Genomic DNA, 144,179 nt, shown 5'->3' on the forward strand with positions numbered 1-144,179 from the left:
TACCCCCTAGCATAGTAAACATTATCACAAGTACCCCTTGACAAATATATATTTAATCTTAGTACATGATAATTGGTACTAAACAATTTCCAAGCATTAACTATTGTTTTTCATTAGCTAAAATACTAATTTGATGTTGTTTAAATAAGATTTATCATTTTCTAAAACTCTAAATTTGTTATACTTGGTTAAGTATATAAAGCCCGAGTACCCCCTAGAACCATCAGAAGTACCCCCTGGGGTACGCGTACCACACGTTGAGAACCTAGGATCTAGACTGCTGAGTAGTGTCTAAAATGCAAATATTCGCGAATGATGCAATGTTATAAAAAACACTATATAACTGAAAATAAAAATATTAGAATATTTTCTTTGCTACTAAAGTGTAATTATCCGTATTACACAACCAATTCATTATATCATAAAAAAAAAATTTCGCTTCAGTGTCTCTATAATGCCCGCGCAAGTCTCACAGGTGCTATTGTGTTAGTGTTCATCTACATCACTGTACATGCAGACATAGAATCAGAGACTAGACTCATGGGTGAGGAGAGCCTACAGCTGAAAGGGAGCCCCAACTTCTTATCCTCCAATACAGGGAACCCATCAAGGGTGGATGTTATGACCCCCTTACAGATGGACCCTAGCCATGTGGGGGGAAACCGCAGGATTTGTAGCTATGGTCCTACCTATAACATACATGCTAAGACATACTGTATACTATAAATATGTCGAATACAATGTATGCAGAACACAGCTATATATTTTAATACAGTGCATGTAGTATGAGGTACTTAAAATGTTATGCCAATACACTGCATGAAATTTTTATGTTTCTATATACAGTATGGTGTGTTTATATTTGAATGCAAGGATAAATTATTTGCATCTCATGAATCTCCCTATATACATACACACTAGTATTTTTGTTGTACCTATTGTGTTTAGTGCAATCAAAAAATATATTACATATACACACCAATTTGACACAGACCTGGAATTTCAAGGTCAGACAGTCCATCTCCAGGACTTACAAAGATTGATATTGGGAACAGAAGAGTGCATGTTTGCAGTCATGAGACAAACAAGTTTGCAAGTGGGTGATTCCAGAAGTAAACTATGAATTGAATTAAGTATTAAATTATGAAAAACAATGTTTTTAGATGTCTAGGAAAGCTTGTTTGCTATTTGGATCTATATGCTCAGAAGATGAACAGCTGTGAGACCGTTGACATTTGAGTCAGCTCTATTATCAGACCGTGAGCTCTGCTGTGAGTGCCACAGTCTTAATCTAAAGTGAACCTCCAGACTAAAAAAAATGTACTCAGCAGCACTGAAAAGGCTTGGTGTTTACCAGCAGAACTTTTTCTTATCCAAAGTCTTATTTTTAGCTGCACAGAAGCTAAGCTCCGTCCCATCAAAGAAAACTGCCGGGGCATTTTTCTCTGATGCTGTGCAAAGCATGATGGGATTTCTAATGTTCTCGTTGCCTACCAACTGGGAGGGGTAATCAGGACACAGGACAGTTGGAACTGTGTCTCATGCTCCCAGTCACCTCCTTTCAACCAAAAAGATGGCTGCCTGTTCTTTTTAAACAGGGTGGGTAAGATATTACCATTCTATTTTTAATTAACATAACTAATGTAACTTAATGACAGTATATTTGTTGAGGCTGAAGTTCCTCTTTAAGAGACCTTAAAGGGATACTGTAGGGGGGTCGGGGGAAAATGAGCTGAACTTACCCGGGGCTTCTAAAGGTCCCCCGCAGACATCCTGTGTTGGCGCAGCCACTCACCGATGCTCTGGCCCCGCCTCCAGTTCACTTCTGGAATTTCTGACTTTGAAGTCAGAAAACCACTGCGCCTGCACGCCCGTGTCCTCGCTCCCGCTGATGTCACCAGGAGTGTACTGCGCAGACACAGACCATACTGGGCCTGCGCTGTGCGCTCTTGATGACATCAGCGGGATCGAGGACACGGCAACGCAGGCGTTTTCTGACTTTAGAGTCTGAAATTCCAGAAGTGAACCGGAGGCGGGGCCGGAGCATCGGTGAGTGGCTGCGCCAACACAGGATGTCTGCGGGGGACCATTAGAAGCCCCGGGTAAGTTCAACTCATTTTCCCCCGACCCCCCTACAGTATCCCTTTAATCATTCCCCTCCTAATAAGTGCAGCAGAAAGGGTTTTAACCACCCTGGCGTTCTGATTAAATCGCCAGGGTGGCTGCGGGAGGGTTTTTTTTTAAAAAAAAAAAAAACTATTTCATGCAGCCAACTGAAAGTTGGCTGCATGAAAGCCCACTAGAGGGCGCTCCGGAGGCGATCTTCCGATCGCCTCCGGCGCCCAGAATAAACAAGGAAGGCCGCAATGAGCGGCCTTCCTTGTTTTGCTTATATCGTCGCCATAGCGACGAGCGGAGTGACGTCATCGACGTCAGCCGACGTCCTGACGTCAGCCGCCTCCGATCCAGCCCTTAGCGCTGGCCGGAACTTTTTGTTCCGGCTGCGCAGGGCTCAGGCGGCTAGGGGGGCCCTCTTTCGCCGCTGCTCGCGGCGGCGATCAGGCAGCACACGCGGCTGGCAAAGTGCCGGCTGCGTGTGCTGCACTTTATTTGATAAAAATCGGCCCAGCAGGGCCTGAGCGGCAGCCTCCGGCGGTGATGGACGAGCTGAGCTCGTCCAGACCGCTCAGGAGGTTAAAGAGAAACTCCGATCAAAAATTGAATTTTATCCCAATCAGTAGCTGATACCCTTTTACATGAGAAATCTATTCCTTTTCACACAGACCATCAGGGGGCGCTGTATGACTGATATTGTGGTGAAACCCCTCCCACAAGAAACCCCACTCACAAGAAAAGTTCGAACTTTTTTTGGGCAGTTTCCCATCTGTGAACCTTGTTGCATTGTGGAAAATAGCTGTTACAGCTGTTTCCAACTGCCAAAAACCATGCAGCAGCTACATCACCTGCCAACACTAAAATGTTCACTGGAGTTCCTCTTTAACCTCTTGACGACCAGCTAACGCCGATTGGCGTAAACTGGTCGTCTGCGGGTTACCATGGAAACTCTTTCCATGTCAGTTCACGGAGGAGTTCACAGTTCACAGAACTCCGTCCTGCGCATTACGGAGAGAGGGAGGGAGGTAAGGAGGCAGAGGGCGGAAATGGCTGCGGAGGGGGGCTTTGAGGAGCCCCCCCGCAAAACGCAGATGGCCGGCGGCGATCAGACCCCCCCCCCCCCCCCCCGGCAGGACATCCCCCTAGTGGGGAAAAAAGGGGGGGGGGGGAAGTCTGATCGCCCTGGCATAATACTGATCTGTGCTGCAGGCTGGAGAGCCCACGCAGCACAGATCAGGCAAATCACCCCTGGTCGGCAAGTGGTTAAAAAAAACCTGAACTGAAAATTAAAAGTCAAAATAAACATACACAAGTCATACTTACCTCCTGTGTAGTCTACTCAATCTCTTTTTCCTCTCCTGCGTCCCGTTTGTCCACTGTGATCAATGGAATTCTCCAGCCTCCATTTTGAAAATGGCCATTACACCATAACAGCTTTCTGGTCAGCACACAGTTAACCATTTCAGCACACGAGGATTTTTGACCTTATGCATCAGAGCAATTTTCACCTCCCAATTATTCGCTAATAACTTTATCACTACTTATCACAATTTATTGATCTATATCTTGTTTTTTTACACCACTAATTAGGCTTTCTTTGGGTGGTACATTTTGCTAAGAATTATTTATAAATGCATTTTAACAGGATTATGAAAAAAATGGAAAACATTAATTTTTGTTTTCGGCCATTATAGCTTTAAAATAATCCACGCTACCATAATTAAAACCTATGTATTTTATTTGCCCATATGTCTCAGTTATTATACCATTAAAATTTTGTCCCTATCACAATGTATGGCACCAATATTTTATTTGGAAATAAAGGTGCATTGTTTCCGTTGTGCAGCCATCACTATTTACAAGCTTATAATTTAATTTTTTTTGTAGTATACCCCCTTCAAATACATATTTAAAAGTTCAGACCCTTAGGTAACTATTTGTATTTTTTTTTTTTTAATTGTAAATTTTTTACCATTAAAAAATTTATTTGGGTAATATTTTGGTGTGGGACATAAACAGTTAATTTTTAATGTTAAATGTGTAGATTGTAATGTAAAAAAAAAATGTAGATGTAGTTTCACTATTTGGGGACAGGGATCGGTATGTTCCCTTTCACTGATCCCAAGGCTACCGGGGGACACAGGGGCACGATCGCGCATGTAAGCAGCCACCCAGAAGTGAGCTTGCAACTGTTAGGCCCCATTCACACTAGAGCGTTTTGCCGGCGATTTTGGCAAGACGCTCAAGCGCTAGCGCTTTTTAGAGCGCTAGTGTAATACCCTATGTGCCCATTCTCATTTGGGCAATTTGCATAATCACCAGCGATTAACACAAATTTGTATTCTGCATAATTTTCAGGCAATTTCCTGTCGACTGCAAAAAAAAAAAAAACCACACCAAGTGTGAATGGCAGTTTTTTCACGTTACTCGCCAGTTCAAGCGCTAGCATTTTGCAAGTGTGAATGGGCCCTTAAAGAAACCCCAAGGCTTTTTCAGTGCTGCCAAGTAGATTTTTAGTCTGGAGGTTCACTTCAACTCAGCCACTCAATTCATCCACCCCTCTACTTGCACTTCAGCTGCTGCACCTTTTTGACAATCTCGGCTGCCAATTGACCAAATGATTCACAAAAAAAAAAAATAAAAGACTGCAAAAGATTTTTTTTTATAACACCCTCACAGTAGTTATACCAAGCATACAGAAAATTCACTGACATTTCAATATGTAATATGGCCCTTTAATTATCCACATGTCTGTACTCTATGCGTCAGTCCCTGCACTAGCGCTGACTGACTTCTGTAACTGTAATCCCATCATAGGGGAACCCTTAGCAAGCTGTAAATGACAACTGGTATAGTCTTTACTTGGCCCCAACTGCCATAACCAGATAGAAACTCATGCTGTAACTGGCTGTTCTTCCAGCCCCGCACTGCCTGCATGCCAGGCAAACAGGGAGGCAGCGTGGACACCGCTTCGCACTGAGCAATCACGCTGGAGCCGCTCTCCCCATCCTTCCAATCACTGCTGCTCTTGCCTGCTTGCAATGAGTAGAAGCGCAGAGCAGCGTGATGATTCATATGAATCAAAGCGCAGAGCAGCGAGATGATACATATGAATCAAAGCGCAGAGCAGCTTTGAGGAGAGAGGCGAGATATGATTAACCACTTGCCGACCGCACACTCATACTGTGCGGCGGCAAAGTGGTAGCTGAAGGACCGAGCTGCATCGCCAGGTGCCTCCCTAATTAATCAGGAAAGGCCGCTTGCACAAGCGTCCCATTTCCTGTTAGATCACGGAGCGGGTCTCCATGAATAGCCTGCAAGCCGCTGATTGCAGCTCGCAGACTAAATGTAAACATAGGAGACATTTGTCTCCTTTGTTTACATTGTACATAAGGCAGATCGGCGATCCCCGGCCAAGGATCGCCGCCATGTGACGGGGACAGCCCGTCACTGGCTGCACAGAACGGATAGTGTCCTGTGCAGCCCGGATCACCAGGGGGGATAATTTTGCTGCGGAGGGGGCTTTGAGGTGTCACCCCGCAACATGTCAGCCAGGAGAAGCGATCAGGACCCCCCTGCACATCATCCCCATGGGGGGGGGGGAAGGGGAGCGATCTGATCGCTCTGCGTGCCAGCTGATCTGTGCTGGGGGCTGCAGAGCCCACCCAGCACAGATCACAAAATATAGTGCTGGTCCTTAAGGGGGGGGGGGGTTAAAGGCTGGTTCATCAAGTGGTTAATATGAATCATCTCACCGCTCTCAAAGCTGCTCTGCGCTTGTACTCATTGCAATCATCGCTTTAGCAGGTGAATTCCTGTATAACTCATCGCTTTAGCAGGTGAATTCCTGTATAACTCAAAGGATATAAGATGTGAAGGTTAGAGAAATGGGGGAAGGAGACATCACCTTTCCTGATGCCCACTGCTCCTAGTTTCTTTCTAGCCCACCTATTATACCTAGAAGCCCCCAGAACCCTCTTCCTAGTTGGTGGAGTTGGTCTTCACTGTGCAGGCACTGGCTGGGGTGTGTCTCCCACAGTGCATGCCTGTGGCTGGGAGCGTTCTGCACATGAAGTCATCACATGCATAGCACAGTAAAACCTGACTCCAGCAAAGAGGGTCCAAGGGGCTTTTAGGTATGATAGGTGGGCTAGAGCACAGTTCCAACCCTGTCCTTAAGGCCCACCAACAGTATGTTTTGCAGAAAACTACAAACATTCACAGGTGAGATAATTAATCAGCTCTGCTTAGACACTTCACTGGATTTATACAAAACATGTACTATTGGTGTGCCTTGAGAACAGGGTTGGAAAACACTGCCAGAAAGAGGGGGGGGAAGGGAAGCATCAAGACATGTGATAGTATATGCCTGCTCCAGTTTCTCCACATCTGGTATAATTTAAAGTGGTATTGTCACCATAAAAAAGACAAATTTCAACAGCAACTGGTCTGAGTGTATTAAGTGATAAAGATAATCCTGCATTCAAAACTTTCTGCTGTTATGGTTTGGAGTTATATACTTTAGGAGCACTGGCCCTAGTACCAAAAAGTTGAATTCTGGGAGTTTTTTTTATCTATGATATATTCCTCTCCCATTTCCCTACCTTGCTACTTATCAGAAACACCCTCTGATAACTTGTGTTTACAAGCAAGGCTGAGATGACTCAGTGATTGGATGTGTAAGTATTTAAAAAAATAGTGGTTAGTATACAACTCAGTGGGAGTGTCTGAAGACTGGGAGGGCAGCTAATGAATACACATTGAGCAAGAGAAGGGAGGGGAACAATAGTCAGGGAGTATATGATGTCAGCATTAGCTTGGCAAGATGGCCACTGCCTAGAATAGGATTTTCTGCTTTTCCTTTGTAAAATTCACAACAATCATGTGGATAACACAATACATTTGTTAAATAGTAGTATTGATTTACTTGTGTTTTTTTATTTCTAGGTTAGCATGGGTGTTGCTTGTTCAAGACAAAAGTGTGGGGAAATAGGAGAAAGTCTGTTACTAGAAACAGTATTCTGGTGATGGACAAGGCTAAAGGCATACTTATGCCATTAACCTACTTAGCAGTAACCAGGAGTCAGGCTTGAGATGGAAGTCCACAGCTCAGAGTGGTAAATGGGCTAGATCCATGGGAAGCGATTAATGTGCAGAGCTTCCATATATCTAGTGGTAGGATTTCTAGGGTCTGAAAGCATATAAAAATTGCACCACTTCCAGAAAGTAAATCTGGAAATCATACCACCAGGGAGTATCAGGATGGAACAAGTCCTGATGTATTTATGCCAATATAATTTTTTTAGAACCAATTTCTAGTTGAATGCTGATTAGAACCCATTTCTATATATGAAACTACAGAAATATGTTTACAAAAGTTTCTGATCTAAGTGTTCTATTTCAATGGGGGGGGGGGGGGGGGTGACTGTTACAAAGCTATATTGTGACTAACTGGTCTTACCCATAAATCTGGCTCTGGGAGAATTCGCTTTGAGTTAAGATCCCTAAAATAAGTTAATGTATATTGGACAATAAGACAAGCTGCTGATCACACAGGCTCCAAGGATCAGGTGAGTGATGCCTGCAGCAGCTGCCAATTACAGGGGAGCAGAGTACAGAATGACACCAGGCACACTGAATGGGATAGCTGCTGATCACTGGTCAGGTGAGAGATACCCACTGCTAATTACACAGGGGGAGTGGATGACACCGGGGACTATACAGGGAGGCCATACATGCTGCCAACCCACTGCAATGTTTAACAGGCAATTGCAAGTCTGAGACTCCCTGTATTTGGACTATAAGACAAGGAATTTTTCTCCCTACTTTTGGGGAGAAAAAAAAAATGTCTAGTCCAAAAATATGGAGTTATTGTATATGAGATACAGTACTTACAAGCTTATCCTATGGAAGTCATGTCCAACACCGCTGTCTACCTCAAAACTCAACACTTCAGACTAGTACTGTACTAGTATATCCACTTTAAGCCCCTGGACAAGCTGTGCTTTCTGAATAAAGCTTACAGACAGCAACTTAATCCAGTCTGTCAGCACCTGACCTGCATGCTTGTTCAGGGGCTGTGGCTAAATGCATTAGAGACACAGGATCAGCAGGAGAGTTAGGCAACTGGCATTTTAAAGAGGAAACCTCCATATCCTCAGATTAGGTTCCCTTTTAATATGTATAGACAAGTAAACCCAAAATGTTCCACCCTGTTGTGGGATCTTTATCAGGGGGTGAATAAAGTGCTGTCCCAAAAAAAAAAAAAGTTGAGTGGATAAGGCGCTTTTTCAGTATTTAACACACTATACAAAATTGTAATATCAGAACAGTTGTGTCACCATTATAAAATCTAAATGTTTATGCTAGTATATTTTAGACAAGGTAATACAACTCCCGATTGAGAGGAGAAAGAAAAAAGTGTTCTCCCCAGAGCCTTTCAACTGGGTGGAAAACCCACCTGACTGTCCCCCTGCCATCATTTGTCCTGGTCTGCGAAATAATCTCTTCCTCTATTGCATTACAGCAAGCAGCGGCTGTGTCAGTGCAGCCTGCTGTCATTCAGGGACGCCATCTCCGCCCTCCTCCCCCAGCTCCTGTCTAGTGTGGAGGGGTGGGAAAGCTTGGTAACTTTTACAAGCCGCAGGGTAATTGAAGATCGGAGAGGATGCACTGCTCTGATCACAGGCATGCGTCTCCCCATCAAGTATGTGTGAAGCTCAAGATGTTGCAGCCTGCACAGGAGCTGATGTGTCTTTCCTTCTGCCATCAAGTGCCTGTAAAACAATTACTGGCCCTGCTGCCTGGCCAATGTGCATCTGAATGTAATGTCCCTGTAGATGGGTGGAGATGACAGTCTGCTGTCTCCTGCAGTGCTGCACAAGTGTAAAAAGCACTGATCAAACCATTGCTTAACCCCCTTGCTGTTCTGATTCTTTCCAGATTTTAGGGTCTAAAAAGGTGCAATTTCTCCACTCTTTCAGACCCTAAAACCTGAAAAAAAATTCTGGCAGGGAGGTCTGCAGCAGAATTAAAAAAAAAAATTCACCTTCCTGGGCTCCAGTTTTCACTTTGTCCACTGGATGGTGCCAATATACATATAAATGAACTTCTCTATATTTCTCTAATAGAGAAGTTAGTGTTAAATATTAGCCCTCCGATGATGTCACACCACCCCTCTGATTGCTTGCTGGGTCCCTGGAAGAAATAGCGGGGACATGGGGATCCTGGTAGTCAGGGAAAGACCCCCACACTGCCAGGGAGAGAGGATGGAGTCCTGCTACACAGCACGATCGTGCGCAGGACTCTACAAGGTACAGTGCTGCACTCCCTACCCCGACCTCTGGATCACAGCTAGCAGCTTTTTTCTACCCCAAGCTCAGGTCGGGAAAACCTCCCAGGAGGTTAATGTGCTGGGTGGGGAAGGCGGCTCACAATGGCAGCTGCTAATGGAGAAAGGAGAGAAAGTCTGCCTTTGCCTGGAAAGGTCTCAGATGCAATTCTGTTGGAGGGGTAATCCAGTGCTGCTGGTAGATAGAGGTTGGGGAGGTCTTCAAATCCTCCAGCAGTACCCTGACTGAGCATGCCCCTTCCTAACCAGTGTTAACCCCTTTTTCTCCCACCCAGTAGCACCCGGCATGACCGTGATCTTCCCCCACCTGGCCTTTTCATTTCACCGGCTGGGAAAAAAAAAAATTCTGGGAGAACACTAATACAAGTACTTATCTTGGAAGTACAAATTGCTCAATGTCCCCCCCTTTGCTGACCAGCTAGACTGGAAGAGCTCTCCTACTTTGTCTTGGCTGTAATCAAATGACCACCATGTTAATCAAATCCACTATAACCCATGTTAGTTGGGTCACAGTACCAACAGCTGGTTGTGCTTTAGAAGAGCTGAACAGAACTGCAATTACAGCAAGTCATGCTTATCCAAAGTGGAGTTTAGTAAACCAGGAAAATGACAATCCAAAAAAAAAAAGTCCAATATGTCAACTACAGTTTCAAGCTCCATGTATTACATCTGAAAATAAGTCGCAAGTAAAAGCTTTTTAGTTACCCTTTATTTTGTGTTTTACAAAAAGTTGCTTTGAACAAAAAAAACTGGAAAAGATACACTTATATACAAAAGTCCCTTTGAGGTATGTTATGCAGTGCTCTCCACTACTGTGGTGGTCTCAATGGCTGCTGGTTTGTCTTCCTGTGAATAGAAAGGACAGGTTACTAAAGGATCAGTGAAGATGATGACATTATGTGCTATCTGTACAAACTCACCTCCATCTTCTCCACTTCTTCATTTTTGGGTGCTACTGAATCCCCAGATCCATTCTCTGAAGCCTCATGCCCAGATCCATTTTCAGAAACCCTATGCTCTGATCCATTCTCTACCAGCTCAGACTTAGATTTTTTGGCTTCCTTCACTGGGCTCTCTTCTTCGGGTTTCCTCTGAAATGTTAGACATACCAAAATGAGAAGCCACATAGACCTTACTAACCATACAAGGTTCTTCATGTCAGATGACTTAAATGGGCAGCATTCGTTAGAGATTACTCAGCCTTGTAATGCTAGCAAGTTACTGCATTTGTCAAATTAGCATGTTTTATTGCATGCTCTTCACTGTATGGTGGCACTTTGTTATGCAAGTGGATATAACTGAATGTGCAGCCATCAGCCCCAAGTTAGTGAGAAAGCATTGAGATAGATGAGGTAAATAGAGGTAAAGTGCCTATTTTAGTTAATGCTTCAATTCTAAAAACCACAAACCAAAAGAGGTGGTGTGTCATTTCCATACGAACATCTCTAAGAGCCAGAACAAACAAAGAGTGGCCGTGAAATAGTAAATACTGTATATTTAAAAACACTTCACCTGAAACTGCTGTGAATGCTCAGTTATTAAAATCTACCCAGGTTCTGGCCATGTAGTGTCAAACTTAGAGTGGTATGAAACCCTGCATTTGCTATAAAAGTCTGAGTTATCCGGGCTATATAAAGAAAACAAACTACTTACCAGGGACTTCCTCCAGCCCCAAGCTCCCAGGACCTCCCTTGTCGCACCTCTGCATGCAGCAATGGCGATGACGTCAGAGCGACCTCCAAGTCGCGCTGTATGATTGGCAATCACCGCCACATGGGCCGGAGCGGACTGCGCAGGCACAGAACTACTGTGCCTGCGCAGTCTGCTCCGGCTCGTGGCGGTGATTGACAGCGCCACTTGTGCAGGCGCAGTACAGGGCGACTTAGAGGTCGCTCTGACATAATCGCCATTGCTGCATGCAGAGGTGCGGCAAGGGAGGTCCTGGGAGCTTGGGGCTGGAGGAAGTCCCTGGTAAGTAGTTTTCTTTATATAGCCCGGATAACTCCTTTAAAGCAAAAAGAGTGGGAAGCCTCAGGGTCCCAATGAGGCTTCCCCCTCCCTGTAGCTTCAGGGAATCCAGCGCTGGCTCCAAGACCTCCCAACAAGCACAGATTTACTTTACACCAATGCCAGAGTTGAGGAAGGGATTACATGATCTTGTTTTCTCAGCTACTACTGTAAACATTGCTAGCAGAAAGTTTACAGGATAAGACCTCACTGTATACATTGTACTACTATTTAAAGAGAATCTATTAAAAAAAATATATGCCCCTGGGGTACTGACCTTGGGAGGGGACTAGTGCTAGCTACAGGATTTAAAAAAAACCTGCTGTGCTGCCACCCTGGCGCAATCAACGCCAGGGTGGTTAAGGGCCTGTCCACAACTGCGCTGCAAGTATCTACAATGCATACTGATCTGCAAGGACATCAGAAAGTGCATAGAAAACACTGATTCATGTTCAACTCAGGAAAGGGCATTTTGTAAAATTAAAGTCAATAGGATGCAGCATACTGTATTTTTCCTACCACAAGGCACCAAACTCCTCCCAGGTATTGGAGGAAATTCATAGACTGCTTCCAATGACTGGCAGCACTGTACACTCCAACAGTATGGAGCTGCCCATCTTGCTTAGCGGTAATGGAGTTGTGCTCAAGCTGCAAATTCACAGCTCAGAGGTGGTAACAGCGCTAGATCCATGGGAGGTGTGTAATGTGCAGGGTTGCCAGAGATCTATCTAGTCAAGTGTTATGATTTTTAGGGTCTAAAAGCATGTGAAAAAAAAAATTGCACTAAATCATACTCTAAAAATCAGGAATCATCATACTGCCAGGGAGGTTAAGGAGCACTCAAGCGCCCAAAGCCTTCCATGGTGCCACAGCAGTATTTAACCTATCAAATACTAACGGCGGTCACAGCACTGGCAGGGCTGGTTTAAGCAACAATGGGGCACCAGGGCAAAATAAACCTGCCCCCCAACACCCCGGAACAAAAATTGGCATTAAGGGACCTTTTTTGCAGCTGGTATAGTCAGGGTGTGAAGCCCCAATAGGTCAGAGCTCCACATTCTGGCTATCCCAGCCTGCATGGGGACAAGGGGTTAAAAAGTTTCAGTAGGGGACCCCACTTTATTGTAATTCCCACACTAAAAAAAAAAAAAAAAAAAAAAAGGAAAATAGGAAAAATGCCAGGGATCTTCATACAGCTATATTGCGGCCGTATAGTGATCCCTGGCCAAAGTGCTGCGGCTGCATATGGACCCCCTGGAAACCCCGTCAGGAAATTTATTGTGCTCTTTTGAGGCATGTAAAATTATACTACTGTTAGGTTTGCTACTAAAAGTGACATTTACAGGTATATTTTCCTTCGAAACTTTAAAGTCAATTTTCTCAAAAACTAAGGTCTTTTTGAAAAAAAAAATTGTTAAATCTTCTTCCCAATGATCTTAACATCCTGCAAATTTGGGGTTTCTAGCGTTAAGGTGGATTTGTTATTAACCATTAAAGTCGGCAGGTTTTTAAATGTGTATTTCTTCCTTTGAAACTGTAAAAATCGATTCTCAAAAACTATAAGGTAGATTTGAAAAAAATAATTCTCCTCTTGTAGCCACTGGGGGCCCCTACAAGCTCTGGGACCCTGGGGCAGTTGCCCCCTTTGCCTCTATGGTAGCGCCGGCCCTGAGCACTGGAACAAGGGACTGAGGAATGAAGGCGCTACAGGATCCAGAGCCTTCCCTCTCCAAAGGAAAGTATCTTTCATGCTTAAAGTGGATCTGAGATAAAAATCTATGACAAGTAACTTGTCTAAAATTTATCTAATAGTTTACACAGCAAATCTAGCTGCAAACAGCTTCAATAGTTTCAGGTTTATTCCTGTGATATGATGACAGCCGCCATGTTTTGTTTGTTACATTACACAGGCAAGCTGCATCTCCAGCCCTCAGCTCACTCCTCCTCTGAAATCTGGCTAGTAACCTCCTCCCCAGACTAAGATCCCATAAGCCCTTGCTACATGGGACTGAGTGCCAAGGCTCTAAAAAAGATGTGGGCGAGGCTTGTTTAGTTCATAGGGAATGAGTATTAACAAAAATTGGCTTGAGGAATGCCCTATAAACTATAAGGAACACAATTATGCAATGAGTAAAACTCAGGTCCACTTTAAGGCTTTCTTCAAAACTGGAACCTCACCTGTTGCATTTGTCACAGATGAAGAACCCGCCCCATGCCATCAGGTACATTGCATTTTAAATCCAGCAAACATGAATGCTATGTTTGCATGTACCCTCTCACATGCATGTTGCGTGGTAGATTTCAATACCAACTGTCCTAAAAAAATGCATGTTTTGAACCAGGCCTTCCGTTAATGGATCATTAATATTTTAATAGCAACAGCCTCTAGACAGTCTTGCAAAGCTGATGGTTGCCACATCTGGGTGCAATGTAGTTTAGTGAGAAATTCATAATCCATGCCAATATACCTTTTTCCTCACAAGATGAGAGATGTCAGACACGCAGTTTGTTGCTACTGGCACAGGAGTCTCCCCACTCTTCTCTGCTGGAGCCACCTAACAAAAACAACAACCAAATATATAATCCATTCCAAAGCACCACATTACAAAACAGGCAGCAGCTACTACTTACAGCTGAAGAAGAGCTTCCATTCTCTTGGGAGAAACCCGATGTCGATGTTCCTCCAATCTACAAGAGTAAAGTCATTTTAACTTTAGCAAACTAAAGAGATTACAGGTCTACCATCCTAATTGCTTGTATATCAGAGCCAGCATGCCAGCTGCATGGCCAGGCGATTGAGCAGTTGATGTACAAAGTTAAGGGTAAAATTTTAACTAGGCATAGGGTCCATTCTAAAGCCATGTCACCAAGTGTGGCAGTAAGACTGCCGATTACATTTTAGCACTGACTCCTGATTTAGTATTGTAGCCAATTGTCACTGAACAGGTAGTACAGTTTAACTTACATGCAGGCTACACTTAGATTCTGATTGTAAAGATCTGAGGCTGGAAAAATGCAAGTGTGCTTTATGGCTTTTAGTACAGGTAACCGTTAAATATCCAATTCCTTCAAGCCCCCACAAAAGTTCCATAGGCAGCCATAGTCAGGCATAATTACTAACCAGAGCCTCTTTAAGTGCTTTCTCTGTTGCCTCTGCAGTCTTCTGTGCCTCCTTAGAGTCCTCAATTTTCTCCTTTATATCTGGAAGCAGCCCCTTCAGTTCATCCATCTCCTTCTGCAACTCTTCAGTGGATTCACCTGAGGCTTTTTCCACTTTTTCTGTGAGCACAGCTTTTAAAAATGCAAACATGCATATTACACACAATTTAAAGACTTAGTTATGTCTAAACTACAATTGTTATATTGGGAATGATCCTTGGTATGTGACAAATGTTGGTATGAATTTGGCTACAAAAAAAAAAAAAAAAAAAAAAAACCCACATGAGCAGGGAAGTAGTATTCTGACAATTAGGGCCAGGGTGAATAGTTATGGATGACTTGCTATATTAAGTGTCTGCACCTATTCTATAATTGTGTAGTGTGGCCACTGTAAAGCCCAATCTGCACAATAAGATTGAATCAAATCCTGATCAGACATGTCAGATTTGATATAATTTGATTTGCCATTGCAAAACAATGGCAAATCGAATCCTGAGCTGACATGTCGGATTGTAAATAGGATTCTTTGTGATATTTGATCACGATTCTATTGTGTAGATGGGGCTTTAAGCTAAAAAGCCATTTTTATTTTGGCTTCAGATTCTTTTATCCCTATAAGGCATGTATGCCCCAGCTTAAACGTCCCTATTGTGCTGCATGACGAGAGGTCTTTACCCCTCAGATCCCCCCTATGCTGCCCGGGGAGCACTTCCGTGTGAGGCAGAGCTGAAGCCCTGCCTCAAGCAGGTCTGTCAGCGGCAGGTCTCTGCCTCTCCCCCGCCCCTCAGTCTTCCTTCACTGAGAGGTGGAGATCTGCCACTGACAGATGTGTGAGGCAGGGCTGCGGCTCATAGCTCTGCCTCTCACGGAAGCGCACAGGGGCAGCAAAATCCATGACCAAGAAAGTTGTGGATTTTGCAGGGGGGGGGGGATTTGGGGTAAAGACAGCCCGTTATGCAGCGCAATGAGTTTAGCTGGGGCATACATGCCTCAGGGATACAAGCTAAAAAGCCATTTATTTTGGCTTCAGATTCTCTTTAAGCCTTCCCTGTATCTGTACTGCATTTAAGGTTTTAAAACAGCTGCAGTTACCCGCATTACACAGACACATTGCTTGCTCTACCTTGCGATTGAACATGGTCCTCAAGGGGAATTAGAGAAAGTGACCAAGAATTGATAATCCTAATCAGTAGCTGATACACCTTTTACATGAGAAAAATATCCCTTTTCACAAACTGATCAGGGGGCTCTGTATGGCTGATATTGTGGTGAAACCCCTCCCACAGGAAACAAAGGACCATGGCCCTGGTCGTTTCCTATGATTCTGAACCTCATTGCATTGTAGCCGTTTACAGCCGTTTCCAACTGCCATAAAAGCAAGCAGCATCTCCTTCCACTGACACCTGCCAGCAGTGAAAGTGCTGCCATGTGATAAATCAGAATGTAAATCAGGTAGAGGAAAGATTGTACAATGGGCAAACACTGACTAAATCATTTATACATAATTGTGAAAAGGAAGTCATTTTCACTGGAGTTACTCTTTAACCTGCTGAGCGGTCTGGACGAGCTCAGCTTGTCCAGTACCGCCGGAGCCTGCCGCTCAGGCCCTGCTGGGCCGATTTGGCTCAAATAAAAAGCACACGCAGCCGGCACTTTGCCAGCCGCGTGTACTACCTGATCGCCGCTGCAGCGCGGCGATCCGCTGCATGCAGCGGCGAAAGAGGGTCCCCCCAGCCGCCTGAGCCCAGCCGGAACAAAAAGTTCCGTCGAGCGCTAAGGGCTGGATCGGAGGCGGCTGATGTCACTCTGCTCGTCGCCATGGCGATGAGGTAAGCGAAACACGGAAGGCCACTCATTGCGGCCTTCCGTGTTACTTCTGGCCGCTGGAGGCGATCAGAAGAATGCATCCGGAGCGCCCTCTAGTGGGCTTTCATGCAGCCAACTTTCAGTTGACTGCATGAAAGTTTTTATTAAAAAAAAAAAACCTCCCACAGCCTCCCTGGCGATCTTAATAGAATGCCAGGGAGGTTAACTGCTCAAACCACCTTTCCAGTCAGGTGGAACTGAGCAGCTGCTACTATTCTTGATTCAGGGAATACAGGGTGCCAATTGCAGGCTTCCAGAGATTATGGTCTAACCTGCCAGGCTTGCCCAGTAGACAGCAATTCTGCTTATTACAAGTATCTCCTGCATTATGTTAACTGAGAAACCTTTGAACAAACTTTAGATAAGCTCTCATAATACAAGTGGAATTATACCATCTTTTGGCCCATATAGTAGAGATTTAAGATTTTACAAGTCACTATGTCTATGGCCACTCTTTAGAAGTTAGGCTGTTGATAGCCCAGCCAATACAGAAAGCTGCCAAATACTGGAGCACAAAGCTGAACATACCAGGCTGGCTAGCAGAGGATTGGAGCAGCCCAGGGAGACAACACTAGCCTGAAGCCCCAGGTAAGAATAAAGGCATTCGTTTCAAGAACAAAGATCTTCAGAAGCAGCTTTCTGCACACAGCTTCAGTTAACTCTCAGAAGCCATTACGGAGCACATTTGCAACAACTGTGGTCAATTCAGTACTTTGAGCTGGGTCTCCCATGGTCCAGCTTCTGGCTCACAGCCATGCCCCTTAGCACAACTGCAAGTTAAACATTTTAAGTGATAGTACATTATGCTTCTGTGTGGTCATTTGCTGCATGTCCTCTCCAGTGCATAGCTAGCCCTCCATGGAGGACAGCTGCAGCACCAATCAATCCTGTGGCCAGTAGTGTTCTGCACATAATGCTCCCAGTGATTATGGAGGGGCTAGTCATGCCCTGAGGAAGAGTGGACCTGCAGCAAGGGACCACACAGACTTCTAGGGGCTGGAAAAAGCCCCAAGTAAATGGGTTACTGTCACTTCAAACATCCTTTAACCTCTGCGACCGCCTTATACCACACGGTGGCTGCAGAGTGGCTTCCTTGTTCTATCACACCAAATGAGTCATCTCATGAGGCAAGATTTGCAGGGAATGAGCACTTGCTCTAGTGTGTTCCCTGCAGTACAGTGGCACAGAGATCTGCTTGCCAGCCCACGATCAAAGCTGGCAGGGGTTTGCATAAAACAAAATGCAAAATGTGTACAGCGCAGTACAAATTTCTGCCTTGCCACTGCTGTCCCTCAGAGGGGCTTACAATATCTAACCCCCATCACAGGCATATGCCTGTGTATGTATTGTGCAGTGTATGTTAGTCTAGGGCTAATAGTAAATATAAATCTAAAGATCGCAGCAACCAGACCAAAAAACTGGTCACTTGGGTGTTTAAACCTCTGGTCTTCAAATTAAAGCATGGGATTCTGGTTGCACACCCTGTGAATGTCAGGACTCTTACAAGCTGGGGTTGGAATGGTGGGTCAGTTATCCTACCTGCACATTAGTTTTAAGAGTTGTAGTTATAGAATTTACCCAGTCTCTTCTCTATGACGTCAGTGGACTGTGTGAAGTGGGATATGGCACTGTCATGCTTGCTGCTGTATTGGTAGGCCAGGGCCAGCTGGTAGTGTGTCTCTGCAAGAAGTCTGTCATGCTCCTCTAGGTGTTCCTTCTGGATGGTTAAGCAGGCAAGGAAGTCTTCTACTGCTTGACTGTAGTTCTCTATTTTTGGGCATAAGAAATGTTTATTGTCATAGAAATGGCACAAACTTGAATTGTGTAGAGACGACAATTCAACTCTTACCTGACTCCACACTGACTTCTCCCAGTTTAAGGTGAGCTTGAGCAGCTTTTAGTTGCGACTCCTTGTTCTTTTGTCTACAAAATTAGACATACTAAGAGTTCAAAAATGTCCCAGCTTCCCTGTTTTAGTTCCCCACATAGCAAATTTAAAAAAAAAGTTAAAAAAAAAAAAAAAAGCAGCTTGACCATTAAAAAGGCAAAAGGCAGTTCACACTTTTAGAGCTTGATCTTTCCACTGTTTTGAAAAGCTCTTGGACATGGAAATCCTGTGGGCAATTTTACACAAGTCACTATAAAATGTACTCCAAAAACTCACTAGCTTCTTTTGGTGTGATAGAGCCCTTACACTGAATCAGTTGCTGCTGGACATAATTGATGTGCAGTCCAGATGAAACATCCATGTTTCCCTATGGGTTAGTTCACACCTACACATTAGCCACTTTATGCCTACAGTGCTACCCCCACCCCCAAAGACCAGGCTCTTTTTGCAGCACTGGGCTGTGCAGGCTTTTCAGCCTTCTACACAGCCCAGCAAAGGAGCCCAGCGATTGGACTCACTTTTTGTCCCTAAGGGGACATGCTGCCAGAGGGGTCCGATTGCTGCAACAGTTTTTCTTTAGCCTCTATGAGGACCTCCCTCCATCTTCCCTCCGTGCACTGAAATTAGAACAGGACGGCGATCCGTCCTGTTCCACCTAATAGGCATCAGCCTATGAGAGGATGGCGATCCCCGGCCAGAGTTATGCACGCGGCCGTTTCCTGTGAAGCTGCAGCCCTAAGACTTGACACCAATTGGAGTTAGGTGGTCCTGGGGCTGCTGCTGTGTTAAGGCCCATTGGCGTGAGGCAGTCTTTAAAGGGAACCTGAACTGAGTAAAATTTAATACACATATGATGTAGCTGCAAATGATTACATACTTACCTTATCAGTTACTCTCCGCTCACCATTTTCTTCACAGTGATCCCTTCCAGCTCTGACAATATTTTGTCAGAACTGAAATATATCAGTTGCTGTCAGTTACAACTGAATGTGCAAGGTAATGTCCATGTTTCCCCTATGGCTCAAGTGGGTGATACAGTTTAACAGTGTGCTGACCAGGAAGCTGTTATGGGGTAATGGCCATTTTCAAAATGGATGGAGAATTCCATTGATCAGTGGACAAACAGGACGCAAGAGAGGAGAAAGATTGAGGAGTAGACTACATGGGAGGCAAGTATGACCTGTGTATGGTTATTTTGACTTTTAATTTTCAGTTCAGGATCTCGTTGAGGGGAACCTGTACTGAGTAAAATTTAAACACATGAGCCAACTTAAAAGGAAGATTACATAGTTATCTTGCCATTAGTTCCTCTCAGAAGCTCTCCATTTTCTTCTGACAATGATCCCTTCCAGTTCTAACAACTTTTTGTCAGAACTGAAATATATCAGTTGCTGTCAGTTACAGCGGAGAGGAGAACTGATGTTTCCCTATGGCTCAAGTGGGCGAGGTTACAGTTTAACTGTGCTGACCAGGAAGCGGTTATGGTGTAATGGCCATTTTGAAATGGACGGAGAATTCTCGATCAGTGGCCAAACAGGACGCAGGAGAGGAGAAAGATTGAGTAGACTACGCAGGAGCCAAGTATGACTTGTGTATGTTTGTTTATTTTGAAGTTTAGTTTTCAGTTCAGGTTTTCTTTAAGTAGTCAAGAGATCACTGGTGAAATATGGCAGTTAAAAAGCTAACAATTTTTTGGACTAGTCCACCTTTATGGGATTCTCAGCAACTGCTATTTAGGATGGACTAGTCCAAAAATCTGTCATGTTCAGAACTGAAAATAAAGTCAAAATGACCATTCACAGGTCATACTTGCCTCCTGGGTAGTCTACTAAATCTCTCTCCTGTGTCCCATTTGTCCACTGATCAATGGATTTCTTGGTCCTCCATTTAAAAAAAGCCACAACCCCATAACAGCTTCCTGTCACACTGTTAAACTAATATCACCCACTTCAGCCATAGGGAAAAATGGGCATTACCCTGCACAGTTGTAACTGACAGCTGCTGATATAACTGACAGCAACTGATATATTTCAGTTCTGACAATATTGTCAGAACTGGAAGGGATCACTGCAAGAAGAAAATGGTGAGCCACTGAGAGGAACTGACAGTGAGGTTAGTATGTAATATTCATTTGCAGCTACGTAATGTATTTTAAGACATTTTACAAAATGGGCCACTGCAGCTTTAAAGAGAACCTGAACTGAAAATAAAGTCAAAATAACCACACACAGGTCATACTTACCTCCTATGTAGTCTACTCAATCTTTCGCCTCTCCTGCGCCCCATTTGTCCACTGATCAATGAATTTCTCAGTCCTCCATCTTAAAAATGGCCATTACCCCATAACAGCTTCCTGGTCAGCACACTGTAAAACTAACATTGCCTGCTTGAGCCATAAGGAAACATGGACATTACCTTGCACAATTGTAACTGACAAGCTGCTGATATATAACTGACAGCTACTGGAATATTTCAGTTCTGACAAAAATTGTCAGAACTAGAAAGGATCACCAAGAAGAAAATAGAGAGTTTAAGAGGGACAGCGATGTTAGTATGCAAAATTCATTTGCAGCTACATGTGTTTATTTAATATAATTTTCCTCGCTTCAGTTTCCCTTTCACTGCTTAATTGTTCTCCTGTAGTGGTCCTTCAACTGAAAACTTCTGTAGTGCACGGCTTTATGACAACTTGAGCAGCTCAAATGCATCAGTTTCTCAGCATATAGCATGAACCAGCCCTTAAAGCAGACCCAAACCAAACTCAAAATATTTAGTTGCACCACTCTGACACATACAAAGATAAACTCCTTCAAGCCTATGAGCTTTTCAGTGCATGCTCTTTTCATAACTAGGGTTATACAGGTGGCAGCCATTAGCAATTCCTCCTTTGCCGACACCACCTACTCCAGTCTGCCGGATTCTGTCCCGGCAATATGAAAGGAAGGGAGGGGTTCCTCCAATAAATGTAAATGTTATATTTATCATGCAGCTGAAAAAAGCTGCTATAGTTTAGAAAAGATTTCTGAAATCTTGTATTTTTAATTTGGGTCCACTTTAATATAAAGCTGTTAGAGCTGCAAAGATTGGTGGGTGTCAGCAGCTCACCTGCAAATCATTGAAAGCCTTAAACTTCCACCCAACAACATAGCTGGACACATTTATCCCACTCCCCATGTCACTGCTTCAAATGCCTTGCATTTCAGAGCTCTGACCACCCTCACCTGTGTTGCTGCAGCCATCCCCAGCTCAGCTGCCAAGTGACAGTTCAGAGCACTGAAATGCAAGGCATGTTAAAGCAGTGACAAGGGGAGGATCAGGAACCCCACACCAAGGCCAACATGCAACACCCAGCTTTATGGGCCATAGACAAGGCAGCATTTGTTTGAACTCCATAGTAATGATTACTATGGTGGACATCCCCTTTCAGATCAGAGTGACCCCCCCCCCCCCCCATAGTAGGCAGAAGTCCTAACTGGCTACATTACTATACACAGCTTCTTGCTGCAGCCTCTCCAGCCAGTGATGCTCATGCAGGGCAGGGGAGCACATGCAGCAGAACACCTACCAGAAGTTAGTAAAAACCATCCACATCTAGCCCAAACCAAGTCTTGAACTATACCCAAAAATAGTCCGTCTTAATTCAGGTTTTATTTAAACCAGTAACCAGACTGCTACCTTCAGCTATGAATCCAGCAGTTCCCTGAGCAGGCTTAAGGCAACAGACATGGTGTGCAAAGTGCCCAGGGCTCTTGCTAATCCCAAACCCCTCCAGGTCTTTCCCCAGTTAATGCTATGGTAGCAGTGAAGATATGTCAACCCTTCAGCATTCATACTGATATCATTTGCCAAGTTACCTTTGGAATATAACTTTTGATAGGTCCAGCATTTCCCAAGCCAGTTGTAGATTACCAACTTCTTCCTCTTCATTCTCCTAAGAATCACATTAAGGCAATGTCAGAAATTGCATTCATGTTTCTCAAAATGTTACACATTTCCAAGAGTGCAGGAATCATGGCTCAACATGAACCTGGGATTTAAAAAATGTATACCTTGAGCTTCCCTTCAGCCTGAATGCTCCACTTCCATCCTACATTATTGGTCCAGGTAATTTTAGCCAATGAGGGCTTACTGCATGTGGTCAGTCACTCCAATGGCTACAGTGCAGAGCACTCACTGCTGTGACTGGCCAAAGTTACTGGGACCATAGACTCCAGAGGAAGTACAGTGGCAAGGGAGGGATCATGTCGAAGGGGCTGGGGAAGCCCCGGTATGTAGGAATTTTTTTTTTTATTTATATTTCATCTCAGGTACACTTTAAGCAGGTGAATTCCTGTATGCCTCATTTTAGATACAAAATGTGATAAAACCGGAAGCTAAACTTAGCCAGTCTATTAGAAGAGACAGAAATCAAGCAAATTAAATAGAAAGCAAAAGTATTCTGGTGATGGGAGTAGCCAAGTGTATACATAGGTATCAAGGAGTGATTCTTTCTACAGTGTAGACAAAGAAAAATTCAGTGAGGGGCTGCTGAATCCAGAAAATCATGACTGAAAAGGGCTTATATGTATGGTTAGAGTGCTGTAAACACTTATTTTAAAGATTCTGGTCTGGAGTTCCATTTCAATGAGGGGTAATATAGAATGAGTGGCTAAAAGTGGTTTAGAAGCTCATACAGCTGACTAGGGGAAAGCATTGAGTTAGCTCACTATACTGTAAAGGAGCAAAATGCAATACTATACATGATAGGACTACACTGCAATCTTACTAGGTAGATCATAAAGAGGTGTAATCTGGGTGTTCCATGTTGTCTGAACAAGTGCTCAGCAACTGAACTATTTAGGAGAAGCCAAGCAGCCCATAGGAGTTTGTGTTAAGGTGGCCATAGACTGGTCGATTTGCCATCAGATTGACCAGATAGAACCCTCTCTGATCGGATCTGATAGAGGGATTGTATGGCTGCCTTTACAGCAAACAGATGGTGAATTGATTCACCATCTGTGGAGCTAACTGCCCCCCCCCCCCGGCATACATACCCTGATCCGACTGGCGCGAGTCCCCGGTCTCCACTCCAGCTTCACTTTACTTCCGGCCGGAAGAAGTTTAAACAGTAGAGGGTGCTCTGTTTAAACTTCCTGTTGGGACAGGAAGTGAAGGCAGACGGAGATCAGCACGAGAAGGGACAGCGGAGACATGTGTCGGCAGAACAGGTAATGTATTGCCGCTAGCGCTGATCATTCGAATGCCGCTATCGACGCACTCCTGACCCGCTGGCGATAGAGCAAAATCTTCTGCACAGATGGATTGACGAATAGATTTTGGACGGAAGTTTGTTCTGTCAGTTTGTGCAACGGTTTCACGGTAGATTCGATCAGTGATCGAATCTGCTGCATATTGGCAGGAAAATTGTTAAGTGTATGGGTCCCTTTAGTTTGTACTGACTGCAAACGAATGCTTTCCTTATGCCTAGTACACACCATACAATTGTTAGATTTTCTGTAAAGTACTGGTAGAGACTGGTCATTATCTCTGGTACATTGTCTTGTTTATCTCCTGCTGAGTAGAACAATGCTTAATTGCTAGGCAGATAGATGGTTAGATAACTTCCAACATGTTATGCTGGACATACACAGCATACTATATAACAGATAGTGCGCCAGTATCGAGCCAACGGCTCGATGCCGGCGCGTCACCCTCGTCCACGCGGATTGATTCCTGCTCTTCCCTGCTAATCAGCCACTCGTTTCTTCCCATTGTTCTCCCCGCTGGTATTGAGTGCAGTAGCGATCTGGTGGGGTATTAGACAGGTTGAATATTATCAATCAAGCCATCAGCGGCATGGATAATATAAAACGTGCTGTGTATGCCCAGCATTACAAATTATCTGGCAGGTAAATCTAACAGAAAAATCGTACAGAAAGTTGTATGGTGTGGACTAGGCATAAGAGTTGCAAAAAGAAAAAACTTGGCATGGGTTTGATCTAGTATAGCTTGGTTCAACTGCTAGCCTGCCTTTCTAATCCCAACTCTTAAAAAATTCTGTTGTGCAATTTAGCTGCAGAACTCCAATTAGGCCATTAGCCACTGATTGAGAAATTCCTCAAAATTGAGATAACTCAAAGTTGGGAGATGTGTTTATCCTTAGCTGTCAAACTTGTGTACATTGCTTAGGGAGAAGGCTACAAGACAGACAATAGTCATGAGGCAGGAATAAGGAAAGCCAATGAACTGATCAGGCAGACTACACATCAAGGGTAGCGTGGCACCATACCTTCTCTTCAGTTCCTTCAGTCTCTTCAGCACCTTCGTTTTCCTCCCCATCTTCAGATTCAGCACCTTGCTCTGTTGGTAGAGCACAAGACCACTTAAGATCAGACAAAAGAAATTCAAACAAGTTCTTGAAAATGCTCCTGCTACAATATTAAGAGGCTGCAGAATTATAGTTGTATGGTGCCTAATCCAGAAGGACTGTAGTTCCAATTAAAAGGTTTTCTGCAATAGTGTTTAGACCCAGCATATAGGGAGCTTTTCAAGAGGTTGAAGACATATATAAGCATTCAAATGCATTAGCTAGCTTGCATGCAGTGCCAGACTAGTAGTCATGTGACAAAAGCCATTGTACCACCAACACCAGACTGAAATAAGACTGCTGACTTCAGACTCAGGTGCAGGAACACTCCAGACCATTGCTGACAGATCAGTTTAGCCATGCCTGTAACCTAGGGTCCTGTAGGCATAGTGAAACATGTTGAAGAGCCATCTCCACCTCATGACACCCAGAAAGGTCACATCCCCTCAAGTTACCTTCTTCACCCTCCATTGGCTCTGGTTCCTCCTCACCACCTTCAGCTTTATCAGCTTTGCCTTCAGTGGATGGTTCTTCTGAGGCTTTGCTCTCAGCTGGGAGTTTAGAGTCCTCAGTTTCTTCTGCAGCTTTTTCAGCTTCCTCTTGAGGCTTTGCTTCCTCTGCAGGTTTCTCTTCTGCCACAGCTTCTTTACCAGCCTCAGTATTTGGTGCCTTGGTGCTCTTCTCTTCAGTTGCAGCTTCAGTAGGTTGCTCTTCAGCTTTGGGTGCCTCTACACTCTTCTCTTCAGAGACAGTGTCTGCTTGAGGTTCCTCTTTAGCCTTTTCTTCAGTCTCAGCCTTTGGTTCTTGTGCACTTGTCTCTTCAGGTTTAGCCTTTGGTTCTTGTGCACTTGTCTCTTCAGGTTTAGCCTTTGGTTCTTGTGCACTTGTCTCTTCAGGTTTAGCCTTTGGTTCTTGTGCACTTGTCTCTTCAGGTTTAGCCTTTGGTTCTTGTGCACTTGTCTCTTCAGGTTTAGCCTTTGGTTCTTCACCCTTTTCTTCAGCATCATTGGATTTATTTTGCTCCGCTTCATCTTTAGCTTCTGCTTCATCTTTAGCTTCTGCCACCTTCTCAGAGTCAGTTTCACTGGGCTTCTCTTCACCACCCTTACTTTCAGGTGGGGCATCTTCCATATCCACATCAACATTTTCCTTGGTTCCATTTTCTTCCTTCCCCTCAGTCTTTTGCTCTTCTGCCTCACTCTTTTTTTCTTCCTTTTCAGCCATGGCATCATAGACCTGCTCTCTCAGTTGTTCCCTTTCTTTCTCTAGAATTTTGTGGAGAGAAAATCTTCTCTTTAACTGATGGGAATGCGACGAATTGTCAACAGCATTTTAAAAAGCTCAAAGCTAGACAACCATACTGCCCAAGCTCTACAGTAATGGTCTAATGCATGCAATATTCCATGCAACTATATGAGCATGCAGGCAATATACTATTATCTATGGTAGCAGCCCCTTACTGATAACTTGTCAATGCCAGCCATGTGTCTGACAGCAGTGCAAGGGGGAATTACAATATTGAATGCTAGTTTTAACCAACTTGTTTCAGAGATCATCATGTGATTTGCAGGCATGTTAGCCAGACCCTAGAGCTGCACACTGCCTAGACCACAGCTGTGCATTGCAGCAAGGCATGATGTCCAATTGGATTCATTGCCGCCAGTTTTTCCAGGAAAATATGTAGTCTTTAGAAACTAAGTTTCCAGTATTCAGAAAGGACTGTACTGACAAGTCTCACAAAACCTAGTCTGCTTTGGTTAAGATGTATGAAACTTGCTGTCAGATGCTTACCATCCAAATTTGAGGCACTGGGGATATTGGGATCTTCCTCCTTTTCAGCATCTTCCTCCTCTGGCATCCCTTCCAAGGCATTGCCCAGAACATCATTCTCCATCCTGCTCAGACAAATATTGGCATCAGATTACAGCCAGCATCTTACTAGGCACATAGACATGCCAAGAAATTCAGAGTACCACCCTTGCAAAGCTTTTTTTAAATTGTGTGCACATGCATAAAATGAAGGTTTGTTGCAGAATGGCACCATTTTGCCATCTTATTGTCACTTGCACTACATTGACAGGTTGTGAACTAGTCCATCTACTCACTGGAGATTCTCAGGGAAATACACAAACATCCTGGACAGCAGTTGCTCAGTCCAACTGTCAAAACAGTGTACAAGCAAGTAGGAGGATGGTATCTGTAGATTTTTTTCCAGGTACAGCTTATAATATATTTAAAAAGAGAATCCAAGGACATGGACCAAGCCAAAACCTGACAGATTTTTTAGTACAAGTGACAGCAACATTGGAGATAACTGTATAGTGCAATGTACTCAGGCAGACATGTCACACATGTGCATTTTAAATTTACAATTTTTCACAACAGTGGGTTTGTCATTCCATTTAGATGCAGCCAGTACTTACCGTGCCAGCTCTAGTAGAGCTATCCCATACCAAAAGAAGGCATCTGCACACTGGTCTGCAGTCTCCCCATATTTTTTCCCCCTTGAAAAAGAGGAATATCACAAAATACAGCAAATTCTGCAATACAGAGCTATAACAATTATGAGAAGTTCATTGTGTTTTAAACCTGACCTGCTCCTTTTAAGCCGCTATTTTGTATCTTACCACAGCAAGGTAATGGCCAGAGGACATGATGAATAGACTGTACAATAGTCCTTTAGTGGTGTAGGACAGCTTAGCCAGTCACCCAACATTGTATGGGCTACTTTAGTAGAAGATCACATGAGGGAATGCAAGTTACACAACAGTTCTAAAACACATGCAGCAGCTGGAACCTACATCAAATTAGGCAAGTCATGGTTGGCACCAGCATATACTGATTCATCATTAAACTGAAAATTGAAGACAACCTTTGCCAAACCAGGTTAACACCAATGCCTGCATATTATACTATCCAGCATTTCTGTACTTCATCTTTAACTACATAACCCATTGTAGTAAACCTGCCACACAGCACTAAAAGCAGCATCTTCTGCTTATTTGATGTTTGTAGTTAATGTTCTTAGGGTGTGGGTCACATTCTGTGACCCCCAAACAAACTTGATACAATGCTGACACCACCACTTCCTTAGCTCTCCCAAAGGCAATAGATACCCTTCTTCCAATAGATACCCTTCTTCCAATAATCCTGCTCAAGAGCATCTAATCACAGCTAATAATTCCAGCTATTAGCCCATTTAGAGGGTAACTAAAGATTACAGAAATGACTGACTAAACCACCACACATCTATCCACTGACAGTTCTAGCTCTACCTTTTCTAGATTCTGAAGCATCTGTGTCTTTTGTAGCACTACAAATGTTTGACAGTCAAACTAAGAACAAACCTGGATAACAGTAGCTGGTCAGAAATCAAATTAATAAGACAATGGCCCACAGAGTACCTAAACTATGGACATGCCCATTTGGAGGCTAACAGCAAGTATACCATTCTCTACTTACAAAAGGCTGCTGGCCTGCTGGAAGGCATCCACAGCACAGCGGACGTCCTTCATGACCATGTGCCTCCTACCAGCTCCCATGAGTTTCTTGGCTTCTTCATCCACATCACCACTAAAACAGAATACAAGACCTTGTAGATTTACTCCTATATAACCAAATATTTTCTCAAGCTTTTTACAAGCTGTTCTTACCATTCAGCTTGTTCTGCTGAGGTTGAGGGAGCAACAGATTCCTCTATTCTGCAAATAAAAAAAATATAAGTGTAACCACCTAGTGAGCACCAACAATATCAAAGCCCAGATCGAGATGCCACACAGTAGCTCCGTAATGTCCAAATGCTGTCTGTGAAAAGTCTCACTGCCCATTTCCACTGGGAGCTGTGGTTGTTCCCGATTCAGCCACAGCTCTCGTTTTGCTGCATACTGAATAGATGAGTAGGGCTGCTCAAATCCAAACCCGGGAGACATCCGGATATCTCCCAGTAAACCTGTGCGGGGGCAGGGTCAATCTTACCTGTCTGACGTCTTCATCCATCCCGACGCCTCCCACAAAGCACTCCACGTGATTACAAACACTTCCTCCTTCAACAAGGGAGGAAGTGTTTGTAATCACGTGACCACCGCTTGGAGCGCATTGTGGGAGGCGCTGAGGGACGGACGAAGAAGACGACAGGTAAGATTGACCCCCTGCCCCGGTTTACTGAGAGATATCAGGATAGCAACTATCTGGATGTCTCCCGTTTCAGATTTGAGCAGCCCTATAGATGAGCTATGTTTAAGATTTAGCTGCAGCATGATGCCCAGATTTGCACTGAAGTGAAATCTGGATAACAAGCCACTGAAAAGTTTGGCAGCATTTCCCCGTGCAGCTTATAAGTGGGGAACTGCTGCAAATCTGCATATAGTGGAAACATGCCTTTTCGCAATAACCCTGTTAGGCCAGTGGTCACTGCTTAACCACTATGACTGCCTATAGCTGATTGGCTGCCACAGAGTGGCTTCCCAGGACTGCCTAATGCCAATTGGTGTCAAGTCCTGGGGAGGAGATTACCGATCAGGGATGATTGTGTGATCTCTGCTAAACAGCCTGCGATCACAGCTAGCAGGCTGTCAGAATAGAAAAAGTTCTGTTTACAGCATATGCACAGCTTTGTGACAAAGCTGTCCCCTTGAGTGGCTCACAATGCGATCCCTCTCATAGGCTGATGCCTATGGAGAGGTGATCACTGATTGGATCTCAGGAAGGCATGTCATTTAAAAGACTAGGGAATTGGGGGAATCTTAGGGCCAGCATTTGTGGGTTTAAAAATGTTTCCATTGACTACATTAAAATTATGGCAATTTTAAAGCAAGCCAATGGAAGAGTATTAAAAAAAAAAAAAAAAAGGTTCACAGGACCCCAGTGCTTGAACAATTAGGTCAAGGAGGGAGCTCCTGGACCATCCAGAGGCTTTCTGCTGAGGTAGGCATCTAATTTTCCTCAGGTCCACTTTAAACCAAAATGTAGAAGTTACACATTCTAGGTCTATCACCTGAGATTTTCCCTGAAGGCCAACATTACAGATTACAGGTGCAGCAAGTTTTCTACCCCTCAAAACCGAATTTGATTTTGTTTGCTGGCTATTGCTCTACTATACGGTACTTCTCATTTAAAGGACGCCTGTAGTGAGGGAAAAACTGACTCCAATGAATGCCTATGGGAAAATCTGCATCAGAAAACTAATGTTTAGTGGAAACAGGCCCATAGGCATTCATTGGAGTCAGTTTGTCTGCATCCAATCTGCATATAGTATATGTGTTCTGATTGCAGCATGCTCCAGTTTTCTTGACATCCATGTGTCAATATTACCCATTAAGGGTACTTGGCCTCCAGGCAAACACATTGTTAAAACAATGTTGAAAACACACTACTAGGAGACCAGGGATGTTGTGGGCAAGATTACATCTTTACACAACTTTCAGTTGCTATACAAAAACCTGTTAAACCTGTCCACAAAACAGCATTGCTGCTACTTGCCATTCATTAAGTAAACCTAGAGAAAGTGAGTGAGAGGCTGCCATTTTTCCTTTTAAACAATGCATATTGCATGCCTTTCCTGCTGATCTTCCCTTTATTTTTAGCCATAGACTCTTAACAAGCATGCAGATCAGATGAACTGACAGAAATCTGAATATTAGCTGCAGGCTTGCTTCAGGTGTGTAATTCAGAAACTATTGCAGCCAAAGATCAGCAGGATAGCCAGGCAACTGGTATTGCTTACAATGAAGTCTGGAAGACTTGATTTGAGCTGCCTTTAAACCTCCAAATCAGACTGCCACCATCCAACACTAACCTGTAAGATCACTAGGGGGAATACCCACTAGTATAGGAAATCAGTACAAGTTAAAGAACAGAAATAAGGCTGTTGAGAGAAACACAGGTACTGTAGGGTAGAGTGGTAACCACTAAGCCTTTTTATATTATAGCAGGTAGTGTCACTGCCAGTAGCTTTACTAGTAATTACAGTACAAATATATATTGCTTAGTGACTTTAGAAAATTAATTGTTAGCCAATAAAGACTCTCTACAAGAACTTTACATAGACAAGCTTGAAAAAAAAAATTGCCCTAGGTAAAAAAGACAAAAGCTGAACTTTATCATCAAGGCTTATTATTTAATGATAAAAAAAAATAACCCAACTACACTAGTTAGTACAAACCAGTGTCACAAATACACAGTCTCAGCATATTGCAAAGCCCTGTGACCACAGGGCAGGATAGTGTATTGGCATGAATGTGATCAGAGGACAAAGGAAGCTTGAATGGAAAGGCCATCCTTTCATCTAAACAAGTATGGCTACCTTTAGGAAAGTAGAACCAGCAGCCACGAAAAAAAAAAATACATCATGAGACAGATATTGAAGTTAATCTCCAGACAAAAAAAAAAAAAAAAAAAATCAGATTTATGCTTTTTTTCTACATCATGCTTAACTTGCTCAAGACTAGTCAGCCTAATAATGCAAGTTAAGAAGTGGATTTGATCAATTTGTACAATTTTAGAAGCAGACATGACTTGTGGTAATTAGATTGTAAACTCCTCTAAGGGGCAGTCAAGTGGTAAAACTATATAATCTGTAAAGCACTGCAGAAGTTGTATATAGAACACGAAATGATAAATGTATGCAGTAAGAAGTGTTGCATAAAATCTCAGCACTGTGTGTCAGACACGGGACAGTATAGATGCACTATTAGGCATATTCAGTATTGTAGACAATATAAGGATGGCGAAGCACATCAGGTGCCAGCTGAATAAATTGAGAAACGAGGTGGGTGACAGGGGGATTACAAATCACCAGCACCTCCAATGCTGAGGTGATTTCGCGCCAAACCCTTCACTGTCAGCCTTCCACACAAAGCGCCACATGCCGCCATCTCAGCAGCCAATCACAAGCGCAGCTACCGGCGGCCCTGTACGCACCAGCCAATCACAGCCGTCCATTGTCCAGCCTGTTACCAGGAGAACCCGGAGCCCCCTTCCCCCATGGCGGCTGCAGGAAGCCGCCAGTGAAGCGACCAGCAGCCCGACGCTAACACCCCGGGGTGTGAGGAAATGCTCGTCTCCCCGCAGCTCTATGAGCCCTGCATACAACCCTACAGCTTGCCCGCGGCTTACTTCTCGGCTTCCATAGAGACTGTCGGGGTTTCTTCGGCCATGCTGAGCTTTTCTCTGACAACAACCAGCACACGAAATGAAGAGAAGGAAGATGGCAGCTCGTATCCCCCGCGCCGGGAGCCACACTTATACCCGACTTCCCCTGGCCACACCCCTCTGCTTCCGCTCACCCCCTGACCCCCACTCTCTCCCTGTTTCCCGCGCTCTCTGCTCTATTGTCTATGGGTCACGTGGTGGCCTCTGAGCACGTGACAGAAGAGAAATGGGTAGGGACGTGGAAGTGATGTAGGATAGTGTGAATTAAAGGGAACTTGAAGTGGAAGGTATGTGAAGGCTTGCATATTTATATGAAGGCTTCCATATTTATTTACGTGCAATCAATCCTAGTTGCCTGTCACTCCTGCTGATCTCTCTGCCCTTTGTAGTGTCTGAATCACACCTGAAACAAGGTGTATTGCTACACACACCAGGTGTGTTTGTATGCAGAAAAACACCTGCAGCTTTTCACAGCAGCTAATGTAATTGATAGAGAGGGCTCTATTCATAAAACCTTCCCGCAAGTTTTCCGCTCAAAACAGCGGATTTTCCCGTCCATTTAGCAAAGTGGGCATTCAAAAAAGCTGTTCCCGCATGAAAATCTACAATCCCCCAGCAGAGCGAGAAATTTCCGCCTTCTCCAGGGTTTTTCTAGATTTATCTAGAAAAAAGTAACAAAATGGCCATTCATAAAGATTAGAGGAAGCGGTATGTGGACGGGAAATACCGCTTCCTCTGATTTTGCGGATTACATACAAGTGAATGGGACAGCCCTCCCAGAGAGAGCAGTGCACGGAGGGACTCTGCCGGCTGAAGTGTTTCCGCATGCCTTCCGACAGCTTACCGCCAGCTTTCAGCGGGAGATCTCCGCTCTTGCATCGCAGCTTTCAAGATTTCTTTGAATGACCACCCAAAAGTGTAAAATACCGCTGCGGTATTTTCCCTCCAGGAGTTTTCTCGCAACAACTTTTTTATGAATAGAGCCCAGAAAAGTGACAAAATGTGCGGAATTATCCTGCAGAATGGCATTTTTTTCTGCGTGCGAAAAACATATTGAGGCTACATGTGATTCTGATGTTTATACGATCCAATTTTTTATTCTGATTTTAAAAAGTACTGCATGCTGCTACATTTGTTAATCGACAATAAAATCGGATCGTATAAAAAATGGGAATCACGTATAGTGTGCAAGAGGTCTAAGGCCCGGTTCACACTGGGGTTAAAAAATGGTCAGTTCGTTGAACAGAACAGATCATAATGGATGCAAATGGATCCAAGGTTAACCTATGGATCCGTTCACATCCGTCCGTTCAAACAGATATGATCCGCTGAACAGAATGCAAGTTTCCTGCAGCACCAATGTTTCCGGACTGCTGAGCCTAGCGGAACATTCTAATAGGCAAAATCCACTTTTGGGGGGAAACACTTGTGTGAGCACTTGCACAGACGCAGTAGTTGCTGACCTGGCGAGGTCGGCATCTGCGACGGAGGGGATCCGGAGCTGCGCCAAGGGACACAAAGCCTTACAGGGGCTGGAGGAAGCCCAAGGTAAGTAGATCTAGGGTTGTTTTTTTTACCGGATCAGAGCTGTTTTACAGATCACAAGAGCACTTTGATGTAAATTGCGGTGCTAATTTTCCCTGAACGTAATTACTGGCTTGCGTGATACTCGGCACAATTGTGTTTCCCTCCCGACAGCATCTCAGCACAAACGCAGAAATTGAGGCTTGCACGGTCACAATGCAGTGCGATTGCGCTTGTGATCATGTTTAGCAGTGGAAAATGGCCCTTCAAGTGACCCTGAGCTTTAATTAAAAATGAAATTTGGACTTACCTAAGGCTTCTTATAGCCCCCCGTGGCCCATGAGGTCCCCCGGCGTCCTCCTGTTCCTTTCCGTGTTCCTGGTCCCAGCTCCAGTAATCCTGTGACTTTGGCTGAAGTCGGCCCTGCGTGTCATCACGCCGGCTGGCATAAGTGCTCTGCGCATGCGTGGTTCAGTCTTAGAGAACCGCGCATGCATAGGACTCTTACACCGGCTGGCGTAATGAGGCGCAGCGTGTAAGGCAGGTGCGCACACAGGCGACTTCAGTCGAAGTTACAGGAGTTGGGACCAGGACCACGGAAGGGACCACATGGACGCTGGGGGATCTCGTGGGCTACAGGGGACTGGAGGAAGCCCCAGGTAAGTCTAAATTTCATTTTTACTCAGAGATCAGGGTCCCTTTAAAATATATACAGTACCCAACAGTCCATAGCATTCAGCTGTAAAGCTGTGGGTGGTATGAGAAATAGTTTAAACAACTTTTGAGGTGTGCATTAGTGACTGGAGATATTTCTGGTCACATGGTCCTTTGTTGTTGTCAAGTCTGTCATTCTGCTGTGATTATTATATTTTTTGTTTTTTTAAACAAAACAAGGCTTTATTAATAGTGTTACATTATATACAGCAGGACACAAGAAAAGTAAATCCAATCAAAGTGTACGGATAACGTACAATCACTGCGTAGAAAATATAAATGCACATTTAACAATATTAGTATTTATGGTGGCCATTATTATCAGGCAGTATTATTACAAGTAGGAAGATAAGTAATGTAACAAAAGGGCTTACTTTCAAATATGAACAGTGGAATTGAAAAAGATTAACAAGTGACTGTCAGGTGACCGTGCTGCTGCGGGACCACACATCTTTAGATCACCACCAAGCTAGTAGGTAGCGATGGAGTTGTATCTGACATATGGCATTTTGAGGTTGATCATCTATCTTTCCACTTGTCGCAGACAAGGTGAAATTTCGGGGTAGTGCCTCTGTGAACATAGATCAGCTTTCTGTACGGCAGGGAGATATCTACTCTTTTAATCCAGTTGGCAGCCAAGGGGGGCGCGGGCGCAAGCTATCTGCATGCCACCTCCTGCCTTGCCATAAAAAGTGTTTCAGTCATGAGGGTCTTCAAGTGAGCAACAAGACCCTCATCTTGTATGACTCCCAATAAACAGAGAATAGGATCCAGCTCAGCAGGACAACCCATTTTATCATGAAGAAACTTTACGACTTGGGTCCAGTAAGTTACCAAAAAGGGACACTCCCAGAGATGGTAGAAGGAGGGGGAAGTAGAATGACATTTGGGGCAGGTGTCAGGTGTTGAGGAACTGTATTTGCGGAGTCTAGTAGGTGTTAGGTAGGATTGGTGCAGAATATATAGTTGTGTGATGCAGTCTCGAATACATGGGAATGATTTTTTAACTGCCATTAGTGCATCGTCCCAGTCCTCATCTGAGATGTCAATATCTAATGCCTCCCATTTCTTCCTAGAGGGGGAAGTTAATTCTAAAGCACCTTTATCTATTAGTATTTTGTATGTGGCTCCAATAAGGTGTGGACTAGGTCCAATCCGATATTCATTTAATAATAGGGGAGATAAACAGTGTGATGGAAGCTTGAGGAAACACATGAAGGCATGTCTTAAGGCCCATACACACGTCAGATTTTTGCGAACGACCCGTCGTTTGAACGTTCCGTCGTTCGCACGTCAAATCCGGCGTGTGTACAGACTATCGTTCGGGTGATAAGACTGGTTTTCAGGATCGCTGAAAACCAGTCTTATCACCCGAACGATAGTCTGTACACACGCTGGATTTGACGTGCGAACGACGGAACGTTCAAACGACGGGTCGTTCGCAAAAATCCGACGTGTGTATGGGCCTTTAAGGTGGGTACACACATCAGATAAAAGTCTTTGGAAAATGAAAGATCACAGACCAATTTTACCCCCTTCCATGTAGTATGAGAGCATACTCTACACAGTCTATTCTATTGAGCTGAACTCCCCATCAGATAAAAATCTTTGCAAGATGCTGAAAACAAGGATGCTGTACACATGCAAAAGATCAGTATCTGCAAAAAAGATCCGTTCCTGCAAAATGCATTCATAGTCTATGATATCTGCAGATCTCATACACACCTGGACATTTATCTGCAGATCAGACAAATATCTGTAGATCTGAATATCCATCCTGGTGGATGCAGATGATTGTCCATTAAACAAGGTGTGTATGAGATCTGCAGATATAGACTATGAATGCATTTTGCAGGAACGGCTCTTTTTCAAGAACATATCTTTTGCAGATACTGATCTGTTGAATGTGTACAGCGGTCTTTGTGTGTAGCATCTTGCAAAGATTTCTATCTGATGGGGAGTTCAGCTCAATAGAATAGACTGTGTAGAGTATGGCTCTCATATACTACATGGAAGGGGGTAAAATTGGTCTGTGATCTTTCATTTTCCAAAGACTTTTAGCTGATGTGTGTACCCACCTTTAGTTGCATATACCTGAATTCTTGTGAATCAGGGATATTGTGCTTGCTAGCCAAAGAAGCAAATGGTACCAATTGTCCCGCATGCAAGATTTGCTCCAAAAATATTACTCCTCTGCACGACCAGAATATAATGTCTGCAGTAGTCAAGAGGTCAGACATTGTGAGGTTGTTCCATAGAGGGGTATTATATTCGTATCTATCCAATTTGTATTCCTTACATACACCTTTCCAAATATTAACAGCTTGATTGAGGATTGTGTTATCTTTTCTATCCTTGGGGATAGTGGTGCGGAGAACATTGAGTGCCAGGCGTTCAATCGAAGGGTCTGGGTCGTATCCCAGAGATTCTGTATTAAAGAACAAGCGACACCCATGCTAACCTAGAAATAAAAACAACAAATATAAGTAGACAAATACTACCTCTACTTACATAACAGATGTATTGTGCTATCCACGTAATGATTCCTGTGAATTTTACAAAGGAAAAGCAGAGAATCCTTTTCTAGGCAGTGGCCATCTTGCCAAGCTAATGCTGACATCATATCCTCCCTGACTCTTGTTTCCCCCCTCCCTTCTCTTGCTCATTGTGTATTCATTAGCTGCCCTCCTCCCAGAGTCTTTTTTTTTATTTACACATCCAATCACTGAGTCACCTCAGCCTTGCTTGTAAACACAAGTGATCAACTAGGCAAAGAAATAAATGGAAGAGGAGGAATATATTATAGATAAAAAAAACTCCCAGCATTCAAAAGAACTCCCAGCATTCAACTTTTTAGCACTGTTTGGCACTAGGGCCTGTGTTCCTATAGTATGTAATAACTCCAAACCATAACAGCAGAAAAAAGTTTTGACTGCAGGATTAGCATCTTTATCACTTAAAGAGAAACTCCAACCTAGAATTGAACTTTATCCCAATCAGTAGCTGATACCCCCTTTTACATGAGAAATATAATGATTTTCACAAACAGACCATCAGGGGGCGCTGTATGACTGATTTTGTGCTGAAACCCCTCCCACAAGAAGCTCTGAGTACTGCGGTACTCTGGGCAAACTGCCACAATGTAACAATGTTCACAGACAGGAATTAGCTGTTTACAGCTGTCTCTAACAGCCAAAACAGCTTGGAGCAGCTACATAACCTGCCCACAGTAAAAATGTCACCATGTAATACATGTCAGAATGTGAATCTGGGAGAGGAAAGATTTTACAATGAGCAAACACTGACTAAATCATTTATCCATAATTATGGTAAAAATGAAGCACTTTTTTTACTACATTATTTTCACTGGAGTTCCTCTTTAATACACTCAGACCAGTTTGTGTTGAAATTTGATTTTTATGGTGACAATACCGCTTTAACAGTGCAAGGAACTGTGAACCATGCAGACAAGTATTGCACTTGTGTGGCTATGTAGTACTTATAAAAAGATGGAAGTGCTATACCCCCAAGCTCAATGGGGTTTTGGAGCAGTGTATATCTTAATTTAGCTCTACTCTTGCCCCATATAAAACTGAGGATATTAGATCTGAGGTGCTTGAAATAAAGGAGGAGGATATATATGGGCAAATGGTGTAGCATGTATAACATTTTGGGAAGTAGTACCATTTTAATTAGATTGCCCCCCATATAAGTAGTATAGCTGCCCCCAGTATAGGTAGCTAGTATACTTGCTCCAATACAGGACGTATAGTTGCCCCGTATAGGTAGTATAATTGCCCCCAGTATAGGTAGCCTGGAGGGGGATGCAGCCATGAAGGGGGGGGAGCGGGCACAGTGGTGGGGAGGGGGTCGGACTCCCCTCCTTCACCTGGGTCGCCCCCCCATCCCCACTCCCCCTCCAGCTATTTGTGCTGTGTTCAAGTATTAGGCAGCGGGCGGGGAGCAATGACTCACTTCCTTCTGTGTTCCAGCACTGCGTTCCACCGCTCGTCACTTCCTGCAATGCCGCCCACTGTACTTCCGCTAGTACCCCCTCCCCACTGCTCTGCCCCCCCCCCCCCTTCCTGGCTGCTACCCCCTCCAGCTCATGGCAGGCTCACCCACAGCCAGGCGGGCGGCTGCAAGCTGGGTGACGGCAGGCACACTTACTGGTCCTGCCTGATGCCGCCCCCAGACTTCTGCCGCCTGAGGAAGACACCTCACCTGGCTTCATAGGTGGAATGGCCCTGGGAGGACCCTGCTGTTGAAAGTCCAGGGATTGAGGTGGAGAAACTAGTTTAGGTGACAATGGATTAGGTAAGTCTTTTGATAGCTGTTGCAGATTTGGATATATCCCTGAAAAGGCACAATGACAGATTGACCTCGATTCACAATACTGGGGCCCATATGTAATTAACCTTTTCTCCTGAGTTATCTCCTAGGAGATAATTTTCATATCCTTTTTAAAACAACTTTTAAGCGTTTTACCATTGAAAAAGTACCAAAAAGAAGGTGAAAAATGCTATCAAAATTATTTTGAGTATTTTCTGGCTTGCTGTTGATTTAAAGGGGAACTGAAGAGAGCGGTATATGGAGGCTGTCATGTTTATTTCCTTATAGACAATACCAGTTTCCTGGCAGCCCTGCTGATCCTCTGCCTCTAATACTATTAGCCATAGCCCCTGAACAAGCATGCAGCAGATCAGGTGTTTCAGTGGTTCAGACTTATAAGTCTGATCTGACAAGACTAGCTGCATGCTTGTTTCTGGTTTTAATCAGATACTACTGCAGAGAAATAGACCAGCAGGGCCGCCAGGTAACTGGTATTGATTAAAAGGAAATAAACATGACAGCCTCCATATACCTCTCTCTTCAGTTCCCCTTTAAGAGGCATTTTATGACAAGGGCCCCTACGCAATTACACTTTTCTCCTGAGTTATTGCCAAGGAGATAATTTTCATTTTTCTCTTTAAAATAACATTTCAGCATTTTACAATTGAAAAAGTACCCAAACGTTGGTGAAAAAGTACTAACAATTTTGTGTTTGGTATTTTATAACATGGTATGAAAATTTAACCTAAGAGAAAACCCAGGTGAAAAAGTGAATTGAATATGGGCCCATGTGCGGTAACTAAATTTATGTATGAAAATTACAGCCATCATAAATTACTGATTTTTTTCCACATTTACAAAAATTCTACCAAGTGCAAGTAAAGATTGGTAAAGTAGTGCGCTAACATGGCGGTAATTGTAAAAAAAAAAGTTTGCTAAACGTTTGGTAAAAATAAGTGTTTAAAATATAGTTTTGTGTGGAAAAATTCCAAAGTCCAGCAAACACAGCTCAAAAGGCTATACGTAATTGGATGTGAAGTGAAAAATAGTGCCAGGCCAGCAGTGGCGTAGCTAAGGAGCTATGGTCCCCGGTGCAAGGTTTACATTGGGGCCCCCCAAGCACTATATACTGTACCTAACAATTGATACGGCACACCAAAACCTGCCAAGGACAACCACAGTGTCAGAGGTGCAAGGAGGGGATGGGGAAGAGATTGCTACTAATAAAAGCACCTATAGAAGTGATTATTACCAGCATAGGACCAATAGAGAGCTAATTCTGTGGTTGAGGGGGGGCCCCTCTGGCCCAAGGGCCCCAATGTGGTCGCTATCTCTGCAACCCCTATTGCTACGCCACTGAGTGCCAGGTACTTATAGGTGATAAAAAGTTGATAAGTAACGATGATTCCATGTGCTCTTTTTACATGGAAAACTTTAGCCCTTTTAAAAAATAAAAATGTAATAATAGATAAGTCCCTTTAATAGATACATACTGTATTAATCCGCCTGTTATGCCAGCCGCTCTCTGTAAGGTGCCGTTTTTTTTTTTCAACCTACAAGTCGAATCCTTGTTGCCGTCCCCTTTTAGGCCTCTCCCTCCCCCTGCTGTCATGTCAGGATAACATATATTGACCTCCGTGTGCGCTCCTGTACACGGCTCGTCCCAGTCCGCGCAGGCCCAGTAGAAGGAAGCTGCTCATGCATGGCTCTTTCCCTCCATGCACAAGTGTTTCATTCTACAGGGCATGCACCGACCTTACTTGTGCCTGCCTTGTACAGATACGCTCTTAGGCCCAGTGCACACCAAAAACCTCTTGCAGATCTGCAAAACGCTAGAGGTTTTTGGAGCAGATTTCAGAGCGATTCTAGGGATGTTTAGAGACGTTTTCTAAACATGCCTAGCATTTTTGGGAGACGTTTTCTAAACATGCCTAGCATTTTTGGGAGCGTTTTTGTGTAGCAGATTTCAAATATTGTTACAGTAAAGCTGTTACTGAACAGCTTCTGTAACAAAAACGTCTGGAAAACAGCTCTGATCTAGCGTTTTTCAGAGCGGTTTTCCACTTTCCTATACTGTAACATTGAGGCAGAAACACCTCAGAAATCTAAAAAATGCTGCAGCCCCCGAGTTTACGTTTGTGGAAAAAAACGAACCGCTCTGGTGTGCACCATCCCATTCACTTTCATTAGCCAAGCGGTTTTCCCCTCGCAAGAGTTTTTAAAAAAGGCTCCAGAACCGCTCTGGTGTGCACCAGCCCTTAGGCCCAGTGCACACTGAGCGGTTTTAGCAGCGATCCGCCAGTGAAAACACTTGGCTAATGTATATCAATGGGATGGTGCACACCAACGGTTTGAGTTTTTTTCTAAACCGCAAACGTGCCTCCTGCTGCACGTATTTGGTTTTCAGAAGCATTTTGTCCTCAATGTAAAGTATAGGAAAAACGCAAACCGCTGTGGAAAACGCTACATCAGAGCGGTTTTCCAGTTTAGTAACAGCTTTACTGTAACAGTATTTGTAATCTGCTACACAAAAACGCTCCCAAAAACGCTAGGCATGTTTAGAAAACATCTCTAAACATGCCTAGAATCGCTCTGAAATCAGCTCCAAAAACCGCTAGCATTGTGACGAATCTGCTAGCGGTTTTGGTGTACACTGGGCCTCACACAGCCAGGAGCGCAGGCCACAAGAACAAGAGAGGCCTGTGGAGGAATGGTGAGTTGAAAATGGATTCTGGGAAGCCTCTGGACCATTCACAGGCTTCCCACTACTGATGTATCCAAATTTTAATAATCTCACAAATGACTGTTAGGATGTTGTTCTCAAATGTTCTGTTGTCATTGGATTACCATGCGGTAACGCAAGGCAGATTTTCAAATGTAAAAGGGGCCTGAAGGAAAAAGTGTGAGGTGAGCAAAGTCTCTAAAAAATCCTCATTTTATAACAAAATCCTGATTAACATATTAGCCCTACCTAAACCGCTGCATTCCCGCCACTGTAATCTATCTAAATCCCCCCAAACTCCCTGGGGGGCAATCCGGGCAGCGCTTCCGTGAGAGGCAGAGCTATAAGCCGCAGCTCTCTCAGCTTGTCTATCAGCCCGGATCGCCGCCTTTCCCCCGCCACTCTCAGTCTTCCTTCACTGAGAGGGGCAGGGAGAGGCGGAGATACGCGCTGACAGACGCGTGTAGAGGCAGAGCTGCAGCTCATAGCCCTGCCTCACATGGAAGCGCACAGGGCAGCAAAATCCACGACCAAGAAAGTCGAGGATTTTGCAGGGGAGAGGGAGGGCGAGTTTGGGGGGATTTAGATAGTGTACAGCTGCGGGCATGCGGCGGTTTAGGTAGGGCTATGATGTTAATCAGGATTTTGTCCTAAAAAAAGGATTTTTTAAGAGACTTCAGTTTCTCTTTAAGCTTGCTCACCTCACATTTTTCCTTCAGGCCACTTTTACATTTGAAAATCTGCCTTGCGCGACCGCATGGTAATCAACACAAGGCAATGGGGCCTAGCACACATACCGTGTCGTGTTGCGCCAGAAGTGCCCAATCTGCCGCAAAGTCAACAGCCCGTTACCATCAGACTTCCGCAGTGGCGGTGAAAGGCATTAAAGTCAATGGGCATTCAAAAAATGTTGGCGGCAGCGTGCATAAATTATATGACAGAAATACAACAGAAAACACCAAGAATCCCAGTGACATAGTTCCTGTCCAGCAAGGAGTAGGTCACTGGGCAATGGGCGTGCGCAAGGACAGCGGCATGCATATGACCCTGTCGGCGCACTCTGCCGTAAAGTAATATGTTTGTGGTTGTTACAGTGCGATGCGGAGGGGCATCACACCTCAAGTGTAAAACCAGCCTCAAATATAATGCTGGTGACTATAGCTGTACATTTCATTTGTCCTCGTGTCCTTGCAAACAGCAGTCTGGCCTTTACGGTGGCTAAGTGGAGCAGTGGCTTCTTCCTTGCTGAGCAGCCTTTCAGGTTATAGGACTTGTTTTATTATGAATATACAGTATATATCTGTCCATGTGTTTCCATCAGCATCTTCACATAGTCAGTTGCTATTATTCTAAGATTAATCTGAACTTTACGTGTCAAAGTATGTTCTTCTCTAGGAGATAGGACGTATAACCTTCTTGAGCGGTTTGATAGCTATATGGTCCCACAGTGTTTGTACAGATAAATGTAGAATCTTCAGGAATTTGGAGATTGTTCCCAAGGATGAACCGTTTTTCCACACTTTTTTTTAATATTTGTTTTTGCAATCTTAACTGATTTTGTTTTATTTTACCATTATATCAAGCAAATTGGCAGTGAATTTGATGGTAGGCTTTAGAGGGAACCCAAACTGAGAGGGAAATGGATGTTTCCTTTTAAACAATACCAGTTGCCTGGCAGTCCTGCTGAACTCTTTGGCTGCAATAGTGGCTAAATCACACACCTGAAACAAGCATGCAGCTAATCCAGTCTGACTTCAGTCGGAGCACCTGATCTGCATGCTTGTTGAGGGGCTGTGGCTAAAAGTATTATGTTATAGTATTATAACATTCTATAGCCCTTATTTACTTATTTGACACAATGTAATCAGAGGCAAAGGGTCACTGCCTCATCCATCCTCCACCCCCTTACCTAATGTGTCCCCCACTACCCACTAGATTGTAAGCTCGCAAGGGCAGGGTCCTCCTCCTAATGTTTACTGTTTTTGTCACAATATTTGTGCTGCTTGGAACTCTGTTTTATGATTTGTTAGTATATCTATATTCCCCTTGTCATCTTATTGTACTTTGTAAAGTGCTGCGGAATATGTTGGCGCTATATAAATAAAAAATAATAATAATAAAATATTAGAGACACAGGATTAGCAGGAGAGTCAGGCAACTAGTATTATTTTAAAAAGAAAAAATTTATGTCCTTCTCAGTTTAGGTTTCCTTTAACCGCTTCCAGACCTTGGTAATTGAAATCTATGCCAGGTTTGGGACCTGTTATCTCTGCCAGGGTGTTCAATTACTGCATCGCATGCTCCCACCCATCGCTATGCTCTCCCGATGCTGCAGCCCACTCACCCTGCTGTCGGTATGACAGCAGAGCTCCCTAATCCAGTCAGGAGATGATTTCATTGGCTCCTGACCCTGTGATCGCTTCCCGGGAGCATGAAAGATGTAATAGGATAGGGTGTAAAGAACTCATTGGGCGATTATAGTTCTGATGTCAACTGTAAGCAAAGATCTCTTCATATGGGGTTGATTTATGTAAACAGACAGTGCACGCAGGCCTCCGAAGAAGCAAGGCTCACCCCATTTGCGAAACGGTCGTAAAGCCGTGCACCCACAGCCATCTCCCTCACCACAGCAGGAGCACGTAATGTACCATGCAGTGTTCATTTGTGAACCTCAATGATGTCACTTTTTGATCTTCCATGCATCTGTACACTTGCTATGCACTATTAAAGCTACAGTGCCAGACAACTCTTCTTTTCTCTCCAATTTGTCTCTTAATGAACTATACTGCTTTTCCCTGCAGGAGTCAGCCCACGCAAAATAATTTGCATCTCAGCAGGGGCGCCTCGTGAAGGCCTCCTCATTGCCCCCAAAAAGGCGAGCAGCGGCTGCACCCCTTATTGAAACTGGAATATTATAAACAGCCAAGACCTGGTAAGTATGAAAGTATGAACGATAATGGTGGGGGTGATACAGCACCCTATAGGAAAAGACACAGGCGACAGAAAACGGGAGCCCAGTAGTGCAATATGTTAAAAACCACAGTATAAGTAAGTAAATGAAAGCACTACTCACAAAGGAAGGTTGCTGGGGCAACCAACCACAGGAAGCAGGTGGAGACAATAAACCCGACTCCTCTCGGGGTGGTTCTAGCCAGGACCGGAAGGATGGTCGCTCTCTTAATAAAAAAAATAAGAGGTTGGAACTCCACTGGTGGTATGTCACCTCCCCTCAAACAGTGTCTGTTTGGGGGGTATACTTAGCACAACGGAGGAAAGAGGCGCCCTAATATGATAAAAGCGTTTAAAAACAGCTTAAAACAGTAAGTATTATAATGTATCTTACCTCAATGACGAAATCTCTGTAAATAATTACAAAAGATTTTTATTAGCACAGGCAACGCGTTTCGCGGGTCTCAGCCCGCTTCATCAGGCCAATGGCAGTGCCAAATAGAAGAAATCCTTTAGCATAGGGAGCTTGTGAGCTACTTTAAAAATCAAAGTCAAAATGATCTACCTATGTACAATTTAAAGGGACTCAGAGCAAAACAAATTGTAAATTTTTCTCAACACAAACCTGAGGCTTCCTCCAGCCCTATCTGCTCGGAACGCTCCCACGCTGCCGTCCTCCGATGTCCGCTGCTTCGGGAACCGGGTCCCCACACTTCCATCAGACAGCTCCAGTCGCAGGAGAAGTGCTCCCTCTACGTATTTCTCCAGCGGCTGCTGGAGAGATACTCAAACAGCGCACTTCTCCTGCGTAGACTGGAGCCAACTGATGGAAGTGACGGGACCCGGTTCCCGAAGCTGTGGGCAGCGGAGGACGGCAGCGTGGGAGCGATCCGAGCAGATGGGGCTGGAGGAAGCCTCAGGTATGTATAAATCTTTTTATTGTTTTGATCTCTGGTACACTAAGGAGCACAATTGTATACAGAATGGAAAATGTGGTGCGGTCAGGATCTACCATGAAGCCCTTTGCGATCTGTCGGTAGATTGCGATCTACTCAATGGGCAGCTCTGGTGTAGAGTCTTTTTTTGGGGAGGGGATGTTTTAAGATTTTGAGAGGAAACTGGAGTGCTTGGAGTAAACCCAACGAAAGACTGGAAAAACACACTCCTTTCCATACTGATGAGACAGAATGAGTGGTGACTGCTCATCTCCACATGGCAACATATTTATATATATATGTAATATATATGTATGTGTGTGTGTGTGTGTGTGTATGTATGTGTGTGTGTGTATGTATGTGTGTGTGTGTATGTATATGTGTGTGTATGTGTGTGTGTATGTGTGTATGGGGGGGGTGGAGAGGGGGGTGGGGACAGTGTAAAGATTAAGGAGGTTGGTAAAAATTCAAGCAGCCCATTTCATGTAAACAAAATTGGTAAATGTGGCGGTAAAAATATAAAGTGCATGGTAACCAATGCTCGGAGCCTTGCAAATAAAATAGACGAACTAGAGTTCATTCTGAATGACAAAGGGTATGACATTGTGGGAATAACCGAGACATGGATGGATGAAAGCCATGACTGGATAGCTAATTTAAAAGGATACAATGTGTTTAGGAAGGATAGAACAGGGAAAAAAGGTGGAGGGGTTTGTCTCTTTGTTAAGAATTCTCTTACAGCTGTCCTCAACGATGAGATGGAGGAAGATTGCGAAGATGTGGAGTCCGTTTGGATAAATATTCATGGTGGAAATAAAAGTTGCCAATTGCTTATTGGGGTATGCTACAGGCCACCTCTTATTAATGAAGCTGCAGAACTGTGATTACTACAGCAGATTGAAAAAGCTGCAAGTAAAAATGAGGTCATAATTATGGGCGACTTCAACTTTCCAGACATTGACTGGAGTATTGAGGCTACCCATTCTGGTAAAAGCAGCAGATTTCTGGCAGCACTACAGGACAGTTACTTGACTCAAATGGTAACTGAACCAACTAGGGGGAATGCGTTACTGGATCTGATCATTTCTAATAGACCAGATAATGTATCAAATGTGCAGGTTCAAGAACATTTGGGAAATAGTGATCACAACATGATAACGTTTTATCTGGTGACTGATAAAAAGAAAGGTTGACTGTATAGGACTCCTAAAGGATGAGGGTGGGAACTCAATGGTGGATGACCAAGGTAAGGCAGAGTTATTAAATGCTTTCTTTGCTTCTGTCTTCACAAAAGAAACAGCACTGTTGCAAACTACAGAGGCGGAAGAGTCTCAATCTTCTAACTGTAATATTAAATACTTAACGCAGGAAGAAGTGAATGCAAGACTAAATAAATTAAAAATAGACAAGGCACCTGGCCCGGATGGCATGCATCCTCGGGTCCTAAGGGAATTAAGTTCAGTTATAGATAAACCCCTTTATCTTATCTTTTGTGACTCTCTTGCAACTGGCAGAGTCCCAGTGGATTGGCGTACAGCCCACGTTTTCCCATTATTTAAGAAGGGCAAAAAATCAGATCCAGGAAATTATAGACCTGTAAGCTTAACATCAGTTGTATGCAAACTATTTGAGGGGTTACTAAGAGATACTAAACATGACTTCATAGTAGAAAATAATCTTATTTCTCAGCATCAACATGGGTTTACTAAAGACAGCTCCTGTTTGACTAACATGCTCAGCTTTTATGAGGTAGTGAATGCTAATATGGATATTGGAAATGCTGTAGATGTGATATACTTGGACTTTGCAAAGGCCTTCGACACTGTTCCCCACAAAAGTCTGGTGCAAAAGTTGAGGATGCAAGGACTGGGGAAGAGTCTGTGTTCATGGATAGGGAACTGGCTAATGGACAGAAAACAAAGAGTTGGTCAATGGATCGTACTCAAAATGGGAGACTGTTAGCAGTGGGGTCCCACAGGGGTCTGTTCTGGGTCCAGTGCTCTTCAATTTATTTATTAATGACCTAGTAGATGCAGTAGTGAGCAATGTTGCTATTTTTGCAGATGATACAAAATTGTGCAGAATCATCAACTCTCAGGAAGATAGTGTCATATTGCAACAGGATCTGGATAGGATGGCTATATGGGCACATACATGGCAGATGAAATTCAATGTTGACAAATGTAAAGTCATGCATTTTGGACGTACTAATGGTCTAGCACCATACAAAATAAATGGGGTACAGTTGGGGACATCAAACTTGGAGAAGGACTTAGGAGTACTCATTGACAACAAGTTAAATAATCGTACTCAATGCCAAGCAGCTGCAGCTAAAGCTAACAAAATTTTGGGATGCATTAAAAGGGAAATACAAACTCGAGATGCTAGCATAATATTGCCCCTGTTTAACTCTCTAGTAAGGCCACATCTGGAATATGGAATTCAGTTCTGGGCACCACATTACAAAAAAGATATTGCAGTTTTAGAGCAGGTGCAGAGACGAGCTACAAAATTGATACGTGGGATGGAAGGTCTCACTTATCAAGAAAGGTTAGATAAACTGGGTTTATTTAGTCTAGAGAAAAGACACCTTAGAGGGGATCTAATTAACATGTGTAAATACATCAGAGGGCAATATAATAGCTTGGCGGATGAGCTTTTTGTCCCTAGGCCTTCTCAAAGGACTAGAGGACATGATCTGCGCATGGAGGAAAAACGTTTTAGTTATTTATTTAGGAAAGGGTTCTTTACAGTAAGAGTGATTAAGATGTGGAATGCATTGCCACAGGAAGTAGTTATGGCAAACTCTATACCTGCATTTAAAGGGGGCTTAGATGCTTTCCTTGCGTTGAAAGACATCCATGGCTACAATTACTAGGTAATGCCTAATGATGTTGATCCAGGGATTCTATCTGATTGCCATCTGGAGTCGGGAAGGAATTTTTACCTTTAGGGGCTAATTGGACCATGCCTTGTAAGGGTTTTTTCACCTTCCTCTGGATCAACAGGGATATGTGAGGGAGCAGGCTGGTGTTGTACTTTATACTGGTTGAACTCGATGGACATATGTCTTTTTTCAACCAAAATAACCATGTAACCATGTAACTATGTGTGTGTGTATGTATGTATGTATGTATATATGTGTGTGTGTGTGTGTATGTATGTATGTATGTATGTATATGTGTGTGTGTGTGTGTGTGTGTGTGTGTGTGTGTGTGTGTGTGTGTGTGTGTGTGTGTGTGTGTGTGTGTGTGTGTGTGTGTGTGTGTGTGTGTGTGTGTGTGTGTGTGTGTGTGTGTGTGTGTGTGTGTGTGTGTGTGTGTGTGTGTGTGTGTGTGTGTGTGTGTGTGTGTGTGTGTGTGTGTGTGTGTGTGTGTGTGTGTGTGTGTGTCGCACGGTGGCGTAGTGGTTAGCGCTCTTGCCTTGCAGCGCTGGGTCCCTGGTTCGAATACCAGCCAGGGCACTATCTGCAAAGAGTTTATATGTTCTCTCCGTGTCTGCGTGGGTTTCCCCCGTGCACTCCGGTTTCCTCCCACATTCCAAAAACATACGGATAAGTTAATTGGCTCCCCCTAAAAATTGCCCCTAATCCACAGTACTTACACTACATAATATAGACATATGGCAATGGTAGGGATTAGATTGTGAGCTCAGTTAGAGGGACAGTTAGTGACACGAGATAGATATATATATATATATATATATATATATATATATATATATACATATATATATATACACACACACACACTGTACAGTGCTATTGGCCATGCCATTAATAAAACCGTATTTTAAAGGGAACCTAAACTGAGAAGGATATGGATTTCTCCTTTTAAAATTATACCAGTTGCCTGACCCTCCTGCTGATCCTGTGTCTCTAATACTTTCAGCCACAGCCCCTAAACAAGCATGCAGATCAGGTGCTCTGACTGAAGTCAGACTGGATTAGCTGCATGCTTGTTTCAGGTGTGTGAATTTGCCACTACTATAGCCAAAGATCAGCAGGACTACCAGGCAACTGGTATTGTTTAAAATGAAACATCCATATCCCTGTCAATTTAGGTTCCCTTTAAAGACAGGTATTGGTTGTATTGGATATTTTTTTCCGGCATTCCTCCCTTGTACTTCAGTGTCACAGGTGGTCTTCAGTGAGCTCCCTTTCCCATCATAAAAAATTCTATGGAAACTTAAGCCAAGATAAGTGTGACTGTCCATACAGAAGCCAGTGCAAGACTCTCAGGCTGCAAGATGAAAGCTTATCTAGTTAGCACACCCAACTTCTCTCTACTGTCTTTTGTACTTTATTTTTACAATATATATTTTAAGCAGTTGCTTTTTAATGGGTGAAAAGAAAGTACAACACAAATTTTACTTTCCACAGATACAAAAAGTATAACATTTATTGCATAATCTGTAGGATCTTGGAGAGGGTTCTTCAGCCCAGTCACTGATGCACACATATGAAATACAAAGCCACAATAATAAAAAATAGGAAAAGTTATATAGAAAAACTAGAAAATATTTCTAAGAATATATAGAAAGAGTGAGCAAGGCATCTGTGACTTCATTTCGTGTCCTCTCAGCTCTGAGATGATTTCAGTTAATAAGGATCGTTAAATGGGTACATAGGGTGACCGGCATCTCTTGCAACGGATTTCCCATCCACCTGCAAGGAAGGGACAGGTATAGAACAAAGGCAAATTAAAGTACTTTCTTCACTAAAACTTTTCAACACGAACATAAACCGAACATGTCTGCATTACCAAACCAGAATGTCTATAATTCCCTCTTCCCCCCCTCCCCCAGCAGAAGGCAGCTATTGTGATTTGCAGACCTCTGTAGCATTACATCATTCTAGGGCAGCCTTTCTCAACCTTTCTACCCTGGAGGAACCCTGCAAATAACTTTGGGATATCAGGGAACCCCTGTAAACAATGTTTTAATTTCAAGGAACCCCTGCATTTATTTTGGAGGAAGCATGGTTTTTAAAAGTATGTGTGGCTGTTTATTTCACTACCCCTATTACACTACCACTCATTATACTGTCTCCTGACCCCCCAATTTAGTGCTTTTTGTTGAAGTATCACCTATTATAATGTGCTCTATTATACTACCCCCACGATGGGGGGAAATGCCAAGGAACCCCTGCAGAGTACTCGAGGAACCCTGGGGTTCCAGGGAACCCTGGTTGAGAAAGCCTGTTCTAGGGTGACACCAGTATGCTTTTCTACTGCCTTCTCCTATCACCTTCCCTCATCAAGCCTGCTCTTTTGCTTACAAATGATAATTAACCTGCACATGCTGGACTGATAGCGTAACCTTTATTTTGGAGAAAAAACGTGATGTGTCCACTTAGGGCCTATTTCCACTACATGCGGATCCTGGATGCAGAAAACTGACTTTAATGACTGACTTTTATGCATCTGAAAAATCACATTTAGTGGAAACAGGCCCATAGACATTCATTGGAGTCAGTTTTTCTGTATCCAGAATCTGCGTGTAGTGGAAACAGGCCCTAACAGTCCATGTAATCACACACCCATATCGCTGGAACGTCTGGACTGTAGGAGGGACAGGACCATGTAACCAAACATGCTGGAAGAATGTGATCTTCTGGGGGTAAGTGATCTGCTTATATGCAATTCCACAATGAGCTGGGCTTCTTTGTCCATTCCTCCTTATATACAGAAGGCAGCAGAGAATACCGCAGGATGCAAAGAGCACACGTAGTGCAAAGTATTGCCACAAAAAATAGACACTCAGCAACCCGTGCTGCACTCCTGGGGATGTGCCACCACCGCAGAGGGATCAGATCACAGCACTCCCTCCCCCCTTCGTGGGTTCACTCACACTGCATATAATATATCCAAAATGGAAACCCACCCCAGTTGCCAAAATCCACAGTTGCTTTATTGTAAAAACACTGGCAGAACCCTTATAGTACAGACCACTAGCCCAGGGCAGTATGTCCACACCAGTTCGCCTTCTTCCTGGATCGACATCAGCATACCTCCGACTCTGCCCTACGCGTTTCATTACAGCGTGGCTCATTCAGGGGTCTGTACTATAACAGTTCTGCCAGTGCTTTTACAATAAAGCAACTGTGGATTTTTGCAACTGGACTGGATTTCCATTGTGGATATATTATATGCAGTGTGACAAGTCATATTCCGGTGAGTGAACCCACGAAGGGGTGAGTGCTGTGATCTGATCCCTCCACGGTGGTGGCACATCCCCCAGGAGTGCAGCACAGGGTGCTAAGTGTCTATTTTTTGTGGCAGTACTTGGCACTATGTGCGCTCTCTGAATTTGCATTTCAAGGTATTCTTTGCTGCCTTGAAGGAGTGTGGACAAGGAAGCGCAGCCAATTGTGGATTTATGGAAGTGAAGTGACTCTTGTTTAGCTGCGATTCCCTGAACATTTGTACTTTGATCATTGGAGCGCAGTTTTTTTCCACAAAACTTTGATCTGCTTTTATGGATAGACTACAATCCTGTCCCAGAGGCTGACTAAAGGTGCCCATTAACTGTGCAGTTTTAGCAATTTTTGATAAGAGAGTATTTGTGAAGCAGATAAAATACCTTAGTACAGACAGAGCCTGATTTGCTAGTGGGCAGAGTAGGCACAGTCTTAAAGGCAGCAGAGTAGGGTAAACCCCAAACCCCCACATACCTGGATGCTGACGTGTACTTTTTTAAAAACCTGTTTGGTATTGATCTGTTCACTATAAGTTTGGTAACTTACAGTTATTAGTGGAATAATGTATCTCCAGTTCTTATTCAGACCTCCAATTTGCTGCATCTCCTCATCCGTCAGACAAAAGTTGAAAACCTGATCACATTAAGAAGAAAAACAAGTTCTGTTAAACTAGGAAAGGTAACAGATTGGTCAATAATTGTATTGTATCTTTATTTAGTATTTATACAGCAATGACTTTTACCGCTGCCGCATTTAACAGCCTGTAGTTATGTCACTAACTGAAATAAGGAGCTTAGAGTCTGATCTCCACCGTAGTTATAAAGAGGCCATACACTCGTTAGATTAGCAGCAGATAGATCATCAGATAGATTTCTGATTTATCTGATGTGTTTAGGAACATTTTTTACTAGGAACATTAGTCTAATGTCCCCATCATGATCCAAGGCCATTTTTTTTTGGGGGGGGGGGGGGGGGTGTAATGGGTTGAGCGGGGAAGCCAGTTCAGTTCCTGAAACATTCTGGTAAATTAAGTGCCCGAAAGAAACCCATACAAGATCTATGCAGATCATGTCCAGGCTCAGAATTTGCCTCAGGGTTCCAAGGCAGGGATTTTTTGCAGGGCATTCGAGGCAGGGTTTGTGAAACACTTCTGTATAAACCAGCCATGAATGGTGAGTAACTTTATATAACCGCAGATAAGCTCCCTCATGCATTTTTCTTCCCCCCACACCCCACAAACACACACTTTTGGTCTAGAACAAAAAAAAAAAAAAAAAGTGGGACAACAGCTTTCACTCCCCTCCCCCCGGTCGGCCAACCCCCCCCATGTGCCGCCATTGCCCGATGTGTGCAGGGTGCGCCACTTCAGCGTGTATACCTACCTATTCTCTCTCCAGCTTGCATCCTCTAGTGTCCCATGCAGCTTGTGAACTGGTCACTAGAGCTCCCGGGCTCACTGTCATGTGACCTCAGTGAGCCTGGAGCTCTTGTGGCCTGTTCATAAAGCCCCCTAGAGGATGCAAGCCGGAGGACAGGTAGCTAGATATACTGAAACACACGCCGCAGTGCGATCTGCATACAGGTGCCTCTGAACAAGTCACCTGCGGATAGGCCAACCCCCCTTTTTCACCCAAAATTAGCGTGTCGACAAGTCGGCCTATCTGCTGTGATATATGGTACTTGCTCTTCTTTTTCACCCAAAATTAGCGTGTCGACAAGTCGGCCTATCTGCTGTGATATATGGTACTTGCTCATCTTCTGCTAATCACAAACTAGGCATAGCATATGGCCTGCTCAGGTTACTTCATGCAATAACTTATTCCATAAACTATGATGTTACCCAGTCTGGGGGAAAACGCATTTTTAAACTGATGAAACCATTGTCTGCGACAAAAACATTGTTAATAACAGATCTGAAAGATTCTGCTTCATGCAAAGGGCACTTCCTGTCGAATTTGATTGGCCCAATTTCTGTATAATATGACTGGTCCAATTGCAAGCTGCATGCAATTTACATTAAAAGGGTACAAGAACAGAGTAAAATTATTGAAAGAAACACATGATGTACCTGTAAATGAATATTTACCTCGCAGTCAGTTCCTCTCAAAAGCTCATCATTTCCTTCTAACAAGATTTTGTCAGAACTGAAATATATCAGTTGCTGTCAGTTATATATCCGTGGCTTCCAGTTATAGCTGAAAGGACAACTGATGAGCACGGTAATGTCCATGTTTCCCTATGGCTCAAGTGGGCGATATTACAGTTTAACGGTGTGCTGACCCGGAAGCTGTTATGGTGTCATTGCCATTTTTAAAATGGAGGATGAAAGTTTTATCACAGTGGACAAACAGGATGCAGGAGAGGAGAAAGGGATTAAGGAGTAGACTACACAGGAGGTAAGTATGACCTCTGTATGTTTATTTTGACTTTTCATTTTCAGTTCAGATTTGCTTTAAATTTACATGCCAGCCAGAATTATTTGCACCTTATTGACATAGTGGAAACCAATCACAGCCCAGTAACTGACAGGAGGAAGGTTTGGGTGATGCTTCCTCCTCCTGACTTGCATAGATATTGCTATATTCAGTACAGTAATACTAATGAGACCTCTGTGGTAAAGCTTACTGGGGGCGTGGCCAGCCAACAATGGAGTGAGATGTGGTAAAGCGTACTGTGTCACCACTATTTGTAATTAGCAGTTACAAACATAACAGATTAGGAAGCAATAAGCCTGAGCACCTGAAAGTTCTCCAGGATACGGGATGGAGTGACGCTCTTTGGGATGGTAACCACTCTCCGCTGCACCTGCCACCTACAAAATAAGTTAAAAAAGTGAAAAAAGCATTACAGTTTTAAGCATACTAAAGCAGTTCAGCATAGTGCAAAAATGACACTGGTAACGATTTAAAGGCTTACATTTTAATGTGATATTGTTTTGTACATATTGCTCATTGAAGCACTAAGCATTGCTGGATTTGCATTTCTCTCACTGGACTGGTACCATCAGAAGTATGAGGGGAACAATGGGTAGGAGAGCAATGACCTCATGTACAGCCAAGTCTGCACAGTAGATAGAAATCATTACACACTAGACTAAAGCCTTGTACACTTGCTAGACAAGTCCCCCCCCCCCCCCCCTTGAGGTCATTTGAAGATCTTGAATGATCGATCCCTGGTCCTGCCTTCCCTCTCCATAGCAACAGTCTGTAAAAGTTTGTGCATGAGTCCTGATCCCTATGGGCAACAGTTATTATGTGTTTTTGTAGCTTTACTTTGATATAAGCAGGCCTGCTTTCTTTGACATGCATTTTACTAACGCTGAAGATTAGGGGCTCCCTATATACAACTCAAGCACTGTTATCTTACCAACAAAGTCCAGGGCCCATAAGCAATCAACTTTTTTTTTCACCTCTTATGCCTAGTAGACACCATGCAATTTCCTGTGAGATAGAAGGGTCAAATCGATGATTTCCGACAGGTCCGATCTGATTTTTGATCATTTTTCTGATTGATTTTGTGATCATTTCTATACAAAATCGATCAGAAAAACGGTTGGAAATCAGATCGGACCTGTCAGAAATAATCGACTTGACCCGTCTATCTGACGACAATTTGCAATTTGTGTGTACCAGGCATTAGGTTTGATCCTGGGTGAAATTTTCACAACTTGTCAATAAACCACCAGTAAGCAAGAAAATACTGAAAATAACTGTAATAGTAGTTTTTCACCTACTTCTTCCTGCTTTTTTTTTTTTCCAATTTTCAATTGCAGAGCGCTCAAAAGTTATTTTAACTCCTTCCCAACTGCCTAACCCCGATAGGCGTCAGGAAGGTGGCAGCCCCAGGACCGCCTAATGCCGAAAGGCATCAAGTCCTGGGGTGGCGTTTTGCAGGGGATCCCTGCCTTAAACAACCTGCTAGCTGCGGTCAGGGATGGCAGGTTGAAAAAAAACAGCCGTTAATTAGTTGTACAGCGCTGCGTTCTACTGCAGGGCTGTACAGGGGACAGCTCTGTCGCTGAGCTGCCCCCAAGGGAAGCACACACAGTGATCCCTCTCGGAGGCATCAGCCCACAAGAGAGATCACGCTGATTGGACCTCGGGGGGAAGGGGAAATTTTAAATTGTAAAAAAAAAAAATCGCCTGGTCACTAGGGGGTACAAGCCTATGGTCCTTAAGTGGTTAAGAAAAAGATGAATTGTCTCCTAGGAGAAAAAGTGAACTGAATGAGGGCCAGTTTCCACTATGCCGGTGTGTCATGCAACAAACTGAAACATACCATCCGAATTGCACTGGCCTTGCGATTTAGACAGCAGGTGAATTGACGGAATAGGCAGCGTTTCCCCACTTGAATCGCATACAAGGAAACACTGCTGATTCTGAACTAGTAAAAATAGGGGGTACAGGGGCCCAGGGTGATGCCGATAATGACATCTTGCTACTAAGGATATTTAACATTTCAGAATTATCCTTAAATGTCAAATAGCTTTAGTATTAAAGGGATCCAAACAGCTCCTGGCTTCAAATAGCTGCAAGGGCTGCCATTGTTCAGAAGCTTAACCCCTGCTATTTTACAACTAGCAGTGTCCAGGCTAGGTGTGAAATTCTTCAACTGTAAATGATGTTTTCTGTTTGAAGTACGATGGGGGTTTGTTTGTGGTCAATTAAGTCTAATGAGGTGATTTCTTATCTGTGTTCCACCATCTCCTGCTCATCTACCTCCGGTCCTTTACGGACGGACAAAGTGCCTATTTTAACCCTTAGATGTAAAAAAATGAGGTAAAGTGAAAGTTTTTTTTTAATAATAAACCACAATTTTAGAATGCATTTTTAATTTGCTATAGAGCTGCCCTGGGTGTTAAAAATGATGCTCGGTTTACTTTAAGAAGTCATTATCGGCATCTCTAATACATTACCTTGTCTCGGTGATCGTGTCTCCTCCTCCACTTCCTGTTTAGTGTGCAGAAGTCCTGCAGCCAGCCAATCACCATGCGGGGACTGAAGCCGCATGGTGATAGGCTGGCTGCAGAACAGCTGCAAACTAACAAGAAAGTGTAGGAGAGGAGATCGTCCGGGACCAGGTATTGTATACTAATGCCCCCGCCTCTCTCACACTGAGTCCTCCCTCTGCCTAAACCTTACCACTCCCCCCTCCCCTGCCTAAACCTAACTACTGTACCCCTGCTGCACTGCCTAACACAAATCCCCCTGACTGAACACTGATCCCCTGAATCCACCTGACTCCCTGCTGCCATAGGCAGCAATAGTACAAGCCACGATATTTAAACTAGGATCTGGGGGGAGGTGGGAGGATAAAGTCTCAATATGTAGACAAGATAAGGTAATAAGACAGTGGGAGCCTAACATTATGGGGGGTGGAGAGGGGGGTGGAGACAGTGTAAAGATTAAGGAGGTTGGTAAAACTTCAAGTAGCCCATTTCATGTAAACAAAATTTGTAAATGTGGTGGTAAAAATATAAAGTGCATGGTAATCAATGCTCGGAGCCTTGCAAATAAAAAATAGACAAACTAGAGTTCATTCTGAATGACAAAGGCTATGATATTGTGGGAATAACCGAGACATGGATGGATGAAAGCCATGACTGAATAGCTAATTTAAAAGGATACAATGTGTTCAGGAGGGATAGAACAGGGAAAAAAGGTGGAGGGGTTTGTCTCTTTGTTAAGAATTCTTTTACAGCTGTCCTCAACGATGAGATGGAGGAAGATTGCGAAGATGTGGAGTCCGTTTAGGTAAATATTCATGGTTTAAATAAAAGTTGCCAATTGCTTATTGGGGTATGCTACAGGCCACCTCATATTAATGAAGCTGCAGAACTGCGATTACTACAGCAAATTGAAAAAGCTGCAAGTAAAAATGAGGTCATAGTTATGGGCGACTATAATTTTCCAGACATTGACTGGAGTATTGAGGCTACCCATTCTGGTAAAAGCAGCAGATTTATGGAAGCACTACAGGACAATTACTTGACTCAAATGGTAACGGAACCAACTAGGGGGAATGTGTTACTGGATCTGATCATTTCTAATAGACCAGATAATGTATCAAATGTGCTGGTTCAAGAACATTTGGGAAATAGTGATCACAACATTTGATATGGTGACTGATAGGCCACGGGGCAGCGGGACCACTAAAACTATGAATTTTAGAAAAGCAAAGTTCAATCAAATTAGGCAGGCACTAAGTTTGGTGAACTGGGATAATGTACTACAAGGGGAGGACACTGAAGGGAAATGGCAAGCTTTTAAACTTATTCTCAATCAATATTGTAGTATGTATATCCCATATGGAAACAAAATGTCTAGGAATAAAAAAAGGCCTCTATGGATGAATAGAAAGGTTAGGGATAAAATGAAGAGGAAAAAGAATGCCTATAAGGTCCTAAAACAGGAGGGGACCGAGGCTGCACTAAGCAATTATAAGGAGTGCAATAAAAATTGTAAAAAAAAGAAATTAGGCTGGCAAAGATCGAAGCTGAAAATCAAATCGCTAGGGATATCAAATCTAACCCAAAAAAGTTTTACAAGTACATCAACTCTAAAAAAAAGAAAGGTTGACTGTATAGGACTCCTAAAGGATGAGGGTGGGAACTCAATGGTGGATGACCAAGGTAAGGCAGAGTTATTAAATGCTTTCTTTGCTTCTGTCTTCACAAAGGAAACAGCACTGTTGCAAATTACAGAGGCAAAAGAGTCTCAATCTTCTAACTGTAATATTAAATACTTAACGCAGGAAGAAGTGAAGGCAAGACTAAATAAATTAAAAATAGACAAGGCACCTGGCCCGGATGGCATGCATCCTCGGGTCCTAAGGGAATTAAGTTCAGTTATAGATAAACCCCTTTATCTTATCTTTTGCGACTCTCTTTCAACTGGCAGAGTCCCAGTGGATTGGCGTACAGCCCACGTTTTCCCATTATTTAAGAAGGGCAAAAAATCAGATCCAGGAAATTATAGACCTGTAAGCTTAACATCAGTTGTATGCAAACTATTTGAGGGGTTACTAAGAGATACTATACATGACTTCATAGTAGAAAATAATCTTATTTCTCAGCATCAACATGGGTTTACTAAAGACAGGTCCTGTTTGACTAACATGCTCAGCTTTTATGAGGTAGTGAACGCTAATATGGATATTGGGAATGCTGTAGATGTGATATACTTGGACTTGCAAAGGGCTTTGACACTGTTCCCCTCAAAAGTCTGGTGCAAAAGTTGAGGATGCAAGGACTGGGGAAGAGTCTGTGTGCATGGATAGGGAACTGGCTAATGGACAGAAAACAAAGAGTTGTGGTCAATGGATCGTACTCAAAATGGGAGACTGTTAGCAGTGGGGTCCCACAGGGGTCTGTACTGGGTCCAGTGCTCTTCAATTTATTTATTAATGACCTAGTAGATGCAGTAGTGAGCAATGTTGCTATTTTTGCAGATACTACAAAATTGTGCAGAATCATCAACTCTCAGGAAGATAGTGTCATATTGCAACAGGATCTGGATAGGATGGCTATATGGGCACATACATGGCAGATGAAATTCAATGTTGACAAATGTAAAGTCATGCATTTTGGTCGTACCAATGGTCTAGCACCATACAAAATAAATGGGATACAGTTGGGGACATCAAACTTGGAGAAGGACTTAGGAGTACTCACCGACAACAAGTTAAATAATTGTACTCAATGCCAAGCCGCTGCAGCTAAAGCTAACAAAATTTTGGGATGCATTAAAAGGGAAATAAAAACTCGAGATGCTAGCATAATATTGCCCCTGTTTAACTCTCTAGTAAGGCCACATCTGGAATATGGAATTCAGTTCTGGGCACCACATTACAAAAAAGATATTGCAGTTTTAGAGCAGGTGCAGAGACGAGCAACAAAATTAATACGTGGGATGGAAGGTCTCACTTACCAAGAAAGGTTAGATAAACTGGGTTTATTTAGTCTAGAGAAAAGACGCCTTAGAGGGGATCTAATTAACATGTATAAATACATCAGGGGGCAATATAATAGCTTGGCGGATGAGCTTTTTGTCCCTAGGCCTTCTCAAAGGACTAGAGGACATGATCTGCGCATGGAGGAAAAACGTTTTAGCTATTTATTTAGGAAAGGGTTCTTTACAGTAAGAGTGATTAAGATGTGGGATGCATTGCCACAGGAAGTCGTTATGGCAAACTCTATACCTGCATTTAAAGGGGGCTTAGATGCTTTCCTTGCGTTGAAAGACATCCATGGCTACAATTACTAGGTAATGCCTAATGATGTTGATCCAGGGATTCTATCTGATTGCCATCTGGAGTCGGGAAGGAATTTTTCCCTTTTGGGGCTAACTGGACCATGCCTTGTAAGGGTTTTTTCGCCTTCCTCTGGATCAACAGAAATATGTGAGGGAGCAGGCTGGAGTTGTACTTTGTACTGGTTGAACTCTATGGACATATGTCTTTTCAACCAAAATAACTATGTAATAACTATGTAATATGGAAATATGGTTATAGGAATATAATTATTTTCCATGCCATTACAGTTCTGCAAGTACCTGAGTACAATCTGTGCCTCAGATTTTCCATATTTCTTTGCCATCGCCAGGATGCATGGTTCCTCTAGCAGCACAGGGTCTTCTGGCTTCCTCCAGCTCCGGTCTGGAGATCCCAGCGGACTGTAACCAGTAACGACCAAGCCGTTTGCACGACAGTGAGCGATGAGCTCATTCTGTGCCAGATACGGGTGACATTCCACCTACAAAAGAGAGAACATATAGTATATAAATTTACCACTTCACCATATGTCTTTCTTCTTCAGCATCCAAACCAAACTTCATGCAGTAATGTCTTGCTACACCCATGTAGTAAGAGGAGTTTTTACCCAGGATTGAATTCCATTCCCATCAGTAGCTGATTCCACCTTTCCCATAAGACATCTTTACTTTTTGTCAAACAGATTCTCAGGGTGGTCTGTGTGCCTGATATTGTATTGTAATAAACTTCCCCCTTCCCCAGAGTATGATGTCTGTGACACTCGTTGCATTGTGTGAAATAGTGGTTTCCAACTGCCAAGCAAGCAAGCAGAGTGTCTATCTACACACACACACACACACACACACACACACACACACACACACACACACACACACACACACACACACACACACTATAGTATACAGTAAAACCAAGCAACTTGGTTTAAAGGTGGCCATACACTTATAAATTTGCAACAGATTCGACCATCAGATTTCTGTCAGATGCCTGTCAAGTCCAATCTGACAGGAATCTATCTGATGTGTGCCACACACAAGGAACAGATTTACAATAGATTTCAGAATGAAATCTATTGTAAATCGATCTAAATGCATTATTGGACCATTAGATCCAATGCAACGCTACGGGCCATCGATCTTCTGCCAGCAGCAGATCGACCTAGATTTTCCATCCTGTCAGATAGATCAAATCCATTGAAATCGATCGAAATCGGCTGCAAATTGATCGAATGAGGAATTTGATAGAATCGATTTATGATCGACCAGTGTATGGGCCCCTCAAGAGTGCTTTTCAAGACAAGCAAACATTTTAATGAAATTTTGACTTGATAAGCCAACAGCTTCTTGATATACACTGGTGTGAAAAACTATTTGCCCCCTTCCTGATTTCTTATTCTTTTGCATGTTTGTCACACTTAAATGTTTCTGCTCATCAAAAACCGTTAACCATTAGTTAAAGATAACATAATTGAACACAAAATGCAGTTTTAAATGATGGTTTTTATTATTTAGTGAGAAAAAAAACTCAAAACCTACATGGCCCTGTGTGAAAAGAAATTGCCCCCTGAACCTAATAACTGGTTGGGCCACCCTTAGCAGCAATAACTGCAATCAATCGTTTGCGATAACTTGCAACAAGTCTTTTACAGCGCTCTGGAGGAATTTTGGCCCATTCATCTTTGCATAATTGTTGTAATTCAGCTTTATTTGAGGGTTTTCTAGCATGAACTGCCTTTTTAAGGTCATGCCACAACATCTCAATAGGATTCAGGTCAGGACTTTGACTAGGCCAGTCCAAAGTCTTCATTTTGTTTTTCTTCAGCCATTCAGAGGTGGATTTGCTGGTGTCTTTTGGGTCATTGTCCTGCTGCAGCACCCAAGATCGCTTCAGCTTGAGTTGACGAACAGATGGCCGGACATTCTCCTTCAGGATTTTTTGGTAGACAGTAGAATTCATGGTTCCATCTATCACAGCAAGCCTTCCAGGTCCTGAAGCAGCAAAACAACCCCAGACCATCACACTACCACCACATTATTTTACTGTTGGTATGATGTTCTTTTGCTGAAGTGCTGTGTTACTTCTACGACAGATTTAACAGGACACGCACCTTCCAAAAAGTTCAACTTTTGTCTCGGCGGTCCACAAGGTATTTTCCCACAAGTCTTGGCAATCATTGAGATGTTTTTTTTAGCAAAATTGAGACGAGCCTTAACCACCCTGGCGTTCTATTAAGATCGCCAGGGAGGCTGCGGGAGGGTTTTTTTTAAATAAAAAAAAACTATTTCATGCAGCCAACTGAAAGTTGTCTGCATGAAAGCCCACTAGAGGGCGCTCCGGAGGCGTTCTTCCGATCGCCTCCGGCAGCCAGAAGTAACACGGAAGGCCGCAATGAGCGGCCTTCCGTGTTTTGCTTACTTCGTCGCCATGGCAACGAGCGGAGTGACGTCATGGACGTCAGCCGACGTCCTGACGTCAGCCGCCTCCGATCCAGCCCTTAGCGCTGGCCGGAACTATTTGTTCCGGCTGCGCAGGGCTCAGGCGGCTGGGGGGACCCTCTTTCGCCGCTGCTCGCGGCGGATCGCCGCAGAGCGGCGGCGATCGGGTAGCACACGCGGCTGGCAAAGTGCCGGCTGCGTGTGCTGCTTTTTATTTTAACAAAATCGGCCCAGCAGGGCCTGAGCGGCAGCCATCGGCGGTGATGGACGAGCTGAGCTCGTCCATACCGCTAAGATGGTTAATGTTCTTTTTGCTTAAAAGTGGTTTGCGCCTTGGATATCTGCCATGCAGGCCGTTTTTGCCCAGTCTCTTTCTTATGGTGGAGTTGTGAACACTGACCTTAATTGAGGCAAGTGAGGCCTGCAGTTCTTTAGATGTTGTCCTGGGGTCTTTTGTGGCCTCTCGGATGAGTTTTCTCTGCGCTCTTGAGGTAATTTTGGTCGGCCAGCCACTCCTGGGAAGGTTCAATAACTGTTCCATGTTTTTGCTATTTGTGGATAATGGCTCTCACTGTGGTTCGCTGGAGTCCCAAAGCTTTAGAAATGGCTTTATAACCTTTACCAGACTGATAGATCTCAATTACAGTACTTTTGTTCTCATTTGTTCCTGAATTTCTTTGGATCTTGGCATGATGTCTAGCTTTTGAGGTGCTTTTGGTCTACTTCTCTGTGTCAGATAGCTCCTATTTAACTGATTTCTTGATTGAAACAGGTGTGGCAGTAATCAGGCCTGGGGGTGACTACAGAAATTGAACTCAGGTGTGATAAACCACAGTTAAGTTATTTTTTAACAAGGGGGGGCAATCACTTTTTCACACAGGGCCATGTAGGTTTTGAGTTTTTTTCCCTCACTAAATAATAAAAACCATCATTTAAAACTGCATTTTGTGTTCAATTATGTTATCTTTGACTAATAGTTAACGTTTTTTGATGAGCAGAAACATTTAAGTGTGACAAACATGCAAAAGAATAAGAAATCAGGAAGGGGGCAAATAGTTTTTCACACCACTGTACAAGCACAAAGCGTATACGCACATCACATCATCACAACTGAGGCGATGGTTCTTCTCTCTTTAAAGAGGAACTCCAGTGAAAAAATGTAATAAAAAAAAGTGCTTCATTTTTACATTAATTATGTATAAATGATTTAGTCAGTGTTTGCCAATTGTAAAATCTTTTAAAATCCCTGATTTACATTCTGACATTTACTACATGGTGACATTTTTACTGTTGGCAGGTGATGTAGCTGCTGCATGCTTTTTTGGCAGTTGGAAACAGCTGTAAACAGCAATTTCCCACAATGCAACAAGGTTAACAGACAGGAAACTGCCAGGAGTACCACGGTCCTCAGAGTTTCTTGTGGAAGGGGTTTCACCAAAATATCAGTCATACAGCGCCCCCTGATGGTCGGTTTGTGAAAAGGAATAGAATTCTCATGTAAAAGGGGGTATCAGCTACTGATTGGGATAAAGTTCAATTCTTGGTCTGAGTTTCTCTATAACACTGCAGGATTCTACTTACGGTAATTGTATTTCATCTGAGTGTAGGGACTGTACAATGTCACATTTCCATGAAATCCTCAAAAGTAACTGTCACTAGATAAGTTCCATGTTAAAGCCACACAAAAAAGGTTGGAGCAAGCCAACAGATAGAAAGGATTCTGTTAGTTATAGTGAAAGTCTTTTATACATTTTTACTTTATACAGTACAGTACTTACTACTAAATATGTTTCTATAAATATTTGTGGATTGTAAAACAGATCATCTGAGTTTCCATTAATCCTCATGGGGAAATTTGCTTTAATATAAAAGTTCTTTGGATTACCAGCATGTTTTGTTTCCTAAGCAAATCATGCCCGCAAAACATGGTTCCCCTGTGTAATTGTAAATAATACTGTGTATACTCGAGCATAAGTATAGAAATGTAGGTCTGATTCACTTCATAAAAGTATAGGGGTCAACTTATACAGGGCGAGCGCAGACCAGACTTTATTGTCAGATTGATAGGATAGTTAATATAGTCAGTGGTCCGATTAAGTTGCCTGCATAGAAGCAGTGCAGATGAGGAGCTGCCAGCCCAGAGGAAAATAGGCGGACTCTATCAAAGTGCATTAGCCACTGGCCAAACTAAAGTGACCTCATCGTATAACTCCTCCTACAAATTCCACCCATCAAGGAAGCTGGAATTCCTGAAGTACTGCATTGTCATTCAACATATCTGTGGACATTTCCTGCCCAGGCACCAGCCAGGCTAGATGCAGGCAGTATGGCTTTCAGGAGTGTGCTAAGGTGCCCATTAACCTCCTTGGCGGGAAGCCCTAAAGGAAATCCCGTTCAGAACGAGATTTCCGGACGCTCATACGCGGCGGCGATCGGAGGGGTGGGAGGGACGCCGCAGGGAGGGGGGAAATCATGTAGCTAGCTACATAATTTAAAAAAAAAAATAAAAAAAAAAATAGTGCTGCACTGCCACCCTGGCGATCTTAATAGAATGCCAGGGTGGTTAACAGTATAACTTTTTCATTAGATGCGATCTTTCAACATACTTTTTATGATCAAATTGTACAGAAAACTGTGGTGCAAATCAATGTAAAATGATTATTGGTCAATTGGAACATTACATTTAATTGATCCGAAAGCTGGAATTTACGATCGCATCTAAAGAGAGAAAATGCCTTAATTGACCCTGTAATATATTATTGGTTGTAACTGGTCAATCAAACTTATACTATTGGAGCATTACATTTTACTGTCTCTGAGCATATGGAACAATCCATGTCCTTCAGAGGGACTCGCAATCAAAAAATTCCTTCCTATAGTCGAAGGCCAATTATTTAGAGAAATTAACCTACCAGTATGTTTTTGAGATGTTTGAGGAAATAGGTTGCGTGTGGTCCGGTATTAGTCATGTTTAGAATCCGAAGACATAACAACAAAAGTTGTTTAGGTGAGACCTTTAATGTCTAACTGTACAAGATTCCTTTGCAAGCTTTCAAAAAACTTTACGTTTCTTCTTCAGGCATGTTTCAGAGCTGGATCACAACCATCAGGTATGGTTCTGATCCAGCTCTGAAACATGCCTGAAGAAGAAACGTAACGTTTGCCAGGAATCTTGTACAGTTAGTCATTAAAGGTATCAACTAAACAACTTTTGAGGAAATGGGAGCACCTGTTGGAGGTCATACAAACCAGGGTGATCATACAAACTCTGTGGAGATAGTGTCCTGACCCAGTACTGGAACCTGGGACTCCAACACTTCAATTAACTCGGCCTCCATACTAACCTATAATAATCATTTCCAAGCTATTGTCTGTGTCTTCCTTGCACACACCCCCTCCTGCCCTGCTGTGATTGGTCACAGAGCTGATTGGATGGCGTGCATGTGGCATAAGGGTGCAAGTGGGGCAGTATGGTGCATGTGACGATGCACCATTAGCTAGTCATACATTACAGTGGTGTGAAAAACTATTTGCCCCCTTCCTGATTTCTTATTCTTTTGCATGTTTGTCACACTTAAATGTTTCTGCTCATCAAAAACCGTTAACTATTAGTCAAAGATAACATAATTGAACACAAAATGCAGTTTCAAATGATGATTTTTATTATTTAGTGAGAAAAAAAACTCCAAACCTACATGGCCCTGTGTGAAAAAGAAATTGCCCCCTGAACCTAATAACTGGTTGGGCCACCCTTAGCAGCAATAACTGCAATCAAGCGTTTGCGATAACTTGCAACGAGTCTCTTTTACAGCGCTCTGGAGGAATTTTGGCCCACTCATCTTTGCAGAATTGTTGTAATTCAGCTTTATTTGAGGGTTTTCTAGCATGAACCGCCTTTTTAAGGTCATGCCACAACATCTCAACAGGATTCAGGTCAGGACTTTGACTAGGCCACTCCAAAGTCTTCATTTTGTTTTTCTTCAGCCATTCAGAGGTGGATTTGCTGGTGTGTTTTGGGTCATTGTCCTGCTGCAGCACTCAAGATCGCTTCAGCTTGAGTTGACGAACAGATGGCCGGACATTCTCCTTCATGATTTTTTGGTACACCATGGAATTCATGGTTCCATCTATCACAGCCAGCCTTCCAGGTCCTGAAGCAGCAAAACAACCCCAGACCCAGTGGCGTAGCTAAGGAGCTGTGGGCCCCGATGCAAGTTTTACAATGGGGCCCCCCAAGCACTCTATACATAACAATTGATACGGCGCACCAAAACCTGCCAATGGCAACTACAGTGTCAGAGGTGCAAGAAGGGGATGAAGAACAGTTTGTTAATGATTACCACCATTCAAAGGATCTATAGAAGTGATTATTATGAGCACAGGACCAATAGAGAGCTAATACTGTAGTTGAGGGAGAGCCCTTCGGGGCCCCTCTGGCCCAAGGGCCCCGATGCGGTCGCTACCTCTGCACCCCCTATTGCTACGCCCCTGCCCAGACCATTACACTACCACCACCATATTTTACTGTTGGTATGATGTTCTTTTGCTGAAATGCTGTGTTACTTCTACGCCAGATGTAACTGGACACGCACCTTCCAAAAAGTTCAACTTTTGTCTCGTCGGTCCACAAGGTATCTCAATGGCAATCATTGAGATGTTTTTTAGTAAAATTGAGACGAGTCTTAATGTTCTTTTTGCTTAAAAGTGGTTTGCGCCTTGGATATCTGCCATGCAGGCCGTTTTTGCCCAGTGTCTTTCTTATGGTGGAGTCGTGAACACTGACCTTAATTGAGGCTAGTGAGGCCTGCAGTTCTTTAGATGTTGTCCTGGGGTTTTTTGTGGCCTCTCGGATGAGTTTTCTCTGCGCTCTTGGGGTAATTTTGGTCGGCCGGCCATTCCTGGGAAGGTTCATCACTGTTCCATGTTTTTGCCATTTGTGGATAATGGCTCTCACTGTGGTTCGCTGGAGTCCCAAAGCTTTAGAAATGGCTTTATAACCTTTACAAGACTGATAGGTCTCAATTACTTTTATTCTCATTTGTTCCTGAATTTCTTTGGATCTTGGCATGATGTCTAGCTTTTGAGGTGCTTTTGGTCTACTTCTCTGTGTCAGATAGCTCCTATTTAAGTGATTTCTTGATTGAAACAGGTGTGGCAGTAATCAGGCCTGGGGGTGACTACAGACATTGAACTCAGGTGTGATAAACCACAGTTAAGTTATTTTTTTAACAAGGGGGGCAATCACTTTTTCACACAGGGCCATGTAGATTTGGAGTTTTTTTTTCTCACTAAATAATAAAAACCATCATTTAAAACTGCATTTTGTGTTCAAGTATGTTATCTTTGACTAATAGTTAACGGTTTTTGATGAGCAGAAACATTTAAGTGTGACAAACATGCAAAAGAATAAGAAATCAGGAAGGGGGCAAATAGTTTTTCACATCACTGTATATACAATGTGGACAGTAGATAACCATTTCATTTGATTATATCAGAAAAGATGTAATGTCAACAATGCAAATTTATAAATGTTCAAATTCAAAGCTCATGAATTCCATACCTGCAGTACAGCCGGCTTTATGGTTGCCACACTGAGGATATCGTCTATCTGCTTCTTGTTGAAGTTGGATAGGCCAATGGCCTTTGTCATGCCTTTCTCCACCAGCTTCTCCATAGCCTTCCATGTGTCCTTGTAGTCAGTGTAGTCATACTGCAGGGAGCCATCTGGGTTTTGTGGGAAGATGTTGTCACCTTTCCTGCAGCATACAAACATACCCAACAGTCAGAGAAACAGAAATTCCCAAACTGTGCTGTGCTGCGTTACCAATTTACAATGACCAATTCGTACAGGCGGAAAGGGATAACTAGACAAACAATAGAAGAAGAAAGGAGAACCAGTTATATGCATAGTTGTGTGGTCTGTCCAGAGAATGTATTATGCTTACCGTTCTGCTATACAATGCTTTAAGGACAGTAGGGGATACACAAACACCACCTTTCATACTGTAATGATGAGGTTACCATGCTTTATGAACAGTATAAGGAGATGCTTAAAAGGACCACTCCAGCGAAAAAGATAAACCGTTACAATCTGACAGTACTGACAGGTTTTGGACTAGCCTTCTCCTCATGGGGTTTTCTTTGTTTTCAAAAGCACTTCTGAACGGCAGTTTAACTGTCAAAATAGTAAGATACTAGCCAGCCTCCCTACTCACTATTTTGTCATTTACACTAAGCAACCACTATTCAGGAATATGCTTTTGAAAACGAAGAAAACCCTGAGAATCCCCCACGAGGAGATGGGCTAGTCCAAAACCTGTTGGTTCTAACAGGTTTTAGCTGATTGCTGTTTTCGCTGTAATTGGTCCTTAAAGAAAACCTGTAATGAGAAAAAGTTCCCCTGGGGGATACTCACCTCAGGTGGGGTAAGCCTCTGGATCTAATCGAGGCTTCCCCTGTCCTTCTGTGTCCCACGGCAGCGTCGAAAAACTTCCCGGAACGGTGGGGATGTAAATATTTACCTTCCCGGCTCCAGCGCAGTATCGGCTCACCGCTCAGAGATAGGCAGAAATAGCCGATCACTGTTGGGCTGCTCTACTGCACAGGCGCAATCTCCTGTGCCTGCGTAGTAGAGCGGACCCGACAGAGATTGGCCATTTCCGCCTATCTCTGTGCTGAGAGCAGCAACAGTGCCCCCGCTGGAGCCAGGGAAGGTAAATATATTAGCCTTGTCAGGCTTGTCGAGCCCAGATTGCGGGACAGTTTGGGGAGCCAGCGCTGGATTGCCTGCAGGTACAGCCGAGCAGGAAGCCTCATTGGGACCCTCAGGCTTCCAAGCTTCCCCCTACGGAGGTGAGTACTCCCCAGGGGACTTTTTTTTGTTACAGGTCCTCTTTAAAAGCTGTAATTCAGTCTCCCATTTTAAAAAGCATAGGATACAAACAATTCATTAATTCGCAATGCACAAAGTTATGTACATTGCATGTATATGTTATGGCCAGAACCCGAAGTCTGGCCACTTCGGGTTCTGGCCGGTCAGAATGCGAAGTGGCCGGCTCATGCGGCCAAAGTAAGAAATGTGTATGAATGTCGGGCTTTGGCCGGCCAGAACGCGTTGTGACATAACGTGGCCGGCCAAGTCCCGAAGCTCACCTCTCCCCACTGCTGCAGGCATCCCTCTATCCGCCCTCTGCTCAGCTCAGTTGCAGTTCCCCGCTGTGTCCCTGCTGCTGCTGCTGCTGCTGCCGCTGCCGCCTTCCCCGTAGTCATCCTCCTCACCCCCCTCCTGCATGGACCCGGGGCTGGCCTGTATGCTGCCGGCTGCAGCCTTCGTTCTCCAACTTTTCCCTGCTCGACCTCTCCATCTATCCCTGCTCTGCTCAGCGCTCTTCATGTATGCGCTGTCCCCGCTGTGTCCCTCGCTGCTGCCGCCTTCCCCAAAGTCCTCCTCACACCTCTCCTGCAGGGACCCGGGGCTGGCCTGTATGCTGCCAGTGCTCCGACGCACTGGCTGCAGCTGATTCCACCTCCGGCCTTACAGCTCTTCACGTCGTGGACCTGAACTCATGCACAAGACAGGGTAAAAGGAAAACATAGAAAAGCACCCTGTATGTATTTAGAGAGTTTCGCCTGTCTAATTTAGAGAGTTTAGATGTCTAAGTCCCCTTCCTCTGTCACTAATCACAAGCCCCCCCAGCAAAGCACCCACAGCCATGCAAAGCACCCAGCAACCCCCCCCCCCCCCCCCAGCCATGCACAGCCCCAGCAAAGCACCCACAGCCATGCACAGCACCCAGAACCCCCCCCCCCAGCCATGCACAGCACCCAGCAACCCCCCCCCCCCCCAGCCATGCACAGCACCCAGAACAGCCACCCAGCCATGCATCCCCCCTCATCTTTGACTAAACGCCAGTGTAATTTGATCTCTCCCCTATGTCACCTGACTGCCACAGCAGAGCAGCGAATTTAAAAGCACAGGATGTTAATATATCTGCTTCCATGAAAGCAGGAAGTAGACACACTGCAGATTTATTGCAGGATTTGTATCAGCTGTAACTAAGAAATGCTTTTCTTAAAAAAAAAAGATTTGTGCGTTTTGGACTTGGGCCGACTGACTTTGGCCATTACTAGAACTGGCCGGCCAATGTCAGAAATTCCCAGCATTTTGGACTTTGGCCGACGTCAAATCGGCCAGTTCTAGAAACGGCCGGCCAATTCTAGAATTGGCCGATTTCTGGTTTTGGCCGTAACATATACATGCTTTGTGCATTGTTAATTAATGCATTTTTTGTATCCTATGCATTAAAATGGGAGCCTGAATTATAGCTTTAAGCATCTCCTTACACTCTTTGCAATAATTATATTGAAAGTCGTAGCTGGCTCGGCCCTCTACTTTCTTGGTGTTAGGCGATCATCAGTTGCCTCACCAGCCCAAAGCAGATCTCCAGGAGGTGAACGCTTTATGGTTGGCACAGCAGCTCAGCAGTTTCATCTTCCTGCCTGCTCTCCCCCACCTCTCCATATTACAAAAATATTATAATTAATCTGTGCCCAGTCTAATTCTCACAAACTTCTCTTATAATCATGACCATACGAGAAATATAGAGAAAGCCAAGGACTTTAGTTACTGTTCATCTAGAAACACTTTCTTTATTACAGTAAACTCCTCACCCTATCATACAAAGCTCTGCATAACTTGTCACCTTCTTAAATTTCCTCAATCTCCAGATACCATCCCACCGAGAACCTTTGTTTCTGCTCGCCTCTACTCGGGGTGTAAACCGCGAGATAGTCCCGCCTGCCTAGGGAACAGGAAGCACAAGATACAATCAAATAGCCACATCCTCCTACCTATCCTCAGTGCTTTCCTGTCCCGTGGACAGACAGGATACGATCTCTGGGCTCTCCAGAGAGTCCAAGGGTAAGGCCAGCCCTGGTCTTTGCCGCCGGCAGGAGTATACTAATGCTGGGACTCCTTGCCGGCCGCCCGCCGCGTGGGGCTGAGACAGGGCAGATGACTGGCTGGTGGAAGCTGGACCCGATATGTGCTTGCACCGCTGCAGGTCCTGCACTAATCCCTCGCTCTCAGCTTGTGGGAGAGCACTGAGCGAGGGGGCGGAAGTTATTTGATGGTGCACCCGGAACTTCCGCCAGCGGGGAGGTGGACCTCAAAGCTTCGTGGAAGCGCCGCCGGCGTCTGTTTGATACACAGATGCATTGGTGACTGGTGTGCAGCACACAGCTCCTCTCTTGCCATCCGCTATGGAGGATACCTCCCAGGGCAGGGACACCATGTCACAGCTGACCAGGTAAGGTCTGTTAATCAGTACTTGGGGATGATACTTTTTTTCTTATGTACTCTAACACTCTGCCTCTCTTTCTGCTTTGTTTTGCAGAACCCCACGCAATTTAAAACCTCAAGGGAGTGTGGTATATTTTACAAGTGGTAAAGCATGAAAGTGGTGACATGTTGAATGATATGTTATCAAAATTTCAGGAGCGTTTAGCAGAAAGGTTTTTAGCTACAAAGGAAGCTCACACTTTACCGGCTACTCCCGCCGTTATCCCTCCTATATTGGATACGGACTTACCCGGGTTTTGGGAGCACAGAGGGATGCGGATTCCTCGGAGTAGGACATAGAGCATGTTGGAGAATCTTCTGCCCTGGAAGACGAGACACCCAGAAGCTCTAATAGAGGAAAGTTTAAACTGCTACCTGATCAGTCCACTTAATTGTTAGAGTACATTTGTACAGCTTTAAATATTCCTATTGAAAAGCCTAAACCTGCTTCCATTGAGGATGATGTGTATTCAGAACAGATAGTTCAGAAAGGCCTAGTGCACACCAGAGCGGTTCGGCTGCAGTTTGCGATCCGCTTGCGGGTGCGGATCCGCTAGGGTAATGTATTTCAATGGGCTGGTGCACACCAGAGCGGGAGGCGTTTTGCAGAAACGCATACTCCCGGGCTGCTGCAGATTTTGGATTGCGGATGCGTTTCTGCCTCAATGTTAAGTATGGGAAAAACGCAAACCGCTCTGAAAAACGGCACTTCAGAGCGGTTTGCCAGGCGTTTTTTGTTACAGTAGCTGTTCAGTAACAGCTTTACTGTAACAATATATGAAATCTACTACACCAAAACCGCTACACAAAACCGCAAAACGCTAGCTGAAACGCTGCAGAAAAAGAAGAAAAAGCGTTTCAAAATCTGCTAGCGTTTTGCGGATCTGCTTGCGGTTTTTGGTGTGCACCAGCCCAAAGAGTTGATTTTTCCAGTACACAAAACAATGATTGATCTAATTGTAGATGAATGGAAATAACCTGATAAGAGAATGTATGTTTCAAAATCTTTTAAGAGACGTTTAATGAGGAAGACATAATTAAATGGTCAAAATGTCCAAAAATTGATACTGCCATTTCGGGTTTGCTTAAAGCGGACCCAAACCAAACATTTATTTAATTAAAAATATTTACTTGCACCAGTCTGACACATACGAAGATAAATAAACACTCCTTCAAGCCTATGAGCATTTCAGTGCATGCTTTTCACCCTTCTCTTTCCATAACTAGGATTATACTGGGGGCAGCCCATAGCAATTCCTCCATTGCAGGACACCACCTACTCCACCAGGTTGCCGGAAAAATCCCGGCTATTTGAAAGGAAGGGAGGGGTTCCTCCAATAAATGTAAAATATTTTATATTAGTCATCATGCAGCTGAAAAAAGGCTGCTGTTTATTATTATAATTTAGAAAATAGATTTTATTTCTGAAATCTTGTATTTTTAATTTGGGTCCACTTTAAAGATTTGTCAGATAGGAAAATGGAGACTTTACTCAAAAAAGCCCGGGAAGCCATTTCTGCCTTATCTCCTAATTTGGCAGCCACCTGCACAGCTCGTTGCTTAACTCTCTGGCTGCAGTTAAAGGATGGTGCTCCCATTGAGAGCACTTCCCTATCGGTCACTACGTTAAAGTTAGCCGCTAAGTTCCTGGCAGATTCCTCTAATGAGGCGGTAAGAATTTTGGCTAGGAGTCTAGCTTTGATTAACTCTGTGCGCAGATATTTATGGCTAGAAAACTGTGAGGGTGATATGGCAACTAAAGTAAAACTTTGTGGTCTTCCCTTTGAGGGAGACCTGCTGTTCGGTTCAGCCCTTGAGCAAGTGCTAGAGAGGGCAGCTGAGAGGAAAAATACTTAAATCCTTTAAAGAAAAAAAAACAGACTCACAAGAAAGACTTATAGAGGCAAGGAACCGAATAAAAAATGGCAGACGAAAAAAGGCCTCAAAGCCAAAGGCTTCCTCTTTAATCCTCAATCTTCAAATACCCACAAACAATCCAGTACTGAACAATGACTATGTCCAGGTGGGGGGGAGGGGGGGGGCAGGTTAAAAGCATTTTTCCCAGCCTGGCAAAAAAATTCAAAATGCAAATACATTTGCAGACAATCAGGGAAGGGTACAAAATCCAATTTTCCAGAAAACCCCCAAATCACTTCCGAATTACAAGATTTTTGCAGTCCAAAGTGAAGCATTCTGCAATAGAAAAAGCCGCGAAGAATCTTTTTTAGAAGGGGATTGTGGAAGAGGTTCCAGTTCAGGAGAGAGGAAGGGGTTTTTACTCCACTCTCTTCCTGGTTCCAAAGCTGAACGGCGATTTTCACCTCATCATAAATCTTCAGGTTGTGAACAGCTTTGTAAAATACAAAACATTTCTCATGGAATCAATTTCTTCCACAATTCAACTTCTGGGGAAGGATTACTTCATGGCATCCATAGATCTTATGGATGCGTATTATGTACCCATTCTGCCAGCTCACTGGAAATACCTGAGAGCAGCAGTTCAAGTTTAATCCCAGGTCCTCCACCTACAATTCAAAGCACTTCCCTTTGGGATTTCAAGTGCCCCCAGGATCTTTACAAAAATCATGATAGAGGATGCAGCACATCTGAGAATGCAGAAGATCATTCTAGTACCATATCTAGACGATTTGCTGATAGCTGCAAAATCCAAAGATACTCTCCAAGAGCATATTCAGATGGTTCTGACAGTACTGAAGGACCAGGGATGGATCTTGAATCTAAAGAAATCCGACCTTACACCAGATCAGAAGAAATAATTTCTGGGAGTATCTCTGGACACAGTGATTATTACAATGGATGCGAGCCTCTGGGGATGGGGAGAGCATCTGGGTCAAGATTATATCCAAGGCAGGTGGTCTGCAATAGAGAAGACCTTCTCATCCAATCACAAAGAGTTATTGGTGATCTGGAAGTCTCTACAGAGATGGGAAGTCTGTTCGTAAACAAAAACGTGATTGTACAATCAGACAACCAGACAGCAGTAACTCACATAAACAAGCAAGGGGGGGGGGGGGGGGAACGGACTCACAGTCCTCCACTAATATCTCTATCTCTGCAGATCTTCCGCCATAGACCAGTTTGCCGCTTGGGACAATGCTCTTCTGCCCAGATTCTGCTACCTCAATCCCAGAGGCTCTCCGATATGTCTGGACGCATTTCTGCTTCACTGGAGTCTGGAGAGAGCATTTGTGCACCCTCCTTTGAAATTAATCGGCAGGATACCGTATTTTTCGGACTATAAGACGCACTTTTCTCCGTGAAAAGTCAGTGCGTCTTATAGTGCGAATTTACGTTGTTTAACTATTCATCAATGCTCCGCCGATGTCATCCAGCCGCTGTATGTAGCAGGTCCTGACGCCTCTATGCTTCCGGATTCACTGGCTGCACTCACAGATACGTGCAGCGCCTCCCTCATCCGCCTCGCACACAGGCTTTCTTGCAGCCCTTCCTTCAGCTCCATCATCTCTACGCCGCTTCTGCTGCTGATCCTGGGGGTTCAAAGGCAACATCGGCATAGTCCTCCAGAGCAGGCCCTCTCTAGATGAGGGCAGAGATGCAGTGGCTGGGACATCGGCGGCAAGAAAGAGGGGACACACTCCTGCTGCTAACTTTTGGGGCTTTCATGCAGCCCTTCCTTACGCACCGAGCCACTTCCGCTGGGGGCGAGAAGGCATCGCCAGCGTAGTCCTCCGGTGCAGTCAGCGCGAGAAGCTAAGATAGTAAGGACTCTCCATCCAGCCAAGGCCAGAAGCACTGTAGTGGACCCTGAAGACCCTGTCCATGTGGAGCCGGAAGACTATCAGAGCAACAGCAGAATCACATTAATTGGGGTACAGCACTTTACAATATTATTCTGTGTCACCATTCATATGGTGACACGTATTGGCTTGCTCAGTGTCCAGCAAGATTGATTAGAGTTCATCATGCTATGGCAGTGTAGGGACTGCAGTTAGTGTAGCAGTGAGTGTGAGTGTAGTTACCGCAGGCTGAGTGTTTTGTGAGTATATCTGGTGGGGCAGCAGGGCTTAGTGTAGCTTAGATAGACAGTTTGGGGGAAAAATGGTCCATAAGATGCTCCTGCACCACGGACTCACCTAGGTTTAGTATAAAAAACATTTCCCTGATTTTTTCCCTCTAAACCTAGTTGCGTCTTATAATCCGGAGCGACTTATAGTCTGAAAAATACGGTACTTCAAAAAGTAATCAAAGACCAGGCCTCGATAATACTCATCACCCTAGACTGGCCACGAAGGCATTGGTATCCACTGTTACTCTCCCTAGCAGTAGAGGAACCCATGATCCTGCCGATAAGGGAGGACCTGCTGTATCAGGGACAAATATACCATGGGTAGGGGAACAAGAGAGCGCTCCGTAGTGCATTAAATGCGGTATTCTATTTTCACAGAAATAAAATCATTACACTCACATTTGATGATAGTGTCTGTCTCTGTGCCTCTGGCCCGTCTGGCGGGTCTCCTCGTACCATAGATCTATGTGAAAATAGCAAACCGCATTTAATGCACTACGGAGTGCTCTCTTGTTCCCCTACCCTTTGTCTCTTACAGTTGCTGGCACCAACCAGTATAAGAGAGCAGCACCGTGTGCATTCTTAAAGGGCCAGTGCTATTTTGTTTGAGCGCAAGTGTTTTTCTTCTTTTTTTCTTCACAAATATACCATCCCTCGGGGGCCAGTCTGAACTTGAAGGCGTGGCTTTTGAGCGGCGCCTGTTACTGAATCAAGGCATGTCTGAGAAAGTGGTTTCTACCTTGCTTCATGCAAGGAAACCCGTAAATTCCACTATTTATCTCAGGATTTGGAAAGTGTTTTGTGAATTTAACAAAGACTCTCCAGAAAATCTTGAGATATTCTCTGTCCCCAATATTCTAGAGTTCCTGCAGAAAGGGCTAGATATAGGTCTAAAATTAAACACCCTTAACCACTTGAGGACCTAGCCTTTACCCCCCCTTAAGGACCAGCGCTGTATTTTCAGATCTGTGCTGGGTGGGCTCTACAGCCCCCAGCACAGATCAGCTGGCATGCAGAGCGATCAGATCGCCCCCCTTTTTTCCCCCCTAGGGGGATGATGTGCTGGGGGGGGTCTGATCGCTTTTGCATGCTGTGGGTGTTGCGGGAGGGGGGCACCTCAAAGCCCCCCTCCGCGGCGAAATTCCCCCCTCCCTCTCCTACCTGCTACCCCTTCGGTGATCGGGGCTGCACAGGACGCTATCCGTCCTGTGCAGCCAGTGACAGGCTGTCCCATGTCACATGGCGGCGATCCCCGGCTGCTGATTGGCCGGGGATCGCCGATCTGCCTTACGGCGCTGCTGCGCAGCAGCGCCGTACAATGTAAACAAAGCGGATTATTTCCGCTTGTGTTTACATTTAGCCTGCGAGCCGCGATCGGCAGCCCGCAGGCTATTCACGGAGCCCCCCGCTGTGAATTGACAGGAAGCAGCCGCTCGCGCGAGCGGCTGCTTCCTGATTAATTAGCCTGCAGCCGGCGACGCAATACTGCGTCGCTGGTCCTGCAGCTGCCACTTTGCCGACGCGCGTTATGAGTGCGCGGTCGGCAAGTGGTTAAAGCCAATGGGTACCGCTATCAAAAAGTCAGATACTCACCTAAGGAGAGGGAAGGCTCGGTCCTAATGAGCCTTCCCTCTCCTCTCCCGGTTTCTTCGGTGCTGCGCTTGCTCCCCCGTTCGTGTCTGCCGCCGCAGGGACTTCGGGAGCACTCAGGCTTCCGAAGACGGGCCGCTGCATACTACGTATGCGTGATTGCATCATAGAGGATGCTTGCGCATGCGTAGTATGGAGCGGCCCACCTTCGGGAGCCCGAGTGCTCCCGAAGGCTTCCGAAACATCCCTTCGGCAGCGGAAGTGGCAGTATTTGACCGAACTGGTCGAATACTGCTACGGGGGATCCTGCGCGGGACCGGGCACCGGGAGAGGAGAGGGAAGGCTCATTAGAACCGAGCCTTCCCTCTCCTTAGGTGAGTATCTGACTTTTTTATTTTGATAGCGGTAAACATTCACTTTAAGGTGCAGTTAGCAGCCCTGGGTGCATACTTTGATTTTCCTTTCACCTCAAATTAAAAGGTTTATCAATGCTGTCAAAAGGAAAACGGTGAAAAAAATGACTGTTCCGCCTTGGGACTTGAATTTAGTCCTAAATTATTTTATTGCATTCCCCTTTGAGCTAATGAACCAGATCTCAATTAGGGACTTAACGCTTAAAACATGCTTGCTACTAGCAGTGACTACAACCAGGCATTTAGGGGAAATACAAGCCTTATGCACTAAGCCACCGTTAATGACTATCTAACCGGATAGAATCACTTTTAAGTTACCTCCCAATTTTTCTCCAAAAGTTGTCACAGATTTCCACAGTGAACAGGAAATCTTTATCCCTTCTTTTTGTCCGAATCCTTCTAACTGAAAAGAGGAAAAATTCAGTTCCCTGGATGTCAGGAAAATGAGTTTACTTTATTTAGACAAAACTGCTGAGTGGAGAAAGGAGGATAATTTATTTGTTCAGTTTCAGGGTGCTCGTAAAGGGTTAAAAGGGAACCAAAGACGAAGCATAGCTAAAAAATGGAAAAAGATTTTATATATACCTGGGGCTCCCTCCAGCCCCATAAGCCTGGATCGCTCCCACACTGCCATCCTCCGCTGCCTCTATCGCCGGTACCGGGTCCCGTCACTTCCGCCGGACGCGACCAGTTGTACGCATGCGCAGGGGCTCCCTCCGGCTTTGTACACATGCGCCTGCGCAGTACGGAGGGAGTGCACTGCGCTTGCATCGACTGGCGGAAATTACAGGACCCGGTACCGGCGGACAGATGCAGCGGAGGATGGCGGCGTGGGAGCGATCCAGGCTGGAGCAAGCCCCAGGTATGTATAAATCTATTTCTTCTACGTCTCTGGTTCTCTTTAAGAGCATCCAAGAGTACTTTAAGTAACTGGTTAAAGTTAAGTATAAGCAAAGCTTATGAAATTGCAGGTAAGCCAGCCCCTGTTATTGTCAAAGTACACTCCACTAGGGCTCTCCTCTTCCTGGGCAGAAAGAAATTCTGCCTCAGTACTCCAAATTTGTAAGGCTACCACATGGTCCTCCTATGATAAAGCACTACCGTTTGGATTTACCAAGTCACCATGACTTGGGGTTTGGTCGTAAAGTATTGTCGGCAGTGGTCTCGCCCTGAGAGAGGTAATATTCTAACTCTCTTGGTTTACACCCCCGAGTAGAGGAGAGCAGAAGGCTACAATTACACACACCGGTAATTAGTTTTCTGCGTTGCCTCTACAAGGGGTGAACCTACCCACCCAAATCTAAGGTAAGTCCTACTGAGTCAAGATAATAGTCAATGCACTGAGGATAGGTAGAAGGATGTGGCTATTTGATTGTATCTTGTACTTCCTGTCTCCTAGTCAGACGGGGCTATCTCTCGGTTTACACCCCTCGTAGAGGCAATGCAGAAAACCAATTACCGGCGAGTAATTGTAGCCTTCTCCCAGGAAACCTTCTCCTCTAGCTTGGTCACCTCTTTTAACTCACCTATCCAGGACTTCTCTCACTCCCGCATCCAGGACCATTCTCCCACAGCCTGCCTGTCATGCTCTGAGCCTGAAAACCTTCAAAGGTACTCTCAAAAGACCCTGTTCAGACAACCCTATAATTTGTAGCTTTGGAGTATCACTTACCTGAGGCAGATGAGGGTGCGCACAGCCAGGGTCGTGTAGACATAGGCCTCAATTAACTAAGCCTTATCAAATGTTTGATAATTTACCTTATAGGTAAAATATACATTTTCTCATAGGTAAAATATAAATTTTAATTTACTAAGGTGTTATAGACTTATTGAATGTTTTATCGATAAAACATTCGATAAATATATAACACCTTAGTGAACTCAAAATTAGTTTCTACCCATGAGGTAAATTATCAAACGTTTGATAAAAGTTAGTGAATTGAGGCCATAGTGGCCATCGACTTGCAAGTCGGCGGTAACAAAATTTAGCCGCAGTGGGGACCGGAGGATTGTTCTATGACAGTGCGGGCACAGGGCAGCTGCAGAGGGCTGGTAGAAGCCCCAGGCAAGTAAAACTATTTTTATTTATTCAGTTCAGGTTTCCTTTAACTATGCATGTATTTGTATTGAAAGGACTGACAGAGTTTTGAACATATCATGTATCTATGCACCACACTATTTACTTTGCACCATGTACAGCACTACAGAAGATGTTGGCACCATGTAAATATAAAGTTTGGAGGCAGCACTGTGAGCCAATCAGGCTCCACTAAACTAACCATTGCTGATGGTCCATCTTAATGACATCAGCAGGGGGGGTAACTCATCAGTAATCTGTTGCTCTGCTCTGCCTTGTTCTGTCCGTTACCTGGCACAGAGACTAGATTTACTTTAGAGCTTATTTCCACTGGGAGCCGTGGCCATTTCCATTCTGGTGCGTAGCTGCACTCTGAATCGCTAAGTCGCACCATGCCAGTGCACCACTATAGTGATTCGGCTGTGTGCTGCAGAAAACTGCAGCATGCCACCCTGCTTTGCACCAAAGTGTGATCTGGATGGCAAGCCACTGAAAAGATTGGCAGTTTCCTCGTGAAGCTTGCAAACAGGGAAACGCTGCAAATCTGTAGCTAGTGGAAACAGTGTTCAGCTGCAGAGCAAAGTCTCAGAACAGGTCTGACTGGTTATCCTGTGTTAGCTTATCTACATCACAGGACACATATACATACTCAAACAAGTCTGTGCAAACAGGATTTGGCCTGTAGTTGAGCCTTCAGCAGACCTAAACTTCCTCTCTGCTCTAAAAGATAAGCATAAAAACACATTTCTTTGTTACAGCTGATACAAATCCTGCAGTAAATTTGCAGGGTGTCTACTTTCTGCTTTCATGGAAGCAGACAGGGTTAACATCCTGTGTCTACAACTTAGCTGCTCTGCCAAGGCAGTCAGCTGACACAGCTAAGAGATTAAATTACAGTTTGGATTAGTCACAGATGAGGGGGAATTAGTCAGGCTAAACTCTCTAAATACATACAGGGTACATTTCGGTGGCATAGTGATTAACACTTTCGCCTTGCAGCACTGGGTCCCCGATTCAAATCCCAGCCAGGGCATTATCTACACAGAGTTTGTATGTTTTCCCCATGTCTGTGTGCTTTTCCTCTGGGCACTCTGGTTTCCTTCCACATCCCAAAAACATACAGATAAGTTAATTGTTTTCCCCTCAAATTGGCCCTAGACTACGATACATACATTACACCAGTGATCTGCAAACTTAGCTCTCTAGCTGTTAAGGAACTACAAGTCCCACAATGCATTTGCTTTAATGAACCATGACTGTGGCTGTCAGACTCCTGCAATGCATTGTGGGACTTGTAGTTTCTTAACAGCTGGACAGCCAAGTTTGCAGATCACTGCATTACACAATACATACATAGACATGTGACTATGGTAGGGATCAGATTGTGAGCCCCTCCAAGGGACAGTTAAGTGATAAGACAATATACTCTGTACAGTGCTGCAAAAGATGTTGTTGCTTTATAAATACTAAATAAGAGCTGCCTTTTATCTGTGTATAGAGCTGATGATGCACAATAAATCACTTCGATGCCAGTGCAAATGCCCCTTTTTACTGCACCAAATACTTCCATTACTGCAGACTGGGGACTTCTCAAAGTATTTAGTCTGTATTCTGCCCCTTTGAACATCAGCATCATCAGAGCCAAATAGCAGCAACAATCGCAGTCATAGATCCCACTATCAACTTGCTCAACTAAGTTGTTCCTTTTTAAAACTGGATTTTTAGCAGCAGAATCGTGTTTCACACAAAATTATTATACAGACACTGTGATTATTGAACGGTCAAATGTTATAATTAGCTATGTGCCTGAAGATGGCCTTTAAACACACTCACTTGAAGGCATATGGCCAGTGCATGAGATAGAGGTCCAGGTAGGTGAGCTGCAGATCTGACAGGGTCTTCTTCAGAGCCCCCTCTACATCCTCTGGGTCGTGCTTGTTATTCCACAGTTTGGAGGTGACAAATATATCTTCTCTTTTCAAACCCTGCCGACAATGAGATGGGTAGATAAGCAATTGTAAAACTCATTCTGGCCTGCAGAGGGCATTGTATGGTCTGGTTTTATTAATTTAGCAAGGCAACTGCTGCATAGTTCTAGAGATATGAAGCCACTTTCCATGTACACTGAAAAAGACCTCCTTTGGTACAGATATATCATATTTTTCGGTATATAAGACACACTTTTTCTCTCCCCAAAATGGGGAGAAAAAGTCAATGCGTGTTATATGGCAATTACACGGAATCACGACTTGTGAACGCCGACCTGCAGCAATGTCAGGGACTCCCTGTACTGTCCCCCCGAGTCCTCCTCCACTCCCTCGTGTAAGCTGCGGTAGCACAGCTCACCTAATCCATCGGCACCACCCGAAACCAGGGACCTTCCCTCTCAGCTCCCTTGGTGCCGGCTTCTGCTGATCGTGTCATCAGTAGAAGCCAGCACTAGGGGAACAGTGAGGGATAGGAGAGGTTTCTGGTCGCCACCGGATTAGGTGAATCATGTTGCTGCTGCTTACATTTAAGCATGGGGAGCGGAGGAGACATGGGGGAGGGAGCGGAGGAGACATGGGGGACAGGAGGGGACACACGGTAAACAAACGGTGACACATGGGGGACACAATAATTGGGGGAGTACATATACAAGACGCTTCTGGCGTAAAAGGTTTTTGCCCTCTAAATTTAGGTGCATCTTATAGTTTGGAGCGTCCTATGCGCCGAAAAATACGGCTAATGCTTCAAATATTTCTTAACATAAATATGCAATTAATTTTCTTTCTAAAAACAACAGGAGGTATGTGCAAATATTCAGCTCTATGTGAGACATGATGCATCACTAAGTAAATACACAAATTATTCCTTTAAGTCCTTAAAGCCAAACACACAACCAGATCAGATGGTTTGTAGTGTGCCTATAGCCTCTTCACTTTTGACACCGTTTTAAGAAGGTACATTTCTAATAAAATAATAATCCAAACATTTCTATAGAGCTTTTTTCCAGTCAGACTCAAATCACTTGCAGCCACTAGGGGGCAAGCTCAACAGTCCACCCTGCAGTGTCAGGGAGTCTTGCCCAATGACTCCTTACTGAATAGATGCTCCTTTTTAGTCCCTTACAACAAAATCCCATTGTTTCTGGTTCACAATAACTCCACTGGGTACTATCTCAAAGACCATAAACAAATAACTTTTTACCTTATCCCCGAGACTTTGCTTGATGCCTTCTCCCACTTCGGTTTCATTTCCATACACGGAGGCGCAGTCTATGTGGCGATAGCCAGCACAGAGTGCGTACTTCACGGCATCTCGCACCTGCCACCAGGAAAAATAACGCAATTTTTTGAAAGATTAAGAATAACGCAATTTTAAAAGCAACTTAAAACAAATTTAAATGGACTGTATATCCTACACTATAAGTCAAGAAATTTATATCTAAGATCTTACATTGACTATGCGAGTCTGACCTAAATTTCTGACTTAAAGTCGGGGATGGGGTGGTGACAACTTGCTCTCTTGCTGCACTGGTCAGTTACTCTTGAGCTACAGCAGTTAGCATCCTTTAAGATCATCCCTCCTGCTATCAGAGCCAGGACAAGGTTCTCCAGCACCCAAAGCTGAGAGACCAAAGTGCGCCCCTCCATCCCTCCCACCCCAGCCATCACACACTGATTGCTATTGGCAGCCAAGGGCCCCCAACACCTTAATTTCTGGTTATCTGGCCTGCAGTCACTGCCATGTATCCCCTCTCTCTGCTTCAACCACAACAGGGGAATGATAGCTGAGTGAGTTGTGTGCCCCCTCCTACACTGCGCCCTGAGCCTGGAGCCTCTCTCGCATCGGCCCTGCCTGCCATCACTCCCATCCCAGGGAGGCCCGCCTCTTCATACCTCCAAGTAAGTAATTACTGTAATGCAGAGCGAGCTACAGCAGACTCCACATACTAAGGCCAGCGCCTCGGCGCCTTGTCCTCTCATCTCCCTCACTCACGCTGGTCAGCATACATCAACGTCCCTCCGACTCCCAGTGTCACATCACACATGTACACAACATTGACTATTTGAGGATACAGTATTACAGTATTTATATTTTCTTACACATTTACTGTTCAATATTGTTATAACTACATGTCAATGACAAAATTGTAGATCATCTCTGTAATACTGCTAGAAAAGTGGAGCCACAATGACCTTGAAGACATCTGGGCCTAATTAAAATTAATACTAAAAAGAAACAGGGTTTTTCATTCACACGGGAACATAGCCTTCCATAACACTATACTATTATGGACACCTAATTATTATTGCAGGGAGTTAGCCACTATAGCACCACTAACATTAGAGGGTACATTAAAGAGAAACCGTGACCAAGAATTGAACTTCATCCCAGTCAATAGCTTTCCCATGATAAATCTATTCCTTTTCACAATCATCAGGGGGCTCTGTATGGCTGATATTGTGGTGAAACCCCTCCCACAGTGTAATGTCAGGACCGTGGTCCTGACAGTTTCCTGCCTATGAACTTCATTGCATTGTGGGAAATAACAGCTGTTTACAGCTAGGTCCAATTGCCAAAAAAGAAAGCAACATCTCCTTCCACTGCCATCACCTGTCAGCAGTAAAAATGTCACCATGTGGTAAATGTCAGAATGTAAACCAGGGAGAGGAAAGATTTTACAATGGGAAAACACTGACTAAATCATTTATACATAATTATTGCAAACATGAAGCACTTTTCTTATTACATTATTTTCACTGGAGTTCCTCTTTAACCACTATACCACCTGAATAGCTACCGATCAATGTATCTACAATAACACCTAGGACATTACCAGGGACCTCACCTATTACAACATCAAGGACATGAATACAAACAGTCACCCAGTAGGACAGCGTGCGTTTCATTTAAAGGTAATGCTGAGTGAAATTTAAAGTGGACAGTTACTTACCTGGGGCTTCTTCCAGCCCCCTAAAGTCCTTCTGGTCCCATCATTTGGTGCTGCTCTGTTCATCCGCTGTCCCCTTCCTAAAGTTGGATGACTTAGCCAGTTGCCGGTTACTGCGCATGCACGGTCCCGGCCACGTGCCTTCTTGATTGCCCTCACGCAGCCAGAAGCATTTTGCGCATGCGCAATAGCAATTTTTGCATGGGGCTGTGCATGCAGCATTTAGAGAGTGACAGAGAAGGAAAGGAGCAGCTTGGAATTACAGCAAGGGACCAGGAGGACTTCAGGGGGCTGAAGGAAGCCCCAGCTAAGTAACTGGCCAAGCCACTTTAAATTTCACTTGAAACATCCTTTTACTCTGATCTTCCTCCTTACAGCTTGGAATCAGGCAGTATTTGAGTTAAATGAAACAGACCTCCTCCTGCTTTTCCATGCTGAAATGGTGCTGAGAGCATGCTTTCAGGTTACTAAGCATGTGCAGCCACTCTGCCACTATTCAATCAGGGACATTATAAATGTTTTTACCCATTGTAACACAACGGACATTAGTAGGTGCATTAGCCAGTAAGTATTGTTTAGAACACTATACCACTGCAGGGCTGTGGAGTAAGTACAAAAATCAATCGACTCCAACTCTGACTCCTCACTTTATGAATCCACAAGCTCTGACTCCAGGTAAACGCAGACTCCTGGTAAACTCAGACTCCTCGACTCATACTCTAAAGCCCTTGCATGGCTATGGAGTGGATACAAAAGTCATCAGACTCCCAATTCCAAATCCTCAGTTTATGAAACCACCGACTCCACCAACTCCGACTCCAGGTACCCAAAAATTGCTCTGACTCCAGCTCCACAGCCCCGTACCATTAAGCTTGGCCATTACCAACTACACCAACAGGGACATTAACATGGACATTACCTGCTACACCATCAAGAACGAAACCTACCACATCAAGGACATTAGTTGAGATATTACACACTTTTACCAAGGACAGTACCCACAATACTTTCAGTAACGTTACCAGAGACCTTACCCACATACTGTAATACACTGTGGCCTTGCAGAATTTCTGATCTAAGATTGTAGAAGTGGTATTGGGGGAAATAGTTCACACTACCTATTTTCTGTCTCACATGGCTGTTTCTGTGGTCCAGGCCTCATACTCAGCAGCCCTTTTTGGAGTGTACCAATAAAAAATCTGTTTTCTTGAAAGAGACAGTTTCCAGTGTTTGCTTATAGGAGGTAAGCCCACCACCAGGGCCGACCTTAAGTTTCACAGCGCCCTGAGCGAAAACTGATTTTTGTGCCCCCCTCCCCTTTCATCCTCTTCGCGCGTGCGCGCACACACATGCACACACAAACCCATATGCAATTGATCTTTTCTCCTGAGATATCTCGTAGGACAGTGGTTCCCATCCTATTAATAAAAACAATCAGTGGGACAGTCAGCCGCCTTCCCCCCCCATTTAGAATGATAGCACAGCACTGACAATTTGCACCACGCGTTATAGCCGCAGTGCACCCCCCCCCCCTCAAAAAATGCCCTCAGACAGAATAGGTAGGTAGCCAGGTATAGGTGCCCCACAGTATTGGATCTCATGTGTAGGTGCCCTCAATATAGGTTGCCAAGCATAGGTGCCCCCAGTATAGAAAGTCAGTTGAAGATCTCCATCCCCCCCATAGGTAGCCAGGCGTATGTGCCCTCAGTATAGGCAACCAGCTATAGGCGCCCCCTTGGAAGCCGGCACCCTGAGCGACCACTCCGGTCGCTCAGGTCAAAGGCCGGCTATGCCCACCACTGCCTCCAAAGCATTATTTAAACGTTTTAGTATTGTGATTTTACCCTTTTGGCGCCTCTGTTCTTTCTATATTACAGGCCTCATATTTTATTTGTGGAGAGGGAACATTGTCCAAACCTTTTATCCTTAGATTTGTAGTTTGTAACCCCTGGGGAGGTCACATACATTAGGCCACGCCCATGGACAGCATTATCAGACCACATAAATACCATTCTTCAATGCCCAGAAGTGCTGTGGATCTTCTGGGGGCTCTACAACACCCCTTGTGCAGAGCTGGATCATCCACAAGGCAATTCGAGGCAGTTGCCTAGGGCCTGGAGAGAGTCTAGGGGCCCAGAGGCGGCTAGCCCCCACCAAATCTTACTAAAACAGCGAGGTGACCATCAGCACTGGGAAAAAAGTGCTATCTTGCCTAGAGTCTCAATTCTTCTTATTCCTTTTCTGCCCTTGTGTGAGGCATTATCTTAAGGGCACAATTTCATTTTACAAGGTTACTATATGATTAGATGTTGGGATTAAAAGGGTAAAGTACACCTGAACTGAGAGCGATATGGTGGTGGACATATTTATTTCCTTTCAAACAATACCAGCTGCCTGGCAGTACTGCTAATCCATTTGGCTTCAGTAGTGTCTGAAACAAGCATGCAGCTAATCCAGTCAGAAACACCTAATCTGCATGCTTGTTCAGGGTCTATGGCTAAAAGTATTAGAAAAAAAAAGGCTCAGCTGGACAGCTAGGCCATACTCTATGTATTATCTAAAAGAAAATACATATGTCAGCCTCCACATGCTTCTCAGTTCAGGTGTCCTTTAAAATCAGGCATATAACCAAAGCTGTGAAGTCGGTACAAAAAAAAAAAAATAATCCGACTCCAACTCCTCAGTTTATGAAACCACCGACTCCAGGTACCCAAAATTGCTCCAACTCCTTAATTACCGACTCCACAGCCCTGCTTATAACATAGGCTGGAATATCAATAGAGTCTAAAAGCTTTCATAGATTGCCACATACTGTAACTGCTGCTTTTTCACTGATCTGTCTTATGTATACTGAATTATTTGTGTGTGCTGAAATATACGATATTCTTCACACCAGCTAAATAAATTATCCCTTGATTCACTTATTATACCTCTGAAAATCTTTATAAAGATACACTAAAACAGTGGTCCTCAAACTACGGCCCTCGAGCCGAATGCGCCCTCCCCAGGCTTTTTCACTGGCCCCAAGCACAAAATGTATAACTTATAGGTGTGGCCCACTGCACCTTTTAATATATCGACGGTCCGCATATAGAATAGCAGTGCTGGCACCACCCATCCACATACTGTAGAAGCCAGTGAGCAGTAATTCGCTGGCTTCCAATTCTGCATCGGGTGACTGTGCTGTCCAACTGGACAGCAGGTTGTCACCTGGGTATACTTCACTGTCAGGTGAAGTTACTTACCTGACTGAATGGCTGCTGCTGGGAGTTCTCCTCCGGGCATTATTGGTGAAAATCAATACCTAGATTCAATGTCATGTTTTTGAAAATCATTTTATGCATGTTCCGGCCCCTGAGCAGTCTGAAGAATGTTAACCCGGCCCTTGACCGAAAAAAGTTTGGGGACCCCTGCACTAAAACAATATTTACACAAAAGCATACATAGAAAAAAAAAAAACAGAAATCTATACCTCATTATGATAATTAGATGCAGGATTGCCAGATGAGGGCCTCTAAGCTGGAGAGTTACAATGATTCAAACACTCCGTCCTCCTTTCATGTGTCAGAGGCCGTCATTGTGGGCCATGAACAGCTATTGGAACAAAGACAAGCCAGGCGCTGTGAGTCTACAAGTACCGTCAGCTGCACCTTCCAGGCAATGAGGATAGATGTATCCAGAGATGAAAGCAAGCAGCACAAACTATTCTCCTGTGATTCATATCACCTCTTCTCAGAAGTGCAAATGGCAAATCATTTCATATAATTATTTATTGTATTTATAAAGAGCCAACATATTATGCAGCACTGCACAATAGATAAATCGGTTAACATACACCGTACTACTGCGCAGGCGCAAAACGCACCCAGCCACGGGAGCGAGACTGAGGAGCGCACTGCGCATGCACTGACTGGCCGAAATGAAGGGACCCGTTACCGAAGATGCAGAAGGCTGAGGATGGCGGCGTGGGAGTGATCAGGTCACAGGGGGGGGGGGGGGGTGGAGGAAGCCCCAGGTACGTATACATTTTTTTGTATTTACTCGTCTCTGGTACACTTTAAATAAAATGCTACAAATGAATATATAGCATGTACCCAACAGAGGGAGCTCCAAGCAATGCGATCTACTAGCCTTGTATAAAGCTCCATTTAAACCCATGCTTGAAACGGTTAAAGGACAACTGAAGCGAGAGGAATATGGAGACATATTTATTTCCTTTTTAGCAATACCAGTTGCCCGGTAGTCCTGCTGATCCTCTGGCTGTAATACATTTGGCCACAGACCCTGAACAAGCATGCAGCAGATCAGGCATTTATGGAATTACTGTCAGATCTGACAAGATTAGCTGTTTGCTTGTTTAAGGTGTGTGATTCAGGCTAAGTTCACAGCGGGACGTTAAAGTCGCACGTTAAAACATTTAATACAGAATAACGCACTGCAATGGAAAAATAAATGTCCCGTTCACAGTGCACACGGTGCGTTGGTGACTAGCGCTGCACGTTAAGTGAAAGTACAGCATGCTGTGCGTTATACACGTTATTAGCTGCGTTAAACTGTTTGCACATGCTCAGTAATGACTTAAAAGCATACTTTTCATTGCCTGTAATTTCTACTGTATCTGTTGTATGCAATGGTAACGATGCATTGCGACTTTGTTGGCGCGTTGCGTTTGTAAGTGTGCTTTGCGACTTTAACGTCGCATCAAAACGCAACATCCCACTGTGAATCTAGCCTCAGACACTACTACAGCATAGATCAGCGAGGCTGCCAGGATACTGGTTTTGTTTAAAAGGAAATAAATATGTCAGCCTCCATATTCTTCTCACTACAGTTGTCACCTTTCAGGCCCTGTTTCCACTAAGCGATGTAAATGGGTGCTCGCATCACTTTACGTGCTGGCGTGTCCTGCAAGATGCACACTGGCTAGGGTAACCCGATTCTTAGAAAACAAAAAGTCAGATACTTACCTTGGTAGAGGGAAGCCTCAGGATCCTCCTCGAGACCACTGCTGGATGCTGGGACCCTCTGGAAGTTTGCAGGCGGCTTCCAGGCTGTGAACAAGCATGGCCACTCTGCACACGGTGGCTCGCACCTGCGCAGTAGTACAAAGACTCCCGTTGATGAGCTTCGGTGGGGTCCCAGCACTGGAACGGCGAGGTGAAGGGGGGCGGGCGATTATCCAGAGGCTTCCCTCTACAGGTGACTGATTTTTGCATTTTTGCAAATGAATTATATATACTAATTTTGCTACTGCAACATTAATTTCCATGTTCCACCCTTTTAACTGCTCTCTGTCACCTTCTTTTAGCTAAATGTTTTTTAGGCTAGGTGCACACATAACATAGCGTGAAAGGCTGCGTTTTGGGTCAATGTTGTGTGCGTTATAATGTTTTTACTGCAGATGCGTTTTTTTCAAGCGTTTTAATGCATTTGCAATTCGCTTATATAAAACGCACATGCGTTTTCCAATTGCGTTTTATGCAAATGAGTAGGAAGACAACAGGGAGCAGAAATACATTGCAAAACTATCTTTTTTACAAAAATGCATAGAAAAAAAAACGCATGAAAAACGCATACCATTGCGTTTCCAATGACTTTCAATATGTGCGTTTTTTTATGCGCTTTTGAAGATTATGCAACAAAACCAGTGTTTTTTAAAACACACGCATCAAAAACGCAGACTTCCATTAGCAGCAAAAATGCAGCGTTTTCCAAAACGTTTGCGTTTCTGCTATATGTGCTGAAACTCTGGGTTATGTAGTCTGGGCTCATTTGTTCTTTATGCCGTGTTGGACACATGATCACTCCAGACTTACCCACACACCAGCTAAAGTTACAGAGGACAGAAGCAAGGTGTATTGCAGCTGACAAGTACATTTCACTCATGAAAAAAAGATATTGTCCACCACTCTTCTATACATTTTGACTTTTTCAACCGGATTGCTATTAAAACTGGTATTGTTCCATCACAGGTTTCGTTGGGTTTTACGGGACAACCATTAGAACAAAAATATCTATTTATTTTAACAGTGGCTATAGCTACAGCCATTGCCAATAATAAGTATATGAGTTTGTACAGGAACAGATCTGACTATCTCCTAAAATTACCATGCCGGTTTTTGAAAAGCAAGTGCTGGCATTAAATCAGGTGCAACATGTGAAACAAAAGTTTGCCTTCTTAAAACAGAAGGTACTTGCAATTATTCAGATTGAAGTGAGCGTATGATGTCTCCCACAATGCATCACTGCTGAATACATGCAAATAATCGATCAATACAATCATCCAAAGGATGATTTGCATATTCAGCAGTGATGCATTGTGGGAGACCTCATATGCTCACTTCAATCTGGATAGTCGCAAATACCTTCTGCTCTAAGAAACTTTTGTTTTGCATAACATTTTAAAGGGGAGCGGAAGTAAGAGGTATACGGAGGCTGCCATATTTATTTCCTTTTAATCAATACCAGTTGCCTGGCAGCCCTGCTGGTCTATTTCTCTGCAGTAGTGTCTGAATAACACCAGAAACAAGCATGCAGCGAGTGTTGTCAGATCTGACATTAATGTCAGAAACACCTGATCTGCTGCATGCTTGTTCAGGGGCTATGGCTAATAGTATTAGAGGCAGAGGATCAGCAGGAGGGCCTGGCAACTGGCATTGCTTAGATGGAAATAAATATGGCAGCCTCCATATCCCTCTCACTTCAGTTGTCCTTTAACAAGGAGCTTTTTGGTCATTTGTAGCCCCTTACACACTCCTAGGAGTTCTGGTTCGCCATGAGCTTGCAGGGTAATCTGTGCAACATTAGAGAGAACTCACCTGGGAGAGACTCTAGTACTCAAAACAGATGTGCAATCTTGCGCTGCTGAGACGGTGATCACAGGTGGCCGGGTGGAAGTCACACTTTTAGCTGCTACTTTGTAGCCCGGCTGTCAGAGAGGCTTAGTCAATGACTACCCCATGCAAATGAATGACAGGTGTTTTCACCTATTGATAAGCCTGGTTTTACAACATCCCCAAAAAAGGAATGGTCAAGCCAATTTCTGGCTCCCTCCCCCCATTTCACATTTCCCTCCCAATGACAGTATATAAGCTTCTCGTGTGCGAGCTGGTGGCGTTATCTGACGAAGGCGTGGAACGCCGAAACGCGTAATAACGCAACCAGCACACGGTTCTTTTCACCTTGGGGGAGCACCCAGGGTCGCATTCCACCTGATCCCCTCAACTCCGATGGCCACGGCAGTGTGAGGTGCACCTACCAAGGAAGGATTTTAAAGATTTTATATGCCTTTATTCAACTTATTTCTAGTAAGTGAAATTTTATTTGCGCAATTGATTCCAATAAAACGTTGTTACACTATGGAGCGCTCCTCCTTCTCTATTTTTGTTTTTTGAGACTCTAGTACTAGTCTTCATAAATTTACCTCTAATGCAAGGGCATAACTATAACACGGTGCACCTCCCCCCCCCAACAAAACTGAGCAGGCCTGTCCCCCCCCCCCCCCACACACACACAAAACCCTGTGGCATGTCTGGGCTCCCTGCACTAGCTTATTATCGCCACCCTGTCATTGAACCACAGTGCCATCCCAGTTTCGCACCTTTGTATATGAATTCATTTCCATTTCATTGCTCCTCTGATACTGAAATATGTAAAAAAAAAAAACCTACATCCTCACTCCAGAAAGACATACTGATGTGCATACTTTAGCTTCTGGCAGCATCTGCAGCCCACAGAGGGCAAAGGGCATGGCTGAGTGTGCAGTTGACAGTCTCTCAATGAAGCTGAACTCTGCAGATCAAAGTGCATAACATCAATGCCTGAGTGTGTAATGTTCACTTGTACTTTTTGATGGTTGGATGGCTAAATTGGTCTGCTGCTAGTGGCCAGACACTATAAAAAGGGCATCACTATAAAAAGGGCATCAAGGGTCTTGTTCCCCAGCTCTCTACATATAATCCTGTTGCTATTGCTTAAAGCTACATACACACGGGGGACAATTGTCCCCCGTTGCATGCGTGCACGCAAACAGGGAGCGGCAGGTTTGTGAATGGAGCATCCCCCGGCCGGATGCTCCATTCACTCGCGTAGGTCTCCTGTCGCTAGCCCGTGTACTCACGCGGGACTAGCGACAGTTCCGGCGAAGTTGCGGCGACAGCTGTAGCCGGCGATTGAACATGTCAATCGCCTGGCGACAGCTGCGACGTACAACAGTTCGGGACGCGCGAGTCATACATATGAGCGACCTGACGCCGCAACACGCGCGTGCCACGTGGTTGCGGCGACGGCCATACCCCGTGTGTATGGGCCTTTTGAGTCTCTTTAGAGAACCAAAAACTATCTGGAACTACCACCATGCAACCAGGACTGTGAAACTCTGCTGGGACCAAAGAAGCACTAGTAATTCCAAAAGTAATATATGTCCTATATTTGTAGACCGCTTTTCTCTTGTCGGACTCAAAGCGTTTGCAAGGTAGCTACTAGAGTGCACTCAGTAGGCAGTAGCAGTGTTAGGGAGTCTCGCCTACTCCTTACTGAATAGATGCTGGCTTACTGAACAGGAAGAGCCAAGATTTGAACCCTGTTCAACTGTATCAGAGGAAGAGCCCTTAAAGGGAACCAGAGACGAAGCACCCTTGTGTATTTTACCATATATATCAGTAAGAACATTGGAGAAAACCCTTATCATGCTCTCTGTTTCATCCTCACTGCTAAAAGTGTCTGTTATCAGCTGTAATAAGAATCCCGGACTGAGCATTCAGTCTGGCTTTGCAGGGAATAATTCATTATAGCAGAGCCACAAGGGGGCAGGCTTGGGCTTGAAAAGACACCAGAGAAGACAGACTTAGCTATAATCTTTCTGTAGCAAAGCCAGACTGAGTGCTCAAGGTAATCTGTAATAACCCCCCCCCCCCCTCCAGGGGGATACTTACGTCAGGTTGCGGAAGCCTCTGGATTCTAATGAGGCTTCCCCCTGTCCTCTTCAGCCTCCTGAATCCCGCACAGAAGGCCCCCAAACTACATGTGTGGCAATATTTACCTTTTGAGCTCCAGCGCAGGCGCAGGAGAAGCTTTCCATCGGATCTGCTCTATAGTGGAGCAGACTTGTTTGGGCTTGGCTATTTCCGCCAGAGCCCGAGCAGATATCTTCTACTGCACTGGCTCTGGAGCCCTTAAAGTACATAGTGCTGCGTGCTGCTGCGCCTGCGCAGAGGTTGCCGGGGGAATTTTCAGAGGACCCAGCGCTGAATCCCCGAGGCTGGAGAGGACAGGGGAAGCCTCATTAGGATCCTGAGGGTTTCCTCTCCCAAGGTAAGTGTAACAGGTGCACTTTATTTTTATTAACTTTATTTTATACTGGGCAATGTGTGTTTACTCAGAAGTCTTCCTTTTTTTCATTTTGCAAATAAGTTATGCGCTGATCTTAACATTCTTTCCTTTACCTGTTAATAAATAAATAAATAAATATCTGTAATCACTAAACCAAATGTATTGACTCATGGCAATGGAGAAGTACTGACTCATGATAATGCTACTATTCTGATCTGTGGTCTGCCAACTGAGTCACTCTTTAACAAAAGGAACACAGTTAAGGGGCCCATACACTTATACTATTTCCCGACGATATACAGCAGATTCGATCAGTGTGATCGAATCTGCTGTGAAATCGTTGTGCAAACGCAGACCGAACAATCGATTTCCGTCCGAAATCGATCGTTCCCGTTGATCTGTCCGCACGGAAGATTTTGCTAGATCACCGGCGGGTCGAGAGTCGATAGCGGCATTCGAATGTCCGACGACCGACGCTAGCGGCAATACATTACCTGTTCTGCCGGCGCGTGTCCCCGCTGTTCCTTCTCCGCTGGGCTCCGGCTGGCTTCACTTCTTCCTTTCCCGGCAGGAAGTTTAAACAGTAGAGAGTTCTCTCTACTGTTTAAACTTCTCCAGACAGGAAGTAAAGTGAAGCTGGAGCCCAGAGCGGAGAAGAAGACAGTGGAGACCGGGGGGACTCGCGCCGGCCGGATCAGGTAATGTAAGCAGGGCGTGCGGTGGCAGCTCCACAGATTGTGAATCGGTTTAATAGTGAAATCCTTTCAAAATCTGTTTGCAGTGTAGGCGGCCAATAGATCCCTCTTTGATCAGATTCGATCACAGAGAGATCTATCTGCTGGTCGATCTGGTGGCAATTGACCAGTGTATGGCAGCCTTAAGTGTGACAGACACTGCTCAGAAAGGGATAGGAGTGCAGCTACATGCTGATCTGCTGTATGGGTAGTGTTCCTGCTGAAAATGGCGATGTCAGATAACTGTGAGTGGGTGTATGTTAATAAACTGATTAACATTGCTCTCTGAAACCTCCTCTCCGATGGCTGGTATCAGAGAACTGGAATATTTGCAAGGTGAGGCTGAGAGGATGACTTCTGAGCATTTTTCAGCAATGCATACAAGTCTGTAATTGATGTGTTCAGGCCCTTAGAGTGAACCAAGCACCATTATTAGCACCCAGGGCATCTCAATAGCACATTTAGGCCTGGGACCCACTACAAAGCGCAAAAATCGCTATCGCAATCGATTTGTGATAGCACTTTGCAAAGCAATTTTGGGAGCGATTTCCCTGCTCCTATAGAATACATTAGAATGTAAATGCTCCCAAAATGCTGCATGTCCTACGACTGCGATTTGCCTAATCGCAATAACTCTAGTGGAATCTGCCCCATCCATTTACATTGGGCAGTGGCAGAGCGTTTAGGGAAATCGCTAGTGACTGAAAACGTTCCCGTAGGCTAGTTACACACCAGGACGTTGCGTTTAGGGGACGTTATAGGGCACATAACGTGCCCCTAACGCAACGCCTGGTGCTCTGTGGTGTGGATGTCGGAGTGAGCCGCGTTGTGCAGCTCACTCTGGCGTCCGTGATGCCGTGATGCGTACTCTTGGACGCATGCGGCATCACGTGGTCCCGCCCGGCCAATCGCCGCACAGAACGGCCGCTCCAGGAAGTAAACACTGCACGTCACTGAGTGCAGTGAATATTAATTAGCCATGTGCCCGGCCGCTCTCCCCTCCTCCCCAACATGACTGAGCATGTGCAAACAGTCTAACGCGGCTTAGCCGCGGAGAACTAACAGCATGCAGCACTTTGCTGCGTTACAATGTAACGCAACGTGGGCAGTGTGAACAGCCCACTTGTGTTACATTGCTGTGCGTTGGGGGAGCGTTACAGGCTGCACTAACGTGCGCCTGTAAAGTCACTGTGTGCAAGAAGCCTAAACGCTCAAAAAAAAAAAAAAAAAAAAAAAACACACACACACACACACAAAAAAAAAACTCTAGTGGGTCCCAGCCCTGAATATGCATGCCAACAATGTGGATCATTATTGAAAAAAACTCAATTTTACCTCTTTTTTTACATCTACAAGTTTAGCAGAGGGTTTTATTAGCCTAGCCCTGCCCTACTGCATAAGTTTCAGCAGGACTGATGTAATTATCTTATTGCACACATTAGCGGAGAGCAACAACAGCTTTCTAAAGGAGGGGGTAGATGGGATGCTGTGCTTTAGAGTTTACAGAAGTCACAGATGCTATTTTCACACCTTCCCCTGCATAAATAATGGTCAGCTAAAAGGGGAGACATGGCAGCTCCTATAGCTGATACAAAACAAGAAAAAAAAAAAAAAAAAGGGTTGTGCTTGAATCCCTTTAATGGCCAACTATCAAAGCTTGCATATTTTAGAAGAATGTCATAATTCATATAAAGCATAATTTTTAATAAAAAAAAGATTTAAAAGATTAAAAAGATTAAATTAGATTGCTTTAAAAGATTATTATCTCGTCCTTTGTACTCCCAGTACCTTACCAACAGCGCCCATAAAAGCCCAGTTGATATCAAAAAGCAAGACAGATCATCTTGATGGGGAGGCAGATATGTGAAGTGGTGTGTGTGCCATAGTCTATGTATTGTGCCCAGAGCCGGATTAAGGCTAAATGGGGCCCTAAGCAAAGTAACTGATTTGGGCCCCCCCATCATGTCGTAATAGAATCAGAAGATGCAGCTGCACAGCAATATGTCGCACACACCGGGCAGCCGAGCTACTGGTTGCTATGGGCAACAGCACGCTTTCCTCTGTGGGTGCACAATGCAGGGAATAGCAGCGGCAAATTGCAGAGTGAGAGATGAATGGCTGGGACATTTGCACTCAGGGGCTGGAGCACCCCTGTGAAGAGGGCGCCAGATATCACAGCAGCAGCACTTTCCCCCTGCATCTCCAGCCTGGCAATAGCAGAAAGCTCTGGACACCGCCAAACCGGAAGCCGTTCCCCAGACAGAATTACATAACCACTCCCACCACCGAACAACCAATTTCCTCCCAAACTAGACAGCCACCATGCAGCCTCCATCCCAGTGAATACGATAGTCCAGCAGAGAAGGCAGCCGCAGTGGGGGAGAATGACAGCACCAGATGAATCACATTCACCTATTGCGATCCAAGCAATAGAGGTCCCGTCATTCGGAGCCCATCTGTCTCCTCTAGAGTACTGCCGCTCTGTTACTACTACTATTACTACTTCCTACTTCATGTCTGATATGAGAATCAGGAAGTTCAGAGCGAGCGGCTGCACTGTAGAAGAGACAGATGGGTTTCAGAAGACGGGATCTCTATTGCTTGGATCATGGATAGGTGAGTGAGCGTTTGCCATCTGCTGCTATCATTCTTGCTGCAGCTGTGGTTCTCTGTGGGAAGGGAGGGTGGAGTGGGCAGCGGCAGAGCGCACAGTAGCAGGAGGGGGACCTAGGAGGAGAGCCTGGCTCTGAAGACAATCAGCAGCGCACGGCATCATTTGACAAGACAAGACAAATAACATTTATATCGCGCTTTTCTCCTGGTGGACTCAAAGCGCCAGAGCTGCAGCCACTAGGACGCGCCCTATAGGCAGTAGCAGTGTTAGAGAGACTTGCCTACGGTCTCCTACTGAATAGGTGCTGGCTTACTGAACAGGCAGAGCTGAGATTCGAACCCTGGTCTCCTGTGTCAGCGGCAGAGCCCTTAAAGGGACTCCAAGCAGTGCCTGTGGATATGCCTTTAAGCATACCCACAACTAATTCATTACATCCTCACACCTACCAGCACGAGGTTTGTAATTATATCCCCCTGGGTTCCTTATATTTCATTGCATTGTGCTGAATCGAGCTGCCAACTTTGGAGAAAAGTCGTCCTGTGGCCGTGATTTCGATTGTGAAAATATCAAAAACTAAAAGGCATAGAGCAGCTGTTTATATATCATTGGAAAGAGGAGAAAGAGAGCTTCAAAATGATATGAATCTTTCCATAGTTACTGCACTGCTCAGAGTCCCTTTAACCATTATACCATCCAGCCACCGCTGACTTTGGAGAAAAGTCGTCCTGTGGCCGTGATTTCAATCGCGAAAATATCGAAAACTAAAAGGCATAGAGCAGCTGTTTATATATCATTGGAAAGAGGAGAAAGAGAGCTTTAAAATGATATGAATCTTTCCATAGCTACTGCACTGCTCAGAGTCCCTTTAACCATTATACCATCCAGCCACCGCTGACTTTGGAGAAAAGTCGTCCTGTGGCCGCAATTTCAATCGCGAAAATATCGAAAACTAAAAGGCATAGAGCAGCCGTTTAGATATCATTGGAAAGAGGAGAAAGAGAGCTTTAAAATGATATGCATCTTTCCATAGTTACTGCACTGCTCAGAGTCCCTTTAACCATTATACCATCCAGCCACCGCTGACAGGATGGCAAGGGCTGGTTTATGTGCTAATGGGGCCCCTTTGACTCTGAATGGGGCCCCAAGCGACTGCTTTTGTTGCCTGGTCGGTAATCCGGCCCTGATTGTGCCCCCCTCCACTACAGGCTGACAGCCGCAGGACCACTACAAGAACACTGGGTGAGGGGCGAGACGGCCTCATTCATGCCAATACAAGCAGTGCTGTGACTTTGATAGTTGTCCTTTATGGGCCTGAACACACTAGCGTGCGTCTCTGCATTTTTCAGCAATGCTTATCTGTCTGCACAGAAGTAAACAAAAGTGCGCAAGTTTGTTCAGCCATAAACTATCCCCCCTCCCCCCAATTCCTGATACTGCAGCTGTCTTTGCCAGATTTTGGTGTTCTGTATCAATTATTACATATAGAGTGCTTGAGGGAGGTCAATGTACAGCTTGCACTGGAGTCCATGACTCCTTAGATATGCCACTGCTACAGCATGTAGTGGGGCATCCGCTGATTTACCAAGGCCGACTCCGCAATCATGGAATATAAATTGAGGAAAAAAACATCAGACCACTCAGACCATTCAAAAGTGGTCTACAGTTAGACTGCCAGGTGGTAAATAGGAGGTCTCACTACATCACACAATAACTTTGTCCCCACAGGGAATGGCAATTACACGCTAGTATTACATTCTATTCTTTTATTGTGCATTTGAAGCTCCCATTGAACAGATTTTCTTCTCCACCATTTCACACAGGAACCACTCCAAATAATTAGGTTTCTTTTTTTTTTTTTTACTTTTTGTAGAAACAAAAGAACAAAGGAAATACATTTATATTGGTCTACTATTATATCCCTAACAGGGCACATTATTACCTGATGGCTAACATGGTACAATATTCTATTGCTAGTAGAGATAGTCAGTGAGATGGTCAGTGAGTGGGCGCAAAATGTTATATGAAATGTATGCAAATGTATACAGCTTAGAAATGGACCAAGCAAAATAAACAGCCACTTTATTTGTTTTCGTCCAAATTCTCAGTTTCTGTCGGTTGCTTGAGCCAGTTGCTCAAGCAACTAGCAAGCACATGTATCCGGCTTTAGGCAATTTCTGATGGTGCCGGATACTGGGGCCTCTGCTGTAATATGTTACACAGTATAACAATTTACCTGACCAGGAGCGCTCTTCCACGTGCCGAGTCCAATAATCGGCATCTTCTGACCAGTGGACAAAGTCTCACACTCAGCAGTCTCCATATTTGCCTTACTGTGGACCTGTCATACAAGAAAGAAAGATCAGTATTACAGTCAGCGCTAAGAGGAAATTACAGGATTTTTATTTTCTTTCTTATTATTTTGCTGTTTTTATTCAATTAAACTGGAAGTGAGAGTTTGTGATGGCGCAGTTCAGACTAGTCAACAGCTCCATGTAAGTGCGTAGGCCTCGCGCATCCATGTACCAGTTTTCCCACAAGTAGCCTACACAATCATTTGCATGAAACGTGTGTCCACTATACAATTCAATGTCACTGTGAGAAAAATGCAGGGAATAAGAAAATAATAAAAAAAAAAATTGTTTTCTTTTAACCTAGTCTAGTGTAATTAGTATTTATTAGGAACTCTGTTTTTATATTTTGGCGAAGCCGGAAAAAAGGGCACCACAGTTGCCTTGGAAAGAAGGGCGCACCACAAGCACCAATTATAAAAGCTGCCATTTGCAGCAATGTGAGGAAATCTTCTTTTAGTACATTTTGTCTGTGTCTGGAATAGAAAACCGGGTAAGAAAAGGTAAAAGATTTTGCCAATCCCTTATTTTCTCCAGCATCTGCCAAGCAGGAAAATAATAAGCAGATGCAATGCTGCCTGTGTGCACACATTGCACTCACTGTCCATCCACCACAACGCCATGCCACAGCTCACCTCTGATAGGTGGATAATATACTGTCTGCTAACAATCACAAGCGTGATGTTATTACATCACACCAAGAAATCCCCAGTCGTTCTGTACACAGGCTGGATGACACTCGGCTAAGGAGGCAGAGAATGACTGCCTCTGTCGAGAATCCAGTGTGTGTACAGCAGCCCCGACTGCTCCGGAGTGCTCGGCCAGCATTCCAATGGATCACATCGGCCAATCGGCAGCCAAGAGTATTTTCCTCCCAACTTACCCTGCCCACTGCATGACATCACTCCTGCACTGCTCTTCTACTCAGCTCACTATGTCCCTCTGGAAAAAGTTCAGCAGACAACTGTTAGGTTCTCCAGCTATGCTGTTTGATATGAGAGGGAACCCCGACTTCTAACCTGGGCTGGATATTGACTGGGACTGTTTTTTTGACAGGAAGTTATAGCTCCTGAAACATTTTCTGTCTGGGGTTAGCTCATCCCATTACAGTCGTTATCTAGGTATGATCCACCTTTCCTTAGACGCTTTCAGTTATCACAGGTGTATCACTTTTTGAAAAAGCTTCTTCCTTGGAGTTCCATAGATTTTAACATAACCTCCTTTGAGAGCTGGTGCACCAAAAGCTCCCTTGGAAGAGGAAATAATTTCTTATATTTATGCAGACTTGAGGGCTCTTCATAAAAGTCAACTTGAGATGATCCAGGAGGCTTGGGAATCAGGATCTAACAGAAAGGTACACTTCTAGTAAGTGGGTACCATGTCTTGATTCACTGATGAAGGGGAGGCTCTTTTATTCCACAACTGAGACAAATGGTATCGTAATTTTATGACTGCCATCACGGCTTCACAAAATATCCTCTTCTAACATCAAATTTTGTCTCAGGGGGTGTCAGACTGGGGGAACATATGGTGGAATTGCCCATGGGCCATGGCTTTTTGGAATAGGATATGTGGTCTGATTTCGAGTGTTTTGCAGCATCCATTTTAAAAAAAATCCCGCTGTCTTGCTTGTAGGTCATAACAAATTGGGTACGAAATTTCCTGTTCTTTGTCTTATCCAGTGGCAGCCAAATCATACTTAACCTCACAATGGTGTCGATCTCTTTAACATTGGGTCCTGTAATCCAGGGAACTCATAGGCTAATGATCCATGAACAGATGGTGGCAATCACTTATGATCAACTAGATCATTTCCAAAAGACATGGTCCCCATGGTTGGATTATGTTGACATACAAGGCCTGGCCTATATGACCTATTCAATGTCATACTGGGAGGTGGTAAAGCAGAGAAAATCTACCTGCTGGACAACCAGCAGAAACAACATGTCACTCCGAATAGAAACCTGAAGCTAGTCTTCACTTTGAGCAGCAACACATGATTACTGCTGCTTGGCCTGCAAGTGGATTTCCTCAGATTTACCACCCCCCAAGTCCAGCACTGGACCAATTTCTCATAATAGGCATACCTTATTTACTAAATTCCCTATCTAAAAGTTTAGTGCCTCTAAACTGTTGTGCTAATTTCCTCAGGACCATATATCAGCCACCGAGTGGGAGTTTGGATTATCTCTATGCTTGGATTATGCTCCTCTGTTGAGGAATTTCTTGCTTGATTATTTGCCTGTTCTGGGGGGAAAAAAATTGTCTGTGATCACTGCTTCAATTTTGTATTGTACATTTTGGAAATCTTTGGTATCCCTCCAGTGTGTGGTATATAATCAGGGCCGGCCTTAGGTTTCACAGCGCCCTGAGCGAAACCTGATTTTTGTGCCCCCCCCTTCAGCCTCTTCCCATGTTCATATACACACGTACGCACGCACGCACGCATGTATACACACACATGCCCATATGCAATTCTCTTTTTCTCCTGAGATATCTCCTAGAACAGTGCTTCCCAACCTTTTTGACGTTGTGACACATCACGCCAAATGCTCAGATCTCTGTGACACGTCACGTTTGTATAATAGAAAAAAATACTATTAATAACCACGAATGGATGGAAAGAGTGCATTATCCTGAATACACTTAAAAATTAAGGCTAGAACCTTTCAGGAATATTAATAAAAACAATCAGTGGGACAGTTAGACGCCCCCGCCTCCCCCCCCCATTTAGAATGATAGCATTGACAATTTGCACCACGCGTTATAGCCGCAGTGTGCCCCCCCCCCAATGCCCTCAGACTCAGTATAGGTAGGTAGCCAGGTATAGGTGCCCCCAGTATAGGACCTCATGTGTAGGTGCCCTCAATATAGGTTGCCAGGTGTTGGAGCCCTCAGTAAAGGTAGCCAGCTATAGGTGCCCTCAGTATAGGAAATCAGGTATAGGTGCCCTCAGTATAGGCAACCAGCTGTAGGCGCCCCCTTGGAAGCTGGCGCCCTGAGCGACCGCTCCAGTCGCTCATATCAAAGGCCGGCTATGGGTATATTCCTGTTTATTTTTAGGTTGCCACTTTCAATAACAACCTTTGAAAACTAAATTGCATGCAAGATGGAATTATTAGTAGCTGATGCTGTAATAAATGTTACCACCAAATGTTACCCCCTCCCCCCAAGCAGAACTCTCTCTTCCTCTAAGTCTCTAAGTACACCCATATGTCCCATCAGTTTAGCCATCTCTCCCCAGTATTGCCACGTATCCCAGTATAGCTACAGTGGAGGAAATAATTATTTGACCCCTCACTGATTTTGTAAGTTTGTCCAATGACAAAGAAATGAAAAGTCTCAGAACAGTATCATTTCAATGGTAGGTTTATTTTAACAGTGGCAGATAGCACATCAAAAGGAAAATCGAAAAAATAACCTTAAATAAAAGATAGCAACTGATTTGCATTTCATTGAGTGAAATAAGTTTTTGAACCCCTACCAACCATTAAGAGTTCTGTCTCCCACAGAGTGGTTAGACACTTCTACTCAATTAGTCACCCTCATTAAGGACACCTGTCTTAACTAGTCACCTGTATAAAAAAGACACCTGTCCACAGAATCAATCAAGAAGACTCCAAACTCTCCAACATGGCCAAGACCAATTGATGTCCAAGGATGTCAGAGACAAAATTGTAGACCTGCACAAGGCTGGAATGGGCTACAAAACCATTAGCAAGAAGCTGGGAGAGAAGGTGACAACTGTTGGTGCGATTGTTCGAAAATGGAAGGAGCACAAAATGATCATCAATCAACCTCGCTCTGGGGCTCCACGCAAGAGCTCACCTCGTGGGGTGTCAATGGTTCTGAGAAAGGTGAAAAAGCATCCTAGAACTACACGCGAGGAGTTAGTGAATGACCTCAAATTAGCAGGGACCACAGTCACCAAGAAAACCATTGGTAACACATTACACCGCAATGGATTAAAATCCTGCAGGGCTTGCAAGGTCCCCCTGCTCAAGAAGGCACATGTGCAGGCCTGTCTGAAGTTTGCCAATGAACACCTGAATGATTCTGTGAGTGACTGGGAGAAGGTGCTGTGGTCTGATGAGACCAAAATAGAGCTCTTTGGCATTAACTCAACTCGCTGTGTTTGGAGGAAGAAAAATGCTGCCTATGACCCCCAAAACACCGTCCCCACCGTCAAGCATGGGGGTGGAAACATTTTGCTTTGGGGGTGTTTTTCTGCTAAGGGCCCAGGACAACTTAATCGCATTAACGGGAAAATGGACGGAGCCATATATCGTGAAATCCTGAATGACAACCTCCTTCCCTCTGCCAGGAAACTGAAAATGGGTCGTGGATGGGTGTTCCAGCACGACAATGACCCAAAACATACAGCAAAGGCAACAAAGGAGTGGCTCAAGAAGAAGCACATTAAGGTCATGGAGTGGCCTAGTCAGTCTCCGGACCTTAATCCAATAGAAAACCTATGGAGGGAGCTCAAGCTCAGAGTTGCACAGAGACAGCCTCGAAACCTTAGGGATTTAGAGATGATCTGCAAAGAGGAGTGGACCAACATTCCTCCTAAAATGTGTGCAAACTTGGTCATCAATTACAAGAAACGTTTGACCTCTGTGCTTGCAAACAAGGGTTTTTCCACTAAGTATTAAGTCTTTTATTGTTAGAGGGTTCAAAAACTTATTTCACTCAATGAAATGCAAATCAGTTGCTATCTTTTATTTAAGGTTATTTTTTTGATTTTCCTTTTGATGTGCTATCTGCCACTGTTAAAATAAACCTACCATGAAATGATACTGTTCTGAGACTTCATTTCTTTGTCATTGGGCAAACTTACAAAATCAGTGAGGGGTCAAATAATTATTTCCTCCACTGTATGTCCTCTCAAAAGTGCCACGTGACCCATATACCCCCCCCCCCAAGTAATGCCATGCACACCCCCTCCCCATCCTCCTGGTGGCTCCATACTCCTTTGGTTTCTATCTCCCACAGCCAGCATCCTTAGGACAGTTTCAGACCAGAAGTGCTTTTCTTCGCTAGTGTTTTGAAATGCATTTTATACGCGTTTATGCCTGGAAGAGTTCTCCTGTAATAATTTGATGTTATATTTTGCCCATATCATTGAATGACATTTCATCAGAAGAATTGCAGACTGCATAATGACTCAGCACACTGCTGGTTAGAATGCCGGGAATGTCATCTAAGCAGCCAAGAGGTTGTTGGCAGCCACTGTATGGAGCACACAGTTACTGTACACAGCACACAAGTGCTGTCATGCCAGGCTGAGGGGTGCCTGTGGGACAGTCACAAAGGAGGGTGTGCCCGCTATGGGAGTGTCGGGTTAGCTGAGGTAACTCATGCCAACATACTCCATATTCTGAATGTAGAGAAAAGCCACTGATAGTGATCTGTTCCTCGTTACCAACTAAACCCTCCAGAACTTGGCTTCAGACTGAAAATAACGGATTCACCCTTCATTCGTGATAAACGGATCATATTAATAAGAAGGCACATTTGCCATCTTTATATTTCAGCATATTCACCTGTTCAGTTCCAGCCAGTGGAGCACAGATCAAGTATTTCTTAAAGCGAATCTGACGGCCTTGTTCACATTCTAAATCGCCAGCCCTATCGCAAGCGCTGAGCAATTTATTGAGCATTTTGAAAAGCGCTTTTCCCTGCACTTTTAACTTAGAAGAGCTTTTGTAAGCACTTTTGCTCAGCGATTGAGATTTTTACTTCCTGACGTTAGTCAGGAAGTGAACTCTTTGACCCGAAAAAGAATAAATACAATGTATCTATTCTTAAAAGCGCTAGGGAAATCGCTATACAAAGCCCTTTTCCAGGGCTGTGGAGTCGGAGTCGTGGAGTCGGAGTCGTGGAGTCGGGCAATTTTGGGTGCCTGGAGTCGGAGTCGGGAAAAAAAATGCACCGACTCCGACTCCTAATGAATTTGTAACTGTAATTAAAATAGAAAATATGATAAAATGTTTTATTTCTCAGATAATAGTTATAAAAAAATAATGTATATATACAGTATATATACAGTAATAGCTGTGCTTAGTCCACAAAAATGAAATAAACCAATCAAAATTAGTTACTTGTGCTGCTTCAATAAAGCAGTCCCCGTATTTTTAAGGTCAGATATACATATCTGATTGTGACTGTATATATGATGTGTACACAGGAATCTCTTATATATACTAAATAACATCTATGCTGTAAGAATAAAGCCTGATGTGTAGCTATGTCACTAATAGAGATGGTCAACGAGATGGAAATAATTCTGCATTGATGCTGATTTATGCAAATGTATGCACTCCCTTTGCTAATGAAATCAAATAATTTGATATATTGTTAAAATTTGGTTTGGTGACTACAAATTAAAGGGTAACTGAGACGGATGAAAAGTAAAGTTTTATACATACCTGGGGCTTCCTCCAGCCCCCTTCAAGCTAATCAGTCCCTCGCTGTCCTCCACCACCCGGATCTTCTGCTATGAGTCCTGGTAATTCAGCCAGTCAGCGCTGTCCGGCCGCATGCCGCTCCCACAGCCAGGAACATTCTACACCTGCGCAATAGTGCTGCACAGGTGTAGAATGCTCCTGGCGGCGGAGTGTGTGCATGTGCACTACGCCTGACTGGCTCAAGTACCTGGACTCATAGCAGAAGATCCAGGTGGTGGAGGAGGACAACGAGGGACTGATTATCCTGAAGGAGGCTGGAGGAAGCCCCAGGTATGTATAAAACTTTAATTTCATCAGTCTCAGGTTTACTTTGTTACACAGTAGTACTATACTCTACATATGCACTCCCCACAGAGCTGCAGGGAATCCACTGAGAATGCTGTGCACATTGAACACAGAGGTGTTGTCTGTTTACAATCTCCTCATTCCCCTGCAGAGTACCTGCACATCATTCTTACATGCACCCACACTTACATTGCCTAGGGCCTGATAGATGTTCTTTGTTCCGGTTTGTACCTTTTACAAGTACTCTTACCAAGGACTAGTTTTAGTCTAAAGGGAATAAATATAGTAGTCTACATATCCTTCTCACTTCAGTTGTCTTGTAAAATTCCTAAGCGTTGGCAGTTAAGAGACTAATTTCATGTTACATACTTTTAATCAACAAAATTGTAATATGCAAATTAGAGGAGTCGGAGTCGTGGAGTCGGAGTCGGTGGAATCCTAAACTGAGGAGTCGGTGGATTTTTGGACCGACTCCACAGCCCTGCCATTTTCAAGCGCTTTGCGATTTCCCTATACCTTGCACTGAGCAAAAATGCTTAGAAAAGGGTACATGTATTGTAGCGCGTTTGCGATGTGTCAAAAATCAAAACACGCACATGTGAACACCCTCATAGGAAAACATTGCACAGGCGCTTTCAGAGTGATTTCTAAAATCTCCAACAAAAAAAAAAAAATACACAAACATCCTGTGCTTACAAATTACCTCTCTGCCGTGGCAGTCAGCTGACACAGCTAAGGAATTAAATTACAACTTGTGCTTAGTCACAGATGAGGGAGAATTAGACAAGCTAAACTCTAAATAAATACAGGGTGAATTTTTTATGTTTTCCTTCGGTCCTGTACAAGAATTCAGGTCCATTTTAATTGAGAAACCATTTTCTGATTGGACATACTTTGATCAGTCTATGGCCACCTTTAGTGCATCTTCTAGTGTTTCACTAGACACTCGCTCATTTGTTCAAATCTACAAACGTGTTAAAATGTGCAGGATTGTGGCCGGGACTACAGAATGCTTTTCACTAAATGGTGATTCCACTGCTCTGCCAGCAGACAAATCATTCAGGCCTCTTCTACAAGTGGCTGAGGATGGTGAATTCACCGCCAGTCAGCTGCTCCCATCCACTGGCCAGACGCTTGCTAGCGCTCAGCAAAGGCAGTGGACAGGCGGCCCCACCCATGGAGTTGCAACCGTGGTGCTCAGACGCAACAAGAGACTTTTTTGTGCATGGGGTAACGCCATTCAGCTGCATGTAATTGCAGCCAAACGGTGCTTGTGGCGGGCAGCCAGGCGGCTGAATTGCTCAACAAACAAGCAGGTCAGCCATCTGTGGAAAAGAGACCTTGGGCCTGGGACCCACTAAAGCACTTTCAGCAGAATTTTGGAATAGTCAATGATTCCAAAAGAGATAGATTAATGATAGTGAATAGAGCATGTTTAGAGCATTTGCGCTTCAATGCAAAGTACAGGATTGCCGCAAAATCTTTTTTCAATTGCTGTACAAAGTAATTTTACATTGCTTTTACTACCCAAAACTACTTGCTATACCCTTAAAGCCTTGACCTAATGGAAATCGCAATACAAATTGCTAGCACTACATTCAAAAATGGTTCAAAGTTGCTATAGAAAAGCTGGAAAAAGCAATACAAAAGCACTTAAAGTGACACTGAAGCGCAAAGAAAAAAAAAACGTATGATACAAGGAATTGGTTGTGTAATACGGATAATTAATAGAACATTAGTAGCAAAGAAAATAGTGTCATTTTCATTTTCAGGTATACAGCTTTTTTATAACAGTGCATCATTCTCTAATAATTGCAGTTTCCACAATACACTCAGCATTTTAAATGATTTCACAGAGCAGGCCCTTTGAACTTTTCTCTGCAGAAAAACCATAAATAAAGAAGAAACAATGAGAGACTGTTGAGATAAGAGCTTCAAAAGACAGTGCTGTCCGTGACTTTATAAAGTCGCAGAGCTAGAGAAGCTCCTTCGCATAGATAACAACTGAAGTTTCTTAAAGTCGCATTCACAGTGGCACGTTGCGGAGCTGCGTTATAAAGTCTTATAACACAGCTTACCACCCTACAATGATAATCCTGTGGGACGTTCACAGTGCGACGTTATCATCGCATGAATAATGTCACTGCTTGCAGTGCGTTACCTCTAAACACAGATGCATTGTGACTCACCACTGAGGGGTTTTACCCCCTGAGCACCAGAACAATTTTCACCTTTCAGCGCTCCTTCCATTCATTCGTCTATAACTTTATCATTACTTATCGCAATGAAATGAACTATATCTTGTTTTTTCCGCCACCAATTAGGCTTTCTTTAGGTGGGACATTATGCCAAGAATTATTTTTTTCTAAATGTGTTTTAATGGGAAAATAGAAAAAATGTGGGGAAAAAAATAATTATTTTTCAGTTTTCGGCCATTATAGTTTTTAAATAATGCATGCTACTGTAATTAAAACCCATGAAATGTATTTGCCCTTTTGTCCCGGTTATAAAACCATTTAAATTATGTCCCTATCACAATGTTTGGCGCCAATATTTTCTTTGGAAATAAAGGTGCATTTTTTTCAGTTTTGTGTCCATCCCTAATTACAAGCCCATAGTTTATAAAATAACAGTGTTATACCCTCTTGACATAAATATTTAAAAAGTTCAGTCCCTAAGGTAACTATTTATGTATTTTTTTTAATTGTAAATTTTTGAATTTTTTTTTTAATTACAAAAAAAAAAAAAAAAATGGGGAGAGTGGGAGGTAATGAGTTAATTTTTTGTGTAAAAGTCATTTATTTGTATGTGAAAAATGTGTAGGGTGTAGTTTACTATTTGGCCACAAGATGGCCACAGTAACTTTTTGTTTTAATGCGACCTCCAAGCGTCCTTCCGGAAGCTTGGAGGAAGTATAAGGAGGCTGGACACGTGAGTTTTTTCTCACAATGATCGCGCTGCCCATAGGAGAGCAGCGGATCATTGTGGGGCTTAGATCAACGAACGGGGATGGATTTTCCCGTTCATTGATCTCGGGGCGAGTGGGCGGCGGCGTGTTTACTAGTGGCGGGCGGCGTGTTTACTAGCGGCGGGCGGCGTGTTTACGAGCGGGAGCGTGGACAGCGTCGGGAACGCGGAAAGTACGGATTTCTCCGTCCCTGGGGATTAAAGGATGGAAAAAGGGACGGAGAAATCCGTACGGGCGGGGGTAAAGTGGTTAACGTCGCATTAAACCGCAACAGCCCACTGTGAATGTGCCTAACTCTCCTTATACTGGAAAACAATATGAGACTCATATCTGTGTTAATAATGTTTTATTTCTTAGCAGTACGACACATACAAATCATATGATACGTTTATTTTCACTTCAGATTCCCTTCAATTGTGATTTCTAGTAGGCCCAGCCCTAATGTATGTCCAGCACTGGATGTACCTGCACACATGGGTGTCAGCCATTTGTGATGTGCTTGCTATACATGGCGACTCCTGCATTTCCATTCCTTGTTCTTACATTGCTGTATTGCAGTTTGGTTACAGCTTGTGATTTCCAACCACATTTGACTTCCTATTTTGACTTGTCTGACTCAGCTTCCCCAGCACATTGATGAGAGTGAGTACAATGCCATCAGTCAGGTCCCTGCGCTTTGTCTCCCTGCATCCTGCCTAAACATCTTACCCCCAGCCACAGCGCCTGAAGGAGGAGATGAGGGTCATGGAGAGGATTTTAGTGGAATCTGGAAGACCACGTTAATGGGATGTCCAGATACCCACCTGACCCAGGTAACAAGGTATTTATAGTCCCCTACTACGTAAAAAAAAAAAAACAACAACAAAAAAACCACACACCATAAAAATAGATTTTTTATTTTTGGGGGGAAAACATTAAAAGAAAACCTTCTGTCTTTTATATGCACTAATCTGTATGCTTTTTTCCTTCTGACCAGTATACTGTATTTCTCTTTTCTGTAATCTTCATTCTTCATCTGTATTTCTTCTTTAACCACTTAATGACAAGCAGACTTATAAAAACGTCCTGCTAGAGCCTCTTAACGGCTCCAGGATGTTTTTTTATAAGTCAAACAGCGCTGCTGCCGCTGTGCAAGCTCCTGCGCATGCATGTGCGTTCCCGCGCGCGTGTACGTGATATTTGTGGGGGAAAAAAAACACCATAGAAAAAAATACACCCTTATTTCCAAATGATATATTGTCACCATACTTTGTACTAGGGACATAACTAAAATCTTGTGATAACCAGGACAAATAGGCAGATAAAATGTGTGGGTTTTATGTACAGTAGCAGTGTTTATATTAAAATTATAGGGGCCGAAATTGGAGAAAGTGTATTTTTTCATTTTTCTTTGTTTTTCCCTTTAAAATGCATAGAAAATAAAGTAATTACTGAAAACAAATATCAACCCCAAAAAGCCTAATTGGTGGTTAAAAAACAAGATATAGATCATTTCATTGTGATTAGTAGTGATATTAAGTTATTGGCAAATTAAATGGATGACGAGCACTGAAAGGTGAAAATTGCTCTTGTCTGTTAGGCTACTTACACACTGAAACGTTGCGTTTTAGGGGACGTTATGGTCGCATAACAGTGCCCCTAACGCAACTTATGATGGTGTTGAATTTGGACGTCAGATTGAGCATCGTTATGCATCTCTCAAAGCAGCTGCTCCAGGTTAGTGATAGGAAGTCCAGATCTTTTTAAGGATTCGGATCATTTGAATCGGACCATTGAAAAGATCCAGATATTTGAACCGAATCATTTGAATCATTTTACTAGGGAAGCAGACTGGGTGAAATGACTAGAAAGACAGGACTTTCCCTGCACTGTACATTCTGTATGTTCCTGTTTCTTCCAAACAGACATCCACTGTGAACCGAATCTTTCATTGTGATGATCCGGATCTTCTTTGTGAGTCGAATCATCTGGATCAAATGAACGATTCGTTCATGATCCGGACAACACTACAGTCCTACCATGAGTCTCTGCAGTGCAGTGAATATTAATTAGCCATGTGGCTGGCTGCGGAGGAGGAGGAGGCCAGACCTCCTCCTCCAACATTACTGAGCATGTGCAAGCAGTCAAACGCTGCTTAGCCCAGTAGAACGTACAGCATGCAGCACTTTGTTTAAACGTGCTGCATTACTATGTAACGCAAAGTGGGCACTGTGAACAGCACAATTGATTTTACAGTGCTGTGAGTTAAGGCCCCGGGCGGATCGCTGAAAACCAGTCTTATCACCCGAACGATAGTCTGTACACACGCCGGATTTGACGTGCGAACGACGGAACATTCAAACGACGGGTCGTTTGCAAAAATCCGACGTGTGTATGGGCCTTTAGGCTGCGTTACTGGCTGCTGTAACATGGGACTTTAACGTCCCACTGTGAAACCAGCCTTAGGGTAAAACACGCTTTGGGGTGAAGTGGTTAAATCCTTTGTATTTCTTCTTCTTCTAACTTGCATCTACATCCAGCTTACATCTGTGGATCGGCCCATAGACACTGCAAAGCTTTTACTGTATAAACAAGACCTACAAGCTGTGTTAGCCAACAAACGCTGGCAGTGACCAAAGTATCTTCATTCATTACTTGGCTGGTTGCCACGGTTATGCAATGCTCCGCTGACTCTTGCTCAGATCTGAACCCATGGAGGCTGGTTTTGTTTTTGGATGAGAAAAATCAAAAATTCGGATAGGTTTTTTTTTGCTGGACAGGCGGTCCTAAAAATATCTAACCTCATATAACAGCAGCAGAAACAGCAGGAGCAACAGAACCAAACAGGAACTGATCATCAAATTCTTCAGCCGGTCAGAGGGATTCTGGGGTCACTTCCAGGTCTGATACTTCCTGAAGAAGCAACTAAACAGCAGTTCCTAAAAAAATCCAGTTTTGCCTTTTTTGCTTGTTACATATCTGGATTTCATTGGCACAACTCCTTTATAGAGAAATGCACCCTGTATGTATTTAGAGCAGGGGTGCCCATTAGGGAGATCGCGAAGGCCTTCATGGTAGATCCTGACCCCACTACATTTTCCATTCTGTATATACAAGTGTGCTCCTAAAATTGCACATAGGTAGATCACATTGACTTGCTAATTTTTAAAGGTAGCTCACAAGCCGAAAAAGTGTGGGCACCTCTGATTTAGAGTCTAATTCCCCCTCATATGTGACTAATCACCAGTGTAATTCGATCTTTCTGCTGTGTTAGCTAATTTGTAAACACAGGATGTTAATCCTATGTCTGCTTCCATGAAAGCAGGAAGCAGGCACACTGAAGATTTATTGCAGGATTTGTATCATCTGTAACAAATACATGTTTTTCTTTAAAAGGTTATTATGCTGTTGCTTATCTTTTAGAGCAGAGAGGAAGTTGCGAGTTCAGGTCCGCTTTAACAGCCACCTCAGACATCCAGGCTGTGATCCCCTCGGGCAGCTCAGTTTGCTGCGTTTTATGTTAAATGGAACCTAAACTGAGAAGTGATCCTGTGTCTCTAATACTTTTAGCCACAGCCCCTCAACAAGCATGCAGATCAGGTGCTCTGACTGAAGTCAGACTGGATTAGCTGCATGCTTGTTTCAGATCTGATTCAACCACTGCTGTAGTGAAAGAGATCGGCAGGAAGCCAGGCAACTGGTATGGTTTAAAAGGAAACATCCATATCCCTCTCAGTTTAGGTTTGTGCGTTTTTGCTCCATTTTTGGTGCATTTGATTAGGTTGGTTTTTTTTTACCGCTAATGCGTTTTTCAAGCATTTTGCGTGCGTTTTAATGCATTTGCATTGAATTTGCATATACAAAACGCATATACGTTTTTTATGCGTTTTTCATGCGTTTTTCTTTTGCATTTAATGCAAATTACTAGGAAGACAACGGGAAGCGGAAATACATCAAACAATTTATTTAAGCAAAAATGCGGAGAAAAAAAATGCATGGAAAATGCATGAAAAATGCATACCAGTGTGTTCCCATTGACTTTCGTTATGTACGTTTTTCAACATTACGCAACAAAACATGCGTTTTTAAATAAGTATGTTTCAAAACGCATATGCTTTTTTGATATGCGTTTTTTCCTGCGGCCCATAGACTTCCATTAGCGGCAAAAACACAGCGTTTTCCTCAACGCTAGCGTTTCCGCTATGTGTGCACCTAGCCTTAATGATTAAGCAGCACCAGCTGTTGAGTCTTTCATCAGCTGGAATGCTTCAGGATATATGATAAAGTTAAAACAGGATATTTAACTGCAGAAGCCTCATGCAATGTACCATTTGAGCCCTCTAATTACTAAGCTATCAGGTTATAGTTAGATCTTAGCCTGGAGTAGGGCTTTAACTGAACTCACATTTTGTATTTCCTAACTGTACAACATTACAGCAATTGGGTGATCCGAGGAAACACGATGCTAGACCTCCTGAAAGGAAGGTGTTTACACAAAGTGCAGCCCCTCTCCACGTCACTGGTTGATTTTGTACTGAAAACATGTTTTGCTAGATTTTCAGAGTCTCCATCGTGAAGATTTAAAGTGGCCATACACAGGCCAAGATTTCCAGCACTCTGGATTCTTTTGATTGAATATGTCAGTGATCTGTTGATCCTGGTATGATGTATGTCAGCGCTCCTCCTCTTCAAGCTCTGTGCTCTAAAAGACACAAACACATATACTGCACATAGTGCATTACTGCCAGTCAATGACTCCCAAACTATGTGAATCCTTGAAACACACCCAGGGTGACAAATGGTGCCTCTGTGCCAAAACCCGTGCTAAGTGCCAAACTGCTCACCAGATGGTTGCCACCTCAGACACCAGGTGGATCTAGCGTTTCAATATATAGACCAGGCAAGCAGCTCTCCGTAAAAAATTCCAACTCTTTAATCCAGATCAGACTTGTAAAATACAAATAAAATGCTCATAGCGTAACATGTAAAATCAATATGCTAAAGGCCTGCGCCTCAAGTGCGCACTTACGTAGCAAGGAGATTTTTGGGCGTATCGGGCTCAAGACCCAGTGGTGACACTCCTCTCCGGGTGAACTCGGCGTCCCGCAGCTCCACCTCAGGGTGTCCGCTCACAGTTTCCGTGTAGTCAATGCGACTACCTTGCACTTCCGTATCCCGTGACGTCAGACGCACCTGGCTCCGCCCTACGCGTTTCGTCCGTGCGGACTCATCAGGGGCTGACGTCACAGGTGCGGCCGACGTCTTTTGTAGCTCCAGACCTTCCCCCCGCCTGCGTCATTAATAGTCTTGCGCCGCCTGGAACGCACGTCGCTAGGATCATGCGTCCCATCAGCCTTAATGAGCACAGCGCCATCTAGCTCCTTTGCCTCTACTCTTTCCTTGGCTTAGGTGACTGTGCTCCCTTTCTGCCGCCATCTAGTGGGCTTTTTCCTTATTACACCTATACCAATAAATTTAAAATTACAAGTTGCTGAAATTTCTATATAGCAATATTAAAAATTGATGCTGGATAATATGAAATGTAAAATGTGGCTATCTCCACCAAGGACCTATATTACCCAGTGTTTAATATATTTTTATAGCACTATTGCACAAAATTGCAAAAATTACAACACAACTTATCCACTTCACCACCTCTAATGTGTCCAATAACCTCCTGTCACGCTAGTCTACCCTCATATTAAGGCTGATGTGACCAACATGAACCAGGGAGTCATCTCTGGGTATTGAGTGAAGGGATACACCCTAACTTTTCGTTACCTTATAATACATCATAACTTACATCAATCATCCATAATATATTTGTGTCCCAGAACTTGGCCTCTGTTTACATACCCAGCCCCCAATATTTTGGGGACGGGTCTACAGAGGGAGAATGATGTTGGCCCATCAAGGTTCTTCAATTGTGCAAGTTACAAAAGTATAAATGTAAGTATAAATAAAGTATCCAGCCATATCAATCCCCCTCAGATTAGGACCACAGACCTTTTGGGCCAAAAAGGTTTCTTTCCCTGCCGTGGATGTAGGGGTTGCCGGGAGGCTAAACCCCAAAGGGGGTCTATAATGCAATCCAGGAATACCGGGAAACAACAAGAGATAAAGCAATGTATCACCTGTAACAGTAAGGGAGTCATCTATGTATTATGGTGTCCCTGCAACTTAGAATATGTAGGAAGAACCACTAGGAAACTCCATACAAGAATTGGAGAACATATAGCAAATATTCATAAGGGTTTGAAGACACATAATGTGTCTAATCATTTCAGACTGGCCCATAACTGTGATCCCAGTGGATTGAGATTCATGGGAGTGGAGGCACATAGAAAAAAATGGAGAGGATCAAGTTTGGTTAGAGACATATCACAGGCAGAGGGCAAATGGATTCATCAACTACAGTCCCTAACCCCGAGGGGTCTTAATGTAGAATTCGACCTCAACTGTTTTATTACTAATGATATTTGAAACACAGTTATAGTAGGAAGGTACACAGAAAATGCAGGAGAGGGCTAATTTTAGTTCAATCTGCCCTCATTCAAATTTGGAGTGTTGAGAATTATGTTTGCCGCGTAAATACATGATAAAGGGTGAGGCACATAGACATACATGAGGGGAGGGGAAGGGCACTTTATTTATATTTATACTTACATTTATACTTTTGTAACTTGCACAATTGAAGAACCTTGATGGGCCAACATCATTCTCCCTCTGTAGACCCGTCCCCAAAATATTGGGGGCTGGGTATGTAAACAGAGGCCAAGTTCTGGGACACAAATATATTATGGATGATTGATGTAAGTTATGATGTATTATAAGGTAACGAAAAGTTAGGGTGTATCCCTTCACTCAATACCCAGAGATGACTCCCTGGTTCATGTTGGTCACATCAGCCTTAATATGAGGGTAGACTAGCGTGACAGGAGGTTATTGGACACATTAGAGGTGGTGAAGTGGATAAGTTGTGTTGTAATTTTTGCAATTTTGTGCAATAGTGCTATAAAAATATATTAAACACTGGGTAATATAGGTCCTTGGTGGAGATAGCCACATTTTACATTTCATATTATCCAGCATCAATTTTTAATATTGCTATATAGAAATTTCAGCAACTTGTAATTTTAAATTTATTGGTATAGGTGTAATAAGGAAAAAGCCCACTAGATGGCGGCAGAAAGGGAGCACAGTCACCTAAGCCAAGGAAAGAGTAGAGGCAAAGGAGCTAGATGGCGCTGTGCTCATTAAGGCTGATGGGACGCATCCAGGCGGCGCAAGACTATTAATGACGCAGGCGGGGGGAAGGTCTGGAGCTACAAAAGACGTCTGCCGCACCTGTGACGTCAGCCCCTGATGAGTCCGCACGGACGAAACGCGTAGGGCGGAGCCAGGTGCGTCTGACGTCACGGGATACAGAAGTGCAAGGTAGTCGCATTGACTACACGGAAACTGTGAGCGGACACCCTGAGGTGGAGCTGCGGGACGCCGAGTTCACCCGGAGAGGAGTGTCACCACTGGGTCTTGAGCCCGATACGCCCAAAAATCTTCTTGCTACGTAAGTGCGCACTTGAGGCGCAGGCCTTTAGCATATTGATTTTACATGTTACGCTATGAGCATTTTATTTGTATTTTACAAGTCTGATCTGGATTAAAGAGTTGGAATTTTTTACGGAGAGCTGCTTGCCTGGTCTATATATTGAAACGCTAGATCCACCTGGTGTCTGAGGTGGCAACCATCTGGTGAGCAGTTTGGCACTTAGCACGGGTTTTGGCACAGAGGCACCATTTGTCACCCTGGGTGTGTTTCAAGGATTCACATAGTTTGGGAGTCATTGACTGGCAGTAATGCACTATGTGCAGTATATGTGTTTGTGTCTTTTAGAGCACAGAGCTTGAAGAGGAGGAGCGCTGACATACATCATACCATATCGTCGATTGCTGGACAATTTTGTAATAGCGCATACTCATGTTGGTTACATGCGATTGGTGGACATACCATATAAACTGTATATGCACTTGGTATTTAGGTAAAACTTTTGTCTAGATAAGTTTGCAGGGAGGTGCAGTTTGCATATTAATATTGATCTGTTGATCCTAACATAAGTGACCAATAAACTGCTGAACTATTTTGGACACCTTTTTTTTTTAACTCATGTTATCGAGCAGATTAATAAAATATCAGTTGTACATTACTAACAACTAGCAAATAAAAGATCATCCATTTAATAACGGCGCTAGGCAACTGGACGCTACACACTTGCACCCCACATTGGTCCAGGACTGCTGCCCGAAGCCCTCCCACGTGCTGTGCATGTGCGCCAGGCACCTGAGGTACAGATACAGGAGGACGCTGGGACAGGAATCATTATATATAATTTTGTACAGTTTATCAGTTGCAACGTGAAAACGTGATTGGGTGTGGCGGTAAAGCAGAACCCCAAACTGTCATTCACAACAGGCTCCATGGATTGGCATAAAGAGTCAGGGCAAGCTGAGACATAACAGAGGCAGGGATTACACAGGTGTTGCTTAATAATGCAGTCACATAAAACACAAGCTGGGAATTAAACGGAATTGTCTTCCTCGTGCGTTTCTGCATTTTTCTGTGCGTTTTGCGATTTTTTTTTCTGTGTGTTTTTGTATACGTTTGCGGTTTTGTTTTTCATGTTTATTTCAGGGTTCTCCCCGGAATTTTTTTTTAGCCGGGTGGCATGAAAAAGTAGCCAGGTGGGGCGAGATGAGAGAATGCAGGGCAGGCACTTCTCTGCACAAATATGCTTACAGCAGAGGAGGAAGTGAGCTGATGACAGCCGGGTGCTTACCAAAACTAGCCGGGTGGTACACCCAGCTAAAAGAGCCTGGGGAGAACATTGTTATAATACTCTACCCTTCTTTAATGGAGAAACATACAGTATCATATACAGTATATTTTGTAAAAAAAAAAATCCCCAGTAGCAGGGCTGGCGCTACCATAGAGGCAAAGGGGGGCAATTGCCCCAGGGCCTGTAGGGCCCCCCAACTTAGCTGTTGCTCCCTGGGGCCTCTGCAGACTCTTTGGCTGTGTAGCGTCTCACCTGTGCTGGCGGGCAGGTGAGACACTACACTGCTAAAGACTCTGCAGGAGCCCCAGGGAGCACAGGTAAGTTGGAAGGAAGGGTCAGCAGCCGGGTAAGGGGCCCAGGAAAGAAATCTGACTGCAACAAAGGGCCCCTTATGCCACTTTTTGGTCAGGGGATGTCTGTTTGGGGGCCCCTGGGCTAATTTTGCCCTGGGGCCCCACTGTTACTAGAACCGACCCTGCCCAGTAGGACAGCTTTGTATGAAAATCGCATGTAATTCACATACAGTATGTGGAGATAAGCTACATGTTGTGTGTTTTAAAAACATTGTGGCCCATAGACTTTCATTATGTGCTATTTTGCATGCTTTCGCCCCAACCCCAGGAAAGGCACGCGATTCAAACAAGTGTACTCACTGCCTCAGTCAGATAAATGGATTGACTGCCAGCTGGTCACATGCCCATGCAGGTCTCAGTGCCATTTCTCATACTCATCACCTTCTATACAATCATACTTTTACAGAGCTTTCATGTCATAAATAAACTGATGAAAATAATAATGAAGTGCAAGGAAGGGATGGGAAACAGCTTGTTAATGATTACTACCAATAAAAGCACCTACAGAAGTGATTATTACCAGCATAGGATCAATAGGGAGCTAATACTGTGGTTGAGGGTGGGCCTCTCAGGGCCCTCCTGGCCCAAAGGCCCCGATGCGGTCGCTACCTCTGCATCCCCTATTGCTCGGTAACTTTGAAAACTTTCCCGGCACTGCTAGCTCCTTGCCTGGCTAAAGCCATCTGTAGGCTCCAATGCGGGGCGGAGATCATGTTTAACGTGCACAGCGCTGGCAGCTTGAGCCAACATGGTACATCAGGACAGCAAGAAGACTGGAAGCCGGGCAAAGAATAGAGCGGCCGCGGGCAGCCAGGAGACTGAGGGCGGGGCTTGCAGACGTGCAGAACTAAAGTTCACTACAGCACCGGCCCTGATTGTTTTAGGGAAAGGCGGCTTCGGGGGGAAAAAATGGCCCCCCTTCCCCGTCCACGCCTGGGGCACAGCACAGCTGACAAGCTGACATAAAGGCGCAGCGGTGGCCAGCATTAACGTAAATTAAAAAAAAAAAAAAAACACTCTGCAGTAGCGGCCGGCAAGCCCCCCTCGCGCCTGGCACTCCTCCTTTGCTCCAGGCAAACATTTGTTCTTGCCTGGCAGGGGCTGCTTCCCTCTAGTTACACCCCTGCTTAGGTTCTTATGACGTTTTCAATAGCATTCCTTCTCTGGGCCACTTTTGGTCGGTCCTTACCACTGCACAGAAGATTTGCAGTTCTGGTGATGCTCTGATGCTGCTTGACAATTTTTCCTGCCTCCAGCACATCACCTTCAAAAACGGATGGTTTACTTTCTGCCTAATTTGTCTATCTCACCCCTTGACAAACACTACAGCAATGAGCTAATGGTGTATTCTTAACTGTCATCAGTACTTAAAGGACAACTGCAGTGAGAAGAATATGGAGGCTGCCATATTTACCTCCTTAAACAATACCAGTTATCTAGGAAACCTGATGATCTATTTGGCTGCAGTAGTGTCTGAATCACACCAGAAACAAGCATCTTACCACATCTGACAATTTCAGAAACACCTGATCCGCTGCATGCTTGTTCAGGGTCTATGTCTAAAAGTATTAGAGGCAGAGGATCATCAGGAATGTCGGGCAACTGGTATTAAATACGTCAGCCTCCATATCCCTCTCGCCTCAGCTGTCCTTTGATTTTCTAATCATCATTTCATTATCTATTTCTAACTTCTTCAACTATCCATCCATCTATCTATTTTAAAGTTGTGTCTGAGTGATCAGTGTATATAGGACTATACAGTGCATACATATACAGTGGATACATAGGAAGTCCTATGCTTTGGCATTGCTCTCACAGGAAGTGATATACACAGCGAGGATCTGCCCCTCTCCCCGTAGCCCCCATGCTGGAAGCGCAGCCCTCACTCACCCTGTCTGGGAGACTTCTCTGAAGATCTGCGTTGCTGGTAGCAGGGCTGGTGTATGGCTGGTACACGCTGCGGCTGCAGAGGAGGAGGAGGGTGTGGAGATGTGGATGGATAGGGGAGGGCACTTCTACTTCCACAATATATTAACCCAAAAGTCACTTTGTAACCGGCAGATCCAATGTGCAGAGTCAGCTGCTCTATTTACCCTTATGTGACCAGCATGGGAAGGAGATGAAAGATTAACCACTTTGCTGAGAATAGCTGTGTGCCCAATGAGGCAAAGAGCCTAATTATTAACTCCTCTGTGCCCCCTAATAAGAAATATTAGCCCTCTGCATGCCCAGCTTGGAAATTATGGCCTTTTTTCTACTCAGCCTGATAAGCAGCTGGGTCACTCTTCATTGCCCAGCCTGATAGCTGGATTTTCTTTCTGCTCAGACTCGCACTGGGTTGAATTTGGGGGAGTAAGTACAGCCATAGCAACTGCTGTGGGGCTCAGGAGCTGTATGTGGACCTGCTTACCTCTAAAGGTGGGTACACACATCAGATAAAAGTCTTTGAAAAATGAAAGAAAAGATCACAGACCGATTGTACCCCCTTCCATGTAGTATGAGAGCATACTCTACACCAGGAATGGGCAAACTTGGCCCTCCAGCTGTTAAGGAACTACAAATCCCACAATGCATTTGCCTTTGTGAGTCATGACTGTGGCTGTCAGACTCCTGCAATTCATTGTGGGACTTGTAGTTCCTCAACAGCTGGAGGGCCAAGTTTGCACATGCCTGCTCTACACAGTCTATTCTATTGAGCTGAACTCCCCATCAGATAAAAAATCTTTGCAAGATGCTGAAAACAAGGATGCTGTACACATGCAAAAGATCAGTATCTGCAAAAGATCAGTTCCTGCAAAATGCATTGATAGTCTGCGATATCTGCAGATCTCATACACACCTTGTTTAAAGGGAAGGTCCAAGCAAAAAAAAAAAATGAGTTTCACTTACCTGGGGCTTCTACCAGCCCCATGCAGCCATCCTGTGCCCTCATAGTCACTCACTGCTGCTCCAGTCCCCCGCTGGGAGCTTTCTGACCTCGGAGGTCAGGGCCGAATTGCGTACATTTTTACACATTCCCGCTAGTGCAGGAACATTAACGCATACATTTTTACGTGTTAGTGGTGCAACGCGTACATTTTTGTTCCTGCACTAGCTGGAATGCGTAAAAATTTATGCAATGTGGCCCTGACCTCCGAGGTCAGAAAGCTGCCAGCGGGGGACTGGAGCAGCAGTGAGTGACTACGAGGGCACAGGATGGCTACATGAGGCTGGTAGAAGCACCAGGTAAGTAAAACTCATTTTTTTTTTTTGCTTGAACCTTCCCTTTAACAGACAATCATCTGCAGATCAGATCCACCAGGATGGATCTTCAGATCTGCAGATAATTGTCTGATCTGATCTATAACTAGCTTGTGAGCTGCTCAAGAGTCCAAATTTCTGGGTTGTTTGGCGCTTGGGAATAGACAAATCAAATGCACTTCCTGACAGTTTAGAATGGCCTAATTCCAGATGCTAGTCTACTTGAGGGGTTCCGGTATATATTAGGAAAAAATTCTGTGAGTGGCACTCCTGGTATGTTTGAAATGAGCTAGTGTGAGTGTATAAAGGCTTAAAAACGTCTCACCCCTTTGCTGTCGGCTGCTGTAGTTCTCGTCCTTCAAACGTGTGCCTTCAGATCAAGTGAAGAAAGAAGATCCAATGTTACTATGCGGAAGAAAAAAGGCAAAGATCCGGGCACCTTCCGTTTGTCTTTATTGTCCACACAATAAAGACAAATGGAAGGTGCCCGGATCCTTGCCTTTTTTCTTCTGCATAGTAGTACTTGAGGGGTTCCAGCAGGTAGCCTCATAGGGAACACCCTCTACAACAAAGCATTGTAATTGGCTATATAGCGTGGATGTAGTTAACTGTAATCTACCTAGGTGCTGTACACCTAATCACATTATATAAATTTCCTTATGAGGTTTCCTGCTGCGGAGCACTGCTTTTCAGCGCTGCTAGATTTGGGCGCAGCCAGCGCCGCCATAGACTATAATGGCAATCAGTCTATAGCGGCGCTCAGTGAGTAACGTCGGCTCCGTCAGAAGTTGCTTAAAAAACACAATAATTCGGCTTCCAGCAAGCTGGAAGCCGAATTATTTCATTCCCCCACTATCCATGGCGGCCTGGAGGAGGAATAGTAATTAAATCGGCCCGGACTTGTGCAAGAAGCAGGATCAGCCATATACCGCTGTATCCTGTGCCCAAGTCTACCGGCGCCGATTTCAAATGTACTCTTCAAGCTGGGTCTAAAGGTGCGTACACACATCCAACTTTATGCTTTATGATTGTCACTTGGATCAGTCACTTAAAGAGGATCTGTAACATGAAAAGATCCCCTGGGGGGTACTCACCTCGGGTGGGGGAAGCCTCCGGATCCTAATGAGGCTTCCCACGCCGTCCTCCATCCGTCAGGGGTCTCGCTGCAGCCCTCCGTGGAGTCCGTGCAGCGGTGACGTCAATATTTACCTTCCTGGCTCCTGCGCAGGCGCTCTGACGGCTGTCGGCTCCGAACTACACGGAAATACCCGATCGCCGTCGGATCTGCTCTACTGCGCAGGCGCAAGTTTCCTGCGCCTGCGCAGTAGAGCGGACCCGAATGAGATCGGGTATTTCCGTGTAGTTCGGAACGGAAAGCCGCCACAGCGCCCCGCTGGAGCCAGCAAAGGTAAATATTGAACTGACAGTCGGCACAGTCGCCGGCTGTTCGGAGGGCTGCGGCGAGACCCCCGTGGGACAGAGGACGGCGTGGGAAGCCTCATTAGGATCCGGAGGCTTCCCCCACCCGAGGTGAGTACCCCCCAGGGGATCTTTTTAATGTTACAGAGTCTCTTTAAACGACTTGTCAAGCAAACAACAGGTCGTTTAAGCGTCACATACACAGGTCCAAACAAAGCGGCCGACTAATTTACATGTTGTCTGACTCTTTGTCCAACTCTCATCCAACTCACTTTGACTTATTAGTTGGACAAACATACGGACCTGACAGTCGTTTGAACGACAGTTGGTCCAACTGATCCGCATGCAGAGCGGGCAAAACAACTGTTACCAGTTGCTCGACTGCGCGTACACATGTCCAACTTGTTGTTCAAACAACAAGTCGGACGAGTTGGCAATAACTACTAGCCGACCGAACCACACCAATTGGCTGGAACGCGACGGCAGCCCCAGGACTGCTCAGTGCCAATTGGTATGAAGTCCTGGGGCAGGTTTTGCAGGAGATTGTGCACGCCGATACTCTACTCCGTCATCAGTCTACCAGCCGCTAGGAGATTTATTACATGGTACAGCACTGCAATCTAAGGCAGCGCTGTACTGGGGACAGCCGTGTGATACGGCTGTCCCCCTGGGAGGCACAGAAGCGATTGGCTGTCATATGGTTGCCTATGACAGCTGATCGCTGTGATTGGCTGGCGGGGGGAGGGAGGGGAAAAAATAATTTTAAAAAAGGGAAAATTTGTTTAACAATAAATGACAAATAAAAACAAACATGCCAGCAAGGATCAGAGCCCACCAACAGAAATCTCAGTTGGTGGGCAGAAAAGGGGGGGAATCACTTGTGTTCTAGGTTGTACGGCCCTGCAGCTAGTCCTTAAAGCTGCAGTGGCCTAAATTGTAAAAAAAAGCCTGGTCCCTAGGGGGATGTAAGCTTAAGAGGTTAAAGGATACCCGAGGTGACATGTGACATGATGATATAGACATGTGTATGTACAGTGCCTAGCACACAAATAACTATGCTGTGTTCCTTTTTTCCTTTCTTTCTCTGCATGAAAGAGTTAAACATCAGGTATGTAAGTGGCAGTTTCTGTCAGGACTGGGTCAGACTACAGTATGATCCTCCCTGATAAGAAATTACAACTATAACACTTTCCTAGCAGAAAATGGCTTCTGAGAGCAGGACAGAGATAAAAAGGGGCCAATAGTCCATAGATTTTTTTTTTTTTTTGAATATAATAGTTTTTATTCAAAATTTTGCATAAACAAGGATACAAACATGAACACATGAACATATACAATGGGAACATGAGGATTAGCTAATAGGGCATATATTGGGCATTTAGCAGTTCACATATACAATGCATTGGCTACTACTGGAATCTACGTGTGGGCTGTTGTAATTTAGTCAAGATGGGCCGCTTAACCCTAAAGACTCAATTGTTTGAGCTCCTCACCAAGCAATCGCTCTCCCTTGGGGAGTCGATGCTAAAAGTTGAGGAGGTGTATAGTGTCATGGGTCCCATGAATATACATAGCTTACTACCAACCAAGACGACCTGGACCCAGATGGCTGGACTGATATACTTGAACAGTTTTATTAAAATGAGTCTATATAGCCGCAGCCTGATGACAGATTGGTATATTTAACAGTATCTATGAACTTAACCCAACTATACATAGCTAATGTTAGGGGGAAGAAGATGGGGGGGGGGGGGGGGGAACAGTGTAGCAAGATAGAAAGATAGGAAGAGAGAAAGAAAAGATGCAAGAGAGAAATATGAGTGAAATCCCAGCCATAGTTCTCTCTGCTAGGTCATGTCTCGCCTCAAGTCACTCCAAAAATAATAATTTATAATTTAACATGGGTCAGTCGTCAGCACAGCCTGATCTTCCTCAGACAAAGCGAATATTTCCCATCTTCTCCACAATACATTGAATTTCTCCTCCCTGTCCGAAGCCCAGAAAATAACTTGTTCTGATTGTTTTAGTGCTTCGAGCTCAGCCTTCCAATCTAGAATAGACGGAGATTGGGTAGATTTCCAAAATTTTGGAATTGTGAGGCGTGCGGCGGCGAGGATATGGCGAATCAGTGTTTTTTTGTAGGCTTTTATGGGGCAATTTATGTTTAAAAGTAAAATATGAGCTGGGTCATTGTTGACTTTAATGTTACTGATAGCTGCTACAATTTTGCAAATTTTTTCCCAGAATGGAATAATTTTAGAACAGCTATGCCATATGTGTATCATATCGCCTACCTGGATGCCACATCGCCAGCAAAGATCTGATATATTGGGATTGCATTTATGGAGTTTATCTGGAGTCTTGTACCACATTGTCAGGATTTTGTAGGCATTCTCCTGTGCCCTGGCTGAGATAGAACATTTGTGGGCAAAGGTACAACACTTTGTCCACTCTGTCTCAGAAATCTGGATTTTCAGTTTATTCTGCCATTGGGTCTTGAATGAGGGGGTATTGTCACAAAGGTGTGCGAGTAAGGGGCTGTAAAGATTAGAGATTCTGTGCTCCACTGGCGGATGGGAGAAACAAACCTACTCTAACTCTGTCTCTGGTCTGATAGAGAAATCTTTATCTGTCTCTTTACTAAGGAAATGAGATAGTTGTATATATTCAAAGTATACCTCATCTGGATTGCCGGATGATCCTATTAGGGAGGATAATGGTATTGTTTTACCATTCTGCCATACCTGTTTTAGTGTGGGAGAAGTAAGTTTGCGGAGTCGGTTCGATAGGTATAGACCAGGTGGGAATAAGGGATTGTCCCATATGGGGGTGTCAGGCCCTAGGTATGTAGCTATGCGATGTTGTGACAGTAAGTTGTCCCAGACTTTGTATGTTTCTCGTGTCAGGGAAAATCTACCAGGGAGGAGAGATGGGTGGCGCCAAGGCCAAACCCATATTCCTGCTCCCGGGGTATATCCTAAGATATCTCTTTCCAGTTCTACCCATTGGGTGTTCCTCAGATTGTGGGTCCACTCAATGATCCGGTTGAGGTGCACTGCTGAATGATATGCTTTGGGGTGGGGCAATGCTAATCCCCCTTCTGATTTGGGTTTTTGTAGGATACTCAGAGCTACCCTTGGTTTTCTAGATTTCCACACATAAAGAGACATCATTTTAGAGAACTTCCTCCAAAATACTGAAGGGATTGTAATTGGGATGGTCTGCAAGAGGTATAATAGACGAGGCATACAATTCATTTTTAAGATGTTCACTCTACCCAACCACGAGTGGGCCAAGGATCCCCAGGAATCCACATCTTTTTCAAGAGTCTGGAGCAGGGGGACGAAGTTAAGATCATATAATTTCTCCAAATCTGAGCACAGGCGGACCCCTAGGTAAGTAATGTGTTGTGGTTTCCAGACAAAGGGAAAGGCCTTCTGCAGAGTGGATTGCAGAGAGACCGGTACACTGATGTTTAGAATCTCAGATTTAGAGGTATTGACTTTATAGTTACTCAGGGAGCCAAATTCGGTCAGCACCTTAAGTAAATTGGGCAGAGTGGTCATGGGAGAGGTGATGTATAGCAATAAATCGTCTGCATAGATCGCAGATTTATACTCTTTAGTGCCAACTTTCAAGCCTTTAATATCAGGATTCATTCTGATTGCATCAGCCAGTACCTCCATGTATAGTATGTACAGGAGAGGGGATAAGGGGCAGCCCTGCCTAGTCCCGTTACGGACTGGGATTTCGTTAGATAAGTGACCATTAATTCTGACCCTTGCCGTAGGGGATTGGTATATGGCAAAAACCTTTTGATAGAAGTTCATGTCTGGGGCTAAGCCTCTAGAGCTGAATACTCTTTGCAGAAAGCGCCAGGAGACCCTATCAAACGCTTTCTCTGCATCTATAGAAAGCAGCAGGGTAGGGGTCCTGGCGCTTTGTGTGGACTGCATCAGCAATATGGTCTTAATTGTATTGTCAGCAGCTTCTCGTCCAGGTAGGAAGCCCACCTGGTCAGAATGAATAAGCAATGGCATAAACGTTTGGAGTCTATTGGCCAGAATCTTTGACATTATCTTTAGATCGACATTAATGAGCGAAATGGGGCGATAATTAGTACATAATAGGGGGTCTTTGCCCGGTTTTGGAATGACTGATATATGTCTGGAGCATATCTCTGGGGGGAGGGGAGGTGACAGATAGGGCGTTAAAAGCTTTGGTAAAGATAGGGGCTAAGGTGGCTTTGAATTTTTTGTAGTATTCAATACAAAATCCGTCAGGGCCAGGAGATTTGCCATTAGGGAGGGACCCCACCGTTGCAAGGAACTCATCTTCCGTGAACGGTTCATTTAGGAATTCGAGTTGTTCTGTGTTCAAAGATGGGAGCCTGTGCTTGTCTAAAAATTTGTCAATGATCAGGTCCATAGACTCATCTGACTTGTCATTGAATGCACCTGTAATATTGTATAGGTCCGAATAGTATTTATGGAAGGTCTGCAGAATATCCTCAGTTTTCACTTTTGTGGAGCCTAAATGGTTAAGAATTTTCGGGATAAAGGATGAGTTCTGGCGTATGCGAAGGGACCTGGCCATCAATCTACTGCACTTATTGTTATATTCGTAAAGATGGGCACGATATCTTAGAAGGTTATCAACTCTTTTAAATTCAAACATTTGTAGCAGTTGTTTGCGTTTTTCCGTTAGGAGTTCTAGCGTTTGAGCTGTTAAAGTTTGCTTATGTTGAAGCTCCAGCTGCTTAATCTCGTTCCATACCTCAGCTATCTGTGCGCTCCTCTCCCTCTTATACCTGGCCCCCATCTGAATCATTGCGCCCCGAAGAACACTTTTATGTGCTTCCCAAATAGATACCGGGCTAGGGCCGTTTTCTTCATTGCAGTTATGTGCAATATACTCTGAGAGCACCTTTGAATAATGTGAGGCGTATTTTAGATCTTTAACCACTTGCCGACCGCCTACTTCATATTGGCGGCGGCAAAGTGGCAGCCCCAGGACCACGTAACGCAGATTGGCGTCAGGTCCTGGGGCACTCTCTGGCCGGGGATCGCGCGCTGGGATGCGCGCGCATCCACCGGCAATAGGCTCCGCCCACCCGCGACGTCAACCCGCCGGCCAATCGGAAGCGCCGGCGGGTTGTTAACCCGACGATCCCCGGATAGGAAGCGTATAATACGCTTTGTAATGTTTACAAAGTGTATTATACAGGCTGCCTCCTGCCCTGGTGGTCCCAGTGTCCGAGGGACCACCAGGGCAGGCTGCAGCCACCCTAGTCTGCACCCAAACACACTGATCTGCCCCCCCCCCTGCCCCCTGATCGCCCACAGTACCCCTCAGACCCCCCCCCCTGCCCACCCCCCAGACCACCATTTGCACACAATCACCCCCCTAATCACCCATCAATCACTCCCTGTCACTATCTGTCAACGCTATTTTTTTTTTTAGTCCCTAAACTGCCCCCTGCTCCCTCCTGATCACCCCCCCACCCCTCAGATTCTCCCCAGACCCCCCCAGACCCTCCCCCCCCCTGTGTACTGTATGCATCTATCCCCCCTGATCACCTGTCAATCACCCGTCAATCACCCATCAATCACCCGTCAATCACCCCCTGTCACTGCCACCCATCAATCAGCCCCTAACCTGCCCCTTGCGGGCAATCTGATCACCCACCCACACCAATAGATCGCCCGCAGATCCGACATCAGATCACCTCCCAAATCCATCGTTTACATCTATTCTCTCCTCTAAACACCCACTAATTACCCACCAATCACCCATCAATCACCCATCAATCACCCCCTATCACCACCTGTCACTGTTACCCATCAGATTAGACCCTTGCGGGCACCCAATCGCCCGCCCACACGCTCAGATTGCCCTCAACCCCCCCCCCTTATCGATTCGCCAGTGCATTATTTACATCCGTTCTTCCCTGTAATAACCCACTGATCACCTGTCAATCACCCCCTGTCACTGCCACCCATCAATCACCCCCTGTCACTGCCACCCATCAATCAGCCCCTAACCTGCCCCTTGCGGGCAATCTGATCACCCACCCACACCAATAGATCGCCCGCAGATCCGACATTTAGATCACCTCCCAAATCCATCGTTTACATCTATTCTCTCCTCTAAACACCCACTAATTACCCATCAATCACCCATCAATCACCCCCTATCACCACCTGTCACTGTTACCCATCAGATTAGACCCTTGCGGGCACCCAATCGCCCGCCCACACGCTCAGATTGCCCTCAAACCCCCCCTTATCGATTCGCCAGTGCATTATTTACATCTGTTCTTCCCTGTAATAACCCACTGATCACCTGTCAATCACCCCCTGTCACTGCCACCCATCAATCACCCCCTGTCACTGCCACCCATCAATCAGCCCCTAACCTGCCCCTTGCGGGCAATCTGATCACCCACCCACACCAATAGATCGCCCGCAGATCCGACATCAGTTCACCTCCCAAGCGCAGTGTTTACATCTATTCTCTCCTCTAAACACCCACTAATTACCCATCAATCACCCCCTATCACCACCTGTCACTGTTACCCATCAGATTAGACCCTAATCTGCCCCTTGCGGGCACCCAATCACCCGCCCACACGCTCAGATTGCCCTCAGACCCCCCCCCCCTTATCAATTCGCCAGTGCAATATTTACATCTGTTATTCCCTGTAATAACCCACTGATCACCTGTCAATCACCCATCAATCACCCCCTGTCACTGCCACCCATCAATCACCCCCTGTCACTGCCACCCATCAATCAGCCCCTAACCTGCCCCTTGCGGGCAATCTGATCACCCACCCACACCAATAGATCGCCCGCAGATCCGACATCAGATCACCTCCCAAGTGCAGTGTTTACATCTCTTCTCTCCTCTAAACACCCACTAATTACCCATCAATCACCCCCTATCACCACCTGTCACTGTTACCCATCAGATTAGACCCTAATCTGCCCCTTGCAGGCACCCAATCACCCGCCCACACCTCAGAACGCCCTCAGACCCCAGCCCTGATCACCTCGCTAGTGCATTACTTGCATCTATTTCCCCCCTCTAATCACACCTTGAGACACCCATAAATCACCTCCTGTCACCCCCTAGCACACCTACCCATCAGATCAGGCCCTAATTTGCCCCGTGTGGGCTCCTGATCACTCGGCCAAACCCTCAGATCCCCCTCAGACCCCCTTCCGATCACCTCCCCAGTGCATTGATTGCATCTATTTTCCCCTCTAACCGCCCCCTGAGACACCCATCAATCACCTCCTGTCACCCCCCTAGCACTCCTATCCATCAGATCAGGCCCAATTCATCCTGTCATCTAAGAGGCCACCCTGCTTATGACAGGTTTCCACAAAATTTGCCCCCTCATAGACCACCTGTCATCAAAATTTGCAGATGCTTATACCCCTGAACAGTCATTTTGAGAAATTTGGTTTCCAGACTACTCACAGTTTTGGGCCCGTAAAATGCCAGGGCAGTATAGGAACCCCACAAGTGACCCCATTTTAGAAAGAAGACACCTCAAGGTATTCTGTTAGGTGTATGATGAGTTCATAGAAGATTTTATTTTTTGTCAAAAGTTAGCGGAAATTGGATTTTTATTGTTTTTTTCACAAAGTGTCATTTTTCACTAACTTGTGACAAAAAATAAAATCTTCTATGAACTCACCATACCCCTAACGGAATACCTTGGGGTGTCGTCTTTCTAAAATGGGGTCACTTGTGGGGTTCCTATACTGCCCTGGCATTTTAGGGGCCCTAAACCGTAGGGAGTAGTCTAGAAAACAAATGCCTCAAAATGACCTGTGAATAGGACGTTGGGCCCCTTAGCGCACCTAGGCTGCAAAAAAGTGTCACACATGTAGTATCGCCATACTCAGGAGAAGTAGTATAATGTGTTTTGTGGTGTATTTTTACACATACCCATGCTGGGTGGGAGAAATCTCTCTGTAAATGGACAATTGTGTGTAAAAAAAATCAAAAATGGGTCATTTACAGAGATATTTCTCCCACCCAGCATGGTTATATGTAAAAATACACCACAAAACACATTATACTACTTCTTCTGAGTACGGCGATACCACATGTGTGACACTTTTTTGCAGCCTAACTGTGCTAAGGGGCCCAAAGTCCAATGAGTACCTTTAGGATTTCACAGGTCATTTTGAGACATTTGGGTTCAAGACTACTCCTCACGGTTTAGGGCCCCTAAAATGCCATGGCAGTATTGGAACCCCACAAATGACCCCATTCTAGAAAGAAGACACCCCAAGGTATTCCGTTAGGAGTATGGTGAGTTCATAGAAGATTTTATTTTTTGTCACAAGTTAGCGGACATTGATATGTATTGTTTTTTTTTTTCACAAAGTGTCATTTTCCGCTAACTTGTGACAAAAAAAAAATCTTCTATGAACTCACCATACCCCTAACGGAATACCTTGGGGTGTCTTCTTTCTAAAATGGGGTCACTTGTGGGGTTCCTATACTGCCCTGGCATTTTAGGGGCCCTAAACCGTGAGGAGTAGTCTAGAATCCAAATGCCTCAAAATGACCTGTAAATAGGACGTTAGGCCCCTTAGCGCACCTAGGTTGCAAAAAAAGTGTCACACATGTGGTATCGCCGTACTCAGAAGAAGTAGTATAATGTGTTTTGAGGTGTATTTTTATACATACCCATGCTGGGTGGGAGAAATCTCTCTGTAAATGGACAATTGTGTGTAAAAAAAATCAAATAATTGTCATTTACAGAGATATTTCTCCCACCTAGCATCTGTATGTGTAAAAATACACCCCAAAACACATTATACTACTTCTCCTGAGTACGGCGGTACCACATGTGTGGCACTTTTTTGCACCCTAAGTGAGCTAAGGGGCCCAAAGTCCAATGAGTACCTTTAGGATTTCACAGGTCATTTTGCGACATTTGGTTTCAAGACTACTCCTCACGGTTTAGGGCCCCTAAAATGCCAGGGCAGTATAGGAACCCCACAAATGACCCCATTTTAGAAAGAAGACACCCCAAGGTATTCCGTTAGGAGTATGGTGAGTTCATAGAAGATTTTATTTTTGTCACAAGTTAGCAGAAAATGACACTTTGTGAAAAAAAACAATTCAAATCAATTTCCGCTAACTTGTGACAAAAAAAAAAAAATCTTCTATGAACTCACCATCCTCCTAATGGAATACCTTGGGGTGTCTTCTTTCTAAAATGGGGTAATTTGTGGGATTCCTATACTGTCCTGGCATTTTAGGGGCCCTAAACCGTGAGGAGCAGTCTTGAAACGAAATTTCTCAAAATGACCTGTGAAATCCTAAAGGTACTCATTGGACTTTGGGCCCCTTAGCGCAGTTAGGGTGCAAAAAAGTGCCACACATGTGGTATCGCCGTACTCAGGAGAAGTAGTATAATGTGTTTTGGGGTGTATTTTTCCACATACCCATGCTGAGTGGGAGAAATATCTCTATAAATTGACAATTGTGTGTAAAAAAAATAAAACAATTGTCATTTACGGAGATATTTCTCCCACCCAGCATGGGTATGTGTAAAAATACACCCCAAAACACATTATACTACTTCTCCTGAGTACGGCAATACCACATGTGTGGCACTTTTTTGCAGCCTAACTGCGCTAAGGGGCCCAAAGTCCAATGAGCATCTTTAGGCTTTACAGGGGTGCTTACAATTAGGCACCCCCCAAAATGCCAGGACAGTGAACACACCCCACAAATGACCCCATTTTGGAAAGTAGACACTTCAAGGTATTCAGAGAGTAGCATAGTGAGTCCATGGCAGATTTCATTTTTTTTTGTCGCAAGTTAGAAGAAATGGAAACTTTTTTTTTTTTGTTTTGTTTTGTTACAAAGTGTCATTTTCCGCTAACTTGTGACAAAAAATAAAATCTTCTATGAACTCACCATGCCTCTCACTGAATACTTTGGGATGTCTTCTTTCCAAAATGGGGTCATTTGGGGGGGATTTGTACTATCCTGGAATTTTAGCCCCTCATGAAACCTGACAGGTGCGCAGAAAAGTCAGAGATGCTTGAAAATGGGAAAATTCACTTTTGGCACCATAGTTTGTAAACGCTATAACTTTTACCCAATCCAATAAATATACACTGAATGGTTTTTTTTTAATCAAAGACATGTAGCAGAATAACTTTCGCGCTCAAATGTATAGGAAATTTTACTTTATTTGAAAAATGTCAGCACAGAAAGTTAAAAAAGTCATTTTTTTGACAAAATTCATGTCTTTTTTGATGAATATAATAAAAAGTAAAACTCGCAGCAGCAATCAAATAGCACCGAAAGAAAGCTGTATTAGTGACAAGAAAAGGAGGTAAAATTCATTTAGGTGGTAGGTTGTATGACTGAGCAATAAACCGTGAAAGCTGCAGTGGTCCGAATGGAAAAAAAGGCTCTGGTCCTTAAGGGGTTTTATGACTGCAGTCCTTAAGTGGTTAAGTAATTTAGTGTTCATACGCCATGAAGAATTACCTTTCTTTCTGAATATATCTTTAAGCTCTAGGTAGACTGGTGAGTGATCGGACCAAGTCTGGGATCCAGAGGCGTATCTAGAGGGGTGCAGGCATGGCTTGTGCCATGGGCGCCACAGCACCATGGGCGCCATGGCTGCCTTCTCCTCCCTCATGCTTCAGCACCATACTGAAGGATTCCTCTCAGGCATTTGTACCTGAGAGACATCTCTCACTACTTATACTGGGAGGGTTTACTTATACTGGGGGGCACCTGCCAAATCTATACTGAGGGGGTTACTTATACTGACTACTGAGGGGAACCTCATTACCTATACTGAGGGACTACTTATACTGGGGGGATACCTCTTACCACTTATGCTAAAGAAGGACACTTATACTGGGGAGACATCTCTAATTACATATACTGGGAGGGCAATGTAAACATGGGTCTACTTATACTGGGTGAACTACCTCTGGCTACCTATACTAGGGTGCTACCTCTGGTTACCTTTACTTGGGGGTTAACTCTAGCAGCCTATACTGGGGAGACTTGTATCATTGCAAGAAAATAAGCTGTTATTATGGGACAAGGTGGTTTGATGGGGTAAGGGGGGGGGGGGGGGGGAGTAATTTCAGTGTTTGCCATAGGCGCTATGTCACCCAGATACGCCCCTGCTGGGATCCGATTGAGGAACAGGCATGGAACGAGAGGAGCGCATGTGAGATTAAAAACACATCAAGTCTATTATATACGTTATGAGGAACTGAAAAGTGGGTATAATCTCGAGCCGTGGGGTGAAAAATCCTCCACGCGTCCATCAGTTGCATGTCCAGGATCCTCCCCTTGACAGCTTTTAGTGATTTATATGTGACGGAAGAACGGCTCTTTGAACTGTCAAGGAGAGGATCCAGGGTGAAATTCAGGTCCCCTCCCACGATCAGATAGCCCTCCTTAAAACGATCCAGTCTCTCAAGAATACCCGAGAGAGCGGAGGTCTGAGATTTATTTGGGAGATAAATACTTGCGATCGTAAATGGCTTCCCCTCAATGATTAGCTTAATAAAGGTGAATCTGCCCTCTTCATCTCCCATATTATCTATGACCTGAGCATTAAGGTTTTTATGCAGTGCTATCGCCGTGCCTTTGATTTTAGCTGTACTGGGAGCACTAAAAAACCATTGTGGGTAATATTTAGACGTGGTCAGGTCCGGAACCTGACCCTCTTTAAAGTGAGTTTCCTGCAAAAGTAATATATTCACCTTTTCTCTGTGGAATCCGTATAGGATTTGTGACCTCTTATTTGGAACATTAAAGCCATTAACATTAAGGGAAGCCAGTTTCAATCTGTGATCACCCATGTATTAAATATTTGGCATAGTTGGATATGTGAAATGTGGAGTGAAGCGAGCATGACCTGAGAAGGAGTAGAAAAAGAGAGGAGCATGAGAAAAGGAGAGGGACAGAGACAGAACATACACACATATAAACCAACAACTGAGGCAATAACCTCACTGCTGTGCCGTTACCCTGGGGGAGCAATGACCACGACACAGCTAAAGGGGCCCCGCAGCCCAGAGAAGGGAAAAAACCCGACATCGGACTACAGGGGCTCTTTTGGGGGAAATGGAAAGCCAGGCGGAGCGCCAGTACAGGCATCAAGCATCCCTCCGCGGGAGGCACTATGTTTTGAGATCTTCAATGTGAAGTTAACCCTTGGGACTTTGGTGTCATTCTTAACAGTGACTATGCCTATGCAAGGAGCATCAGAAATAAAACAATGAACAAAACGTAAGATAATTATATATATACATTAACAGAGTAGGTGTTTATAGCTACCAGAAGTTGACTAGGCGACCCCTTAGTCTTATAGTTACTCTTATATCCTTCTATCCCCCCCACCCATCGCTCATGGTTAAGTATATGGCCCTTTAACTATAATAATAAAGTGTATAGCATCTCTTAATAAGATATCGCTTTGTGAATGCTAAATCTGATTGACCTGTGGAGAGAAAAGTGGTTAGTTACTGTCCCGATGGTAGAGGAGAATGCAAATCATCCACCCCGGCTCCAATGGGTAACGTTCCTTACGTTAGGTCTGCATACGAATTAACCGTGAGAGGGGGGAACATGAGGTCGGAACAAACATGGCCGCCCCATGTGGAGACAAAAAATAAAGTTTGTAAAATGTCAAAAATAGGTAGATAAAGTGATAAGCAGTCTATTGCTCCTGAGTAAAGAAGGGCAACCGATCAAAATTACAGAGTCACGTATATAGCATGAACAATCCAGGTAGGAGAGTTACTCCAGAACACTTCCAGTGACACACCAGGGCCCAGACCTGCTAGGGCCTATCACAGCAAGATTAGCAGAAGAAAGTACTCACTCTGGTGTAGATTCGGAGTCTGCACCGCTATCGTTTGCAGTTTGGTCGGAGGCTCTGCCACGTCTCTTCTTGGCAGAGGCAGTTTGCCAACGTTCTCTCTGCGGCAGGGGGGTCGGTTTAGCGGGAGTAGGCCAGTCCGGCAAGAGGATCTTGTCCAGATGAAACTTGTCTTCCACCTTCTGTAGGTCGGTCGGAGATTGAAAAAGAAATGATTGACCTTCTTTCTTGATCAGTAGGGAGAAAGGGTAGCCCCATGAGTATGTAGCGCCCGTTGATTTTAAGGCCTCCAGTAAGGGTTTGACCGCACGCCGCAATAGCAGAGTGTGTTTAGAGAGATCTGCGTAGAAATGCAATGTAGCACCGTCAAAGTCCAGTTCCCGTTGTTCCCGGGCCGCCGCCATGATGGCTTCCTTGACGGAGTAATAGTGGATCCTACAGATTACATCCCTCGGTCTGAGGGGGTTCGTGAGTCTGGGGCCAAAGGCTCGGTGAGCTATGTCAATTTCTATTGGGAAGGTATCAGGCTTACCAAGTAATTTTCTAAAGATCCCCTCCAAGGAGGGTACCAAATCCTCCGTACCTGTAGCTTCTGGCAGGCCTCTTACCCGGACATTATTGCGCCTGCTACGGTTTTCTAGATCGTCCATTTTCATCCAGTGGGCGTCCATACGTTTATCTTGTGAGTCAAGACGAGCTACCGCCGATCTCAGCAAGTCCTCCGACCGAGCTTGGTTCTTTTCTAGTGCGTCAACTCTGTTTCCCACCTCGTTCAGGTCCTTGCGCACTTCAGCTATATCCTGCTTGTATGCGTTCTCAATGCGGGATGCAAGGGCCTCAAAGTCTACTTTAGTGGGGATTGATCGTAGTAGGGTCTTAATATCAATTCCTGAGTCCGAGTCGTCTCCGGAGGACTCTGAGGCCCTGCCCGTAGTGGAGCCGCCGGAGGCGCGTTGTGCTGTTTGTGAGCTTCTCGGCGTGTCAGCCAAGATGGCGTCAGTGTCGTCTTCCGAGGCCAGGCCTTGGCGTTGAGAGGAGTTGCGGAAATAGGAGTCAATTTCACCTCTATTTCCCTTCGACTTCTTCCCCCTCCTTTTCCTAGCTGTTCCCTTCTTCTTTTCAGTGCTCATGTTGGATTAATTGCGCTTTTGGAGTGCCTAAACACGAAGGGATCCACGGAGCTCTCAGCGTGCACGACCGCTCCCTTCCATAGCCAAGCCACGCCCCCCCAATAGTCCATAGATTTTAGCTCTGGTATACTTTAATAAATGTGCCATTGAGCAAAAACAATAAAACAGTAAAAACTTAAAAATTAGATTTAAATATAAAATAAAACTGTGGAATATCTGAAGTCATTTTTAGGAGTAGGAGGATAGATACAATTGTTTATTTCATTCATTTATTTTCACCTCGGGTGTCCTTTAAGAAGTCTAGTGCCTAATTCCAAGCTGCGTGCAAGCTAAAATTATTAGCATCTTATTGACCACTTAAAGTAAACCTGACTTGAAGCAGAGCCACCTAAGGGAAGCACATAGATATGCTGGGTCCCCAAATCAAATCCTAGCCAAGGCAACATCTGCAAGGAGTTGGTATGTTCTCCCAGTGTCTGCGTGGGTTTCCTCCAAGCACTCTTATTTACTCCCACATCCCAAAAACATGCAGATAAGCAGTAACATAACTAGAGATCATGGGGCCCCTTAGCAAAATTTTCATGGTGCCCTCAGATGTAGGCACTCCTAAGCAATGCCACCCGCCCCTACCCTATGAGTTAATTGGGAAATGTATGTTATCATGCAATCAACACTGCACATAGTTCATGGGTGGAGAAACACAAGAAAGTTAATAGTGACTACATTAAGAACCACCTGGGCCCCCTCTGCTCCAGGCCCTATAGCAGATGATATGACTGCTATGGCTATTGCTACGCCCCTGCAAATAAATTAACTGGCTCCCCCTAAATCTGTCTCTAGACTACGATACATACTCTACGCGATACATAAAAATTGGCCCTAGACTACGATACATACATAGACATATGACTGCGCTTGTGCAGTTCACAAAGACTTGAACTGTGAAAGCGCAGAGCGCTTCCAGCAACGGGAGGGCGATCACAAGAGGCGTGCAGCGCGTATATGCAGAAGACCACAACCCAGCTGCTGGTCTTGATTTTACGGATGGACAGCGGCAGCCAGAAGCACGGCAGAACTTCAGCGCTGGACAGAGAGACTTCTAGGGCCTGGAAGAAGCCTCAGGTAAGTAAAGCTTTTCCTTTGTAGGGTGGCCTTATGTATACATACCTGGGGCTTCCTCCAGCCCCATAAGCCTGGATCGATCCCACGGCGCCTTTCTCCGCTGCCTCTATCCGCCAGTGCCGGGTCCCGTCATTTCGGACAGTCGACGCAAGCGCAGTGCGCTCCCTTCGTACTGCGCAGGCGCATGCGTGCAGAGCCGGAGGGAGCCCCTGTGCATGTGGAAGACTGGCCGCGTCCGCCGGAAGTGACGGGACCCGGTACTGGCGATAGAGGCAGCGGAGGACATCGGCGTGGAAGCGATCTAGGCTTATGGGGCTGGAGAAAGCCCCAGGTATGTATAACATCTTTTTTTTATTTTTTAGGCAGTCTTCGTCTCTGATTCCCTTTAACCTCCTTAGAGGTAATCACAAGTTCAGCTCGGAGTGGAAAAAAAACAAGCCAGGAGCGGTAACCCCGAGCTGAACTCGTGGTAGCTGCCGGAAGATCTGTGCAGTGCAATACGCACAGCGGGCGTTTTAACTCACCTGCCGGGGACTCCCGACATCGACCGCTATTCTACTTCCTCTCCTCCGAGGCTCTGCTTCCCTCTGGTAAGATTGCCATCTTTCGGCATGACGACAGCTGGCAATCTCACTACAGGGTTACAGCGCCACCCGGAGGACAGAGGGAAAACTGCAGTGCTGGATCCCAAGGAGGTGAGTGATTGCTGGGGTGCTGCAGAACTCCCTAGCAGTAGCGTCCCTATCATAGGGCGCAGGGGGGCGGGGCGCACCGGGTGTCAGACACCCAGGGGGGTGTCACCACGACCCCCCACAGCAGAGGGTGAAAGCAGCGCTAGAAGGAGGGGCAGTGGGGGCAGCGGTGGGGAGGGGGGAAATATCCCCACCCCCTCCCTCACCTGGGACCCCTCCTTCTGCCTCTCTCCCCCTCCATAGCTAACTGTCGGGAAGTGCGGGGCGGACGGAGGCGTGCTAAGAATTACTCACCTCATTTCCGCGTTCCAACTATATTAGCTATACTTACTGGGGGCAACTATACTAGCTATACTTACTTGGGGCAACTATACTGGCTGGGGGCAACTATACTGGTGAGGGGCAACTACACTAGCTATACTTACTGGGGGCAACTATACTAGCTATACTTACTGGGGGCAACTATACTAGCTATACTGGCGGAGGGCAACTATACTAGCTATACTTACTGGGGGCAACTATACTAGCTATACTTACTGGGGGCAACTATACTAGCTATACTTACTGGGGGCAACTATACTAGCAGGGGGCAACTATACTAGCTATACTTATTGGGGGCAACTATACTGGCTGGGGGCAACTATACTGGCAGGGGGCAACTATACTAGCTACACTTACTGGGGGCAACTAAACTAGCTATACTTACTGGGGGCAACTATACTAGCTATACTGGCTGGGGGCAACTATACTAGCTATACTTACTGGGGGCAACTATACTAGCTATACTGGCTGGGGGAAACTATACTAGCTATACTGGGGGCCACTATACTGGGGGCCACTATACTAGCTGTACTGGGGACTACTATACTACCTACACTGGCTCCTGGCGCTACCTAAACTAGGGGGCACCTCTGACTACCTAAACTATCTAGGCCAGCCAGCCCAACATCACCACCAGCCAACCAGCCCAGAATCGCTGGCAAAAAGGCCACAGCATCACCCCCAGTCAGGCCAGCATTTACTTCAACCAGCCAGGCACAGCCACAGTATCACCGCCAGCCAGGCCAGCCACAGCATCACCGCCAGCCACAGCATCACCGCCCGCCAGCCCAGCCACAACATCACCGCCAGTCAGGCCACAGCATCACCGCCAGTCAGGCCACAGCATCACTGCCAGTCAGGCCACAGCATCACTGCCAGGCCTTTCAGTCCACACAGTATTGCCAGCCAGGCACAGCAGCCAGTAGAGGAGAATTCAGAAGACAGGTGAGAGGTGTCTACCATATTAAGGGGGCATTCTGCCCATTTATGTGAAATGCTGTCTATTTCTGTGCCTTATGACTGCTGAATTTGTCTTGTTGGTGGCCTCATGATTGCTGAATTTGTCTTGTTGGGGGCCTCATGATTTGTTGGGTGCCTCAAGATTTCTGAATTTGTCTTGTTGAGGGCCTCATGATTGCTGAATTTGGCTTGTTGGGGGCCTCATGATTGCTGACTTTGTCTTGTTGGGGGCCTCATGATTGCTAACTGTGAGACTGTGGGAAAAGCTGAATCATAATCATATGAGACAATAGCCTTAAACCTACTTTTTTAGCTTTTTAAAACAGAAAATTAAAACTGGGGGGAGGGGGTTTCTAAAACAATACATTTTTCAGGAGTAGGATGGATGAAATTGTTTATCTTCACAGTTTATTTTCAACTTGGATTTTCCATAATGTTCACGTATGAGTTAAAATGTTTGTATTTAGTTTAAATTGCTGTTGGCGCTTTGCGATAGATAAGTGACTTTTGGGTTGCAGTTTGGGCACTCGGCCTCCAAAAGGTTCGCCACCACTGTCCTAATCTAATGTCCCTCCATTGGTAAGTTCATGTAAATTTGTCTCCACCCGTGACAACACCCACATTTTGGTCCATGCCCACAACCATTTTTCAGCGCAGCCGCACAATGTAGCCCCATTTTTCGTCTAAGCGCGCCGCACGTTGTCTTCCTGATTAGGGGGAGGGGGGTCTGTGGATAATCAGCACCGGGTGCCAAATACCCTAGGTACGCCACTGCTCCCTAGCAGCATGATTTTTCCAGGTTTTAGGATCTAAACGCATGCAAAAAAAATTACACTGCTTTTAGACCCGAAAATCCGGAAAGAATTATAACGTCAAGGGGGTTAAAGGACAACTGAAGTGAGAGAAATATGGAGGCTGCCATATTTATTTCTACTATTACAGTGATCACTGTACTCAGTGCTAGCATCAAACCAAGAGATGGCGCTGTGTATTTTACCACTACAGAAGTAGTCATTTTGCTTAATGCTAGCATGAAACCAAGAGATGGCGCTGTGTACCTGTAGTGATCACTCTGCTCAACACTAGCATCAAATCAGTAGATTCCACTGTGTATAATATATAGTATAGTATACTACTACAGTAGTGATCACGCTGCTCAGCGCTAGTATTGAACCAAATGCAAAAGAAACACAGAGAGCCTAATATAGTGTAGTATGTACTGGAAAAGGAGCATATAATGAGACGTGAAAAAGTTATACTCACAAACCAGGGTTACCTCCAAGGCAACTACTGTAAATGCAGGTGAGAAGATTAGACCTGTCACCACTCAGGATTAAGAAGTCACTCTCTGTAGATCGGAAAAATGGGGTAGATCAACCCTCCACCAGGGGTGGACACAAAACTCGTATAGCGAAAACAGGCGCCGCCGCGCCAATAGAATAAAACAAACTAAAATGCTTAAAAATTGCTTGGAAGTCAGTGGTGGACTTACCTCCTATAAGCAGACGCAAGACTGTCAATTTAAAAAATGACACAAATTTATTGATGTACTCCCTAAAAAGTGTTGCAACGTGTTTCACAGGTATAACTCGCTTCATATACTGTTTTATACCCCTGTTTATTGCCTGATGAAGAGGGTTATATGTGCGAAACGCGTTGCAACACTTTTTGGGGACTATATATCAATAAATTTGTGTCATTTTTAAAATTGACAGTCTTCTATCTGCTTATAGGAGGTAAGTCCACCACTGCCTTCCAAGCAATTTTTAAACATTTTAATTTGTTTTATTCTATTGGCGCCTCTGTTTTCTCTCTACTAGTATTAAACCAAAACATGATACTGTGTATTGTACTCCTACAGTAGTGATTGCTCTGCTTAACTCTAGCATTGAACCAGTAGATGGTGCTGTGTATTATATGACTACAGTCAGTAGCTATCCCTGTGCTCAATGTTAGAATGAAACCAATAGATGGTGCTGTGCATTAGTAGTGATCGTTGCAATCAATGCTAGAATAAAATCAATAGGCGGCACTTTGTATTATTCCACAAGGCATGATCAGTTTTTAGTTTGGGTAGCATCAAACCAGTAGGTGGTGCTGCTGTATATTAGAGTACTGCAGTAACAGACTGCCCAGCAAGCTCATGGTGAACCAGAACTCCTGGGAGGGTGTAAGGGGATGAAAGGGATCAAAAACCAAAATGCTATAAAGCAGAATGACTACAGAATGAAACCAGCAGGTGGTCCTGTACATTATACATCTACAGTTGTGATCACCACTCAATGCAAACATCAATCCAAGAGATGGCACTGTATATGATATTATACTACCATTACAGTGATCATTTTGTTCAGCCATCCATCTGAAAATGGCGCCTGTGAATAATGGCGCACAGTGTTGCCGCTAATCCGTTTGCCGCTTATCGCTATTTAACGTTAAAGCCTTATTGTTATTTAGCGTTAAAGCCTTATTGTTATTTAGCGTTAAAGCCTTATTGTTATTTAGCGTTAAAGCCTTATTGTTATTTAGAGTTAACACACAGAACCCTCTCTGTACCTATCCCTAACCCCTAAACCCCCTGGTGGTGCCTAACCCTAACCACCCCCCTGGTGGTGCCTAACCCTAATCACCCCCCTGGTGGTGCCTAACCCTAACCACCCCCTGGTGGTGCCTAAACCTAAGACCCACCCCAGTGGTGCCTACCCTAACCACCCCCCTGGTGGTGCCTAACCCTAACCACCCCCTGGTGGTGCCTAACCCTAAGACCCACCCCCAGTGGTGCCTACCCTAACCACCCCCCTGGTGGTGCCTAACCCTAACCACCCCCCTGGTGGTGCCTAACCCTAACCTCCCCCCTGGTGGTGCCTAACCCTAAGACCCCCCCTGGTGGTGCCTAACCCTAACCTTGACAGTGTTACATTAAATCCATTCATCGTTTTGCAGTTAAATAACTTCTTCAGTTTGGCTTATGTAGGGCGCTATTGATAAATAACGTTAGTGTGTGCCACTATTGATAAATAACGTTAGTGTGTGCCACTATTGATAAATAACGTTAGTGTGTGCCATTTTTCTTCTTTTTTTCCCTGTGCGCCATTATTATGCAGTACTAACGATAAATAGCGATAAGCGTATCTTTTTAATGTGGCGCCATTTCTATGCATAGGCGCTGTGCGCCATTATTCACTGATCCCCATTATACTGGTTCAGTAGTGATCATTGTTCAGTGCGCCTGCGCAGTGTGAATGCCGGCCGCGCACGTATGCGTAGAGGGGAAGAGTGCCCTGGACATCAGAGACCCTTACAAACATAAGTATGAAACTTAAAAAAAAAAATCTTCAGGTTTACTTTAGGGCTCCTTGCACACCCTATGCGCATAGTGTGCAAGGAGCCTAAGGGCCTTTTTACAGCTAATGCGGTAGTATGTGATGTCGTTTTTTCTCCATGGCAGTGCATTGTGAAAAATCTTTCAGTTGAAATACGTATACTAGAAACTGAGCCATAGGGAAACATGGACATTACTTTGAAAATCAGTTGTCCTTTCAGTTATAACTGAGAGCAACTGATTGGCCCCGTTTACACTTAATCAGTTGGTACGCACTTTCTTTTTCTTCTCCATAGCAGTGCATTGTGATAAAAATTTCAGGTAAAATGCATATAGTGGGAACTGTGCCATAGGAAAACATGGGCATTACTTTGAAAATCAGTTGTCTTTTCAGTTATAACTGAGAGCAACTGATTAAGGGCTTGTTTCCACTACACGCAGATTGGATGCAGAAAAACTGACTCCAATGAATGTCTATGCGCCTGTTTCCATGAGGCCTCTTGCACACTGCAAGCGATTCCGATTCAGATTCCGCTTTTTAATCGGTTTTTACATCCGTTTCAGATTCTGATTTGCAGTGTGCAGGGAGCAAACTGCAAATCGGATGTAAAAAACGATTAAAAAGTGGAATCTGAATCGGAATCGCTTGCAGTGTGCAAGAGGCCTGAAACGTGATTTTTCTGATGTAGATTTTCCCATAGGCATTCATTGGAGACAGTTTTTCTGCATCCATTCTGCATCCATTCTGCATCCAATCTGCGTGTAGTGGAAACAGGCCCTTAGTGTAAATGAAC

General features: G+C 44.5%; 3 protein-coding genes across 8 annotated transcripts in view; 1 reads left to right on the forward strand and 2 right to left on the reverse strand.

The window, feature by feature from the left end:
* The window catches only part of CCDC17 (coiled-coil domain containing 17), an 85,389-nt gene extending 84,485 nt beyond the window's left edge, over window positions 1-904 (forward strand). For 2 of the 3 annotated variants that reach the window (XM_068239493.1, XM_068239494.1), the window contains exon 32: window positions 1-900. This exon is cut by the window's left edge and continues 786 nt beyond it. The gene's annotated coding sequence lies outside the window, so the exon portion shown is untranslated. The other variant, XM_068239495.1, reaches the window with a different exon arrangement.
* A 9,253-nt stretch (window positions 905-10,157) lies between these two features.
* NASP (nuclear autoantigenic sperm protein) lies at window positions 10,158-32,014 on the reverse strand. Of its 4 annotated transcripts, none has more exons than XM_068239501.1 (15): window positions 31,846-32,014; window positions 28,386-28,433; window positions 28,195-28,305; window positions 27,156-27,236; window positions 26,524-26,627; window positions 25,188-25,997; window positions 24,655-24,725; window positions 22,241-22,317; window positions 18,348-18,421; window positions 18,077-18,265; window positions 14,595-14,764; window positions 14,105-14,161; window positions 13,942-14,028; window positions 10,387-10,557; window positions 10,158-10,312 (listed from the first exon to the last, which is right to left on the reverse strand). In XM_068239501.1, exons 1-15 carry the CDS (start codon window positions 31,884-31,886, stop codon window positions 10,259-10,261), a joined length of 2,145 nt encoding a protein of 714 aa, XP_068095602.1. In that variant the 5' UTR covers window positions 31,887-32,014; the 3' UTR covers window positions 10,158-10,258. The 4 variants fall into 4 exon arrangements, with proteins under 4 accessions (XP_068095602.1, XP_068095601.1, XP_068095603.1 ...); XM_068239500.1 differs by lacking the exon at window positions 31,846-32,014 and adding an exon at window positions 31,532-31,597; XM_068239502.1 differs by lacking the exons at window positions 27,156-27,236; window positions 31,846-32,014 and adding an exon at window positions 31,532-31,597.
* Window positions 32,015-49,423: 17,409 nt separating this feature from the next.
* On the reverse strand, window positions 49,424-120,277 carry AKR1A1 (aldo-keto reductase family 1 member A1). Its single transcript, XM_068242520.1, has 9 exons — window positions 120,172-120,277; window positions 99,278-99,382; window positions 82,620-82,736; window positions 81,264-81,415; window positions 67,523-67,718; window positions 59,809-60,008; window positions 53,996-54,068; window positions 51,803-51,889; window positions 49,424-49,723 (listed from the first exon to the last, which is right to left on the reverse strand). The coding sequence occupies exons 2-9, from the start codon at window positions 99,362-99,364 to the stop codon at window positions 49,658-49,660; spliced, it is 978 nt and encodes a 325-aa protein (XP_068098621.1). The 5' UTR covers window positions 99,365-99,382; window positions 120,172-120,277; the 3' UTR covers window positions 49,424-49,657.
* Window positions 120,278-144,179: the final 23,902 nt, after the last annotated feature.

This window comes from Hyperolius riggenbachi, chromosome 6, assembly GCF_040937935.1.
Source record: "Hyperolius riggenbachi isolate aHypRig1 chromosome 6, aHypRig1.pri, whole genome shotgun sequence".
Lineage (NCBI taxonomy): Eukaryota > Metazoa > Chordata > Amphibia > Anura > Hyperoliidae > Hyperolius > Hyperolius riggenbachi.

Excerpts from the sequence above, each read along its gene's own strand:
- NASP (XM_068239500.1), bottom strand. The coding sequence starts at position 31,596 with ATGTGGCGCTTTGTGTGGAAGGCTGACAGTGAAGGGTTTGGCGCGAAA. Across the intron at positions 18,422-22,240 it reads TCAAAAGTTATATTCCAAAG|ACAAAAGAACAAGGAGTCGC; the intron begins GTAACTTGGCAA and ends CTAATTTTGTAG. Across the intron at positions 18,266-18,347 it reads AGAAGTCAGTGTGGAGTCAG|AGAACTACAGTCAAGCAGTA; the intron begins GTAAGAGTTGAA and ends GCCCAAAAATAG.
- AKR1A1 (XM_068242520.1), bottom strand. The coding sequence starts at position 99,364 with ATGGAGACTGCTGAGTGTGAGACTTTGTCCACTGGTCAGAAGATGCCG. Across the intron at positions 82,737-99,277 it reads GGAAGAGCGCTCCTGGTCAG|GTGCGAGATGCCGTGAAGTA; the intron begins GTAAATTGTTAT and ends TCCTGGTGGCAG. Across the intron at positions 54,069-59,808 it reads GAGGCACAGATTGTACTCAG|GTGGCAGGTGCAGCGGAGAG; the intron begins GTACTTGCAGAA and ends CTTATTTTGTAG.